Source organism: Nicotiana tabacum, chromosome 10 (assembly GCF_000715075.1).
Source record: "Nicotiana tabacum cultivar K326 chromosome 10, ASM71507v2, whole genome shotgun sequence".
Classification (NCBI taxonomy): Eukaryota; Viridiplantae; Streptophyta; class Magnoliopsida; order Solanales; family Solanaceae; genus Nicotiana; species Nicotiana tabacum.
This window is the reverse complement of record NC_134089.1, coordinates 27,576,860-27,721,038: the sequence shown is the minus strand read 5'-3', so window position 1 is coordinate 27,721,038 and position 144,179 is coordinate 27,576,860. Positions and strand designations below refer to the sequence as shown.

At 38.4% G+C, this 144,179-nt stretch overlaps 6 protein-coding genes across 9 annotated transcripts; 1 reads left to right on the top strand and 5 right to left on the bottom strand.

The window, feature by feature from the left end:
• Positions 1 to 10,892: 10,892 nt before the first annotated feature.
• Positions 10,893 to 15,280, bottom strand: LOC142165046 (uncharacterized). The gene is made up of 6 exons (XM_075223689.1): positions 14,855 to 15,280; positions 14,482 to 14,806; positions 14,183 to 14,365; positions 13,686 to 14,102; positions 11,186 to 11,749; positions 10,893 to 11,095 (listed from the first exon to the last, which is right to left on the bottom strand). The coding sequence occupies exons 1-6, from the start codon at positions 15,278 to 15,280 to the stop codon at positions 10,893 to 10,895; spliced, it is 2,118 nt and encodes a 705-aa protein (XP_075079790.1).
• A 7,833-nt stretch (positions 15,281 to 23,113) lies between these two features.
• Positions 23,114 to 28,378, bottom strand: LOC107809935 (uncharacterized protein At2g39795, mitochondrial). Of its 2 annotated transcripts, none has more exons than XM_016634639.2 (4): positions 27,994 to 28,378; positions 24,386 to 24,723; positions 24,105 to 24,299; positions 23,114 to 23,704 (listed from the first exon to the last, which is right to left on the bottom strand). In XM_016634639.2, the coding sequence occupies exons 1-3, from the start codon at positions 28,273 to 28,275 to the stop codon at positions 24,140 to 24,142; spliced, it is 780 nt and encodes a 259-aa protein (XP_016490125.1). In that variant the 5' UTR covers positions 28,276 to 28,378; the 3' UTR covers positions 23,114 to 23,704; positions 24,105 to 24,139. The 2 variants fall into 2 exon arrangements, with proteins under 2 accessions (XP_016490125.1, XP_016490126.1); XM_016634640.2 differs by having other exon boundaries at positions 23,114 to 23,701.
• Positions 28,379 to 90,931: 62,553 nt separating this feature from the next.
• Positions 90,932 to 96,759, bottom strand: LOC107767146 (aldo-keto reductase family 4 member C10). 2 transcript variants are annotated; one of them, XM_016586069.2, is made up of 7 exons: positions 96,548 to 96,758; positions 95,023 to 95,073; positions 94,015 to 94,091; positions 93,593 to 93,680; positions 92,931 to 93,206; positions 92,446 to 92,694; positions 90,932 to 91,325 (listed from the first exon to the last, which is right to left on the bottom strand). In XM_016586069.2, the coding sequence occupies exons 1-7, from the start codon at positions 96,665 to 96,667 to the stop codon at positions 91,239 to 91,241; spliced, it is 948 nt and encodes a 315-aa protein (XP_016441555.1). In that variant the 5' UTR covers positions 96,668 to 96,758; the 3' UTR covers positions 90,932 to 91,238. The 2 variants fall into 2 exon arrangements, with proteins under 2 accessions (XP_016441555.1, XP_016441556.1); XM_016586070.2 differs by lacking the exon at positions 90,932 to 91,325 and adding an exon at positions 92,179 to 92,344 and having other exon boundaries at positions 96,548 to 96,759.
• A 15,855-nt stretch (positions 96,760 to 112,614) lies between these two features.
• On the top strand, positions 112,615 to 117,212 carry LOC107767147 (CASP-like protein 5B2). Its single transcript, XM_075222750.1, has 3 exons — positions 112,615 to 113,041; positions 114,887 to 115,019; positions 116,652 to 117,212. The coding sequence occupies exons 1-3, from the start codon at positions 112,911 to 112,913 to the stop codon at positions 116,850 to 116,852; spliced, it is 465 nt and encodes a 154-aa protein (XP_075078851.1). The 5' UTR covers positions 112,615 to 112,910; the 3' UTR covers positions 116,853 to 117,212.
• A 364-nt stretch (positions 117,213 to 117,576) lies between these two features.
• On the bottom strand, positions 117,577 to 121,436 carry LOC107767148 (mannose-1-phosphate guanylyltransferase 1). 2 transcript variants are annotated; one of them, XM_016586072.2, is made up of 5 exons: positions 121,299 to 121,436; positions 119,366 to 119,496; positions 118,883 to 118,945; positions 118,556 to 118,792; positions 117,577 to 118,478 (listed from the first exon to the last, which is right to left on the bottom strand). In XM_016586072.2, the coding sequence occupies exons 2-5, from the start codon at positions 119,474 to 119,476 to the stop codon at positions 117,807 to 117,809; spliced, it is 1,083 nt and encodes a 360-aa protein (XP_016441558.1). In that variant the 5' UTR covers positions 119,477 to 119,496; positions 121,299 to 121,436; the 3' UTR covers positions 117,577 to 117,806. The 2 variants fall into 2 exon arrangements, with proteins under 2 accessions (XP_016441558.1, XP_016441559.1); XM_016586073.2 differs by having other exon boundaries at positions 119,366 to 119,522; positions 121,299 to 121,410.
• Positions 121,437 to 123,985: 2,549 nt separating this feature from the next.
• LOC107767151 (wall-associated receptor kinase-like 20) lies at positions 123,986 to 127,966 on the bottom strand. Its single transcript, XM_075223591.1, has 3 exons — positions 127,166 to 127,966; positions 125,403 to 125,459; positions 123,986 to 125,100 (listed from the first exon to the last, which is right to left on the bottom strand). Exons 1-3 carry the CDS (start codon positions 127,953 to 127,955, stop codon positions 124,037 to 124,039), a joined length of 1,911 nt encoding a protein of 636 aa, XP_075079692.1. The 5' UTR covers positions 127,956 to 127,966; the 3' UTR covers positions 123,986 to 124,036.
• Positions 127,967 to 144,179: the final 16,213 nt, after the last annotated feature.

The following is a 144,179-nucleotide window of genomic DNA, read 5'->3' as shown; positions in this document are numbered from 1 at the left end:
CGAGTCGGGTTTGAGGTCTGCTGATTCACTAAGATTGAAATTAGAGTCTAACTATCGTATCACATCCCTTGGTTTCAAAATTAGTCTGCTGGTTCATTTTCAGGTGTTGAATACTACTGCTGCTGTTGGTTACTGCTGATACCTCATTTTTCTGCTTCCTTCTTTCATTTCCAGGTGCACACTTGAACTCAAATTGATGTAGCTTTGAGATGAACATGAAATGAAAGTACTCAGACATTTGTTTACTGGATGATGCATGTTTGGACGACTATACATATGTAGTTAAGTAGATATTAATGATATGTAACTATGTAGTGTAGTCTAATTGGATTTATATTCACATGAAACTCGGACTGCGTAATTTGTACCTAATTGGACTGTTTGGGACTGTTAATTTGTGGTTATCCAGTTGTAGCCTTAGTATAGCTTAGAACTTGCTTTAGTTTAACGGTTTTGTTTTAAAAAATAAAAAAAATCAGAAATAGTTTGGGTGTTGCAATTGATTTTGAGATCAGCGTATGATATCCACATTAATTTTAATTTCAAGCTGAAGAGACGTCTCAAACAACTTTGTATTGCAGTAGCTAAGATCAGTAGATTAGTTACTCATATCAACATCTGCGTTTCGTTAAGTAGTTTAGTTTAGCTGTATGATGATTAGATGTGAATAAAGTGTGAAGTTAGGCTATTAACCTGTTCATGTTAGTGTAAGTAAAATCTCATAATTAAGTTGCTTAGCCTGTTCATCTGAGGTTTATATTCATGACTATTTTTGTTAAAATTCAATTCACGTTTCTAATATCCAGAAGTTCACTAATAGGTAAATAGATAAGAAAAATCTGAATTTTAGAATATAAATCCAATCCAGTCGGTTTAGACGTCTAGCTGTTTTGAATTTTATTGAGATGAGCATATGAGTATGTCAAGTGTTGATTTGAATAAATGTGAAATAGCTCCATCATTTGCAAGTTAATAAGCCTGAATGTCAAGGGTGGGCCTAAATGAAGTCCGTCCGAAGCCCAACTTGAGTTTTGACTGTGTCTTATTCTTACTGGGTTGAGCTTGAAGCCCAAGGTAATTATTGAAATTTTGAATAAAAGTCAAGGACGTAAGTATATTAGTTCTTGAACAATACTAATTAATTAGGGCTTTTTCTATTATTATTAGAAACAAACTAAGTAGAAAATTGTAGTTTGCTTTAGTTGGCCTTTAAATAATAAATGAGGCGAGCCCTCCGCCCCAGGAGACCTGACGATTTATGGGAGTTCATCGGGGAGCATCTTTTCCATGCCCGCGTAGTCGCGCGCTTACAGGCTACGGGCTTCTATACAATTTTTGAGCTTGGACGGATGCAGCTTGATTGGTCTCTCATCACGGCCTTGGTAGAGCGGTGGCGACCAGAGACGCGCACTTTTCACTTGCCCACTGGAGAGGCCACCATCACGCTGGAGGATGTTCAGGTTTTGTACGGGCTACGTGTAGATGGACGGGTCGTAGCACTGCCCCAGTACATTAGATCCATGACGCATGCACAATTTTTGGATATGATGATGCATTTTACTGGTTATAGACCTCAGGGTGACGCTGGGGGCAGTCGCGTTGCTTTGTCAGCCATCAGAGATCATATGGCGTTTTTGCACCCAGACATTACCGGCGAGACGGAGGATCTCCATATTGAGAGGTACACGCGGTTGGCGCTGCTCCTTCTTTTCGGGTGTGTCTTGTTCCCGAACACTTCGGGGAGTAAAGTGATATGCGCTTTCTCCATCATCTTCAGGAGTTGGATGGTTTACCCCAGTACAGTTGGGGTGTTGTTGTTCTCGCATACCTGTATATGAGCATGTGTCGGGGGAGCATGGGCCTAGCGGTGGACATATGTGGTTTTCTGCCCCTCCTACAAGTGACAACATTTTCGAATACTTTGTTCATTTCTCCGAATTCTATATGGTCGAAATGACTCATAAATTTTACATCAACCTTTTATCTTAGGTTTGGGCCTGGCAGCGGATCATGCCGTTGCAGCCACCTCTACCAGCACTTGCGCCTGGTGAGGCTTATCCTTTTCTCCCTCTAGCTTCTAGGTGGATTCTCCGGCGTGGGAACTACCGAGGGACCGATGCTCATCATAATCTCCCCCTTATCAAGGATGTGCTAGATATGCTGGTGGACGGACAGGTAGATATGTACCTACACTTACTTGTTTAAATTGAGTTGTGTTGTGCATACTCACTTTTATGTTATTATTTGGCAGTTCATCTAGACGCCATACAGTGACGAGTTGGTAGCTCAGATGCCCTTTTATTGCTCAGTCGATCGAATGCTTTGGAGCACCTCCGTCCCGATGATCTTCTTCGATATGGTTGAGTATCATGCCACAGAGCATGTGCTTCGCCAGTTTCACCGTCCCCAGCCTATACCTAGGGATCCTGGATGGGTGGCTATACACTATCAGCGGGATGACCGTGCCAGGCTGGACGATATATATATGGGATGGTTGGAGCAGCAGGTCCTTATTTGGGAGGAGCACCGAGCTGACCGTATTCCGCCAGCACCTACATTTACCCAGGAGGCCACTATTCATATGTATGCATCATGGTACCGCCGTCACACCCGACTGATTATCGGGAACCCCATTCATGTACTTGGAGAGCGCTACAGACCATACGCCGATAGACACGAGGCACTGGTATATTTTTTGGCTTATTAATATCGTATAATTGTTATATTGCGTTATTTAATTAATATTTTAAATATTTCACAGGCTATTGGGCATCATCACCTCTACCAGTTGGGACAGGAGATGCAGCAGCATACCGACATCCCTGCAGTCGTTGACTATGGTCGGCGGGTGGCACAGTTGGCTCGTCGGACCCTGTTTCAGGTGAGAGATGCCGTGAGGTTGGACCACAAGGCTCAGTATGCGGCGCCAGAGGACTACCATCGGGGTAGGAGTGTCCCACGAAGCAGGGGTAGGGCACGAGGGAGGGGTACCCCACGAGGTAGGGGTGCTCCACGGGGTCGCGGGGGTCGCGGGGGATGGCGAGGAGGTGGTCCCCAGCAAGGGGGCGTTGAGGCACCTGTCGACCCACCTGTTGAGGGACATGATGAGGACTTTGGAGTTGTGGCGCTTGGAGATGATCAGCCGGGTTATATACCTCGGCAAGATGAGCCTTCCAGCAGCATGCCTTCGTACAGCCTTCAGCTATCTCTGCCAGCATCGCAGGTCACCCCGTCAGGAGCATTGTCGATCACGGGTACATTCGACGGGGATGTAGACCAGTACTTTGCATGCCCATCTACCGCAGCTGAGGATCGGCCCACCCGGGATATGGATGGCGGGCGCAGGTTGAGTTATGCCTCATCCCCGGCGGTTGATGAGGATCTATCACAGGCGCAGGTATGTTTGTATTACTTTAAAATTTCAATTTGTTTTTTTCCTTAATGAGCTTCCATTAATTAATTTTTAACTTTCTTATGAAGGCATCGTCCCAGTCCATCTTTTAGGCCACTACATGCTTTGATGAGGACACCACTGATGCGTATATTCAGGAGGCCGACGAGACCACGGTGGGAATATATTTTTTGACTTAACACGTACAATACAAATATACTTTGTCACATGCTAAGATTAGTACTTGTTTTGTAGGTTGCTGACGGCCCGATGGCCTATTCTTCCGATCCTGCCAGTTGTGGTGTCGATGTTGCTGCACATCCTCACATAAAGAGGCGGTTTGATGATGATGATCCAGATAGTGTACCCGGGCGACAGGGGATGCGACTCAGGCCAGCAGCAGCACTGAAGCCCACAGGCTGCGGGACTCACTGATTTACTTAGGTTTTTAGTTTGTGTAAATAGTGCATTATGTATATAATGATAACAATTATCTTTTAACAACATTTATATTTTAATTGCATTTGAACATCAGTTTTACTTAAACAGTACACAAGAAACACAAACATTGCAAAACGTAGTACTATACTAGAACTAAAACCATCACTGCACAAAGGATAGCAGTACACAGAAAAACAAACAATAGAACTAAAACCATCACTGCACAAAGGATAACTAAAACCAGCTTTTTTCACATGGTTTTCATCTTTTTCAGAACGACAAGACAACTCCATAAAACGTAGTACTATACTACGCTTTATGTGTTAAATTTTTCTGCAATAAACCAGCTTTTTTCACATGGTTTTCATCTTTTTCAGAACGACAAGACAACTCCATAAAACGTAGTACTATACTACGCTTTATGTGTTAAATTTTTCTGCGATAAACCAGTTTTTTCACATGGTTTTCATCTTTTTCGGAACGATAAGACAACTCCATAAAACATAGTACTATATTACGCTTTATGTATTTTGTCTCGCCTATAAATAACGGCATCATTATAGTTATTGTGTGTGCTCAAAAATTAGTAAAAACAAATATTTCATTAAAAGTAAGGTTTTTTTTTTACTAAAAGCAAATATTTCATCAAATGGCTCAACCTCTTTGTGCACCAAAGTGCAACTGTGGAAAAGAATGCTCGATGCAAAATTGTTGGGACGATGGTGAAGTTGGACGCCGCTACTGGTGTTGTATGAACCAGTTATACAAGGTTTCCGGCGAACCTATTTGTGATTTTCAAGAATGGGTTGGTGAACCATGTTATCAAGAATGCTACAGAGAACAACTGTAGTTTCTTCATAATATGTGTTTATGCCAACGGGAAACACAAAGAGAAAGCGATAGAATTATTGTAGAAATGAGGGCGAAACTGAAGGAGGTGGGAGAAGAAAAATGAAAAGCACAATGGAATTGTGAAGCACAAAAGGAACGAAAAGAAAAATATAAACGGGAACTTGCGGAGGTGAAGGCGAAACTGAAAGAGGTAGAATAAGAAAAAGAACGAATCGAAGAACAATTTAAGTGGTTGGAGCGGAGAATAAATGGCAACCGGGACTAAACATTTGCTTGTATGTGTTTAGTGTATTTTTCATATTTCATGTATTTTTATTATGTTGGTCTGTTATGTTTGTGTTTGTGTTGTTGTAATGCTTTATTTTAATTGAAGTGCAAGTTAAGTTTAAGTGCTTGTGTTGCGCATATGAAACTATCAAACCACGCTTTACATATTACATTTCCTACAATTAAACAATTTTTTCTTCACTCATTTCAAATTGTGGAACATAATTTTATTTGATATATATTGCAACATACACAAGTAAAAACATATATTACAAAAAACAATACCAAAATAAAAGACTAGGGGTATCCTTGATAGTTGGGTACATTCGACGAACTTGCACCAGGAGCCGAATTACCACCGACACGCACACCACCTGAAGGACATTTACGACGGTCGTGTCCTGTTTGCGAGCATATGCCACATTTACGCGCATAAATGGTGTCACCAACATCCATTTGGTTCCGTATACGCGTTCTCTTTTGCACTTGCAGCTTGCACAAATAGTCCTTGTTACATACCATCTTAAAAGGTTCTGGCGGCCAATAATGCTCAGCACCTAATGGCTGCAACTTCCCACTATATGTGTCTATGTATGCAGCAACACTGTATTGCCTATCAATATAGTTTGTTGCCCCATATCCAACTTGTTGAAAGCACTTCAACGCATGTGCGCACGGCATGTGGTAGATGGTCCATTTCCCACATGAACATAACCTTCTATTTTCATTCACCGTCTGTAGATTATTCCCACGGTGTCCGCGGATAGAGATCTTAACTTCAAAAACACCCCGTTCATGATCGTACTGAAGAAATGAATGCCACTGTGCTCGCCTCCTGGACCTTTCAAATCTTCTCATGGGTATTGGCATAAATTAAACACCCCGGTCCATCAATGCTAATGCAGTTGCATGCCTTTCAACAAACCTCTCCGCACTCTGTTTGAATGTCATGCGGACCATGGCAGTGACAGGCAGTCCACAGGCAGACTTCAACAAGACGTTGAATGACTCTGACACATTTGTAGTGAGGGCTCCCCATTGTCTGCCGCCATCAGCATGCAATGTCCACATGTGAAGCTCATGCCCCATCAACCAAGTATAGGCTCGTGGTTCTAACTGCCGGATCGCTTCCATGCGCCTCGTGAATTTGCACTGCTGGTGCTCAGTTGCAGCCAACCACATTAAGTCATGCAATGCCTTGTCAGGATATTTCTTCTGGAAATTGGCCTTCAGGTGACGCACACAGTAACGGTGGTATGCATATGGTTCCTGCCATTCAGGCAAGTGACGTACAAAACTTAAAATACCACCATGCCGATCAGATATTAGACAAATACCTGAACGCTGTTTGACAACGTGCTGCTTCAAGTGGTTCAAAAAAAACGTCCATGTCTCTTCACTTTCATTGGCACATATGGCAAAAGCTAGTGGAAATATTTGCCCGTTGGCATCTACTGCAACTGCAATCAAAAGCTTAATATCATATTTTCCATAGACATGAGTACCGTCTATGGAAATAACAGGACGACAATGCACAAAACCATCAATTGTTGGTTTAAATGATCAGAACACATAGTTGAAAATATATTCGGGTCTGTCCGGACTTCGCTCACGCCTCCATTCAACAACAGTCCCGGGGTTATAGTGTTGTAGTGTGGCCATGTACCTGGGCAGATTTGAAAAAGACTTATCCTAGTCGCCATAAATAAGTTCAAAGGAACGTTTGCGACCGAGATATGCCTTTCTTTTGGTTATAGTACAACCATACTCCTGGTGGACGGTTGTAATACACTCTTTAATCTTGAACCTAATGGACACTTCCAAATATGGAATCAAGACAAGAGAAATCAAGTCCACATCCAAGTTGAAGTGATTCTCATTGTATGTGTCCATTTCACATCTGTGCTCGCTAATAAATTTACCCACTTTTCACAAACCTGATTTCTTCTTGGTGGCACGCAACATCTAGTGACAACCCATAAAGTCTCTATGGCATACAACCTTGTATTTCTCCCTAGTTGATTCACTTACCGTCATCTCACGGCACTCTCTTATACTGTAGATTTTTACAGCCCTAATTAGGCGAGCTTTATCGGGGAAATACATGCCCTTTGTCAGAACAGCTGGTCTAGACTCATCCCACATCGCTGACCGAAATTCATCATCATCCCTTCTGAGGGCATCCACATTCGGCATGCTTGGCAAATTATCAAGGTAGGGAATATTCCGCTCATGAAATGACACGTGGGACTCGTACACTCTTGGTCTAGCTGGAGGTGGAGGAACATGCTCCCTAGTCAACTCAGGTTCAACATTCACTTCCTCTTCCTCATCACCCTCATCATGGAAGGGTGTGTCATCCCTAGACTCATCCGCATTGTTGTCATAATCAATATCATCTTCCTGACTCTGCGCATCTGCCAAATCACGAGTAAAACGTCGTCTATGGGCAATTGTGTGAGGTCAGGAGCTTCAAGAAGCTCGTTTTCACTGCACATAAAGAACAAAATGATAAGTTACCCAACTAGATAAATACTTTAGATATAGCTATATCACTTTACTTACAAGTCATACTGTCTTGACGTTTCATGATGGATATTTTCTTGTTGGTGATGACTCCCAGATAGACCACCATGGTCCAATACTCCAGAACTACGCATATTCCAACTAGGGGCATGGTCATAACTTGTAAAATTCATATCCGGACGGTACCCCCTATGAAAAATATGAGTGTTAATACAAATCCAATTAAAACATAAATTAAACATCGCTAAAGCATAGTAAAATTGAAGTTTACCAGTCGTCTTGTTGATTATCTAAAGTCAAAAAATTATTTTGTGGCTGCTCATTCGCCGGTGGTGACAAATTTAAATCAAGGCAAGCTCTTTCATCACCAATCTGTCCGGCAAAAACTGCTCCAGAATAACCACCCGATGACTGGGGGTTATCCCTACTATGCACGCCCTCATTATTGGGAACGTCTTCCACCTTGACGTACATTTCCAATAATTTATTACAATAAATTCCCTATATTCAGCCGGAATCAGCAAAAAATCTCTAAGAGTTTCATCATCCTCGATGTTAAACTCAGAATAATAAGCAAACCCCTGCGGAGTCACTGAATACGGAAATCTACCAGTTATTTTAAGGTTAACCGAACGCCTCCTCTCATTCATTTTTTACATAACAACGATACCAATTTATCGTACTCCATAGTAAGCGGCAATTTAACATGACATTGTGGAGGTGAGCTATACCTCACAGAGTTATTCTCCAACACAACCTCACCCCCCCAATATAGTGAAACCCTTATTTTTGCCACTTCAGACATTGTAAAAAAATAATTGATAAGAAGAAGAGAGAAGTATGAACGTAAGTTTGAAATAAAGTATTGAATGAATTTTTATAAAATTGAAACGCCTTTAAATAAGGCAAGTCCGACGTTGGGATGTAGAATTTTTCTATGTAAAACGCAGTACAATACTATGTTTTATGTATTGAATTATTGTTATGTCAGTTCATTATTGGTGGGGGCAAAAACCAGAGTACAACGCAATTATTTAATGTAAAACGCATTATTATATTGCGTTTTACAAATATATCTTAGTAAAACGCAGTACAGTACTGCGATTTACAAAAAAAAAAATTAAACAAAAACGCAGTACTATACTGCGAATTACTTTAACGGCAAAATTTCCGTTAAAGTAATTCACAGTATAATACTGCGTTTTACTCATTTATGTAACTTTTTTTTTAAAGTAGTACAAAATTATTTTCTTGTCCAAAAAATTATTAAAAAGGTTTCGGACTCGCCCTACTTGTGCACTATCACTACTTTTAAATTTAAAATAAACTAGTATTGTTTAATTTTCTGAACCATAGTAGAAATTGCAGGTAGTTTCAACCAAGTAAATAGTTGGACAGCGTAAAAGTTTGAACCATCAATTACTTCACGTTTTATTAACAGCTGACCTAATAACTCAAGAGTTTTAGCTAGTTCTAGAAAGGGACAGTTTACTAATCAACGTCCCGGAAGTTTCCTCTTTCATATTGATGAAAGCGCTAAACACCTCTTAATAGTATAAAATTCCTCTTAACTTACCCAGCTTTTAACACGGGTTTGGGAACAATATTAATTACATAACTCGAAGCAAAACTAACAGGCATGTCAAATAACCATATCCCGAAAGTTTCCTCTTTCATATTGATAAAAGCGCTAGACACCTTTTAACAGTACAAAATTCCCCTTGACTTACCCTGCTTTTAACGCGGGTTTGGGAACAACATTCCTTGATTTACTCTACTTTTAACACGGGTTTGGGAACAACATTACATAACTCGAAGCAAAACTAACAGGCATGTCAAATAATAATGTCCCAGAAGTTTCTTCTTTCATATTGATAAAAGCGCTAGACACCTTTTAACAGTACAAAATTACCCTCGACTTACCCTGCTTTTAACGCGGGTTTGGGAACACCATTACATAACTCGAAGCAAAATTAACACCAACGTCAAATAGCCACCAAGGCATGCAAATTTAGAAGAAATAGTACAACTCAAAATATATAGGTTATAGAAGAAACGATTGTGGGGAAGTACAGATGGGTTCTTAACCAATGAATTTAGCCTATATTCTTGTTTTTACCTATTACCCTATTTTACATATGATTTTTTTTTTAAATCACATATTAACAAAGTATTAAGAAAATCTGTGTTAAAAATTGATTTGAGAATGATATTAATATTTATCATTACAGATTTAAATATTATTGGGTGAATTAAAGTAAAAAAGAAAAATTAAAAACTATGGGGTTTTGAAAGCTTTAAACTCATAAATGAATTTTGGGATTTGTTATAGTAATTTTTAACAAATTGATGATTGTGATTTTGTTGAGACGACAGATTTATTTGAGGGGACCAATGTGATGTCGTTATGTATCTTCTATTGTAATTATTTACCGTGTCTTATTGTGGGAACCAGTGTGACGTTGTCGTCTTACGTGGTCATTACGTTATTTTAGATTATTTATTTAAAAGTAAAACGACTAGATATTTCGAAAGAGTAAATTTACAATCCAGTTATTCCATTTTCATGTGATTTTCTTATTTTTAATTTATATATCTGTAGCTCAACACCAATTGTTTGAAATGTTTAATTTTCATACATTGATTTCCATATAATTACTTTACATTAAAACATTGGAATTTATGTGCTTTCATACCTCTAATTAGGGGCGAAGCTAACTTGGAGCAAGGCGATTCAATTGAGTTTTCTCCACTTAAAAAAAATGCAATTCCAGTGAAGTAGCAAATAGGGATAAAACTGCTTTAGGTCAAATCCAAGTGTTTTTAATCTCCTTGTATAAAAGTCCGAACTGGAGGAGATTATTTATAAACTATTTTATATATAATTGCAAATTAATATGCATTTCAGAACATTTCATTCCCTTTTAATTCTTAATATTAGTGTAAATGCATTTCTTATAAGAATGTGGTTAAATTCTTAAGCTTGTCTAACTACAACCGTGTGGACGTAAAATAAGATAGTTGCGTCTCAATCTACTTTTTCTTGGAAACCTTTTTCTTTTAAGTTTAAAAGACGAAGATTCCAAATCTCGCCACTATTAAAATTAAATGATCTTAGAAATTACATATAAAGATGCTTTTAGTATCCAATGAAACAAGTAATATTTCTTGATGAATATTGTTGCAGATACAATGAGCTTTTATAGTTACATGCTTATCTAAAAGATAAACATTATCTCTAAGTACAATAATGATTTAAAATTCAAAAATTACATTATATATTTATTACGCCCCCTCAAGCGATGCATGGTTTGGAAGAATGCAGAGCTTGTTGCGCAAAAACCAAAAACCGCAGTGAAGGAAGTGCCTTGGTTAATAAATCTGCAAGTTGATCTTGACTAGGGACACAATGAACTCAAAGAATACCAGCTGCAACTTTTTCACGAACAAAATGAATATCAATCTCGACATGCTTGCTACGAGCATGTTGAACGGGATTTTGTGCCAAATATATGCTGCTAATATTGTCACAGAAAATTGTGGAAGGCGAAGAAGAAGAAACATGAAGTTCCTTTAAAAGAGAATGTAACCATGTGATTGCAGCAGCCGCGTGAGCAACTACACGATATTCAGCTTCAGTACTTGATCAGGAAACAACATTCTACTTCTTAGAGGACCATGAAATGAGATTCGGGCCAAGGAAGATACAGTAGGCCGAAGTGGATCGACGAGTTATAGAGCAACCAGCCCAATTTGCATCACTATAGCAGTGTAAACTGTCAATAGAACCACCAGGAATAAATAAACCGTGACTCAGTGAACCATACAAATATCGCAAAATTCTTTTTACAGCAGTATAGTGGATGTCTAAGGGAGAATGCATAAATTGAGATACCTGATTAACTGCAAAGACAATGTCTGGACAGGTAAATGTCAAGTATTGAAGACCACCAACAAGACTTCTATAAAGTGTGGGATCAGAAAAAGGAGAAGAATCATCCGAATGTTGTAGAGACTTAAGAGAAAGATGAGTTGAAACTGGTTTGGAAGAAAGCAAATTTGCACGACCAAGGAGTTCTTTCACGTATTTGGACTGAGATAGAAAATAACCTCCATCATGAGCAGTTATAGAAACACCCAAAAAATAATTAACTAATCCTAAGTCATTCATTGAAAATTCTGATTTAAGAGTCTGAATTAAAGATTGAAGTAAAGTAGTAGGAGAGACAGTGAGGAGAATATCATCAACATATAGTAGAAGAATAGCAATGTCTAAGTTATATTTATAAAAAAAAAAAGAGAGGGATCAGACAAGCTATTTTGAAATCTAGTACTTAGAATAAAAGAAGTGAACCGATGGAACCATGCCCTAGGGGCTTGCTTTAAGCCATAAAGTGCTTTGTTCAATCGACAAACATGATGAGAAAATTGTGGATGAACAAAGCCAGCAAGTTGTTTCATGTATACCAGTTCGTTAAGATTGCCATGCAAGAATGCATTCTTAACGTCTAATTGATGAATATGTCATTGCTTAGATGCAGCAAGGGTGAGAATTGTACGAATGGTTATTGGTTTCACCACAGGACTAAATGTTTGATCATAATCTAGTCCTTGTTATTATTTGTAGCCTTGGGCCACAAGACGAGCCTTAAAATGCTTTAGAGAGCCATCAGATTTTTGTTTAATACAATAAACCCAACGACAACCGATAACATTGGCAGTAGGTCGTGCAGGCACAAGATCCCAAGTGGGGTTGGCTATAAGAGCATTGTATTATTCGGCCATTGCACGTCTCCAATGAGCTGATTTGTTGGCTTTCGTAAAAGAAGTTGGTTCAGGTGGAAGTGATGAAATGTGAGAGATTAAGGATGGGAGAATACGAGGCTTAAGAGAGCCTGTTTGTTTGCGAGTAATCATGTGATGTGTTTTAGTATTAGAGGAAGATATGTGTGGGATTTGAGGTTGAGAAACAGAAGAGTCAAGGCTTTGAATTGGAGATATATTGGTCGTTGTAATGGGTGAATGTGAGATGGTATGGTTAGAGGTGGATGAAGAAGTGACTTGTCCAACATTTGGAGGAGAATGAGATGTGTTACATTGTTGCACAATTGAAGTAGTGTTAGGAGTGTTTTGTCTAGTTGGCAAAGAAGTATGATGTCTTCTAGAAGAATTAAAAATCTGATTTGCATTCCTAGAATTTATCAGATTAGGAGATAAAGGTTGAGATAAGATAGGAGGTAAAGTAGGAATAGGAGAAAAATTCCAGCATTTGTAGGAGATAAGAAACGTGATTAATATTTTTCAATATCTCCATGCTGAAAATTAGGAGATACGGTTGAGGTTAGAGAAGGATTAATATTAATTAAAGAGGGAATTTTAAAGAGATTAGAAGTGCTAGATTTAGGTAAAGTTGAGGGGAGAAGATGCGGATAAGGAAATATATCCTCATTGAACCTAACATGTCTAGAGATAAATACTTTATTACTGGAAGGATCAAAGCATCTGTATCCTTTGTAGTTAGATGGATAGCCAAGAAAGATACAATGTTTAGAATGAGGACTCAACTTGTGGGATGAATAGTCACGTAAGTTTGGGTAACATGAACAACCAAACACACGTAGATGATTGTACGTAGGAGACTTGCCAAAAAGAACTTCAAAGGGAGTCTTAAAACGAAGCTTTGATGAAGGAGGAATATTTAAAAGATGGACAGCGGTGTGCAGAGCTTCAACCCAGAATCGAGAGGGAAGTGATGCTTGAAATAATAATGAACAGACCATATTTAAAATAGTACGATGCATGCGTTCAGCTTTGCCATGTTGTTGATGAGTATGAGGACATGAAATGCGAAGAAAAATACCATTATCATTAAGGAATGATCGAAAAGCTTGAAGTTTAACAAACTCAATAGCCCTGTCACATTGAAATGCTTTTAATTTCGTAGAAAACTGGGTCAATACATAGGCATAAAATTGCTTAAATGTAGTAAAAGCATCATATTTACGCTTGAGAGGAAAAACTCATGAAAACTTAGTGAAATCGTCATGAAATAAAATATAATATCGAAATTCAGTAAAAGAAAGAACAGGAGAGGTCCAAATATCACTATGAATTAACTCAAATGGAGATGAAGAGAAGGAACAAGAATCCATAAATGGCAATTTTTGGTGCTTGCCAAGTTGACAAGCATTACATAAATTGACTAAACCTTTAAATGCAGAAGAAGGCAGCTTATTGACCCTAATAAAACTAGCTAAAATAGCTGAGCTTGGATGTCCTAAACAACGATGCCAAAGATTTGGAGAGACATGTGTAGCAGCAATAGCAGGACGACGAGTTGCAGCAAAGCCAGCAGAAGAAGAAGTAAGGGCATAAAGTGGTCCAGAACTATTGCACCGAAGGAGATGCTTCTTCGTCTTGAGTTCCTTAATGGACAAACCAAAAGGATCAAATTCCATAGAACAATTATTATCCGAAACAAATTTATGAACGCTTAGTAAATTGGTGGAAAGATGGGGAACAACTAAAATATCTCTAAGAGAAAAAAGAGAATCAGAAGTAGAGAAAATACCATGTCCAATGTAGGAAATAGGGAGTTGAGTTCCATTACCCACAACTACACGATCTGAGCCATTGTATGGAGTAATAGAGGATAAATTGGATGTATTTGGAGTCATGTGAGAAGATAATCCACTATCCACAAACCAAGAGGCATCACCAGGTGAAGAACATGAGTAGTTAGAACTAATATCGGAGACAAAGGCTTAGAATTTTGAGAAGGACAATCTCGAGCAGTGTGGTGTGGCTGATAGCACAGTTGGCAGTAAAGCGTCACATTATTAGGTTGAGATGGATTGAAAGCAGCAGGATAAGAAATTGGAGGAGGACCTAAGATGGAATGAAGACGGGGACGTGGAGTGAACTGTTGAGGCCCGGCATTAAAAATTTGGTATTCCCTTGATTATAGAGACCTCGACCACGCCCACCATTAGAATGGCGCCCACCGTTGTTATGACGACCACGTCCACGACCATAAGAGGGAGGCGATTGTTGCTTGGCCATAAAAGCAGTGATGGAATTATCCGTAGTAGAATTAGATAGACTACTTAATTGGGCTTCATGAAGGAAAAGTAGAGAGCGTGCTTCAATAAAGGTAGGAAGAGGAACACGAGTAGAGATAGAGGCGCTCACAAACATATATTCTGGAGTTAATCCAGAAAGTATTTGTAGAACAAGATCATATTCAGAGATTGGATTACCTATGGACGTCAACGCATCTACAATGGATTTGAGACGATGGACATATTCATTAATTGAAAGGTCACCTTTCTTAAGGTTATGAAACTGGACTTTGAGTTGAAGTGTTCAAGAACTAACTTGATCACGGAATAAGCGCTCAATTTGAAGCCACACGTCTCTAGAAGTGAGAGAGTAATTTGGCTTGATAATAGCTTGAAGAATCTCTTGGGAAATTGTTGCTTGAATCCATGAAAGAACAATGGAGTCAAGTTGAATCCACTGTTGAAAGGAAGGGTTCTGGATAGAATTACCATCATCATGAAGAATAGTAGGCTCAGGACAAGGAAAACTTCCATCAATAAAGCCATAAACACCATGACCTTTGAAGACGGGTAAGAAAAGCTCTCTCCATAACATATAGTTTGTATAGTCAAGAACAGTAGGGACAAGATTTTTAATGTTTGAGACGGAAATAGCATAGGGAGAGGATGGAAGAATGGAGGAAGCATTAGTGATGCAGGCTGGGGAAGAAGGAACTGATTCGGTAGAGGTGTTGGAAGCCATGAGTCAACAAAGGAGAGAAAACCTAGACTTCTGATACAATGAAACAAGTAATATTTCTTGACGAATATTGTTGCAAATACAATGAGCTTTTATAGTTACATGATGATCTAAAAGATAAACGTTATCTCTAAGTATAATAATGATTTAAAATTCAAAAATTACATTATATATTATCATCCAATGATGTTACTTAAAATCTATGAAATAGGTGAAAATTATGGGAGAGCAGGTTCAAAATCTCAATAGAGACAAAAAATATTACTCCATTCGTCTCATATTAATAGTCACAATTATTAAAAATAGTTGTTTCAAATTATTTGCGTTAGTTCAAGATAAAATTGATTATTTTTTTCCTTTTTTACCGTAGTAATAATTATTCTTGAAAATAGAGATAACACATAAATAGAATAAATATTCAATGAATAGAGATTATAGAAATGAAGACATAAATACGGATAAAATAGTCCAATCCCTTTCTTAACCAATATTTCTTAAGGGATATGTGTATATGGTAAAATCATGTATCCCCGATTTTGTGGGCTCGAGGGCTCACATCGAGGAACAGATGGATCGTATTGAGGGATAAACTCAGTATGGACCGGGTTCGAGTTCGAGGGAAGAACATAAGGATCGAAGATCGAAGTGCACGATGAGTACCAAAGCCGAATATGACCAACCCCGAGATGGAGCTGTTATGAGTTTGTAACAGAATGAGCAAGATTCATGCCACGTCCCCAAGATCATGGCATAAATTCCGAAATAGATTTGTATGAGTTACTACTAATCCGTACCAGGAAGTTAGACATTTGTTCCAATAAGATTCCTTACTATAAATAGAAATGTACCTTATTTAGGGTTCCTCTATTATATAAAGGGTACCTCAATCATTTGTAATCATCATCAATCATTGGCAAAGAATATACTCTCTTACTTTCTTGCTCACATTTTATCAGAATTGTCCTTTAACTTTATTATTCTTACTTTATTGTTCTTGACCTACCTCGAGGCCACCTTAGCTCGAGGTCGAGGATGGCTTCCGTATTGGTTTGATTTTACTTACTTCTTTCATTTATACGTTAGATTTCTTGGTTATTAATTGGTATTGGATTAAATCACATATCTTTAAAACCATAAACAAGTTTAATTGTTACTCATATTTTCGAGGTAAATAATTTGGTGCCCACCGTGGGGATAAAGATAATAGTGGTTATTTCGCTACTGATTTTGATAACATGCATTATTTTATTCTTGTCAAGAATTTTTTTTCTCAGGTTAAAGCATGTCAAACTAACAAAACGCACCCGCACACGGCAATGATGGTCTTGGATTTCATGGGGAAAACAACAATATAGTTTCTCCAGAGGCCGATGTACCACCGATTAACCCTTGGGAAGTGCCAAATATAGAACCAATTGATGTTAGTTTGTACATTGCTTTGAATGCGGATTTAGGCACAGATCCCGGAGGAAGTGTACGCAGAGAAGTTTGATGTGGTGGACAAGGAACATACGGTAGAGGAGTTTGAGGAGTTAGCCTTCAAGTAATATTCTAGATGCTACAAGCTTAACAGATTGTCATCGGTCAACTTCAAAGTCAAAATAAAACTCCAAGTGTGGTCGAACCAGAAAACACTCGTTGTACTGAGCCGATGCCAGAAAGATTGAATGGTAACAGCTCGGGTACTGACCCCACAATTATGAGGATGCTCGAGGAGCTCACCAAAAGAATCGAGTCTGAGGAGAAGAAGATTGAGGATAATGCAAAAAAATGGAGACTTATAACTCCCGTGTTGATCAAATACCGGGGGCACCCCTGGTCTTAAAGATTTGAATGACAAGAAATTCATACAAAAGTCATTCCCTCCAAGTGCAGCTCTAAATCCCATTCCTAAAAAGTTTCGGATGTCCGATATACCTAAATATAACGGGACAACCGATCCCAATGAACACATTACCTCGTATACTTGAGGGATTAAAGGGAACGACTTAAACGATGACAAGATCGAGTCAGTATTGTTGAAATAATTTGGGGAAACTTTGTCAAAGGGATCCATGATTTGGTATCACAACTTGCCACCGAATTCTATCGATTCATTTGCTATGTTAGCAGACGCCTTTGTGAAAGCATATGTCGGGTCCACAAAGCTTGCAACAAGGAAATCGGATGTTTTTAAGAGTGAACAGAGGAATGATGAAATGTTAAGGAAGTTCATGTCCCTATTTCAAATCGAGTGAATGGAATTACCACCGGTCTCGGATGATTGAGCAGTACAAGCTTTTATGCAGGGGTTGAACGAGCGGAGTTCGATCGCGTCACGACAGTTGAAGCAAAATCTGATTAAGTACCCAGTTGTGACTTGGTCACACGTACATAATCATTACCAATTGAAGATCAGGGTTGAGGACGACTAATTGGGAGCCCCTTCGGGTTTAGTTCAACCTAATAGATTGGCAGTTAAGGCCTCGAGGGATACGGACAGGGAACCAAGATCAAATAGGGAACGGTATCAGCCATATGTCGATCAGAGAAACAACGGTTCGGGGCGTAACGCTCCTCGGAACGATCGAAGAAATGATCGAGGTCAAAGCTCTCGGGGACTTATGAGTAAGAATGGTTTTGATAAACACACCGATCCCGCGGAAGCACCTCGGTTGTCGAGGTATTATTTCAGTATAGATGTATCGTGGATTGTGTCAGCTATTGGAAGAATCAAAGACACCAGGTGGCCCAGGCCTATACAAACCAATATTTCTCAAAGGAATCCAAACTTGATGTGTAAATATCATGGCACACATGGCCATAAGACCGAAGACTACAGGTAGCTGGGGGAGAAAGTAGCTCGATTGTTTAACGAGGGTCATCTCCGAGAGTTTCTCAGTGATCGAGCTAAGAACCACTTCAGGGAAAGAGATGCAAACAGAAAAAATAAACAGGAAGAAACACAACATGTAATTTATATGATCGTTGGTGGTGTCAATGTTTCACAAGGGCCTATATTAAAACGCACCAAGGTGTCGATCACCAGAGAAAAATGGACTTGGATTTATGTGCCCAGGGGCATCCTATCATTCGATGATGAGGAAGCGGAAGGCATATCTCAATCACACAATGACGCCCTATTAATTTCTCTTTTGTTAAATAAAGTTCCAGTTAAACGTGTTCAAGTGGATCCAGGTAGCTCAGCAAACATAATCAGATCGAGGGTCGTAGAGCAGCTTGGCCTACAGGACCAAATTGTACCTGTATCTCGAGTCCTAAATTGCTTCAATATGGCAAGAGAAACAATGAATGGGGAGATAATCCTGCCAGTGAACGTGGTCGTGACCATCCAAGATACAAAATTTCATGTCATCAAAGGTGACATGATATATAATGCACTACTCGGGAGGCCATGGATCCACAACATGAGGGCAGTACCTTCAACCCTTCATCAGATGATGAAATTCCCAACAGTGGATGGTGTGAAAATGGACTAGGAGTTATGTGCCCGAGGGCGTCCTATCATTCGATGGCGAGGAAGCGGAAGGCATATCTCAACCGCACAATGACGCCCTGTTAATTTCTATTTTGTTTAATAAAGTTCAAGTTAAACGTGTTCTAGTGGATCTAGGTTGCTCAGCAAACATAATCAGATCGAGGGTCGTAGAGCAGCTCGGCCTACAGGACCAAATTGTACCTGCATCTCGAGTCTTAAATGTCTTCAACATGGCAAGCAAAACAACGAAGGGGGAGATAATCCTGCTAGTGAACATGGCTGGGACCATCCAAGATACAAAATTTCATGTCATCGAAGGCGACATGAGATATAATGCACTACTCGGGAGGCCATGGATCCACAACATGAGGGTAGTACCTTCAACCCTTCATCAGATGATGAAATTCCCAACAGTGGATGGTGTGAAAACCGTTTACGGAGAACAACACGCTACAAAGGAAATATTTGTAGTCGATTAGGTTACTCCGGTACCAGTGACTTCGACCTCGGAAAAATCGAGCACCAAGATAAGCAGACGGCCAAATAGCAATCACCGCCCCCAACCTCAATCGAATCGGATGAACAAGTAATCGAAGAAGAAGAAGAAGAAGAAGAAGAAGAAGAAGAAGAAGAAGAAGAAGAAGAAGATGAGGATTTCCTTACTCCTCGAACTTTTGTTGTTCCCGAAGAGTCAGATGAAACCAAGTCAACAGTTGAGGAATTGGAACAGGTCATACTGATCGAGTACATGCCCGAGAAAAAGGTATACCTGGGAACGGGGTTAACCCCCGAACTTAAGAATAAACTCATTCAATTTCTTATCAATAACATGAATTGTTTTGCTTGGTCTCATTTAGACATGACAGGGATCCCATCGAAAATAACAGCACACCGGCTAAGCCTCGACCCCAGGTTCAAACCAGTAAAGCAAAAAAAAGGCCCCAGTCCGAGGTAAAGCATGCATTCATAAAGGACGAGGTAACTAAACTTCTTAACATAGGGTCTATTCGGGAGGTAAAGTACCCCGAATGGTTAGCCAACGTAGTTGTAGTCCCAAAAATGGGGGGAACAAACTGAGAATGTGCGTAGATTATAAGGATTTGAATAATGTATGCCCTAAAGACTCTTTTCCACTGCCTAACATTGATTGCATGATCTATGCCACGGCCGACCACGACATCCTTACCTTTCTCGACGCCTACTCCGGGTACAATCAAATTCAGATGAACCCGGAGGACCAGGAGAAGACCTCGTTTATCACTAAGTTTGTAATATACTATTACAATGTAATACCCTTCGGGCTAAAAACTGCTGGAGCTGCATACCAACACCTAGTTAACAAAATGTTCAAAGAATAGATAGGTAAATCAATGGAAGTTTACATTGACGATATGTTGGTTAAATCCCTGCGCACATATGACCATTTAACTCATTTGTAGGAAACATTCAAAATCTTGATGAAGTACAACATGAAGCTTAACCCAGAAAGATGTGCCTTCGAGGTCGGTTCGGGCAACTTCCTCGGCTTCATGGTATCAAATCGAGGGATCGAAATCAACCCCGACAAGATCAAGGCCATAGAAGATATCACTATCGTAGATAGAGTGAAAGTCGTACAAAGGTTAACAGGACAGATAGCCGCCTTGGGTCGATTCATTTCGAGGTCGTCGGATCGAAGCCACAAGTTCTTTTCCTTGCTCAAAAAGAAAAAGGATTTCGCATGAACCTCGGAATTCCAGCAAGTATTGGAGGAATTGAAGCGATATTTATCGAGCCCACCTCTGCTTCACACTCCGAAGGTGGATGAAAAGCTTTACTTATATTTGGCAGTGTCCGAGATAGCGGCAAGTGGGGTACTAGTTCGAGAAGAATAAGGTACGCAATTTCCTGTTTATTATGTAAGTCGGACTTTAAAAGATGCTGAAACTAGATACCCACACTTAGAAAAATTAGCACTTGCACTAATAAGCGCATCTAAAAAGCTAAAGTCATATTTCCAGTGTCACCCAATATGTGTGTTAACTACTTACCCTCTCCGAAATATTTTGCACAAACCCGAGTTATCAGGCCGATTAGCCAAATGGACCGTCGAACTTAGCGGGTACGATATCGAATATCAACCCCGAACGGCCATCAAGTGTTAAATCTTAGCTGACTTCGTGGTACGAAAATCAACTCATATTTATATTCTTAGGAAAAACTAATACATCGATCATATTGGTCCCCTCAAATAAATTTGTCTCTAAAGAACGTGGTACCATCGACACGTCAACCTCGACGTACCTGTTATTTTTACTTTGAGTTTTCGAGTAGATTTCTTGGCAGTAGTACTCTTGTTTACTTCCGCGTTATAATGTCAAATGTGATAATAAATCCATTACACTATTTTTCTATTGAATCAGTGACGGATAATTGGCAACAATTACCACCCTCGCTCGAGGACCAATAACCTAGTTGGTTACTACTAGTGGTGGTAAAATGGATAACAAAACAAAAATAATTATCCATTAAAAAATTGGTTGGATAACGAACTTTATAAAATAGATCAATATGGATAAAATCATATAATCCACTTAAAAATAATATTTAATGGATAACTACTAATGCGTTTAATTTTTTCATTTGCAAAGACTCAAATTGAAAGTTCCTCAACTTTGAGAGAATAAAAATTCTCCCAAAATTGTTCACGTTCAAGAAGCCATGGATAATTTAGGTATCACTATTATTTACCGTTTAATCCATTTTCCATCCATATTAAGTATGAGTTGGTCGGATATTTCATTTATTTTTGCATTACCCATTTTCAACCAGTCATATCTGACCCGATCCGTTCGTTTGCGTTCCCTAATCACTATTACTACCAATTTGGCATCATCACTCCTTTTGATACAGGCAACAACTCCTGGGATTCCTCTGGCCCAGTTGGCCATGGCTAGCATTTCATTCTTCTTTTTGGGCCTAGTTGATCATGACGGGCATCCCTCTTGGATCCAAGCTACCATTTCTGGCACCCTCCGCAGTGGTCATGGTGCCTGCACCCCTCTTGGGTCTAGGCTATTACTCCGAGTTGTGGCCTCAAGCGTTGATCAACCTATTTTGATATCAGTTAGAGAATCCAATTTAAACGTCTAGCCTATTAGGTGGGAGATCATATTCAGTCTATAAATACATTACTATCCCTCGTTTTAATTAAGAGAGCCTTGGAGCAACGGTAAAATTGTCTTTATGTGATCTAGGTCACGGGTTCGAGTTGTAAAAGTAGCCACTAATACAGAGTCTGCATAAAAGCTACTACATTCGGCCGCACCCGTTGACAGAAGGCTAGCTCCGCCTCTGTCTGCATCATACCCCTTGGATGTGGTCCTTCCTTACCTTGCGTGAGGATGGTATTGTCATAATAATTTTTACACTGCGCAACTATTTACTTGGTGAAACTATATGTATTTCTTGATGAAGTGTGGAAATCACGATGATCTAAATTGATAGATAAAATTCCCACATACGTGCTGTTGGCCCTAAAAATTGAGATGCCGCTATTAATTCTTGTATTAACGTTAACATCCACTCGATTGTATTAGAGTACAAACTTATAGAAATGAAATTGGTTTAACTGGTTCTTTTTGAATATTATTACTTTTCCATTCTTGGTATTTCAATGAAATTATTTGGGGAATTTTAAAAAATATATACCCCAACACAACACTTTCCACTCATGTAGCCACATTTTCAATTTACCCGCGTAGCCAACTATTGTTTTGCAACAATGTTCGTACATCTTTATACATCATTATACAGTATTTATATACCTATATAAGCGATGTATCTATCTTGAATAAAAGTGTATAATATCATATATAAAAATATAACAACCTTGTGTATAACATATATAAATGTAGATAACACGTTGCTAGCTACAAACGAATTCTTATTTAAAACCAGTCTAAAAGATTATCACCAAGTTGCTGAACAACAGATTTTCTGAACTTTTGCCTAACCAAAGTGGTTTCACTAAAGGCTGGACAATTGGGGGAAACACTCTACTTCCTCAAGAAAATAGCAAGTGGAATCAGACAGAAGAATACAGGAAACAATGTAGTTATCAAACTGGACATGAACAAATCTTATGACGGACTGTCATGGACCTTCCTACTTGGAGATATGAGAAAGAGATTAGTTAAACAAGTAATAATTTGAAGGTCGTGTGTGATATTAGGTGATCTAATACATGTATTATCAATGCACATTTAAATTTAGGATAAAATTGATACAAAGAATCTGCATGAATTTGCCAGTATTGTCCATAGAAGAAACAGAAACAGAAATGGTGAAAACGCTCAACTAATAATGTAGAGCTTTATACAATGATTGTTTTCTCTTATTTATATGAGAAAATAGGGGGGACCAAAGCTGCAATGTCAAACAATAAAGGGGGGAAAAAACGCCTCCCTATTGTTTTGTTATATGTAGCCCCGGGAGTCATACTAAGCTCTGGGAACAAAACCTCTGTCATAATTGACTATACAAGCCAAGGTCCCATCAGCAAAATCAATAAATTTTAATAGTAGTAGAACTACATGTCCTCTATGAGAAAGCCGGTCCACAGCTCTGCTTCTCTCATGTATCTGATTTTGTATCTTATATTGGCACATGTATGCTGCAGCTTAAGAAAGTTGTGCAGTTCATGCATAACATTATCATTGCTACATTTAACGTGTAGACGAATTGCCTGAGACTCACAGAATCTAATCCATTGAACAAAGTCGCAAAAAACTCAAATTTGTGCAAGGATTGCCTCTACTTATGCTATCTTTTAAAGCCAGCACTATCCTGAAGAAAATGGTAGAGATTACTGTTGCCGTTTCTTACCATCTTTGACGTTCCAACCTTCATCATCTATAGTCTGACATTACCCAAATGTTTCTTCAGCAATGACCTCAACTACAAACCTGCTGAAAAGAAATAGTTCGGACAATAAGAACAAAAGTAAAAGTAGATAAGGCATATCCAGCAAGAGACTCCGCTATAGTAGAAATTCTTGCTACACTATTAACAACTCGAAACAAAAACAGTTAGGCTCACCAGATACAACAACAACAACATACCCAGTAAAATCCCACTAGTGGGGTCTGGGGAGGGTAGGATGTACGCAGACCTTACCCCTATCCCGGAAGGGTAGAGAGGCTGTTTTCAGGAGACCCTCGGCTCAACAGAAGAGATAATAATTTCAGAAAAGAAACGAAAGAAGAGATAGGTAACAACAAAAGAAGCAAGAGAAGTGATAATAATATCTTAAAATAGACCAAATAAGTGAAAGGGAGTGCAATAATATAATCATATGCAAAGGCTCACCAGTTTCTACTTAAAATATTAACAAAAAACGAACGCTAATTCTCGACAAACTTCTTGATAGTTTTTAGCCACCGGATGTATTCCTTGCTGTCTTTGCTAATTACATACTCCAACAAAAAGTTGGCAGTGCTGCCCGTCAGCCCTCTGACTTCAAGATATTCATAGAAAGACTTCTGCAGACTTTCATTTAGAAGTCTGAAAAGAAGATAAACATAACTTGCGTGATCAGTATAAGAAAGTGGCTCTAAACCAACTCCATCAGATAATAGATAAGTACTTACGAAAAAGCAGGCCCTCTATAGTCTAGCTGATTGCTTGAACTTTTGAGCTCCTTGATGGATATTCCACAAATCAAAATTTTATTTGGAAAAGCTCTCACATCAAACTCTAGTGCCAAGCCATTTTCTTTTGACACGGTCACAGACAATGGAACACTAGGTTGCGACTCACTCTCTTCCTCACTGTTAACAGCATCATCTTCAGCATTTTCACATCTGCCATTGGGCATGTCAATTTCAATACTTATGGCCTCTTCTCCATAATCCCTCGTAAGAACAATAACTCTTTCTCCGGCTTTATCTTGAACCTTAAACGGAAACCCATCCGGAATGTCTACAACCTACATGAAGGAAATTTTCAACCAAATGATGCAATAGGTGGTAAACGCGCTCGATAACATCCCATTGCCATACTACAGTCAAATCTCTCTATAACACCATCCCTACATGACATACATTCACTATAAAAGCCAAGTTTTCCTCGGAGCCGATTTTTATGTTATATTATATATATATCCTCTATAACAGCACTTCTCTATAGCAACCAAAAAATATCGGAACAAATGAGGCTATTATTGAGAGGTTTGACTGTATTACATTTAGAGAAATCGTGGATTGATATGCCCACTTAAAGTTAGGCAGCTAACTTGGTGGTCTCTACATATTAAGAAAGTAGATATAGACCATAGATGGGTGAAATTTATATAAAGCTTGATTTACCTTATTGTATATCCTGCATCAACCATCAAGTAGGTTAATCTGAAGTAACTAAAACCAGCACATACTTTGATACCATATTTATGGTCTTCGTCAACTTCTAGTCCTACAACTTGGGCAGTTAATCTTTTTTCTCAGAATATATAATACCTTTCCGTTAATAACAAATGCCTTATGATTTGATTATCAGAAATCAAATAGCTTATGCTTCCGTCCAGCTCAATGGACTGCTCTTAGCCCTTTATAAATTACATAAGAATAATTACTAACAGTAGGGGTGTCAATGGTTCGGTTCGGCCGGTTATTTTATAAAATTTGTACCATACCAATTTTTCGGTTATTCTATTATGTATAACCAAAATTAGACTTTTCGAAACCATCCCAATCATGTCGTTTCTCTTCGGTATCGGTATGATTCGGTAATTTTTTAAATATCATGTAAAAATCACTAGTAGAACTAGAATGCAATAACATACGTACTTTTATAGGACTTAGAAAAATTCTGTAGACAATTTTACAGTTTAACAGGTGATGAATTAAGAAAATATGAAAGATTACTAAAGTATAGATCCATCAACTATTCTACATCAATGTAAAGAAACTAAACAAATACAAAGAAAATATAAATCACACGAGTGGAAAGATATTAATCAAGCTAGGATTAAAGAATAAAGTCTATACAAGATCAAATATTCAAAAGATAAATCTAAAAGCATACGAAAGGAAACATATATTCAATACATTGTAGTTTATTACTCATAATCGCTACAATACCATGTGTCTTGCTAGTGAATATGCTAGAAATAATTTAGTTTAAAATGGAGTAGCATAATAGGTTTGGGAATTATGATTTTGAGTTTAACTATTTGTTGGCTTGTAACTGCTTCATAATTCCAAAGCCTAATAAAAAATTTAATGCTTTATTATTTTTAAACTTAATATACAAATATATTTTTCACATTGTAAATTTATTCGGTACGGTTCGGTATTTTAGCGGTTTATTTTCATAAAATAAAAAACCTACCATAATTATCGGTACGGTTATAGATTTATATAAAAACCTACGACTTTATTAAAAGAAACCTAAAAATCGGTTTGGTACAATTCTGTTCGATCGGTTTAATCGGTTTTTAAATATCCATTGACACCCCTAATTATCAGCATTAGATTTCTAAACTTTTGGAACAATTGGCAAGGATATACATGGAAACCTCATACTTTCCTTCCAGAAGAGGATAAAAATGGAAAACCAAAAGGAAAGGTTAAAAAAAGAGATGGCATAGAGCTTACTCATCCGTAGTACAGAGAAAAAAAGAACATGCTAATTCAAATTTAAATAATTAACCCATTTTATTTATTATGCAATGTTTGACCACCATCTGATAAGAATAACTGGTGGTTCTAACTGGTCATCCTAAACCATACTCTATTCACTCATTATAATGATAATAGAATGTGGCGTTCACACCATTACAACAGAAAAGAACGATGTATAAAAACTGATATTTGCATAGAAAAAAATATGCAATGAGCCATCTCAATATTATTTTCAGCTAGACCCTAGTCCTCCACTAGCAGAACGCTAGAGACCTTTTATAATTTACAAATTATAGTTGCAAATAATAGAGAAAAGAAAAGCTGGGTGGGTCAACAAACTCGCAGTAAGTAACATCGTGGATCTTTTAGAAAGAAATAAAAACCCACAATAGACGTTTATATGATGGCTAAATGAACAGACTCTGCAATAATAGACTACACGGAATTCCCCATGTAGAATAATAGCGGTGTCATCTTATGTCGTTACAAGTTTAAACATCATCAGATATCACTGATCAACATTGATCTAAAGACAGATGTGGCATGAAATCATATGGATGAGTCAATCAAAGTTACATTTATGTCATTTAAGAATCTCCATACCAGTAAAAACTTTAAGAATGTCCTGAAAACAACTTCAATTGCATCCCTTCAGAGATAAGGAAAATGGTGGTGATAATGTTGGTGCTTTCTCAAATAAAAGCAGGGTGCATATGATTGCATAAATTATAAGCTTCATTGATATAACTCACGTTTTGTATTTAGTATGGTGGGAAGTACTTTTGCATCAGAAAATAAGTAATTTTCTGGCGTTTGGTTGCCAGAAAATGAAAAACATTTTCCACCAAAAGGGCGAAAATAACTTCCCTCACTTATGGCCGAAAATCATTTTCCTTCACAACTATCTCACTTCTTAACTTCATATTGCTGCTTCAACTAATACTAACATAATCATAAATAAGCAAATTCGATCAAAATAATCAAAATTTTCATCAGACCGCTATCAGATTGGCTAAAACCAGAAAGTTCATTTTATGTGAATCTATATGTTATACATGGAGATTAAGAAAGAAAGACAACATTTGAAACTTGTACTCTTAACATGCCATGACATTTGTGTGGCTATAAAATCATGTCATCAGGTGTAAAATCCAAGTATAGAAATGTGTCATTGTTCTCATACAGATTAGAAAGAAAATAGTGCTATATAAAATTGAACATGTGGGAGTAACGAGTTACGATTTTAGTGTCATATAAAATTGAACATGTGGGAGTAACGAGTTACGAAAATTTTAAGGTAGAATGATATTAGTGCCATTAGAGCTCTAGCAGTGTCAGAGACAAATATATCTTCTGTTGTCCTTTAATATTTCTTTCAAATCATTTTCATTAATATAATTCTTTCTATTGCAAATTGAAAGTAATTGAATTAGGAGATTAAATTCAAACCAAACATGATGCATACTGGTACTTTAAGCAAACAGGCCACCAACATTCAAAAATAACCACACAAAAAGAAAAAGAAAAAGAAAATCAATTTGTCATTTTATCTCATCATTCAAATTGCAAGAACTTACGCAGTCATGAAAATCAGAATCTAGGGAAAAATTGATTTCCGAATTGACGATTTGGAGGAGAATATCATCAAAGGAGCTGTGTTTGCTCTTCTTCTTCTTGACTGCGCTGGTAGAATAGTGAAGCACCGGAATTGAGAAGCTTCGAGAAACTCTGCCGCAATCACTATTCTCTACGGCGGTGGTGGCGGCAGAGAAATGGGAAGTTGCGGAAGTAGCGACGGAGCGAACTGCAAGAGGAATTGTGGAATTAGAGGCTCTGCGAATTGCTGAGTATAGCGCCATAGCATTTCTTTCGGCCTTTCGTGTTTTAGAAGTGGAGTCGGAAGCGGCCGTAGTGCGGCGCTTTTATTTCAAGGTATACTCCCTCCCGTCCCGTTCTTTGAACCTGTTTGACTAGGTTCAATTTAAAAAAAAAAAATTGGAATTTATGATCCTAAATAAGTCAAAATTTTTTGGAATTTATGGTCTTAAACAAGCTAAAAAGTGATCCAAAGTATGTATACAGTTATAAAAGCTTTTCATTGGGGTAGAATTATAAGTCTAAGCTAAATTGTTACCAAATTTAAAAAATGGTCATTCTTTTTAGAACGGACCAAAAAAGAAATAGGTTCAGATAAACTAGAATAGAGGGAGTAGTACAAACAATAATAGCATGTTTGGCCAAACCTCTTAAATGTGTAACTTATTTTGAAAAGAGTTAATACCCTCAAACCCGCCTAAACTATACAATATTTGTCAGTTTCCTACTTAAACTATCGCATGTCCCCGAAAACTCCCTGAGCTATATCCCCTTCATAATAAAACACCCCGTCTCATTCTTACTAGTGTGTGTGATACTGTGACGACCCGACCGGTCATCTTAAGAATTTACGCCCCTACCCCCATTAACTGCTTTCCCCGTGTTTATTTCTGCTATGTTGATTGTCGGGATGTTCGGTTTTGAGTTTCGGAGAGTTTTGCGACACTTAGTCCCTAAATGAGAGCTTAAGTGTTGGAAAGTTGACCGTAGTCTAAACAGTGTAAAGACGGTCTCGGAATGGAAATCTTATGGTTCTGTTAGCTCCGTTGGGTGATTTCGGGATTAGGGGCGTGTTCGGATAAACTGGAATAGATGGAGTAGTACAAACAATAATAGCATATTTGGCCAAACCTCTTAAATGTGTAACTTATTTTGAAAAGAGATAATACCCTCAAACCCGCCTAAACTATACAATATTTGTCAGTTTCCTACCTAAACCCGTCTCATTCTTACTAGTGTGTGTGATACTGTGATGACCCGGCCGGTCGTCTTAAGAATTTACGCTCTGATCTTCTATTAACTGCTTTTCCCGTATTTATTTCTGCTATGTTGATTGCCGGGATGTTCGGTTTTGAGTTTCGGAGAGTTTTGGGACACTTAGTCCCTAAATGAGAGCTTAAGAGTTGGAAAGTTGACCGTAGTCGGAACAGTGTGAAGACGGCCTCGGAATGGAAATCTGATGGTTCTGTTAGCTCCGTTGGGTGATTTCGGGCTTAGGGGCATGTTCAGATTGTGTTTTGGAGGTTCGTAGCTAACTTAGGCTTGAAATGCCGAAAGATCGAATTTTGAAGTCTCCCGTTCGATAGTGAGATTTTGATCCGATGGTCGGAATGGAATTCCGAAAGTTGGAGTATCTCCGTAGTGTTGAATGTGATGTGTGTGCAAAATTTCAGGTCATTCGGACGAGGTTTGATAGATTTTTTTATCGAAACCGTATTTTTAGAGTTTTTGGAATTCTTAGGCTTGAATCTGATAAAAAATAGGTGTTTTGATGTTGTTTTGGATGTTTCGAAGGTTGGAACAAGTTTGAATGAAGTTATGGGATATGTTGGTAGGTTTGGTTGAGGTCTCGGCGGCCTCGGGGATGATTTCGGATGATTGACAGAAAGATTTTTGGAATTTTGGAGTTGCAACTTCAGCTGTTCTTCTGTCATAACCGCACATGCGAGTGTGGCCGCAAGTGCGGAGCCGCGGAAGCGGTGGATCTATCACAAAAGCGGAAATGGGGAAGTTCGGCAGGGACCGCAAAAGCGGTAGGATTTCTGCAGGAGCGGTACCACATATGCAGATGAGGAGCCGTAGATGCGGAAGATTGGTTCTAAGTGAGAAGTCGCAGATGCGACCCGTGTTCCGCAAAAGCGGGACCGCAGAAGCGGTCTTAGGACCGCAAATGCGGTAACATCTGGGCAGATATATGAAATTTTGAGGGTTTAGTTTCAAAAGTTGAAAATTCGATTTGGAGCTCGGGAGAGGGCGATTTTGGGAGGAAATTGAAGAGGAGATCATTGGGTAATAATTCGTTAACCCTTTCTAGTTATATTCCATCAATCTATAGTTAGTTTCATCATTTAATTTCGGATTGGAGATGAAAATTGGGGAAAAGTTGGAAGAAAGTTCTTAGACCTAGAATTCGACTTTTGATTGGAAATTTGACCTTAGATTTGGATAATTTTGGTATACATGCACTCTTGAGAGTATGAGGATTCTGAAAATATAAATTTTACCTGATTCCGAGATGTGGGCCCGAGGGGCATTTTGGTCATTTTACCTAATTTCGCGTATTAGCTTAGAATTTAATTGTAGAATAAGTTATTTGAGTGTTATTTACATTATGCAATTGAATTGAATAGATTTGGGCCATTTGGAGTCAAGTACTCGTGGCAAGAACGTGGTCTCGGGTTGATTATTGAGACGGTTCGAGGTAAGTGGCTTGTCTAACCTTGTGTGGGGGACCTTCCCCTTAGGATTTGGTATATTTGATGTTTGAAATGCCTTGTACGTGAGGTGACGAGTGCGTACTTGAGCTAATTGTTGAAAATCTGATTTTCTTTAAATAATTTCAATTGTGTTCCTTTTCCTGTTTCATTTTACTTGCAATTTAAACTTGCTATTAACTTAGAAAAAGCATGTCTAATTGACTTAACTGTTTATTTGCTTAAACTGCCTTAATTGAATTATGTGAAGCATGTTAGATTAGAAGTACCTGTTTACTTGATACGAAATTGAGCTTAATTGAGTATTTTTGTGTTGCTGCTGTGTGTTTTACTTTGGGACTACGGACGGCATCCCGGGAGATCCCCTGTATGTATTTATGATTTGAACTGAGGTGCGGGATACCGAGAGATCCTTGGCACGTATATTGAGGATACCAAGAGGTCCCTAGCATATATTGAGGATACCGAGGGATCCTCGGGATACCAAGAGATCCCTAATATATATTGAGGATACCGAGAGATTCTCGGGATACCAAGAGATCCCTGACATATATTGAAGGTACTAAGAGATCCTCGGGATACTGAGAGATCCCCGGTTATTTCCTTGTGATTGTTTTTGCCTCTGTTTTAGTTATTGAATTCCTTATTTTCCTGTATTAAATTCTTAGTGTTAGTTTTCGAGTGTACTGCTTATCTTATACTATTGTAGACATGTGATTTTTGACCTTACCCAAGATTTTTATATTTTAGCATGTAAATATTTAATGTAGGCCTAATATAGCTATTTCAACTATTTTTGACTTCTTTACTTTATTTTCGTCATAAAAATGAAAGATTACAAAAAATATTTTAGCTTACGTATCTTTCATAAATTTAAATAAAAATATACAAAAATAGTACCTTATTTTTTATCTTTACATAATCTTGAAAATACAAAAAATATGTTGCATTCGCATCTAGGATTTAATTTTTGCATTTTTAAATCAGTAAGTAATTTATCTGCTTTACAAAATTGAAAAAATCACAAAAAAATGTATTTTGCATTTTTATTGTTTAATTTCGAATTTTTGTAATTTTATTTTAATTTAATATTTAATTAGGTGTGGTAATTATTATTCAGAGATAATTAAGTTAATTTGGTAGAATAATTTGGTTTAGGGGTTGTTCAATAAGGGTAATGTTTACCTAACTTTAGGAAGTTTCTACAATGGTAGGGTCTAGGAAATGCACTACTAAATTAAATAAAAATACTAAGCTAGTGTAGATAATTGAAAAATGGGAATGGGTAATGGAAATGGCACTAACTTAATGCCCATTTAAGGGCTGAAAATCATGGTCAGAGGGGGAGAACATTCAAAGAGGGTAGAAGGCTAGGAAATTCTGAGAAGAAGAAAAAAAGGGCGGAGAGAGCGGTATACACTCGATATACATTCTGGATACACTGAATATACAGGGGCAGAGAGCTAAGAAAACTTGGAAGGAATTCTAAGAGAGATATAGGAAAAGAGATACAGAAAAAAATCAAAAACGATTGCAGAATTTCAGAAAAATACACTGTTTCATTGAGTCATTTGGTATTTTCTGAAGTTTTCTTCTAGTATGGAAGCAATTCTTGGTTAGTTGATAATAAAAAGGGTTTAAGTCGAGTCGGGTTTGAGGTCTGCTGATTCACTAAGATTGAAATTAGGGTCTGACTATCGTATCACATCCCTTGGTTTCAAAATTAGTCTGCTGGTTCATTTTCTGGTATTGAATACTACTGCTGCTGTTGGTTACTGTTGATACCTCATTTTTCTGCTTCCTTCTTTCATTTTCAGGTGCACACTTGAACTCAAATTGATGTATCTTTTAGATGAACATGAAATGAAAGTACTCAGACATTTGTTTACTGGATGATGCATGTTTGGACGACTATACATCTGTAGTTAAGTAGATATTAATGATATGTAACTGTGTAGTGTAGTCTAATTGGATTTATATTCACATGAAACTCGGACTGCGTAATTTGTACCTAATTGGACTGTTTGGGACTGTTAATTTGTGGTTATCCAGTTGTAGCCTTAGTATAGCTTAGAACTTGCTTTAGTTTAACGGTTTTGTTTTAAAAAATAAAAAAAATCAGAAATAGTTTGGGTGTTGCAATTGATTTTGAGATCAGCGTATGATATCCACATTAATTTTAATTTCAAGCTGAAGAGACGTCTCAAACAACTTTGTATTGCAGTAGCTAAGATCAGTAGATTAGTTACTCATATCAACATCTGCGTTTCATTAAGTAGTTTAGTTTAGTTGTATGATGATTAGATGTGAATAAAGTGTGAAGTTAGGCTATTAACCTGTTCGTGTTAGTGTAAGTAAAATCTCGTAATTAAGTTGCTTAGCCTGCTCATCTGAGGTTTATATTCATGACTATTTTTGTTAAAATTCAATTCACGTTTCCCAGTTTGTTTTGCCTTTAGTAATATCCAGAAGTTCACTAGTAGGTAAATAGATAAGAAAAATCTGAATTTTAGAATATAAATCCAATCTAGTCGGTTTAGACGTCTAGCTGTTTTGAATTTTATTGAGATGAGCATATGAGTATGTCAAGTGTTGATTTGAATAAATGTGAAATAGCTCCATTATTTGCAAGTTAATAAGCCTGAATGTCAAGGGTGGGCCTGAATGAAGTCTGTCCGAAGCCCCACTTGAGTTTTGACTGTGTCTTATTCTTACTGGGCTGAGCTTGAAGCCCAAGGGAATTACTGAAATTTTGAATAAAAGTCAAGGACGTAAGTATATTAGTTATTGAACAATACTAATTAATTAGGGCTTTTTCTGTTATTATTAGAGACAAACTAAGTAGAAAATTGTAGTTTGCTTTAGGTTGGCCTTTAAATAATAAATGAGGCGAGCCCTGCTAAACAAAAATGCATAAATTGCGGGGTCCTCTTAAATGTCTATAATAAAATACTTAGAATTCGAGATGGGTCATTTAGCGAATTTCACAGCCCTCCCCAAAGATAATAACGCATTAGTCACTTTAGGTGCGCTTTTAATAATTTACCTTCTTAAACTCGGGTGTGCATTTCATGTGACCCAAATCAAATCCCAAAAACGTTGAATATAATGTGTTCAGGATTGCGGGTGCATTTCATGTGACGCAATCCAAAGACACATTTTAAACGCCGTTCAATTTTCTCTAAAAATAATTGAATAAAAGCGGTTGAAAGCTAAAATTGGCACATAGGTTCAACATATATTAAAATCAGATAAATAAGCTGAATATGACAGTTGAGCGACCGTGCTAGAACCACGGAATCCGGGAATGCCTAACACCTTCTCCCGGGTTAACAGAATTCCTTACTTGGATTTTTCGTTCGCGGACTGTTAAACAGAGTCATATTTACCTCGATTCGGGATTCAATCGGTGACTTGGGACACCCTAAATCTCTCAAGTGGTGACTCTGAATTTCTTAAAATAAATCTCATTTCGATTGTCCTTTAATTAGAAAAACTCCCTTTACATATACCATTTTCCGGGGTGTAGGTGAAAAAGGAGGTGTGACAGCTCTGGCAACTCTGCTGAGGACAGAACCCAGAATCTCTGGTTTAGGGTTCAAGAATTCGAGCTTAGAATAATTGTTATAGTTGGCTTTATCCATTATCTGATTTTGTTATATGATTTGGGCCTAGTGTGCTAATTGATTGCTTTTACCGCTTTGATATTCCGTGAACTGTATATAAATTGTTGCGAAATCCCTCTTCTCTCTGAGTCTTCTAAATTATGAAGAAGTGTGCACTTCGTGTGACTTCTTTTCTGTTAGAGTCATATCCCAAATTTAGAACAAGGTTCGGACAAGTTGCAAAGCCGGCGAAGCTTCTGTATTCCCGGTACGCTGCCCCCCTCGGCTCGAGCTGGAGCTGTCTGCTCGGGTAAGCCAGGTCTAGAACAAACACCCAGGTTCTGAACCTAGAATAACTCAACTTCATGTCGGATCCCTAGTAGGAACGCTTATTTGCATCATGTGCATTTGACTTAGGGGACTCAACACATGGGTTGGGTCCGTCTAGGACAAGCAACTTGAAATGAAAAAGACCATCCTGATGTATCCTACTTGTTTTCTGTGCATTTATTTGTTCGGACTTGCATGCTGACCGGCTTCTGAATCTCGGGAATATCAGAAATTTGAGAAAAAGAAAAAGGAGAGAGAGGAAATAACAGTGTAGAGAGTTAGAATAAAACCAATGCCCAAATACTGTCGAAACTCTGCCGAAATTTTGAGAAAATAAAAAGAAAATATTTTATGTTTTTAAAATTGTTTGTTTTACTCAAAAAGCAAAAATGCATGAAAAAGAGTCTTTTATTTTAGTTTGTCTTGTTTTAAAAAACGGAGAAGAAAAATAGTTTGTTTGTTTGGTATAAAGGGAACAAAGGAAAAAGAATCTTGTTTTCAAAAATAGCTAGTTTCTCTGCCCGAACTACGCGAACCTGATTCTCGTCTCTCGGAGCGGGATACGTAGGCAACCCACATAGGTCCGGTCTTACTAGTTAATATTATGTTCTTGGTTTTGCGGGGTCTTCGCCAAATTTTGCACTTCTAGCCACCTTTTGGCCAAATAAGCCATTTTGCAAAAATAGCCTCAATCATGTCTTGCATGTGTCCAGTAGGGAGTGTTATTATCTCACATAGTGTTGGTTTAAAGTTTTCTCATACAGGTGTGAATTTATTTACCGGAGTTTGAGCATGACAGATACCCCGTGACCATCTAGTCAGGATCGCTCAATCAGGAGTTGCTTAAGGAGATTTGTTTTATTTTTATGTTTTGAGTCCGTTCTTCATTTTATGTTTGTCTTTTACTTTCTAGTTTTGTATAATAATGTCAAGTCTTTTGTTATTTTATTTTCTTCTTTATATTTGAAAAACATGTGTTGTAACTCAAAAATCCAAAAAAAAGAGATATTGCATTTTATATTTTCGTTATAAGTTTTCTTTAGATTACTAATTCTAGAAATGGAAAAAAGAAAAAATTTTGAGGTTGTTTTTCCTTTAGGCAATTAATATCTAGTACTTAAAATGAATTGTTTTTATGTTTTTCTTTAAGTATATTAGGACCAAAATTCCAAAAAAGAAGAGAATTTTCTTTTAGTACTTCTTTAAAAGCTTTATTTAAGGTGTTAATTCAAAATCTAAAAAGATTTTCTTTTGAGAAGTTTCTTTGGGAAATTAGTGAAAAATGAAAAAAAAATCTTTTTATTTTCTTTAGGATATTGTACATAGAAGAGAAAAAAAGACAACATACTTTACCTTTGATTTATTTTCGGAGTTTCTCTTTTAGGCAATCAAAATTGAAATCAAAAAATTTTTTTTTGCTTGTTTCGAAACCTTGCATCAGATATCAAATGAAAATTCAAAATATTTTTCTGTGGTTTATTCTTTAGACTTTCTTCCTAAAAAAAAGAATCAAAAAAAAAATATTTTTCTCTTCTACGATTTTCCCTTAATAATTCCCATAGAGTATTTGTTTTCAAAAGAGAGAGAAAATATGTGTTCGTTAAGCTTGAGTTTGGAATAGGTTATAGAACATTTAGTTTAGAAAATTTAAATTCTTTTAGTTCTTTTTCTCATCAGAGTAGTCATTAAGGTAAAAAAAAATGTCAGTTTGTTTACTTTATTCCCGATCTTCCAAAACTACGCAAAAATCTGATTCATGTCGGGTCATGATACGTAGGCAACCTACATTATGTTCGATCGAATCATTTTTTTATTATTACAAGAAAAAGAGAAAAACAAGAAGAAGAAAAAAAGAAGGAAAAAAGAGAGGTGAAATTGTGGGATGTGAGATATGAGAGAAAGAAAAGAGTGATAACAAAAAAGAGGGGAAGGAAAACGAGCGAACTAAGAAGTGCTAGAAAAACAAAGAAAAAAGAGGTTGAAATGAACAAAATGGGATGATGCCAACTGACCTTTGTACCCTCGAAGTCATTTTAGAACCGATAACTATGGCTAGGTGCATTGCACATAAAGTGGGATTATCTTATGTTAAATGCCCTAATGGTAACGTGATGACTTCATTTTGTTATATTCATAGCAGAAGGGTGGTTGGTTTGTGATTTTTAAAGTGGTAACTCTTCTCTACAACACAAAGTCAAAAGGCAATGACAGACAACAACAGAACTGAGTTGGTTGATACCGGGGCCCAAAAGTAGTTGGTTGAACAGGATAATGGGTTGGTTGAAGAGGTAAAGATGTTGAGACAACACATAGCGGACATGTACCAGGCCTGGATGACTGGGAAGGTACCACCCCCGCCACCACCTAGTCTCCTAGATGTCGTCCTTACCCAAGCTCCGAGCACAATGCCAGATGATCCTCCATACTCTCCAGATCTACCCGCTTATCACAGATTTCCCAACTGTTCTAGTAGCTTCATCACTCATCCTCCAATTACCTCTCCCCAAAATTGCCCTCATGTCACATCCACTATCCCCGACAATGAATACTCATTCAAAGCTCTTGATGCCCAATATTGCCCCTCAGAGGTTGCCCACAAGGTTCCCAACTCATACAAGCAGGGTCCGTGGGATGGGCCTCATGTTGTAAATGAAGAGTTCACAGGAAGAAAAGGATGAGATGGGATACCCAAAAGGTTAAAAGGCATAGAACAATCCTTAAAGAACAAACAAGGAAGGGGAGACCAGGGTAGCATGACTTACAAAGAACTGTCTGTGTCCCCTGAAGTTCGCCTGCCCGCAGGGTTTCAAGTGCCAAAGTTTAACTTGTATGATGGGTTTGGAGATCCGGTAGCCTATTTGAGGGATTATTGCAGTGAAATGAGAAGTGTTGGCGAGAAAGATGATTTGTTGATGGCACATTTCAGTGAGAGTCTGACTGGGGCATCTTTGCAATGGCATAATCGTCAAGATGTTGGTAAGTGGCCTACATTGGGTGACATGGCTCAAGATTTTGTTCGGTTCTTTCAATACAGATCAGGTGTTACCCCAGACCGCTCCTCCCTATCTAAAATAGAAAAGAAGCCGGAGGAAAGCTTTAGGGAGTTTGGGCTCAGATGGAGGGAGCAAGCTGCTCGAGTCAGTACCCCGATTGGTGAAAAAGAATGGTTGAGCTTTTCTTACAAGCCCAGGGGCCCACCTACTTCAGTCATTTGATCCGGCCTTGGGAAAGCCTTTCAAAGACGTGTTAAAAATAGGGGAGCTAGTGGAAGAGGGAATCAAGTCAGGCAAAATCATGAGTTGTTCGAAAGATATTCAGAACACCCCAGTAAGCTTGGGTGGAAGAAAGAGAAACAGAAAAGATGATACGATGGGCTTTCCCGATCAACACTTTCAGCCTCAACATCATCCCCGTGGATATCCTTGTGGCCAGATGATCCTCCCCAATGCCACTTCTCTCCACGGAACTCCCAAAATCCTACATCACTTTTCCAGTACCCAGCTCTACAAAATGCCTATCCACCCCCACGAGCCTACCGAAAACCTCCTGGATCAAGTTTTCGGCCCAATCAAGTATTTAAGAATGAGAGGTTGCTGAAAAAAGAAAAGGCTTTCACTCCATTGGGAGTGTCATATGTCAGTTTGTTCCAAAAGTTGAAGCAATTGGACATGTTGAAGCCGACCTAGATTAAAATGTCAAACCCTCTTCCAAAGAAGTTTGATTTTTCTCAAAGGTGTGCCTATTGCTCAGATACCCCGGGGCATGACATAGAGAAGTGTTGGAATCTGAAGAATGCGATTCAGAAGCTTATTGATGCAGGCGACATTGTTGTGCAAAATCCACATGCAGCAGACACTAACCAAAGTTCATCGCCTGTGCATAAAGAGACGCATATAGTGGGTATAGTTTATTCGGAAAAGGAATGCGAGAATTCTTCTGGGAGCCTTGGAGGTCCATGTGCTACTAAGCTTTCGACGCTATCAGGGGTTGATCTTAAGAACGAGCCGGCAAAAGGAACCCAAAAGTAATTTGTTAAGAACAATGTGATGAAGACTTATGGAGGTCCTAGTATTGCTGATGCAGAATTCAGTGGCTAAGATACCATGCTTGGTAATTGGAAAGACGCTCCATTTCTTGGTCAGCCGGAGAGGAGCTTTTGGTGGTTTAGTTTGTTGTAATTTCTGTTGTCTGGGTTATTGCAGGGTTGTAATCCGGACATCGTCTTGTGACTCAAATCCTTCTATCCTTTATTTTGCTTAGTTCGTTTAGTCATAATAGCTCGTTTAGTGTTGTCTAGGTTTGTTCCAGATTTATAACCCCAATTTAGTTTGTTTATTTTGTTGTCTAAACCCTTTCACCATCTATCTAATGCCATTTTCTGTTTTCTAGTCATTTTCGTTTAGTTCTCTTTTCTTTTCATAGTTCTTTTCTTGTTAACTCTAGTGACATGACATGCACGCGTAATTCTCAGCCTGGTTTTAAAAAAGTCAGTTTAGCCACGAAGCAATGAAACAATGTTGAAGATGTAGGGACATTTGAGGGAAATAAGTAAAGGCATTTCGAGATCATTTCAAGCCAAATTGTGTGAAACTGGGACGGACAGAACATAAAGAAACCCTATTGAAATGCATCATGCCGCATCGGATTGAAGCTAGAGGCAAGTTTGCCCAAATTGACGGGGGTCGTTCGTGGTAATGAGAGTGAGAGTGTTGTCCAATGGTGCTTTGTATGTAACAGATGTAGAAGGCGAATGTGTGGATATGGTCATCAAGTCTGGTGCAAAAGATGTTACGAATGTTTTCCTTGGATTGTTTAATTGTGTTGTTTGTACTTGGCATGTTTTGAAGATTGTAATGACGAAGGCATTTTGTTCTGCTATCTAAACACCTTATCCTTCGTCACCCCTTTGAGCCTTGTTTATTTTCTTTCATACCCCTCTTTCGGAATCAGTAGCAAAGGTCAGAAGCACAAGCGTGAAAGATAAGTAAAGGAAAAGGAGAAAAGAAAAGAACGAAAAGGGAGAGAAGAAAAATGAAAATAAAAAAAAGAAAAGAAAAAAGGAAAAAAAACAACAAAAAGATAAAAAGAAAGCAAAAAGAGAAAGAGAAGAAAGAGAAAAGAAAAGAAAACACAACAAACAAAGTAATTTCTATGTTATGAACTACGTTCGACCTGATTCCTTTTAAGGATACGTAGGCAGCATCATGGTTCGATCTCATCAAAATAAAAATCCAAAAGTCCCCAAGCAAAGAAACTGGGGCAGAAGTGGTGGTTGTGGTAGGAAATCTGATTCCGAAAGTTGTAATTTTGAACCCATTCAAATTGTTTTGAGCCTTTGATATCCTTTCTTCCTAACCCCATCCAAAGCCCACATTACGGTCCAAAGAAAGACCTTCCGACCAGTTTTCGAGAGATGCCAAGTCAAGCGAGTAGAGGTGAATCATATCAGGGGCAGCACTCTGGTCCAAGCAGAGAAATAAAATGAGAGTCTTAGAGGTGAAAACCTTCATGGGCAACGTAAGGCGACGGGAGCTGAGATAAATAAAAATGAGAGAGTCTTATTGGTGAAAACCCTCGCGGGCACCGTAAGGCGACAGTAAGTTGAGAGAAAGAACAAAATGAAAGAGGCTTGATGGTGAAAACCCTTTGGGCACTACAAGTAGAATAAGGATTGTAAATCAGATTGGATAATCGGAGCATTGAAGCCCAGTTTCACGGCTTAGAGGGTACAACAATAGTTGAACATCAGACTTGCTTGACAAAATAGGCCACAGGTGCATGTCATGGTCGTTAGAGTTGGTATCCAATCTGATAGGTTTCTCATTTGTAGTTTTCTTGTTAGGAATCATCTATTTCCCTTGTCCTTTACTTTGTTTGTTTTGTCGTGTTTACTTCCTTTTTCTGAGTCTGTTTGGTCCAAACAAGTGAGAAATGACTTCAAAATTTGCTACCAGCTTTCCAAGTGCACAAAATGAGATCTGGCTAGCACATCAAAGCATCATAAGTCAGTAAAGAACAACAAGCGCACTGAACTGGTAATAATCAACTTGCTTTGGGATCCTTGTAAAATACAAAGCTTTGGTACATATCAATCCATAGACAATGAAACAAATAGAAGGTGTTAGGTGAACGGATCAAATATATCTTCTACTTAAGATTGACAAAAGTGGTTAACTAGTGGCAAGCGAGGTCTTCCAAGCAGAAATCAAAGTTATCATGGCAAGCGAGGGAGCAGTAGACCTCAAGGCCAGGGCCAGTGGTTTAAGTCAAGGAAGAACAACATATACACTGAGTTGGTAACAATCAACATGCGTTGGGATCCATGTGAAATACAAAAAAAAACGGTGGTAAACCAGTGACAAGCAAGATCTTCCATGCAGAAATCAAAGCTATCATGGCAAGCAATGGAGCAATAGACCTCAAGACCAAGGCCAATGATTTAAATCGGGAAAGAACAATGTGTACATTGAAGTTGGTAATAATCAATATACCGTGGGGATCATGTGAAACACAAAGGCTTGGTGGATGCCGGTTCATGAGCAATGCAACAAATAGAAGGTATTGGGTCTGAACGGATCAGAGGTATTTTCTGTGATAAGGGTGACAGAGAAAGTGGTCAGTCAATAAACAGGCAAGGTCTTTCAAGTTGAAACCAAAGTTATCATGGGAAGTGAAGGAGCAATCGCCTTCAAAGTCAATGCCACAAAGCAACCACCATATTTATAAACTCACAAGTTTTCTTTGTTTGAAACAGGGACAAATATTGTGTCCAAATCAAAGCTTGGAAGATTGAATTTTTTTCAAATGTCACGCCCAAATTTTGTCAGCACAAAGGCGGTTTGAGAAGGGGAAAGGAAAATTTGTTCGATCTGTAGGAACCTTCCATGAGGAAAAGCATGGTTCAGAGGCAAGGAATTTTGTTCGTTACGCAGAGATCCTCCAAAAAGAAAGCATGGCTTAGGTAAGTTCATTCTCGGCTCTTCAGGACCCTCCTAGATAATGGGATTTAGTTTTAAGTGTTCAGGACCCTCCTGGACAATGGGATTTAGTTCTAAGACCTTCATAGAAAATAAGATTTAGCGTAAGTTTTACCTTTAGGAAATATGATTTAGCTTTGAAGTTGTCAGTCTTAAGGTGAGATTTAATTTGAAATTTTCAGGACCCTCCTAGAAAATGGGACTTAGTTTAAAATTCAAAACAATCATGAGTAGTAACATCTAGCATAAATGTACCCCAAAAGAATATAAGTTGGTTTCAAATTTTTTTTCTCTGTATATAGAATTCAGCTAGGAGTTGCCAGGACCCTCCTGGATAATGGGACGTAGTTTAAAACTGGCTTGGATGACAAGATTTAGCATAAGACATACCTTCAGTAGATATAATTCAGCTTTAAAATTGTCGTTTAATTGAGAGTTGTCAGGACCCTCCTGGATAATGGGGAATAGTTTAAGACCAACCCTTTTAGATAACAAGATTTAGCGGAAGTAACACCTTTAGAAGATACAACTTAGATTTAAAATTGTCGTTTAGTTAAGAGTTGTCAGGACCCTCCTGGATAATGGGGAGTAGTTTAAGACCCTCTTAGATAACAAGATTTAGCGGAAGTCATACCTTTAAAAGATATAGCTTAGATTTAAAATTGTTGTTTAGTTAAGAGTTGTCCGGACCCCCTGGATAATGGGACATAGCTTTCAAATTCTTAGTAATATTTGGTAATATGATTCAGTTTAACACTCACATATGCGCCCATCTACCAAACTGGGGCAGAAAATTTTCTTTGTTTTGTCTATTTTTGTTGAAATCAGGGACCCGCTTGGAGAATAGGGAGAAGCAAGTCAATTTTCAGCAATCAGGCGCCCACCTGGAGAGCAAGGGAACACAATTCAAGTTTCAGCAATCAGGCGCCCACCTGGAGAGCAAGGGAATACAATTCAAGTTTTGGCAATCAGGCGTCCACCTGGAGGACAAGGAGTAACAGTTCAAGTTAGCAGTCAGGAGCCCGCCTGGAGAGCAGGGAATACATTCAAGTTCAGCAGTCAGGAGCCCGCCTGGAGAACAAGGGAGTACAATTCAAGTTTTAGTTTTCAAGTTCTTATTGATATTTGGTAATGTGATTCGTTTTACACTTACATATGTTCCCAGATACCCAAACTGGGGCAGAAAAATTTCCTTTGTTTTCGTCTATTTTGGTTGAATTCAGGAGCCCGCCTGAAGAGCAGGGAATACATTTCAAGTTAGCAGTCATGAGCCCGCCTGGAGAGCAAGGAATACATTTCAAGTCTAGCAATCAGGTACCCGCTTGGAGAACAGGGAGAAGCAGTTCAAGTTTAGCAGTTAGGAGCCCTCCTGGAGAGCAGGGAATACATTTTAGTCTTTACATTTTTCAAGTTTTGAAGTTGGGAGCCCGCCCATATAATAGAGGAATACATTGAAGTTTGAAGTCAGTAAGCGGAGGTTTACAACAAAAATCCCCAGCAGAAATCAGAAGGAAGACCACAAGTCGAGCCAGAAGTAAAGAAACAGCGGAGGAAGCACAAATCAACAAGGCAACATCAGTCACAAGATCAAGTTTGGAAATAAATCTTTGTAAATCATAGATTATAGCTTAGTCTAGCTTCTTCATTTTTGTCATGGTGTAATAAGGAGGTCAGTAGGCAGTATCAGTAGCAGCAACAACAGTAACAGTAAAACAGCAGTTTCATAGTAGTCCCAGCTACCGAAACTTTCTGAACTACATGTGACCTGATTCCTTTATAGCCAAGGATATGTAGGCAGCTCAGATACCAGGGCTCGGTCACATTCTCCTTCCTCTTAGCTTTTTGTCTCCTCAATAAAAGGGTCGAGTCAAAAAATATGTCTAGTCGTTCTTTGTCTAAAAATACTTCGTATTTTCAGTCAAAGAGGGGCAGCTGTAGACATGTGATTTTTGACCTTACCCAAGATTTTTATATTTTAGCATGTAAATATTTAATGTAGGCCTAATATAGCTATTTCAACTATTTTTGACTTCTTTACTTTATTTTCGTCATAAAAATGAAAGATTACAAAAAATATTTTAGCTTACGTATCTTTCATAAATTTAAATAAAAATATACAAAAATAGTACCTTATTTTTTATCTTTACATAATCTTGAAAATATAAAAAATATGTTGCATTCGCATCTAGGATTTAATTTTTGCATTTTTAAATCAGTTAGTAATTTATCTGCTTTACAAAATTGAAAAAATCACAAAAAAAAATGTATTTTGCATTTTTATTGTTTAATTTAAAATTTTTGTAATTTTATTTTAATTTGGTATTTAATTAGGTGTGGTAATTATTATTCAGAGATAATTAAGTTAATTTGGTAGAATAATTTGGTTTAGGGGTTGTTCAATAAGGGTAATGTTTACCTAACTTTAGGAAGTTTCTACCATAGTAGGGTCTAGGAAATGCACTACTAAATTAAATAAAAGCACTAAGCTAGTGTAGATAATTGAAAAATGGGAATGAGTAATGGAAATGACACTAACTTAATGCCCATTTAAGGGCTGAAAATCATGGTCAGAGGGGGAGAACATTCAAAGAGGGTAGAAGGCTAGGAAATTCTGAGAGGAAAAAAAAAGAGAAGGGGGCGGAGAGAGCGATATACACTCGATATACACTCTGGATACACTGAATATACAGGGGCAGAGAGCTAAGAAAACTTGGAAGGAATTCTAAGAGAGATATAGGAAGAGAGATACACAGAAATAGATACAGAAAAAAAATCAAAAGCGATTGCAGAATTTCAGAAAAATACACTGTTTCATTGAGTCATTTGGTATTTTCTGAAGTTTTCTTCTAGTATGGAAGCAATTCCTGGTTAGTTGATAATAAAAAGGGTTTAAGTCGAGTCGGGTTTGAGGTCTGCTGATTCACTAAGATTGAAATTAGGGTCTGACTATCGTATCACATCCCTTGGTTTCAAAATTAGTCTGCTGGTTCATTTTCTGGTATTGAATACTACTGCTGCTGTTGGTTACTGCTGATACCTCATTTTTCTCCTTCCTTCTTTCATTTCCAGGTGCACACTTGAACTCAAATTGATGTAGCTTTGAGATGAACATGAAATGAAAGTACTCAGACATTTGTTTACTGGATGATGCATGTTTGGACGACTATACATCTGTAGTTAAGTAGAATTTAATGATATGTAACTGTGTAGTGTAGTCTAATTGGATTTATATTCACATGAAACTCGGACTGTGTAATTTGTACCTAATTGAACTGTTTGGGACTGTTAATTTGTTGTTATCCAGTTGTAGCCTTAGTATAGCTTAGAACTTGCTTTAGTTTAACGGTTTTGTTTTAAAAAATAAAAAAATCAGAAATAGTTTGGGTGTTGCAATTGATTTTGAGATCAGCGTATGATATCCACATTAATTTTAATTTCAAGCTGAAGAGACGTCTCAAACAACTTTGTATTGCAGTAGCTAAGATCAGTAGATTAGTTACTCATATCAACATATGCGTTTCATTAAGTAGTTTAGTTTAGCTGTATGATGATTAGATGTGAATAAAGTTTGAAGTTAGGCTATTAACCTGTTCGTGTTAGTGTAAGTAAAATCTCATAATTAAGTTTCTTAGCCTGCTTATCTGAGGTTTATATTCATGACTATTTTGTTAAAATTCAATTCACGTTTCCTAGTTTGTTTTGCCTTTAGTAATATCCAGAAGTTCACTAGTAGGTAAATAGATAAGAAAAAACTGAATTTTAGAATATAAATCCAATCTAGTCGGTTTAGACGTCTAGCTGTTTTGAATTTTATTGAGATGAGCATATGAGTATGTCAAGTGTTGATTTGAATAAATGTGAAATAGCTCCATTATTTGCAAGTTAATAAGCCTGAATGTCAAGGGTGGGCCTGAATGAAGTCTGTCCGAAGCCCAACTTGAGTTTTGACTGTGTCTTATTCTTACTGGGCTGAGCTTGAAGCCCAAGGGAATTACTGAAATTTTGAATAAAAGTCAAGGACATAAGTATATTAGTTTTTGAACAATACTAATTAATTAGGGCTTTTCTGTTATTATTTGAGACAAACTAAGTAGAAAATTGTAGTTTGCTTTAGGTTGGCCTTTAAATAATAAACGAGGCGAGCCCTGCTAAACAAAAATGCATAAATTGCGGGGTCCTCTTAAATGTCTATAATAAAATACTTAGAATTCGAGATGGGTCGTTTAGAGAATTTCACAGCCCTCCCCAAAAGATAATAATGCATTAGTCACTTTAGGTGCACTTTTAATAATTTACCTTCTTAAACTCGAGTGTGCATTTCATGTGACCCAAATCAAATCCCAAAAACGTTGAATAAAATGTGTTCAGGATTGTGGGTGCATTTCATGTGACATAATCCAAAGACACGTTTTAAACGACATTCAATTTTCTCTAAAAATAATTGAATAAAAGCGGTTGAAAGCTAAAATTGGCACATAGGTTCAACATGTATTAAAATCAGATAAATAAGCTGAATATGACAGTTGAGCGACCGTGCTAGAACCATGGAATCCGGGAATGCCTAACACCTTCTCTCGGGTTAACAGAATTCCTTACTCGGATTTCTGGTTCGCGGACTGTTAAACAGAGTCATATTTTCCTCGATTTGGGATTCAATCGGTGACTTCATAAATCTCCCAAGTGGCGACTCTGAATTTCTTAAAATAAATCCCGTTTCGATTGTCCTTTAATTAGAAAAACTCCCTTTAGATATACTCTCTTCCGGGGTGTAGGTGAAAAAGGAGGTGTGACAACTGTCATGTCTTATATTTTTATTTTATCTCAGTAGGGCCCTGACCTTCCTCGTCACAACCCGACCGAGGTTAGGCTTGGCACTTACTGAATACCGCTGTGGTGTACTCATAACCTTTCTACGTATGTTTGTCATGTGCAGATTCAGGTACCTTGACTCAGGCTTACCATCCTTGAGGCGAGGCGGACCCTTCGGAGACTTCGAGGTATATCTGCCGCGTCCGCAGACCGAGGAGTCTCTCTCTATTCTCTCTTGTAGTTACAGCCCTTCTGTATTTACTTGTTTTAGACTATTCTGGAGTTAGAGCACTATGTAATATCCTTAGCTTGTGATTCATGGATTTCCAGGTTTTGCGAGAGATATATATTGGATTTGAGAGTTAAATATTGTATGCCGAGCGACACTTTTAAACACTATTTTATTACTCTAATTCTATTTTAATATTGTTTAATTTCCGCAATTTGGTTTATCTTCTGCAATTTAGGCTTACCTAGTCATAGAGACTAGGTGCCATCACGATGGTTCACGGAGGGTGAATGGGGGTCGTGACAAGTTGGTATCAGAGCTCTAGGTTCATTGGTGTCATGGATCACAAGCCGATTTATTAGATTCTTGTTGATCGGTACGGAGACGTCTGTACTTATCTACGAGAGGCTATGTAACCGTTAGGAAAATTCCACTTCATTTGATTTCCTTGTCGTGCAAGATTTTGATATCAAAATTCTAAACTTCTGTCTTCTTTTCTCTCACAGATAGTAAGAACACGCGCTACCCGAGATGATCATGCACTCGCGCCTCCTACTGCAACCATCAGAGGCCGGGACCGGGGTAGAGGCCGAGGACGCCCACGTGGTGCAGCTAGAGGAGCACCTACGTAAGCTGCCGCCGAGGTACCACCAGCAGTTCCAGCCGGAGTCCAGGCACCTGATACGCCTACTACTACCACTACTCCAGCTTTTCAGGAGACTCTAGCATAGTTCATGAGCATGTACACCACTTTGGCTTAGGCAGGGTTGCTTCCCAGCTATGTCTCAAGCCGGGGGAGGAGCACAGACTCCCGCTGCCCGCACTCCTGAGCAGCGAGTGCATGTTGATCAGGTCCCTAAGATTATTCCTGTAAAGCCTGCAGTCCGAGATCAGCCCGAGGATAGGGCATCGACTTCTGCGGATGAGCAGCTGAGGCTTGAGAGGTTCAAGAAGTACAAGCCTCCTGTATTTAGTGGTCTAGCATCGGATGATGCTCTGGGATTTCTAGATGAGTGTTACCGCATTCTCCATACCATGGGTATATCAGGATCGAGTGGGGTTTCTTTCACTACTTTCCAGCTTCGAGGGGCCACCTGTGAGTGGTGGCGCACCTATGAGTTAAACAGACCGGATGAAGTTGCTTCACTGACTTGGACTTAGTTTTCAAATTTGTTCCTGAGAGAGTATGTTCCTCAGAGCCTTAGGGACGCATGGCGCGCAGAGTTTGAGAATTTGCATTAGGGTGCTATGACTGTCTCAGAGTATGCTGTCCGTTACACTAGTTTGGCTAGACATTCCCCAGCCTTGGTTTCTACTGAACGCGAGAGGGTTTGCCAGTTTATTGAGGGCCTTATTCCCAGCATCAGGTCTAGTATTGCTCGTGAGTTGGACATGGATATTTCTTATCAGCAGGTGGTGAGCATTGCTAGGAGAATTGAGGGTATGCATGCTAGGGAGAGAGAGGAGAGGGAGGCCAAGATGTCTTGAGAGTCGGGCCATTTCTCTAATGCCCGTGCCCCAGTAGCAGGTCGTCATGGTAGAAGTTATATGAGTCACCCTGTCCATTCAGCTCTTCCAGCATCCAGCGATATTCCAGCTCCACCTAGACCTTAGGAGCCTTATTATACACCTCCGGTATCTAGCGTGCCTCCTGCACGGGGTGCTTTTAGAGGTCAGTCCAACAGACTTGGCCCGAGCCAGTCACAGCCACCACGTCCTCCCAGAGCTTTTTTTGAGTGTGGTGACACATACCATGTGGTGAGGGATTGCCCTAGACTTGGGAGGAGTGCGCCTTCACAGACTTCTCAGCCACAGCGCGCCCCGCAGAGTTCTCAGGCTATGGTTACAGCTCCAGTTGCTACTCCACCTGCTCAGCCAGCTAGAGGTGGAGGTCGGGGAGGTAGAGGCGCCCTAGAGGGGGAGGCCAGGCTAGATACTATGCCCTTCCTGCCTGTACGAGGTTGTTGCCTCCGATTCTATCATCATAGGTATTATATTGGTCTATCACAGAGATGCATCGGTTCTATTCGATCCAAGCTCCACTTACTCTTATGTATCTTCTTATTTTGCTTCGCATTTGGGTGTATCTCGGGATTCTTTGAGTTTCCCGGTTTATTTTTCTATTCCTATGGGAGATTCTCTTGTTGTGGACCGCATTTATCGCTCATGTTTGGTTGCTCTTAGTGGTTTTGAGACCAGAGCCGATTTATTATTGCTCAGCATGGTAGATTTTGATATTATCTTGGGCATGGACTGGTTGTCTCCCCATTATGCTTTTCTTGATTGTCACGCCAAAATTGTGACGCTGGCTATGCCAGGTGTACCGCGTGTTGAGTGGAGGGGTACTTTAGATCACACTCCCAGTAGAGTTATTTTATTTTTTAAAGCTCAGCATATGATTAAGAAGGGGTATGACACGTATTTTGCCTATGTGAGAGATGTTAGTATTAATACCCCTTCGGTTGATTCAGTTCCAGTAGTACAGGATTTTCTCGATGTGTTTCCAACTGATCTTTTAGGCATGCTGCCTGATAGAGATATTGATTTTGGCATTGATCTGTTGCTGAGCACTCATCCCATTTCTATTCCTCTGTATCGTATGGCTCCTCTTGAATTGAAGGATCAGTTACAGGAATTGTTTGACAAGGGTTTTATTCGGCCTAGTGTATCGCCTTGGGGTGCTCCTGTCTTGTTTATGAAGAAAAAGGTTGGTTCTATGTGTATATGTATTGATTATCGCCAGTTGAACAAAGTTATAGTTAAGAATCGTTATCCTTTGCCTAGTATTGATGATCTGTTTGACCAACTTCAGGGTGCACAAGTGTTTTCTAAGATTGACTTGCGCTCAAGTTACCATCAGTTGAAGATTTGGGAGCCAGATATCCTGAAGACTGCTTTCAGGACTCGGTATGGTCATTACAAGTTCCTTATTATGTCATTTGGGCTGACCAATGCCCCAGCAGCCTTTATGCACTTGATGCATAGTGTGTTCCGGCCGTATCTTGACTCGTTCGTCATCATCTTTATTGATGATATTCTGGTGTATTCCCGGAGTTGGGAAGATCATGAGCAGCACCTGAGGACTGTGCTTCAGACTCTAAGAGAGAAGAAGTTATATGCTAAGTTCTCGAAATGTGAGTTTTGGTTGGATTCAGTGGCATTCTTAGGCCATGTGGTATCGAGTGAGGGTATTCAAGTGGATCTGAAGAAAATAGAGATCGTGTAGAGTTGGACCAGACCATCCTCAGCTACAGAGATCCGTAGTTTTCTTGGCTTGAGGGGTTACTACCATCGTTTTGTGGAGGGGTTTTCATCGACTGCGGCCCCTATGACTAGGTTAACCCAGAAGGGTGCCCCGTTCCTATGGACGGAGGAGTGTGAGGCGAGCTTTCAGAAGCTCAAGACAGCTTTGACTAAAGCCCCAATTTTGATAATGCCTACAGGTTCGGGGTCTTATACGGTCTACTGTGATGCCTTGAGGATTGGCCTCGGAGCGGTGTTGATGTAGGACGGTACGGTTATTGCTTACGCGTCCAAACAATTGAAGGTACATGAGAAGAATTACCCTGTCCACGACCTTGAGTTAGCTGCCATTGTTCACGCCCTGAAGATATGGCGCCATTACTTATAGGGGTTCATTGTGAGATTTATACTGACCATCGGAGCTTGCAGCACCTGTTCAAGCAAAATGATCTAAATTTGTGCCAGAAAAGGTGGTTAGAGTTGCTGAAGGACTATGCTATCACTATTTTGTATCACCCGGGCAAGGTCAATGTGGTGGCCGATGCTTTGAGTCACCGGGAAGAGAGTTTGGGGAGTTTGGCTTATTTACCAGCATCAGAGAGACCTATGGCGATGGATGTTCAGGCCTTAGCTAGCCAGTTTGTGAGATTGGATCTTTCGGAGCCCAGTCAGGTTCTAGCTTGCGTGGTTTCTCGGTCTTCCTTATTTGATCGTATCAGGGAGCGTCAATATGATGACCCTCATTTTCTCCTCAAGGACAAGGTTCAACACTGTGATGCCAGAGATGTAACTATTGGCGATGACGGTGTATTGAGGATGCAGGGTCGGATTTGTGTACCCAATGTTGATGGGCTTTGGGAGTTGATTCTAGAGGAGGCCCATAGCTCGTGGTATTCCATTCATCCGGGTGCCGCGAAGATGTATTAGGATTTGAGGAAGCACTACTGGTGGAGTCAGATAAAGAAGGACATAGTTGGATTTGTAGCTCGGTGCCTCAACTGTCAACAGGTGAAGTATAAGCACCAGAGACCGGGTGGATTGTTTCAGCAGATAGAGATTCCTGAGTGGAAGTGGGAGCGGATCACCATGGACATTGTAGTTGGGCTCCCACGGACTTTGAGAAAATTTGATGCTATTTGGGTGATTGTGGATCGGATGACCAAGTCCGCTCACTTTATTCCTGTGTGTACTACTTATTCCTCGGAGTGGCTGGCGAAGATCTATATCCGAGAGATTGTTTGCCTGCATGGTATTCTAGTTTCCATCATTTCAGATAGAGGTACTCAGTTTACATCACGATTCTGGAGAGTCGTTCAGTATGAGTTGGGTACTCGGGTAGAGTTGAGTACATCATTTCACCCTCAGACGGACGGATAGTCCGAGCGCACTATTTAGATTCTTGAGGATATGCTCCGTGCGTGTGTGATCAAGTTTGGAAGGTCTTGGGATCAGTTCTTTCCATTGGCGGAGTTTGCGTACAACAATAGCTATCAGTCCAACATTCAGATGGCACCGTATGAGGCTTTGTATGGTAGACGGTATAGATCCCTGGTGGGTTGGTTTGAGCCGAGTGAGGCTAGATTATTGGGCATAGACTTGGTTCGGGATGCTTTAGAGAAGTTCAAGGTCATTCAGGATAGACTCCGTATAGCCCAGTCCAGACAGAAGAGTTATGCGGACCGGAAGATTCATTATTTTTCCTATATGGTTGGAGAGGGGGTTCTGCTTCAGGTTTCGCCTATGAAGGGCGTTATGAGATTTGGGAAGAAGGGAAAGTTGAGTCCGAGGTTTATTTGGTCTTTTGAGATATTGAGGCGTGTTGGGGAGGTTGCTTATAAGCTTGCCTTACCTACCAACTTGGCAGGAGTTCATCCGGTATTCCATGTCTCGATGCTCTGTAGGTATCACGATGATCCGTCGCATATGTTGGATTTCAGTTCGGTCCAGTTGGACAAGGATCTATCTTATGTTGAGGAGCTAGTGGCAATATTGGACAGGCAGGTTAAAAAGCTGAGGTCAAAGAATATTGCATCGGTAAAGGTTCAGTGGTGGGGTCAGCCGATCAAGGAGGCAACCTGGGAGATTGAGCAAGAAATGCACAGCTGTTACCCTCATCTTTTCACTACTTCATGTATGTCTCTATGCTCGTTCGAGCACGAACAAATGTTTAAGTGTAGGAAGATGTGACGACTCAGCCGGTCATCTTAAGAATTTACACCTCGATCCCCGATTAACTGCTTTCCCCATGTTTATTTCTGTTATGTTGATAGCCAGGATGTTCAGTTTTGAGTTTCGGAGAGTTTTGGGACACTTAGTCCCTAAATGAGAGCTTAAGTATTGAAAAGTTGACCGTAGTTGGAACAGTATGAAGACGGCTTCGGAATGGAAATCTGATGGTTCCGTTAGCTCCGTTGGGTGATTTTGGGCTTAGGGGCATGTTCAGATTGTGTTTTGGAGGTTCGTAGCTAACTTAGGCTTGAAATGCCGGAAGGTCAAATTTTGAAGTTTCCGGTTCGATAGTGAGATTTTGATCCGAGGGTCGGAATGGAATTCCGGAAGTTGGAATAGCTCTGTAGTGTTGAATGTGATGTGTGTGCAAAAGTTCAGATCATTCGGACGAGGTTTGATAGACTTTTTGATCGAAAGCGTATTTTTAGAGTTTTTGGAATTCTTAGGCTTGAATCCGATGAAAAATAGGTGTTTTGATGTTGTTTTGGACGTTCCGAAGGTTGCAAGTTTGAATGAAGTTATGGGATATGTTGGTAGGTTTGGTTGAGGTCTCGGGAGCCTCGGGATGATTTCGGATGGTTGACGGAAAGATTTTTAGAATTTTGGAGTTGCAGCTTTAGCTGTTCTTCTGTCATAACCGCACCTGCGAGTGTGGGATCGCAGGTGCGGAGCCGCAGAAGCAACGGATCTATCGCAGAAACGGAAATAGGGAAGTTCGGCAGGGATCGAAGAAGCGGTAGGATTTCCGCAGGAGCGGTACCGCATCTGCGGATGGGGAGTCGCAGATGCGGAAGATTGGTTTTAAGTGAGAAGTTGCAGATGCGACCCGTGTTCCGCAAAGTGGGACCGCAGATGCGGTAAAAGTTGGGCAGAAATATGAAATTTTGAGGGTTTAGTTTCAAAAGTTGGAAATTCGATTTGGAGCTCGGGAGAGGGCGATTTTGGGAGAAAATTGAAGAGGAGATCATTGAGTAATAATTCTTTAACCCTTTCTAGTTATATTCCATCAATCTATAGTTAGTTTCATCATTTAATTTCGGATTGGAGATGAAAATTGGGGAAAAGTTGGAAGAAAGTTCTTAGACCTAGAATTCGACTTTTCATTGGGAATTTGACTTTAGATTTGGATAATTTTGGTATGCATGAACTCGTGAGGGTATGAGGATTCTGAAAATATAAATTTTACCCGATTCTGAGACGTGGGTCCGAGGGGCATTTTGGTCATTTTATATAATTTCGCGTATTAGCTTAGAATTTAATTGTAGAATTAGTTATTTGAAGTGTTATTTACATTATGCAATTGAATTGAATAGATTTGGGCCATTTGGAGTCGAGTACTCGTGGCAAGAACGTGGTCTCGGGTTGATTATTGAGTCGGTTCGAGGTAAGTGGCTTGTCTAACCTTGTGGGGGGGACCTTCCCCTTAGGATTTGATATATTTGATGTTTGAAATGCCTTGTACATGAGGTGACGAGTGCATACTAGAGCTAATTGTTGAAAATCCGATTTTCTTTAAGTAATTTCAATTGTGTTCATTTTCCTGTTTCATTTTACTTGCAATTTAAACCTACTATTAACTTAGAAAAAGCATTTCTAATTGACTTAACTGTTTATTTTCTTAAACTGCCTTAATTGACTTATGTGAATCATGTTAGATTAGAAGTACCTGTTTACTTGATACGAAATTGAGCTTAATTAAGTATTCTTGTATTGTTGCTGTGTGTTTTACTTTGGGACTACGGGACGACATCCCGAGAGATCCCTTGTACATATTTATGATTTGAACTGAGGTGCGGGATACCGAGAGATCTCTGGCACGTATATTGAGGATACCAAGAGATCCTCGGGATACCAAGAGATCCTGGCACGCATATTGAGGATACCAAGAGATCATCGGGATACCAAGAGATCCCTAGATTTTTTCCTTGTGATTGTTTTTGCCTCTATTTCAATTATTGAATTATTTGTTTTCCTTTATTAAATTCTTAGTGTTAGTTTTCGACTGTACTCCTTATCTTATACTGTCATATCTTATATTTTTATTTTATCTCAGTAGGGCCCTGACCTTCCTCGTCACTACCCGACCGAGGTTAGGCTTGGCACTTACTAAGTACCGATGTGGTGTACTCATGCCCTTTCTGCGCATGTTTTTCATGTGTAGATCCAGGTACCTTGACTTAGACTTACCATCCTTGAGGCGAGGAGGCGACCCTTCGGAGACTTCGAGGTATATCTGCAGCGTCCGCAGACCGAGGAGTCTCTCTCTATTCTCTCTTGTAGTTACGGCCTTTCTGTATTTACTTGTTTTAGACTATTCTGGAGTTAGAGCACTATGTAATATCCTTAGTTTATGATTCATGGGTTTTCGGGTTTTGGGAGTGATATATATTGGATTTGAGAGTTAAATATTGTGTATGTCGAGCGGCACTTTTAAACACCGTTTTATTACTCTAATTCTGTTTTAAATTGTTTAATTTCCGCAATTTGGTTTATCTTCCGCAATTTAGGCTTACCTAATCGTAGAGACTAGGTGCCGTTACGATGGTTCACGGAGGGCGAACCGAGGTCGTGACAGATACACTCTCTAAATAATTTTTAAAACCTGCCTTGTGGCAATCCACGTGGATATTTAATTACATTAATCTTAAAAATAGGACTAATTAATACTCCCTCCGTTCCAGTTTATGTGAACCTATTTCCTTTTTAGTCCGTTCCAAAAAGATTGACCCCTTTCTAAATTTGAAAACAATTTAGCTTAAACTTATAATTCTACCCTTAATGATAAGCTTCTATAACCACACAAATACTTTGGGCCCCTTTTTGACTTGTTTAGGACCACAAATTCCAAAAATTTTCATTTTTTCTTAAACTTCGTGCCCAATCAAAAAGGTTCACATAAATTTGAACGGAGGGAGTATATGTTAATCTAATTACATGAAAAAATAAAAAAATAAATTTTGTTGCACAATCCGTCATTTACTCCTCTCAAAATATGGTCTCTTTGCTCTCATCAGAAAAATTCTCTCATCGGCAATGAGAGGCACCTTCTCTAAGTAGCGATTCTCTTCATTAATCACGATTTATACCATTGATTTCTCTATATATTGTTGCTACTATTCGAAATCGGAATTAAATCTAGGGTTTTGTGATAGTTTGTTGAGATTTGTGATTTTTGTTAGTAAATAAAGATAGAGAAGAAGAAGAAGAAGAAGACTAGTAAGTATTCAAATATTGAATTTGTTATCCTAACTCTCTTCTTGCCTTGTTATTAGTAATTTATTTTGTTAAAAAAGATTTATGCCTTTTCCTTTTTGTTGGGGATTTTGTGCTCCTTCTTTCAAATAAATTTGGGTAAGAATGAAGGATGGATAAAACGAGAAAGATAAAGAAATAAACTCAATAATAACAAGAGAGAGAATTTCAAATGGATTAAGATGAAGAAATGGAGAAGAAAGGTGAAAAAAATGGAGAAGAAAGGTGTAATATAAAGAAAAAGAGGAGAAAATATAAGTTTAAGAAAAGGGGGCTAATTAGCTATTAGTTATGTTAGGTGGGCCCATTTTAATGGTTATTGTCACCTTTCACGCGCTCTTAGATAATTTATTTCACACAATATGACACATAAACGACGAGGGGGTTTAAATGAAGGGGGTATAGTTCAGGGGGTTTTCGGGGACAGACGATAGTTTAGGTAGGAAACTGACAAATACTGTATAGTTTAGGCGGGTTTGAGGGTATTAACTCTTTTGAAAAGTGATTTTCTTAAAATTATTTTTCAAAAAAATACTGTATTTTCTTGAAAAAAATATTGTATTTATTTAATTAATCTAAAAAGCATATTCGCACAACAATTATTATTTGGGCAAGTATTTATTTTCTCAAAAATATTTTTTTTAAAAGTACTTTTTGAAAGAAGTTACTTTTTTCTGCTTTTCACAAAAGCTTCTATAACACATCCTATTTTACACTTGTTCTTTGGACTGCTTTTGATTTCACATTAAAGTTTAAAATGTCGAACTCCCAGTATGCCCCTCTGAACGTGGATACTGAATCCGGCCACTATGGCAAGAACAACAATATAGCACCCGGTAACGAGGTGCCCCTCGTTGACCCCAACAGAGTTCCACTTGTGGACCCGATCGACACTAGATCACACGTGGCCATCAATGCAAATTTGCCTACCGATCTTGAGAACAGTATCCGCAGGGAAGTACGGTCGGTTGCACAAAATACGCACCCCGAGCATGATTGAGCCCGAGCTGTCCCGAGAAGTCACCTGCAGAAATGAATCAATCATGGAGAGACCAAATGAAAGTGAATCAAGGACCAACCCCAAGATCATAAAAATGGTCGAGGAGCTAACAAAACAGGTAGGATCGGGAGAGAAGAAAATTGAAGCCAATGACAAAAAAATGGAAACCTACAATTCTAGGGTCGGTCAAATACCAGGAGCACCGCCGATATTAAAAGGCCTGGATTCCAAGAAGTTTGTTCAAAAATCTTTCCCTCCGAGCGTAGCTCCGAAGCCTATTCCTAAGAAGTTCCGCATGCCCGAGATTCCTAAGTATAACGGAATGACAAGCCCAAACGAGCATGTGACCTGCTACACATGCACCATCAAAGGGAATGACTTGGAATATGACGAGATTGAATCTGTCCTGCTGAAAAAGTTTGGGGAAACTTTGTCAAAGGGAACTATGATATGGTATCACAACCTACCTCCTAATTCTATTGACTCGTTTGCTATGCTTGCAGATTCCTTCGTGAAAGCACGTGCCAGGGCGATCAAGGTCGAGACCAGGAAGTCAGACCTTTTCAAAGTAAAACAGATGGACAATGAGATGCTCAGAGAATTCGTGTCCCGGTTTCAAATGGAACGAATGGACATGCCTCCACTCGTGGACAATTTGTCCGTCCAAGCCTTCACCTAGGGACTCAATGTTCGAAGCTCGTTGGCTTCACAATAGTTGAAACAAAATCTGGTAGAATATCCAGCTGTTACTTGGGCCGATGTACATAACCGGTATCAATCAAAAATCAGGGTTGAAGATGATCAACTAGGGGCCCCTTCAGGGTCCGTTTATCCCATTTGCGTCGTCGATAGAGTCAAGAGAGACATCAATCGTGAGCCAAGATTGAGCAGGTATCGTTATCAACCATATAACGGGGACCGAAGAGGTAACAGATATGGGCAAAACCATGTGAGGAATGAAAGAAGGAGTGATCAAGGACAGAACAACTGAGCACTCATGAGCAAAAATAGTTTTAACAGGCCCATCGGGCCTAAGGAAGCACCAAGGCTTTTGGAATACAACTTTAATGTCCACGCCGTCGCCATCGGACCCATCAAAGACACCAAATCACCTCGACCTCTATAGTTCGATCCAGCCCAAAGGGATCCTAACCTAATGCGCAAATATCATGGCACTCATGGCCACAGAATAGAGGATTGCCGACAATTAAGAGAGGAAGTAGCCCGTCTATTCAGGGACGGATATCTCCGAGAGTTCCTGAGTGAACGAGCCAAGAATCATTTCAGGAATAGAGAAACTAATAATTAGGTCAAGCAAGAAGAACCTCAGCACTTCATTAACATGATCATCGATGGGGTCGACATTCCCTAGGGGTCGATGTTAAAGCGCACCACAGTATCCATCACAAGGGAAAAACGGACACTGGATTATGTGCCTAAAGGAACCTTGTTCTTCAATGACAAATACGCAAAAGGGATCAGCCCCACAACGATGCACGGGTAATATCTGTACCCATAAATAAATCTCGAGTTAACCGTGTGTTAATTGATCTAGGTAGTCAGCCAACATTATCAGATCGAGGGTCGTCGAACAACTCGGTCTATAAGATCAAATCGTGCCTGCAGTCCAAGTTCTAAACGAATTCAGCATGGCATGTGAAACCACCAAAGGGGAGATAATATTACCGGTGAACACTACTGGGACCATCCAGGAAGCAAAGTTCTATGTAATCGAAGGCGATATGAGGTACAACGCTCTGTTTGGGAGGCCATAGATCCAAAACATGAGGGCAGTACCCTCAATTTTGCACCAATTGTTAAAATTTCCAACTCTAGGAAGGATTAAAACAATCTACGAAGAACAACCAGCTGCAAAGGAAATGTTCGCGGTCGAAGAGGTGATCCTGGTATCCACACTTACAACGACAAAAGGTCCAGGTTTGGTCGTCAAAGAAAAAACCAAATAACAATTTCCAACACTAGCCTCGACCCAACCAGAGAAGTAGGGGACCAATGAAAATGATGACTATGGGGTCCCTAGGTCCTTCATAATCCCCGATGATTCCCACGCCACCAAGTCAACGGTCGAGGATTTGAAGCAAGTTGTATTGATCGAGCATTTGCCTGATTATAAGGTATACTTAGGCACGGGGTTAAGTCCCGAGCTCAAGAAAAAACTCATTCAATTCCTTATAACTAACGTGGATTGTTTCGCTTGGTCTCACCTTGATATGACAAGGATCCCTCCGGAAATAACCACTTGTAAGCTGAGCCTGGACCTGAAGTTTAATCCATTCAAACATAAAAGGAGACCTCAGTCCAAAGTCAAACATGCATTCATCAAAGACGAGGTATCTAAACTCCTTAAATACCCTGATTGGTTAGCTAACGTAGTGGTAGTCCCTTAAAAGGGAATAAATTAAGAATGTGTGTAGACTATAAAGATATGAATAAGGCATGCCCCAAGGACTCTTTTCCTTTGCCCAATATCGATCACATGATTGATGCAATGGTCGATCACGAGATTCTCAATTTTCTCGATGCCTATTTCGGGTACAACCAAATTCGGATGGACCCGGGCGACCAGGAAAAAACGTCCTTCATCACTAAGTATGGTACCTATTACTATAATGTAAAGCCCTTCGGGATAAGAAATGCCGATGCCACTTACCAATGCTTAGTAAATCGGATGATCGAAGAACAAATAGGGAAATTAATGGAGGTTTACACTGATGACATGTTAGTTAAGTCCCTACGAGCAGAGGACCATTTAAAACATTTGCAGGAAACCTTCAACATATTGAAGAAGTACAACATGAAGCTGAATATGGAGAAATGTGCGTTCAGAGCAGGGTCCGGGAAGTTTCTTGGGTTCATGGTATCCAATCGGGGGACCGAGATCAACCCTGATAAAATCAAGGCCATAGAATACATTACCATAGTGGACAACATCAAGGCCATACAAAGATTAACCGGATGTATAGCCGCTTTAGGACGATTCATTTCGAGATCCTTCGACAAGAGCCATCGGTGCTTCTCACTATTGAAAAAGAAGAATAACTTCTCATGGACTCCGGAGTGCCAACAAGCCTTAGAGGAACTCAAACGGTATCTCTCGATCCCGCCCTTGCTTCACACTCCGAAGGAAGACGAATAACTATACCTATACTTGGCAGTATCCGAGGTGGCGGTAAGTGGAATCCTGGTCCAAGAAGAAGAAGATACGTAATTTTCTATCTATTATATGAGCAGAACTCTAGGCGAGGCCGAAATTAGGTATCCTCACCTAGAAAAAATTGGCGCTCGCTTTACTAAGTGCCTCTAGAAAGCTAAAACCACACTTTCAATGCTACCCTATATGTGTGGTAACCACTTACCCATTGACAAACATAATGCATAAACCCAAACTCTTGGGACGACTGGAAAAATAGGCCATATTGATAACTAGGGATTCTAGGCTATTTTATACTCCTTTTTTCTTGAGTCTTGGATTAAAAATATATACAAGTAGTCCCGAAAGCTTACATGTTGTGCTTGTTTGCAGTATTTGGTCAAAAAAGTGACAAGGAAGTCAAAACCAGCTCAAAAATGAGTGAAACCTACTCAAGTACTAAGAACAAGTAGAAGCACTGCTACAACAGTAAATCCACCGCAGCAGCAATAGACCCACCGTGACCGTAGTCCATTTGTTACGATCCACGGTGGAAAAGATCAGATAGATGCAATTTTGGAAGCTCAAGCAATGCGGTCCACGATAGATTCTTTGCTACCACAGTAGTCTCATCGCGACCACAATCTATTTGTTGCGGTCCGCGAAGAGGGGATTCAGAGAGCTGGGAGTTTGGAAGTTTCAAGACACTGCGGTCCACAGTCCATTTTATATGGTCCGCAGTAAAGCCACCGTGGTCGCGGTGGCCAGATTCAAAGACCAAAACTTGAAGCCAAAAAGCCTCACCGCAGTTGCAGTCCATTTCTTGCGGACCGCGGTACTTCCGTCAGGGTATTTTTGTCTAGAAAATTCGGCCTTAGCAGAGCACGTGAACGGCGGTTTTAGTTTATTTTGAGTAATTTGTAGCTAGTTTAACATTGAATCTTCAAATCTTAGTTTGTAATCATATTATATAGGTTATTCTTCATCTAAATATCTGATTTCTTCCATTCTTATGAGTAGCTAGACCGATTAACTAGGGTTGTGGTTTAACCCTAGTGTGGGTATTTGATGGGTCTTTTGTTTTAAGGCTTAGACGTTTATGGGTGATTGATATTTGGACTGATTTGTGTTTTCTATATTGAATTAGTGGTTGCAAACACTAATTTGTGCCTTTTTGGAATTGGTCTCTTCGTGAGAAAGAGAGCTTGAGTCTAGGAAAATCAGTCCAATAAGGAATTGGGGTGTATTCAAGAGATTGATAGCCCCAATAAACGGGTTAAACCTAGAGATTGTAATACCTGACTTGAGCCTATATTGTTTGCACAATTTTGACACTCAATTGGTCTTGAGAAAGTCAATTAGGGCAAGTTCACTCAAGCTACTGAGAGGTACAGAGTGAGTAGTTTCATGCATTGGCTATATCACAATCTCTAACATAACAACTTTGTCTTAGGCTTTAGAACCCGTCAAGTATTCACCTAGGAAAAAGCCACTTCCCTAGTGCTTCTTTAACCATTTATAAAACCTTACAAGTATTCATACTTAGTTTAATTTCGCATATCATTAGCATAAAATTAGAAGTAACAAACAAACAAATATGATTGGAAGTGTAATTAAGAGCACTACATACTGCTTGTTTAGATAGGAATCCAAATCCCAAACATTCTAGCTCCATGTGGATTCGATCCCGACCTTCTCAGATAAAAGCTGTATTGACCGCTCTTGCCACTTTGTAGTGGTGTAGGGTTGGACACGATCACTTTATGGCGCTGTTGGCGGGGAACTAACAGTTTTGGCTATCTATCTAAATAGTTTTATGTATTATTTTTCTTTCATTCTGTGTCACTAATTTGTGTGTGTCACTAAATCAGGTACAAAATGGCAGCAAACAACAACAACGCACCTCTTGGAGATCTTCCAACGAGGGAGGAGGTAGATGGAAATATTGATGATGAGGTACCTATAGTGCCTCAAGCTCAAAGGAGAGGCCGCCAGGCCAATGATAATGTTCCAGACCCTCCCCCGCCACCTCCAAGAGTGGCTCCTCGGGTGCTTCCAAGCCAAGGATATGCTAGTGCAATTGTACCACCCCGCATCCGGGCGGGCAATTTCCAAATTACAAATGTGATACTGACTTTGTTGGAGCAGCGAGGGTATTTCACAGGTGCTCCCCATCAGAATGCTTACAAACATCTTAAGGGCTTCGTGGATACCAGTTAGGGGAGCAAGCAAACAAATATGTCAGAGGATGCACTTCGGTTGAGATTATTCCCCTTTTCACTTAGAGGGAAGGCTTTGGACTGGCTTGAAAGTCTTCCTAACCATTCCATCACTACTTGGGATGAGCTGGTGGATAAATTCATTGCAAAGTTTTTCTCGCTAGGTCACATGGAGACCTTGAGGGATGAAATCTTAGCTTTCAAACAGGAGCCCAACGAACCACTACATGAGATATGGGAGAGATACCGGACCATGGTAAAGGAATGTCCAAATAAAGATATGACGGAGGCAATGATACAACATACATTCTACCGGGCCATTAACACAACAAATCAGTGCATAGTGAACCAACTTGCCGAGGGCAATTTCATGGACACACTGTATGATGAGGCTAATACAATATTGGATGAGATGGCTGACACGTCCTCCGCTTGGCAAAGTAGAGCCAATGTGCCACAAGGTGACCCCACGGTCATTGATTTGCACAAAGAGCTCCATGATCATGGGCAGGCAATAGCAGAACTGAAAACAACAATGAACCAGCTAGAAAAGGCACAATTATAGTAGGTTCAATCTCCACGACAAGTAAATGCTATGGAGGGTGTCAACATGTTAGTGAACAAAAGAAGACAAAGAGGTCAACAGAACCAAGGGAGTTCGGATCAATACGACCAAGATAGTGGTAGGTTCCAAGATGATGGGTATGATGAGCATAATGAAGAAGTGCAATACGTGAACAACTATCAAGGCCAAAGGGGCAATTCTTCCAACCAACAACAATAGAGGCCCCAAGGCAACTAGGGAAATCAACAACAACAAGGGAATAATAATTGGGGGAACAACAACAAAAATTCAAATTGGGGCAATCAGAACAATTAGGGTAATTGGAGTGGCAACAATAACTGGGGTGGAAACAATACTCAGGGTGGTTGGAACAATAGCAACCAAGGAAATTGGGGGCACGACTTTTAAAGGCCCCCAATGTATCAACGACCGAATAATCCACCTCCATTTCCATCCCAAGGTCCTAGTTCTTCCAACAATGAAATGGGGAGAATCGAAATGATGTTTGAACAGATGATGAAAAAGAATGCTGACACTAATGCACAGTTGGCATCCCACAATACTTCAATCAGAAACTTGGAGGTTCAATTAGGCCAAATCTCACAAGCCTTGAATACTCGCCCTAAGGGGGCTCTACCTAGTGATACGGTAGTCAACCCGAAGGGTGGGAACAATTTCGGGCATGTAATGGCGGTAACTACAAGAAGTGGATGAGGTAATGATGTGAATGCCTCTAAACAAAAAGAAATTTTGAGTGATGAAGTTGAGTTACAAGAGGATGAGATCCTTTTGGTGGTTGAGAATGTGATTGATGAGAACGTGAATGAGGAAGTGAGGATTGATATCTAAGATACCAAGGTGGAAACTTAGAATGACGTGAACCCATCTAGGGAACACGTAATAGACATGCCGGAAATGGTTGTGCCTAAAGCAAGGCCCCTTTGCCAAGGCCACCTCTACCTTATCCTCAAAGGCTTGCGAAGCATAAAAATGAGAACCAGTTTAAGAAGTTCATTGACATGATGAAGAGCTTATCAATTAATGTGTCATTGGTGGAGACTCTAGAACAAATGCCGGGGTACGCTAAGTTCATGAAAGACTTGGTGACAAAGAAAATATCCATGGATTGTGAGACCATAAATATGACCCACCAAGTTAGTGTAATAGTGTACTCAATGGCTCCGAAGTTAGAAGATTCCGACGCTTTCACCATTCCTTGCACCATTGGGAGTGCAAACTTTGCAAAAGCTCTAGGTGATTTAGGGGCAAGTATGAACTTGATGCCTTACTCCATTTTCAAGACTTTGGGTATTGGGAAACCTAGGGCTACTTCAATGAGGTTGCAAATCGCGGATAGAAATATAAAGAGGCCGCTTGGTATTGTAGATGATGTCCTTGTTTGGGTGGACAAGTTCATTTTGCCAGCTGATTTTGTGATCTTGGATTATGAGGTAGATTATGAGGTTTTGATCATATTGGAAAGTTCTTTCCTTGCAACTGGGAAGGCCTTAGTTGATGTGGAAGAAGAGGAACTCACCTTCCGGGTAGGTGATGAAAAAGTGGTCTTTCATGTGTGCAAGATAATGAAGCAGCCCAACAGTTCTGAAGTGTGCTCTTTTGTGGATCTTGTCACGGTAGTGATAGTAGATGATACTAGTGCAATGATCAATGTGGAGGACCCTCTAGAGGCGGTATTGTTGAATCTTGGTGTAAATGAGGATGAAGGTCGGGTGGAGTGTGTCAATGCTTTACATGGAATGGGCTCTTACTCTTATGAGCCTCGGAAACTCTCTTTGGATCTTGAGAATAGGAGACTCCCCTAATAAAGCCCTCAATCGAGGAACCTCCCATGTTGGAGATGAAGTCGTTGCCTCCACACCTCAGGTATGAATTCTTAGGCCCTAGTTCAACTTTTCCAGTTATTCTTTCCTCTTGTCTTACTAACATGTAGGTAGATACCACATTGGCGGTGCTCCAAAAAAGGAAGAAGGCAATTGGATGGACTTTAGCTGATATTCGAGGAATAAGCCCCGCCTTTTATATGCACAAGATTATTCTTGAAGATGATGCAAAGCCCTCCTTGGAAAATCAAAGGAGGTTGAACGAGGCAATACAAGAAGTTGCAAAAAAGGAGGTGATCAAGTGGTTAGATGCTGGGGTTGTGTACCCCATCTCTGATAGCTCTTGGACTTCGCCGGTGCAATGTGTACCGATGAAGGGTGGTATGACCGTGGTTACTAATACGCAAAATGAGTTGATTCCTACCAGGACTGTCACCGGATGGAGGGTGTGCATGGATTACGCAAGTTGACTAAAGTGACCTGCAAGGATCACTTTCCATTGCCTTTTCTTGATCAGATGCTAGACAGACTTGCCGGGTGTGCTTTCTACTGTTTCTTGGATGGGTATTCTGGGTACAACCAAATTTTGATTGCTTTGAAAGATCAGGAGAAAACCACTTTCACTTGTCTGTATGGTACCTCTGCCTTTTCTAGGATGCCGTTTGGGTTGTGTAATGCACTGGCTACATTCCAACGGTGTATGATGGCCATATTTACCGACATGGTTGAGGACATTTTGGAGGTGTTCATGGATGACTTCAGTGTTGTGGGTCACTCATTTGATGAATGTTTGAAAAATCTTGATAGGGTGTTAGTTCGTTGTGAAGAAACCAATCTTGTGCTTAATTGGGAGAAATGTCACTTTATGGTCGAGGAGGGCATAGTCCTTAGCCATAAAATTTCAAAGCACGGCATGGAGGTGGACAAAGCCAAAATTGAAGTGATCTCAAAGCTTTTTCCTCCTACCTCAGTCAAGGGGGTTAGAAGTGTTCTTGGGCATGGGTTCTACCGGAGATTTATCAAGGACTTTTCGAAGGTAGTGAATCCCTTGTGCAAGTTACTGGAAAAAGATGCCAAGTTCGTGTTTAATGAGGAATGCATGATATCTTTTGAACTCCTCAAGTACAAGTTGACCACCACTCATATTATTACCGCACCAAATTGGAGCTTACCTTTTGAGCTCATGTGTGACGTGAGTGATGTTGTGGTTGGGAGGTCCTGGGTAAAAAAGTGAATAAAATATTTCATCCGGTGAATAAAAAGTGAATAAAATAAGATAATGAATGATGCTTAAGTGAATTGCACGGTGACTGCAAAAGAGTTGTTGGCTATTGTGTTCGCAATGGCGAAATTTCGGCCGTATCTCATGGGCGCCAAGGTCATAGTTCATACCAATCGTGCTGCACTCCAATACTTGATGACGAAGAAGGATTCCAAAGCTAGGCTGATGTGATGGGTCTTGTTACTTCAAGAATTTGATTTGGATATTGTGGACCTGAAAGGGTGTAAAAACCAAGTGGCGGACCACTTGTCCCGCTTGGAGGAGGAGGGGAGGCCTCGTGAAGGCCTAGAGATCAATGATTCATTTCCCGATGAGCAACTCCTTTCTGTGTCGGTGAATGGTATGCCATGGTTTGCAAACATTGCTAATTTTCTTGTGACTGGTATTGTCCCGTGTGAGCACTCTTCTAACCAAAGGAAGAAGCTTAAACGGGATAGTTTGGACTTTTATTGGGATGAGTCATACTTGTTCAAAATCTGCACTGACGGTGCGATCCAGAGGAGGAGCAATTGAGTATCTTAGAAGCTTGTCATTCCTCCCCCTATGGTGGTCATCATGGTGGGGCGAGGTCCGCTTCGAAGGTTCTTAGTTGTGGGTTTTACTGACCAAGTTTGTACAAGGATGCAAGTGAACTTGTAAAGAGATGTGATGAATGTCAAAGAGAGGGTGGAATTTCAAAGAAGGATGAGATGCCTCTCAACACTATTCTCAAAGTTGATATTTTTGATGTGTGGGGCATTGATTTTATAGGCCCGTTTGTTAGTTCATATAGCAACACATACATTCTAGTGGCAGTTGACTATGTTTCAAAGTGGGTTGAGTTCGTGGCTTTACCCAATAATGAGGCCCGGAGTGTTGTTGCGTTTCTCAAGAAGAGTATTTTTACTAGGTTTGGCACTCCTCGAGCAATCATAAGTGATGGGGGTCTCATTTTTGTAATAGAGCTTTTGACACTTTGCTTGCAAAGTATGGTGTCAATCACAAAGTTTCTACCCCTTATCATCCTCAGGCAAGTGGCCAAGCTGAAGTCTCAAACAGGGAAATCAAGAGTATATTGTCAAAGACGGTCAATGCAAATAGGACCAATTGGTTAAAGAAATTGGATGATGCTCTATGGTCTTATAGGACTGCTTATAAGACTTTGATTGGTATGTCTCCGTACCGGCTGGTGTTTGGAAAAGCTTGCCATATACCGGTTGAGTTAGAGCACAAGGCCATGTGAGATTTGAGGAAGTTGGATATCGAATGGGATGTGGAGCAGCTTAATGAACTTGATGAATTCCGATTTCATGCCTACTCCAGTTCGTCCTTGTATAAGGACAAGATGAAGTACCTTCATGACAAGTATGCTCATGGTAAGGAGTTCAAAGTGGATGATTTGGTTCTCTTGTTCAATTCTCTGTTACTTCTATTTTCGGGAAAGCTTAAGTTGAAATGGAGTAAACCTTTTGAAGTGGTGCTTGTGACTCCTTTTGGTGCACTTGACTTGAAAAACAAAAATGGAGAGGTCTTCAAAGTTAATGGGCACAGAGTCAAACACTATCTTGGCAAGATTGATGACAGCCACGTGGTGGCACTAATCCATCTAAAGTGATTTGATGGTAACCTGTGTCGTGCTGTGACATTAAATCAGGCGCTTCTTGGGAGGCAACCCATGTGTCTCTTTTTTTTCTTTGATTTTCTTCTTAGTGTAGGATTTACTTTTGGACTAACTGGTTGTGAGATGTGTGTAGGGTTATTTTGATGCAGTGCAGGACCAAATTGGAAAAATATTGCACTCTCTGAAGTTTGGACCGCTGCCGCATTGCATTTTTTGCGGTCGCAATGGCCTTATTGCGGGGGCAAAATTTCATTACGGTCTGCAGTTCTGAATGGTCAAAAATGGAGGTTCTTTGAAGTTGTCACCGGGGCCGCAATGCATTTTATGCGGTCCGCGGTGCTCTACTATGGTCACGAAGCATTTTCTGCGGTCCACAGTGAAGTCCTTGCCAGTGCCTCTTGTGTTTAATTACCGCGGACCGCGGTGGATTTTATGCAGTCCGCGGTGGTAAGTAGCATGGGTCCCAAGTCCTTTTTCTATAAATAGGACCTCATGCCCCCATTTACACTTTTCGATCATTTGCCCTCTAAAAAGATAAAGTACTGTTCATCACTACCCTAAGTGCACAAATTCGAACACTGATTCTCAAACATCTGTATTGCATCTCATCTCTGGTACTTCAAATCTTTCCCTAGTCTTTAATTTTGTTTTATTCTCTTTCAATTTGTTAGTTCATACTTATTCTTGTTCCCTTCTTTCAATCTTAACTTAGAGTTACATAATGTTATTTAGATTAGGGTTAATTAGTCAAGCATGGTCTTTAATTACCTAGTGGGTTGATAATATTTTTATTAAATCTAAAATGCATAAAAATCGGAAAACTTAGGTCTTTGCTGCTTTGTTTTGCCTACCACGACCGCAGTTGATTTTTTTGTGGTCCGCGGTACCTCTCCGCGGCCACGATGAGTTTTCCCGCGGTCTGCAGTGGTAAACATTCAGCGAGGTTGATTTTAAGGACCATGGCCGCGGTTGATTTTTCGCAGTCCGTGGTGCCTTACCGCGGCCGCACATCATTTTTTATGGTCTGCGGTGACCTAAATCAGAGAGTGGGTAGTCTAAACCTCACTCCACTGCGGTCCGCGGTGCTATTTTATGCAGTCCGCGATGGTGCCTTTGCGACCGCGATGATTTTTATGTGGTCCGCGGTCAGCTATTTTCAGTCATACTCTTCACTATTTCTTCTGGTACTGTGATACTAACAAACTTTAACTGAATTCCACTTGCAAACAATGGTGAAATCAAGAGGCGGTGGTGAAAAACAGAAAGGAAAAGGAGAGTCCTCCTGGGGCAGGGGATGAGAAATGATCAAATTGACCCCCAAGTCCGGAAAGTAATTGGGGAAACCAGGAAACAAATAAAGGCTGCAGATAGAGATGTTTCCCATTTAGAGGGAAGTGAGTATATGCCCTCTCGGGAGGCATCTGAGTCTGATTCAGTGCCGGAATATGTGCCTGACTTTCCGTGGAGGTTTAGATTGAGAGATGTGCCCATACCTGGGGGCTCTCCTACTGTTCAAGCTTCAGTTCAAATTTCTTCTGAGTCGTCTGAGGGCTCAGTTGAGAGCGGTGATAGTGCAGCCTCCGCTTTACCTACAGTTTCGTCACTTGGAGAGGATCCCGTGGAAGATGAGGTACCGGATGAAGAAGGAGGGGGTGTGCTCCAACCTGGGGGTGTAGAGAGAACTAGAAACCCCGAGGTGTGGAAAAGAAGATTTGTTAGTGAGATTGCTTACCACAAGTTCCGAGAGTGGTGGACCCAGAAGAAATTGATTCTTGAGAGGATATTTATTGAGAAGGACCTTCTACCTCACAACCCTAATGTGAGGAGCCAATTCAGAGAGAGACTGGGCTGGGAATATTTTACAAGCAAAATCAAGGAGGCAAATGAGCACTTAGTCAAGGAGTTCTATGCTAATGTTGCTCACATAAAAAAGGGCACTAAAGTGACTAAGGTGCGGAATTTGATAGTGAAGTTCGATGGGAAGACAATGAATGACTACCTAGGCTTTCCAGAGGAAGATAAATCATTATACTTAGAAAAGGTAGCATTGGATGAGGCAGCCCGTCCTTGGTTGACAGAATACCTAGCACTCCCAGGCACCACCCCAGCTTGGTTGACATCAGGGGTTCAAATTCTGAGGGAAAATTTAAACTTCGATGCAAAGGGGTGGGAGACTTTCGTATGCAACAGGCTGGACCCCATTACTCATGAGAACTCTCTACCTGTCTCCCGGGCAATATTGGTGGCTTCTATCATGGCGGGGTACCCGATCACATCGGGAATGTTATGTCTAAGGTGATCACAGGGGTGGTAAATGAAGGTGATAGATCCTACCCCTTCCCAAATTTCCTGACAATGTACTTTGAGGACCAGGATATGGAGAAAAGGAAGTTTGATGTGAAGGTGAAACCAAAGATGCCCTTTTCCTGGTACAGCCTCAAAGGTAATGACAACCCCAAAGCCAAAGATCCTAAAGGTAAAGCCACTACTTCTACTAGCCAGTCTAAATAGCCAGTAGTAATAGTCACTTCTTTTCAGCCTCCCTCAGCCACACCAGATATTGCCCCAGGACCCTCTACTACCACTGCTCTAGATATCCCCTTATCCTCAGCTTACCTATTGACTGCCCACCGTTTGAGCCAAACCCTTGTCATCATCGACAACTGGATGCAGGAAGCTAATTTTAAGTTGTCTGTGCTTTCTAGCTCGGTGGTAACCCAGTCCGTACCCCCACAGCCACAGGTTCCAGCTTCAGTAGAGGAGACTTTCAAGGAGCTTCTAGACAACCAGATTAAGCTCCTGGAGAACCATCAGTTGATATTGGAGGCTGTAGGTACTCATGGGAAGGCATTGAAGGAGCTGACAACGGAGACAAAGAAGCTGAGAAAGACTCGAGCTTCAAAGGAGTCTGTGAAGGAGTTGAGGATAGAAGTGGAGAAGATTAAGGCTACTGACCATCTACCATTGGACCTACTATTGCATGAGCAGCCTCTAGCAGCTCTGGCTAAGCCGGAGCAGGAGATGGAGAGGGCACCAAAGAGGAGGAGAGTGATCCCACAGACGGATGATGCAGTGATAGAGTTGGAGGACCCGCAAGGAGGTTCCTCTTGCCAGCCTCAGGCCCTAGAGCAGCCTCAGGTCCCAGTGCAGGCATAGGATACTGGGATCCAGTCACAGGTTCCCGAGCAGTCACAAGACCCAGGGACCTAGACTCATGATCTCATGCAGACGGAGGATCAATAGGGAGTTTCTCTTTACTCTCTATCTTTTTCTTGAGCTATTTTTGGCTAGTTAGCATTGAGGACAATGCTAGCTTTCATTGAGAGGGTAGCCCTCTTTTGATGATATTGGATTGTAAATATGATACTATTTTCGTTTTTATTATGCCTTTTCACTTTTGGTATGTATATAATTTTACTAGATTATTTCACTTTTCGTACTTTGCAACCTTGGTCTATATATAAAGTTACTTTCTGATGTATATATTCATTCCCTCTTATGTATATTCATCTAAATCCCCTATTGTACATATTCAATTAACTTTCCGCATTTTCTTTCATAGCTTCTTACTTCATTTTTGTAGCTTCTTATTTTGAGTTTTGCGTTCAATAAGCCTTTGGTTTTCTTAATGCCACGGCTCTTTCCAAAGGTGGAATTTTGTGTGAACTGGGTAGCTCTTCCCGATGATGGATGGCATGACAACCTTCTTAAGGTTTGAGTCTGTTTTCTTTTCATTTTTGTGTAAATAGTAGCTAGTGAGTAATAGTGCCCCAAGCAAAGCTTCACTTGGGCCTAATACATTTTCCTTTGATCTTATGGTCAAAAACAAATTGGTGTGTATAGGATGGTGAAAGTTGTGACCTTGAGACTCTTGTGTTGGCCGATAATCATCAAGTGATTTTTCGGGACCATTTGTGTTGCTCAAATCTTAGTTAAGGTTGTTGTGGGCCCCCGACTCTGTCTCTTTAGCAATCTTATAGCTTGTGTGGTAAGAATTTGAATTGCAAGTCCAAGTCCCATGCCATTAGTCTAGAACTTGCCTTGAATGTTTATCTAGGCGAAATCCTAAGTGTAGTTTGACTTGAGAAGTGATTATAGGCTCTCCTTGATCCGAATGATATCTTGAAAACATCCATAGCCTATCAATGATAAGATCCCTAGCCAACCCCTTTTGAGCCATAACCCTTTTTCTTTTAAAGATTATGATACAAGCCTATAACCGTTCTAAAAAGACCCTCTCTTAGCACCCGATATTTCCTTAGCACAAGGCAAAAATATTAGTTTGGGGGGAGAGACGAGGAATGCAACAAAGTGGTAAAAGGTACAAAATGAAGAAAAGGAAAAGCAGAAAGAAAATAAAAAAGTCAAAAAGAATGAACAATGTAGAAGAATTGAATGGAGTCAATAAAAGTAAAAAAAATGTGTGGAAAGATTAGAAAGGAGAAAAAGGTTTGAAATAAACAAGAAAGATTGTCAGTGTATCTCTCTAACCCCTAAGAAAGAACTAAATGACTTAAAATGAAGCAAATGAAGTGCTTAAGGGAAGATGAAAGACCAAATATTTCCTACCTTGAACCAAAAGCCTTCATTGTATCCCACAAAAGCCCTATATGATCTTGAGTTGAATGAATCTTACATTAGTGGTGACTCACATAAGGGGTAAGCTTATGATACTTAAAGCCGGACTTGTGACCTTTCTTTGAGAGAGATGAGTGTGTTTTCCACAATCCTCGTTCTGAGTGCTACAATATAAAAGTGAGGTCTTGCTTAAGTAAGAGTGAGGAGTATGAGTTTGGGTTCCACAATGACCAAAGTAGTAGAAAGAGTTTCCTTGATGAGTTGAGTCAATTCTTGATGCTTTTGTGTCGCACTAAAACCATGGTGCTTAAAAGGTTGAATGTTGTTAATGATTCATTTGAATTGAGGGCAATTGTTAGTCCCAATTGACGCTAGATGAAGTCACTTTAGGTCAGCTGAATTTTCTTAGTTTTATTCTTAAGGAGGTGGGACTTATTTTGTTTGCTTGAGGACAAGCAAAAGCTTAAGTTTGGGGGAGTTGATAACTAGGGATTCTAATCTATTTTATACTCCTTTTTGCTTGAGTTTTGGATTAAAAATGTATACAAGTAGTCCCGAAAGCTTACATGTTGTGCTTGTTTGTAGTGTTTGGTAAAAAAATGACAAGGAAGTCAAAACCAGCTTAAAAAGGAGTGAAACTTGCTCATGTAGTAAGAACAAGTCAAAGCCATGCTACAGCAGTAAATCCACCGTAGTAGCAATAGAGCCACCACGATCACAGTATATTTGTTTCGGTCCGCGGTGGAAAAGATCAGAGAGATGCAATTTTGGAAGCTCAAGCAATGTGGTCCGCGGTAGATTCTCCGCTGCCGCAGTAGTCTCATTGCGACTGCAATCTATTTGTTGTGGTCCGCGGAGAGGGGATTCAGAGAGCTGGGAGTTTGGAAGTTTCAAAACACCGCGGTTCGCGGTCTATTTTATGTGGTCCGCAGTAAAGCCACCGCGGTCGTGGTGCATTTTATGCAGTCTGTGGTGGCCAGATTCAGAGACCAAAACTTGAAGCCAAAAAGCCTCACCGCAGCCGCAGCCCATTTCTTGTGGACCGCGGTACCTCCGTCAGGGGAATTTTTGTCCAGAAAATTTGGCCTTGTATAAATACTTCTTTTTCAGATTTTTAGGGTATCTTTATCTTAGTAGAGCACATGAACGGCGATTTTAGTCTATTTTGAGTAATGTGTAGCTAGTTTAACATTGAATCTTCAAATATTAGTTTGTAATCATATTATATGGGTTATTCTTCATCTAAATATTTAATTTCTTCCATTATTATGAGTAGCTAGACCCATTAGCTAGGGTTGTGGTTCAACCCTAGTGTGGGTATTTGATGAGTCTTTTGTTTTAAGGCTTAGATGTTTATGGGTGGTTGATATTTGGACTGATTTGTGTTTTTCATGTTGAATTTGTGATTGTAAACACTAAGTTGTGTCTTTTTGGACTTGGTCTCTTCTTGAGAAAGAGAGCTTGAGTCTAGAAAAATCAGTCCAACAAGGAATTGGGGTGTATTCAAGAGATTGATAGCCCCAATAAACGGGTTAAATCTAGAGATAGTAATACTCGACTTGAGCCTATATTGCTTGCACAATTTTGACACCCAATGGTCTTGAGAAAGTCAATTAGGGCAAGGTCACTCAAGCTACCGAGAGGTATAAAGTGAGTAGTTTCATACATTGTCTATATCGCAATCCCCAACGTAACAACTTTGCCTTAGGCTTTTGAACCCGTCAAGTATTCACCTAGGAGAAAGCCACTTTCATAGTGTCTCTTTAACCATTTAGAAAACCTTACAAGCATTCATACTTGTTTAGTTTCGCATATCATTAGCATAAAATTAAATGTAACAAACAAACAAATATGATTGGAAGTGTAATTAAGAGCACTATGCACTGCTAGTTTAGATAGGAATCCAAATCTCAAACATTCTAGCTCTCTGTGGATTTGATCTCGACCTTCTCGGGTAAAAAGTGCATTGATCGCTCTTGCCACTTTATAGTGGTGTAGGGTTGGACACAATAAGAAATTAGTAGGTACGATTTTGAATATCTACCCTGAACCGCCATCAAATCTCAAATTTTGGCGGACTTTGTGGCCGTCTTTATGCCGACCCTAATACCCGAGGTCGAAAGAGAATTCTTACTAAACGCGGGGACTTCCTCGGGAATCTAGACCCTCTTTATGGACGGTGCCTTGAACGCAAAAGGGTCGGGATATGGCATCGTATTGAAGCCACCATCAGGTAATGCATTTAGGCAATCTATTAGGACTGTAAAGTTGACTAACAACGAGGCCGAGTATGAGGCCACGATTGCAGGTCTTGAACTAGCCAAAAGCTTGGGAAGAGGTGATCGAAGCTAAGTGTGACTCCCTCTTGGTGGTGAACCGAGTTAATGGGACATTTGAGGTTAGAGAGGAACGAATGCAAAGTATCCTGGATAAACTGCAGGTAACGTTACATCGATTCAAGGAGTTGACTCTACAACATGTACCTCTGGATCAAAATAGCGAGGCCGATGCTTTTGTTAACTTGGGATCATTGGTAGATGATGATGAGTTCAACTCGGGGGCAGTCGTACAACTCATGAGATCGGTAGTGGAGGAAGGCCACACCGAGATAAACTCAACGAGCCTAACTTGGGACTGGAAAAATAAATATATAGAGTATCTGAAGATTGGAAAATTGCCTTCAGATCCAAAGGAATCGAGAACTCCGTGCACGAAAGCAGCCTGGTTCAGCTTGTCCGAGGACGGTACCCTATTCCAAAGAATGTTCGATGGCCCACTCGTAATATGTTTAGGACCAGAAGACACCGAGTATGTTTTGAGGGTAGTCCATGAAGGCACCTGCAGAAATCATTCGAGCACCGATTCGTTAGTTCGAAAAATAATCGGAGCCGGCTACTATTGGGTCGACATGGAAAAAGACGCGAGGGAGTTCATAAGAAAATGCGACGAATGTCAAAGGCATGATTTAATGATTCACCAGCCCGGGGAGCTGCTAAATTGGTTCTTGTCACCTTGGTCGTTCATGAAATAGGGGATGTACATCATCGCCCCCTTCCATGGGCACTCGGTAAGGCTGAAGTTATATTGTTTATGACCGACTATTTTTTTCTAAATGGGTGGAAGCCCAGGAATTTGAGAAAGTCAGGGAGAAGGAAGTCATCGATTTCATCTAGGACCATATAATATGTCGGTTTGGAATTCCAGCCGAGATCGTGTGCGACAATGGAAAGCAGTTCATCGGCAGCAAAATAAGCAAGTTTCAAAGACCATAAGATCAAAAGGTTCCTATCAACACCTTATCACCCTAGCGGAACAGGCAAGCAGAGTCCACAAACAAAACCGTACTCCAAAATTTCAGGAAGATATTGCCCGACGCTAAAGGGAAGTGGAAGGAAATCTTGCCCGAAGTCCTTTGGGCGTACTGTACGACCTCAAAGTCCAGTACCGGGGCCACCTCATTCTCACTAGTTTATGGTGCCGAAGCTCTAATACCGGTCGAAGTGGGAGAACCGAGTCTCATGTTTCGATATGCAACCGAAGAGTCAAACAACGAGGCCATGAATACGAGCCTGGAATTATTAGATGAAAGGCGCAAAGTCGCCCTCGTCCAGTTGGCTGCCCAAAAAAGGATCGAGAGGTATTACAATCAAAGAACCAACCTTCGACACTTCAACATCGGGGATTTTTTATTAAGGAAAGTTACACAAAACACCCGGAGTCCGAACGAAGGGAAGTGGGGGCCGAACTAGGAAGGTCTGTATCAAATTATCGAGATCACCGGAAAAGGGTCCTACAAACTCGGAGCAATGAATGGCGAGAAACTACCAAACAACTGGAATATAACTCATTTGAAACGATATTAGTGCTAAGGTACGACCCCATTAATTTCTTTTATTTACATTTTAGACGAACACTTGCAGGCAACCGAGAAGGAACGATACAATTTTTAGGCCTGAAAGCATGCGTTGCACTCTTTTTCCCTTGAACCGATTTTGTCCCAAATGGGTTTTCCTGTAAGGTTTTTAACAAGGCAATAGTGGGTCGTGTTAACTTAGAATCAAAGACCGGTTATGAACCTATGTCAAAGATCACATCAACAGTATCTGAGGCTTCTCTACGATCGGCCTCAAACACTGGGGGCATCACCCTCGGATAATGATGTTGGCAAGGAATAAAATTTTGTGCTTGAATAGTCTAGGCTCGATAGGATTCACTGTAAGGTACAAACGGTCAAACAAATCGTGCCCATGTAGACCGCCCGAGCCCTAACACAAAGCTTGTACACATGTGTGACCTTGTATATTACGCACAGAAATGAAAGGAAGTTTCAAACTTGGGATAAATATCTTGTCCCTTAAAAAATTTTCTTTTCTCTTACATTTGGTCCCCCAAAGACATCAGGCCCAAGTGCCACATCACTCGGGGACTGTCATCTAAGGAAGGTTCAGACTACTCGGGATAATGAGACTCGGGAGCACAAAGCCTATTAGGCACTGCCCAAATTTTAAAGGCTACGGCCATCCCCATTCGGGGAAGTTATCTTGGGTAAACCTGGAAGACTCGGGGTAACGTGCCCATTAGGCAGTGCCCGAACCAAAAAGTCCACGACCATCCTACAACGGCTCAGAGACGTTCGAGATCTGTAACCAAAACATAAGGCGTTTAAGATTTTTAAACCGGTTCAGAAGGCTACCCTCGGCAAATTGTAATCTAAAATATTCTAAGTACTTTGGGGATAGCTTCCAATCATACCGAGCCCCCCACCCCCATGAGTTTTAAGCAAAAAAAATATCGAGAACTAGGTCTATTCCAACCTCCAAACAAGACCTAGTTGTTACGTGCTAAGGCATTCGATATCTTTGCAATCGTAAAAGGAAAAAAAGCTTGAATTAGTTAAAAGGAAAAGGCCTTATGTATATATATTAATCAAAAGATTTTTACAAGGGCCAAACGGCCTCACAAAATTTTTACAAAGGCCAAATGGCCTCAAAAAAAATAATACAAAAAAGCAAAAAAACAAAAACATTTGCGACGCATCTAAGTAGCCTAGCCTTACTGGAGCCCGCCTTATTACCGGGACCATCGGGGTCTTCTTTGCCCCTAGATCTGCCGGAACCCTCAAAATTTTCTTCTTCTTTGTCCTCGGGGTAAGCCAACTTCTTGGCCTCGGCCTCGATCCCCTTAGCGCTTGCAATCTCGGCCGACAAATCGAAACCCCGAGCATGAACCTCTTCGAGGGCCTCCTTTCGGGACTGTCGCTTCTCATACTGAACAATGTCTTTCAATTGGTCATGGGTCGCCTCAGCATCGGCTCTATACTGGTCCACCATCTCGTCGGCATCGGCCTTGGTTATTTCAGCCACTAACTTGGCCGCTTTAAGCTCATTGGCGAGGGTCTCTCGATCAGCAACAACCAAGCCCAGTTGAGATTGGCGCTCCTCGGTTTTCTGGGACTGTGACTCATCCTTATCCCTAATCATTCGAAGTTAAGCCTCCGCGAAGGCCAATTGCACCCGAGCAGTTTCCTTTTCTGAGGCTAAGCAGTCCATTTTTCCTTTCCACCTTCGGCCTCGACCTTGATAACGTCCATTGGCCCGAAATTGGTCGATCTGATAGATCTTCTGTTAGACCTGCGGGTTCTGACTGTTAGTCACCGTGCCTAGCTCGTTATCTCTAACTTCAAAGATTTTTACCTATTCCACCAGGTCGGCGTGTTCTTTCTAAAACGCGTCCAACTTGGGTTGAAGGCTCTTAGCCTCTTCTTCACGTTGCATACTGAGAAGTTTGTATATGTCTCTCTTCTCGGTGAGCTCTCTGGCTTCAGCCTCGAGTTGGCTCAGCTCTTCTCGATACTGGAGGAAGGTCTCGTGGTGAATATATGAGGCCTGCAAATATGAGAAGAAATGTTAGGATCACTAATAACCAGAGTTGAAAAATGAAAAAGGTTTGGAGATACCTTAGCTGGTTCAGTTCCTGTTGTGCTTCATTAAACAGGTATGGGGAATCCACCTCATTCATTTTTGCCTGGTCGTCTTCGGTCACCAGGACCGGAGGTAACTAGCTACCCCAACAGGTGCGGAAAAAACCCGGGCATCCTCCGAAATAGTGATAATAATCGACTGCTTCTGATCAGGATTGGCACTCGGGGCAGGGAACCGATTGACCAATCTCGAGCTCGAATTAGATCCACCCACCCCTGAAGGCAGACTTTTCCTCGGTACTTCTAAGTTACCCAATCCGGTGATATCTTCCATGGCAGTAGAGTCCACGCCATCAGAAAAGCTTTGGAGGAGATCGTCCACTCCATAGACCCACTCATTTGACCGTTCCTTCGTCGTTTGAGCTTCACCAAACACCGAGTTCGTGAACGAAGGTGATCCTGTTATGTTAATGACATCGGGTGGGGCAAAACTAGCATCTTGAGGGTTCTCGACCCTCAATGCTGCGTCGGCCTCTGCAATTTGGGAGGGATTGGCCTCTGTTGTTCCCCCTCAGTGGGCACCCATTCCTCGAGGATCGATGGCTCTTGGGCCACTAAGGTTTCGTCCTCCTTGGACTCGTCCCTAAGCTAGAGGAGTGAGTCCGAGTCAAGCATTCGGGAGCTGGAGGTTTCTTTTTACTTGCGGACAAACCTCCTTCTTGGTCTCTTTTTCTCTGAGCTCGGGGGGGTCGGAGCCCTCCTCCTCTTCTTCTCTCCAGCCTGCCCAGAACATGAGACTCAATAGACAAGTCCTTGTCAACAAATGGAGGCCTAAGCTCGACGTCCTTAGGCAAACCTGAGAAAGAAAGTAAAGGGAATAAGAACTTGATAATAAAAGGAAAGGCCTAACACAACCTGATCAGAAAAGTGAGCTTACCATGGGAACGTGCCTCCCAACAGCCCTTCGAGAGTTCGCGCCATGAGCTCTCGGAGTAGGGCATCTGAGAAACGATACCCTCGACCCACTCCTTGAGTCGAGGAACAACATTTGGAACCCGAGCAACGGATGCACCACCACAAACACCAATAAAAAGAGAAGTAAACATAAAATCAACATTTAAAGGAAAGCTTCACTTACATCTTGTATTCCACTTCCCGGGGAATAGCATGCATTCCGTCGGAATCAGGTCCGAAGTCCTCGCTCGGACAAAATAGTCTTGCCAGCCTCGATCCCGATCCTCATCGATACTAGAGAACGGGGCTTTGTTAGCCCAGCGCACAAGCTTTATCAACCTCTCTTGCAATAATCAGGGACTGTACAAATGTAGTAGGTGATCTACAGTGAACCGACATGAGTCAAGTTTGTTCACAACAAAACAAAGAAGGATCACAAACTCCACAGGTAAGGATGAATCAGATCGAGGCATACCCCGTACCTCTTGTAGAAATCTATTATGACCGGGTCCACCGGTCCTAATGTAAAGGGATAAGTATAAACACTTTGATGTCCTCGACATGAGTGGTAATGGCCTCCTCGGGGTTAGGGACCACTATGTTTTTATCGGCCCAGTTGAAGTCTTTCCGAACCATAGGGAGGACCTCTTCGGTAATCGGACAGATGTATTTGGAGACCTCTTCGCACCGATCTTGTATGGAAGAAGGTTTTCCAACTTTGAAATCATTATTTACCGAGCATCCCCCGGGGATGAAGATTTTCAAAGGAGGTTCAGCTACAGGTTCATCAACTGCTATGCCTGGAGCGGTTGCCTTGACCTTAGTGGTCAGCCGCAAAGTAGAAGGAGTTTTTTCTAGGGAACGATTTCAGAAGTCTTTGACATTCCTGTAGAAAGTAAAAATAGAGGAAAGTCTAGAAAAGGTGAAGAAGGAAAGGAAGTTCAAGAATTAGACTTATTGTCTTAGGAAGAAGATGGGTGAAAACTTTTGCAAAGGTACCTGAGTAACTGAGGTAAATATGACTAGAAGAATGTGGAAATATTGAAGGTACGAAGGTAGAAGGTTTAATGTAAAGTGAAAATAAACAAAGAAGGTAGTATGTATAGGAACTCGGCAACGTTTCACATTCAGGTATAGCCGACCGGTGGCTAACAAGCATTTAATTTCATTATGACGTGACTAACAAGACATTTCGCATTTTTGTCGTTTTTGATACGACGTATCGAAGAAGGAGTCGGGGAGCTCATGTCGTTTATCGTCAATTTATTCTCCGAGAAACAAGGGGACTATTTGTATACGGGTAAAATCAAGCTCAAGGTGTACCCTGACCTCTAACAAGATAAGTCAGGCTCGAGACATGATGACGAAGGGCCGACATCGAAGGGAAAGTCTTGCCAAGTCGGAATCCGGGGGAATGATGCCTGCCCCAAGAATATCGGGTTCAGAATTCCAGATTGGTCTTGACCTCGAACGACCTCGAGGAACATTATCGGACAGTCAAGCATAGCCAACAGAAGGCCGAAATATCCATGAGCAGCCGGATATCACGGTGGGATCTCAGCACGTACCGATAAGGAGCCGACATCAGTTAATCAGAAGATTTTTTTTACCTTTTATAGACTTGTACCTAAAGTAGGATTCCCCTACTATATAAAGGGGGTCTGATGTTTCTTAACACACATTGTAACATGCGTTCCAAGGCAATATATTATCATTTTCTCTGTTATTTAGCTTTTTTCACTTGTTCATCAGTGTTGACTATAGCGAGCCTGGATCGAGGGCAAACAATTTCACTAAGGCTGAAACTGTCTTATTCGCGTGGTTTGAATTCATTTTATCGTTACTTGTTTAATCTAATCCAACTTATAGCTTTGTGTCAAATTAATCCGCATAACCTTAAAACCACTTGCAAATTCAATTGTTATCCGATTTTGAGGTTAAACATCGTCATATTTTATTTTGCTAGTTAGGAGTTGTCCTGATTATCTTACCATAATTGGGTTTTTCTTTTTGTAGAAGGAAATTATAATTCTTCCATATTTGGCTAGTCCTTTTTCTTGTAAGAAGAGGTTTAGACTTCTATAAATTAGGGGGAGAACTTTACGGGACAAGTGTTAGTGTGTCACTTGTGTTTGCCTCTTTGTGAGGTTGTTCTCTTGATATTTTGTACTCTCTTTTATTATAGTGGATTTCTCGTCTCCGTCGTGGACATAGGTCAACTGGCCGAACCACGTTAAATGTTTGTGTCTCTTTGGTAGATTTCTCTTTTGTTGTCTGGTTTATCGTTCGTTCAAGGTTTGCTTTACTAGTTTCTGCAAGACACTTGATTTTTTCGGTCCTAACAAGTGGTATCAGAGCGAGGTTCAAGACAGGTTCATCTTGGCGTCTTTAGTTCTAGCCGCAACCTATTTGATGGTAATCATTATTTTCGTCTAAGAAATTTGACCAATGTGCTACGCACATTGAGACAAATTTAGCGGTGGAGATTTAGAGATGCGACCTGTTGAAGGCTATGTGAAGAAGGTGAATCAAATTTATTTTGTCAGAAAATTTATGCCAAGGGGGAGAATTGCTAGGTGTTCTCTTGATTTTCTTACCATAATTGGGTTTTACTTTTTGTAGAAGGAAATTATAATTCTTCCATATTTGGCTAGTCCTTTTTCTTGTAGGAAAAAGTTTGGACTTCTATAAATTGAGGATCCTTCCTTCTCATTCAGTAGCATCCACAATGTAGCCATATGGGGCTTGAGAGTCGTGTTTAGGGGGAGAACTTTACGGCACAAGTGTTAGTGTGTCACTTGTGTTTGCCTCTTCGTGAGGTTGTTCTCTCGATATTTTGTACTCTCTTTTATTATAGTGAATTGCTCATCTCTGCCGTGGATGTAAGTCAATTGGCCGAACCACGTTAAATGTTGAATGATTGTATATAGATGTTCGTCACACGCAGAGGAAGACAATAACAATCCTAGGCAGATCTTTTCGTGTTTAAAATTTATTTACATGTCAAAGATCGAATCTAAGACGTACCTGGTGAAGAGAGCCTCGTTTCAAAATTTTCTTCTATGGTGCGAAGACTCTATACGTATCCACACCGAAACCGATCTTTGCTATCAACTCTTTGATCAATGAAATTCGTGAACAAATTGAACGAAAATTACTATGCTGAAATTCTTCTCAAAGTTTCAACCCGAAAGTAAAAGAAGAAAACTAATTTTCTTGTAAAGAATAGTTCTTGACCTTTTGCGGCACACTTGCACTCTTTTTCCACACATCTCCTGTTTAGGACTAATAGGTATTTATTATAGTACCAACTAATAATTCATTCCCAGAAGGTTTAGGAAAATTTGAGGCGGTGACCTACTGTAGCACAAGACCAAATTTGGACTTCTCCACAATTTTCCTTTGGAAAACAAATCTCATTCCTAACGAGAATTAACGAGGCACGCAGCAACGACAAACTTTTCCTTTTGTCTTGTTGTGCCCACATAGTATTACCAATTATATATATATAATTTGATAATTAGTATATATATATCATACATATATATATAATTTGATAATTAGTTTATCCAATGGTTAGTCAAGAAATATAATTCAATTTACTATTCCAAATAGAAAATCAATTTATTCACAATATTAATTATATCTTCTGTGCTAGCAAAGAATATAATAATATTTCATTTGGACTAATAATTTAATATATTTGACTAATTAAATTCTTTAATTTAATTATCAAATAATAAAATAATTAATCCTTTAGCAAAGATCAGAACACTCGTTAGTGTGCGACCTCATAGGCTCAATACTAAGCCGGTAGTAAATTGATCACATCAATATACTAATCAAGGGTGGCGTCTAGCAACACTCCTTAACGACTGGATAGAATGTAGTATACAATTTACTCTCAAGAACCAATAGAAGAATAATGTATTAGTTTCTTCCGTCCTTATAGCTCAGAGTCACCCTAGGATATGATTCAACTGTCAAATCCTAATAGGCGACCAACTATGTGTTCATGTCAAATATAATCGACCATTGAATGACCCAAGAAACTCATTTCTTCTTTCATTCAATTGTCTTGGCCAAGGTCTTAGTTTGGTCGTTTATAATTCATGACAACATGGAGCTTGAACTCATTACCAAGAGTTGACAGATTTCATCTTGGTCAATCACTAATTCTACAAGCATTTAATCGTACTCAATATCCTTTCAACTATCGTCCTAGGGCCATAGGTGTCTGGTATCAAAGCAAAATAAACAACTTGTCAATTACTATGACGATCTCAGGTCAAAGGAAACTTTTACATCACATTCTTCAAGAGAATATCCTATTGACAGTTTATGGTAATTCTAACCATTAGGAATTATCCAATGAGTCGATTCAATGATCATATCTCTATATGCATCATCTATCTATGTGATTCAGTCAATGAGATCAACTAATCTTTATCTCATAAGACAATCACATAAATATTGATCTAATCGGATTACTAATGTCCAAATTAATAATCCTACGATCAAGAACAAATTTAGATTAAATTGTAAGAGACTTTGCTCCCATTATCATGATCTCTATCACGATGACAAATATCAAAATTTAATCAAGGACCTTATCAAATTTATCAAACAATTAATAATAATTATAAAAGAATATCAAATGCCATATTTTTTAAATCAAATGATGTTCACAAAAATATGTTCAAATCATCAAATATAATATTGTTTGGATTTGATCAACATTGTTGAACACTGAAGATTGAAGATGAAGACACAACCAAAATTTGTTATTGAGAGAGAATTGAAAATGTGGAATTTTGCCAAGGTGGAGATTTGTTGAAGTTTGGCAAAATGCCAAAGTCCCACATTGGTTGGGAGTTAAGTTTGGGGGGATTTTTCCCCTATAAAAGAAGGCCTAATGTTTAGGATTGAAACACACCTCTCATTTGCCTTCTCATCTGTTTAAGGCATTTGTATCTTCTCTCTTTAGTATTATTTCACTTGTATTTTTGGAGTGGAATAAAATATTGGTTGTGTCCGAGGAGTAGGCAAAATTAGCCGAACCTCGTAAATTCTGGTGTTCCCTTTATTATTGCTTTATTGTCTTATTTATTTATTATTTGGTGGCTGTCATAATTTTTGGTATAGTAGTTGTGACTTATTCACACTCTATACATTTGGCTTCCGCAACAATTGGTATCAGAGCCAAGGTACTGTCTAAGTATGCTCTGTGGTTGCAGCATAGTCTGATCTTCCACATCAGAAAGGATTTATCTTGGTAACTGAGTCAAGGTTCTGTCTGAGTATGCTCTGTGGTTGCAGCTTAGTCTGATCTTCCACACCAGAAAGGAAATAATCTTGATTTGTGTCGTCAGCTATTAAATAATATTTGTGTCAAAGATGGGAGACAATAAACAAGAAGAATCTACATCAAGTATCAACAATACGTCATCATTGGCATCTTCGCTTATGACAAGAATTGTGTCAAATGCGAAATTTGCGGTCGAAATATTTGACGGGTCCGGACATTTTGGGATGTGGCAAGGCGAGGTTCTAGATGTCCTTTTTCAACAAGGGCTAGATCTGGCCATTGAAGAAAAGAAACCAGATGTTATTGGAGAAGAAGATTGGAGAATTATCAACCGTGTTGCTTGCGGTACCATTCGATCCTACCTTGCTAGAGAGCAGAAATATCCATACACAAAGGAAACTTCTGCAAGTAAATTATGGAAAGCACTGGAGGATAAATTTTTGAAGAAAAACAGTCAAAATAAATTGTACATGAAGAAGAGACTGTTTCACTTCACCTATGTTCCTGGTACCACGATGAATGAACATATCACCAGTTTCAATAAGTTGGTTACAGATTTGCAAAATATGGATACAACTTATGATGATGGTGACTTGGCCTTGATGTTGTTGGCGTCACTTCCTGATGAGTACGAGCACCTTGAAACTACTCTACTCCATGGAAATGACGAAGTTTCTCTCAGAGAAGTTTGTTCGGCTTTGTACAGCTATGAACAAAGAAAGCGAGAAAAACAGAAGGGCGGAGAAGGAGAAGCACTATTTGTGAGGGGTCGTCCTCAAAATCAAACGAGGACAAAGAAGGGAAGATCCAAGTCAAGATCCAGACCCAGCAAAGATGAATGTGCCTTTTGTCGAGAAAAAGGGCACTGGAAGAAAGACTGTCCGAAGTTGAAGAATAAGGCCAAACATAACAATGGAAAGGCCATTATGGATTCAAATGTAGCTGATTGTGATGATTCAGACTTCTCATTAGTTACAACAGAGTCATCAACATCTTCAGACATATGGTTGATGGACTCGGCTTGTAGCTATCATATGTGTCCCAACAGGAACTGGTTCGTGGAATTTCAAGAAGGAGAATATAGAGTCGTCCACACAGCGGATAACAGCCCTCTTACCTCATATGGCATTGGTTCAATACGATTAAGGAACCATGATGGAATGATCAGAACATTGATAGATGTTCGATATGTACCGGATTTGAAGAAGAATCTCATCTCTGTGGGAGCCCTAGAATCAAAAGGGTTCAAAATCATTGTAGAAAATGGAGTGATGAGAGTATGCTCCGGTGCACTAGTGGTAATGAAGGCTAATCGGAAGAATAATAATATGTATCGCTATCATGGCAGTACAGTTATTGGGACAGCGACAGTGACATCCAGTGACGACAAAGAGGCAGAAGCAACCAAGCTATGGCACATGCGCTTGGGACATGCTGGAGGAAAATCCTTGAAAACTCTATCAGATCAAGGATTGTTAAAAGGATTAAAGGCTTGCAACTTGGAGTTTTGTGAGCATTGTGTCAAAGGGAAACAGACAAGGGTTAAATTTGGTACAGCGATCCATAATACTAAAGGCATTTTGGATTATGTACACTCTGATGTTTGGGGTCCTTCCAAAACACCTTCATTGGGTGGGAAGCACTATTTTGTAACCTTTGTTGATAATTTTTCTCGAAGAGTGTGAGTGTATACAATGAAAAACAAAGATGAAGTGTTGGGAATTTTTCTCAAATGGAAGACGATGGTGGAGAATCAAACAGGCAGGAGGATCAAGTGTATTCGCACAGACAATGGAGGTGAATACAAAAATGATCATTTCAATAAGGTCTGTGAAAATGATGGCATCGTCCGACACTTCACTGTTAGACATACACCACAACAGAATGGAGTGGCAGAACGTATGAACCGGACCTTGCTGGAGAAGGTACGGTGTATGTTGTCCAATGCTGGCTTGGGCAAAGAATTTTGGGCTGAGGCAATTACATATGCATGCCACCTCATTAATCGTCTACCATCTGCTGCTATTGATGGCAAAACACCATTTGAAAAATGGTACGGAAAACCTGCTGTAGATTATAACTCTTTGCACGTGTTTGGCTCAACTGCATATTATCATGTGACAGAGTCAAAATTGGATCCAAGGGCAAAGAAGGCTATTTTTATGGGAATTACTTCTGGAGTCAAAGGATATCGCTTATGGTGTCCTATGACAAAGAAAGTAATATTCAGCAGAGATGTTACCTTTGATGAATTTGCTATGGTAAATAAGGTAACAGAAGATACCAAACAAAATGAAGGTGCTTCTAAGCAGGTGGAGTTTGAGGGAAAATTTATTTTTCCTACACAAGAAGCAGAGGAGGAAACAAATGAAGATTACCCTCTGGAAGGAGAGCCAGTAGAGGAGATTCCAACTCAGGAATCTCAACAACAACTTGAATCAATAGCAACCAGCAGGCCAAAAAGAACAATAACGAAACCTGTTCGTCTCATAGAGACGGTTGCTTGTGCAACCTCAATTGTAGCTGATGATGTTCCTACTACTTATAAAGACGCTGTTCAAAGTTCAGAAGAAGATAAGTGGAGGATTTCCATGAATGATGAGATACAGTCCCTTCATCAGAATCATACATGGAGATTGGCCAATCTCCCGAAGGGAAATAAAGCAATTGGGTGCAAATGGGTATTTGCAAAGAAGGAAGGATTTCCTAACCAAGTAGATGTTCGCTACAAAGCAAGATTGGTGGCCAAAGGATATGCTCAAAAGGAGGGAATTGATTACAATGAAGTGTTTTCTCCAGTTGTAAAACATTCCTCCATTAGAATTATGTTGGCTTTGGTAGCACAATTGGATTTGGAACTAGTTCAGATGGATGTAAAAACTGCGTTTTTACATGGAAACTTGGAGGAGGAAATCTACATGACTCAGCCAGAAGGATTCAAAGTTGCTGGAAAAGAAAATATGGTGTGCAAACTTGAAAAATTGTTGTACGGATTGAAACAATCTTCTAGACAATGGTACAAGCGATTTGACGAGTTTATGTTGCGGCAAGGGTACAAGAGAAGCAAATACGATCATTGTGTGTATTTGCACAAGCTTAAAGATGGTTCCTTTGTATATCTTCTCCTATATGTTGATGATATGTTGATAGCTTCCAAGAATTCGGAAGAAATTGATAAGTTGAAGATTCAACTGAAGAAGGAGTTCGAGATGAAGGATTTGGGTGAGGCAAAGAAAATTCTTGGCATGGAGATAATTAGAGATAGACGTTCAAAGAAACTCTGTTTATCTCAAAAGGAATATTTGAAGAGAGTACTTCAACGTTTTGGCATAGATGACAAGACTAAGCCAGTTAGTACTCCACTTGCTTCCCATTTTAAGCTAAGTACTACTATGTCGCCAATGGATGAAGCTGAACGAGAGTATATGTCAAAGGTACCATACGCAAATGTTGTTGGTAGCTTGATGTATGCAATGGTTTGCACAAGGCCTGACATTTCACAAGCTGTTGGAGTTATTAGCAGATATATGCACAATCCAGGGAAGGAGCATTGGCAAGCTGTGAAGTGGATTCTACGGTATATTCATAATACTGTAGATGTCGGGTTAGTTTTTGAGCAGGAAGACAATCAGTTTGTAGTTGGATATTGTGACTCAGATTTTGCGGGTGATATGGACAAACGAAGATCAACTACTGGTTATGTGTTTACTTTTGCAAAGGCACCAGTTAGTTGGAAGTCTATTTTGCAGTCAACAGTTGCTTTGTCTACAACAGAGGCAGAGTACATGGCTATTACAGATGCTGTGAAAGAGGCAATTTGGCTTCAAGGATTGCTAAAGGAGCTTGGTGTTGAACAAAAAGGTATCACAATTTTTTGTGATAGTCAAAGTGCTATTCAATTAGCGAAGAACCAAGTTTATCATGCAAGGACGAAGCACATTGATGTTCGGTATCATTTCGTACGAGAAATCATAGAAGAAGGTGGAGTCACGGTGAAGAAAATTCATACTACAGAGAATCCTGCTGATATGCTGACAAAGGTGGTGACTGCGGTCAAGTTTCAACATTGTTTGGATTTGATCAACATTGTTGAACACTGAAGATTGAAGATGAAGACACAACCAAAATTTGTTATTGAGAGAGAATTGAAAATGTGGAATTTTGCCAAGGTGGAGATTTGTTGAAGTTTGGCAAAATGCCAAAGTCCCACATTGGTTGGGAGTTAAGTTTGGGGGGATTTTTCCCCTATAAAAGAAGGCCTAATGTTTAGGATTGAAACACACCTCTCATTTGCCTTCTCATCTGTTTAAGGCATTTGTATCTTCTCTCTTTAGTATTATTTCACTTGTATTTTTGGAGTGGAATAAAATATTGGTTGTGTCCGAGGAGTAGGCAAAATTAGCCGAACCTCGTAAATTCTGGTGTTCCCTTTATTATTGCTTTATTGTCTTATTTATTTATTATTTGGTGGCTGTCATAATTTTTGGTATAGTAGTTGTGACTTATTCACACTCTATACATTTGGCTTCCGCAACAACACTGTGATCGATCGCGCCCCATGGATGAACTACATTAGAAGAAAGATCACAACTTATAAATTGAAAATGTTCATTAAGATACAAATAGAATAATAGATTCTCATTTGTACATGCATAGAGAAGATTATCGAACAAATGAGGGAGAGAGGGAGTGAAACTGAGAGAGTCGAGTTCCAGAAGAGAGTGAAAATGACATTCGCGTACTGTTTCGGAGAAGAAAGAATCATGAAGGATAAGGTAAAAGGATCTTTTGATGTTTACGAGAAACAGGTTATTGTTGCTTTTTTTATCGGATGTCCCCGAAGGGACAAGTTATTGTTGCTCATCATTTAAAACTCTAGCTATAAATTAAATACCAAACCAAGAACTGGACGGCCCTTGTTATTTCTACCAATATCTCGATACTTCCAACAAGTAAAATCCGCAAAAGGAGCGGGAAATTACGTAAGATGGATCTTTCTCTACAATTTATGTTTTTACCCCGCTAAGAAATGTGTAAGTTACGGCAATTGCTTCAAATTTTGGCAGTGTGCTTTAAATTTTTGATAGTGTGCTTCAAATTCTAGCACTATGCTTTGAAATTCTGGCAGTATATACTTTAAAATTCTAACTGTGCTTCAAAATTCTGGCAGCGTGCTTTAAAAATCTGACAGCACGCTTCAAAATCCTAGCTGCGTGCTTTAAAATTTTGGAAGCGAGGCTATTTCTCCAAAATTTTCTTAGCAAGTTCAAAAAATCACAGTGCCACAAAAGTATCATATTTGTGTCATTCTCCCCAAAATGAGGAAGGGATTTTACCCAAATAGCCAGCTGATTTACTGTTTAATTTTTCTAACTAGTATACAAAGATTATGCACTGATCATATACGGTTATACATCTACCGGTTATTTTTAGTTTAAGCGGTTGAGTAGACAATTATTTAAGTTAATTCTTCAAGGAAAATGATAGGACATGGCCTATGTGAGCATACTAGAAATAGATCCCCCTTGTCTAAGGGTTTCAAGTTTAGCAGGACTAAGACAGAATACCTGGAGTATAAGTTCAGTGCCGAGTCGAGGGAAGTGGTCATGGACGTGACGCTCGAATCACAGGTCATCCCCAAGAGAAGCAGTTTCAAGCATCTTGGGTCGGTTATCCAGGGGATGGGGAAATCGATGAGGATGTTGCACACCGTATAGGGGTGAGTTGGAAGAAGTGGAAGTTAGCATCTAGAGTCCTATGTGACAAAAAGGTGCCACTGAGGCTCAAAGGTAAGTTCTATAGAGCGGTGGTTAGACCAGCCATGTTGTATGGGGCAGAGTATTGGCCGGTCAAGAACTTTCATATCCAGAAGATGAAATTAGCAGAAATAAGGATGTTGAGTTGGACGTACGGGCACACTAGGATGGATATGATTAGGGATGAAGATATTCGAGAGAAGGTGGGCGCGGCCCCGATGGATGACAAGATGTGGGAAGCTAGGCTCAGATGGTTCGGGCACGTGCGGAGGAGAATTCCGAATGCCCCAGTAAGGAGATGTGAGCGGTTGGCTTTGACGAGTATGAGAAGAGGTAGAGGGCGGCCCAAGAAGTATTTGGGAGAGGTGTTCAGGCAGGACATGGCGAGGCTTTAGATTTTCGAGGACATGGCCCTTGATAGGAAGGTGTTGAGGTCTAGCATTAGGGTTGTAGGTTATGAGGTAATGGAGCTCTTGTCTACTTCGTACCGGGTGAGAGGCTAGTCTGATAGGGTTGTGTCCTAGAGTGCTAGTGGTTATTATTGTTTCCACACTTTTCTTTCACTTTTCATAGTACCGAGCCTTTCTTACGTGTTACTGTTATTGTTTTTCATTTATTTTCTGGTACTTATAATGCTATTATTATTTCTATGCTTTCTGTTGTTGATAGTGATATATTGTCTTTTTCATCTGCTTGAGCCGAGGATATATCAAAAACAACCTATACCCCCTTGGGGTAGGCGTAAGGTGTGCGTACACTCTACCCTCCCCAAACCTCACTTGTGGGATTTTACTGGGTTGTTCTTGTTATCGTCTGTCACTTTTTATTGACTGAATTTTGGTAGAGGCAGAGCGTGGAAAATGTAGTTGTTATAACAATTGTCTATCATTATTTTGTCCAACAGGTGATCGTTTATCCATGTGTGGAGCTTAGGTTGCAAGTTGCAAAGAGCGTACTTTGCTGCTCGTCATCGTCCGGGAGAAACCTGCTTTTTATGCTCGTTTAAGAACATTCTAAATTGAGTACTGAAAACCGTATTTAATGTACTATCAGCAATGACCATTTTCGGAAGAAATAGATGGAGTAGTAAAGAACTCATTGCATAAACAAGTGTAATTTATGCATGCTATGAGAGACAGTTTTCATGTCATGCGTCAGCTCTCCAACCCTCGATTCTAGAGGTTTTGAGAAACATGGTCATTGCCAAGATAAAATTAGAGAAACCACAAAATGAGAATGCAACACGTCAATAATTGGATGCTTTAGTTACTGTTCTGCTTATTTTCTTTCTTTTCACGTCTGCTGCAGAAATTTAAGTTCTTAATTCTTCCACCAAACAAAAGGAAAGGGATATATAAAGTGCGATAAAGCATAGGATTTGACTATATAATAAAAATGATCACAAAAGTTGACAATTTTGGGGTATATCCCAGCAAATCAAACGTTTGAGTAATGTTTAGTAGAATCTGCAAGATTCTTGAATGGTTTCCAGCGCCAAGGCAATAGAGGGACACATGCAAGAAGCCTACATCTACGAGATAAATGGGTTGACATTGGCCGATCTCCCAAAGTTCGAAGGAAAAGGAAGTGCACAAGAAGCCTATATCTATGAGATAAATGGACTGAGATTTGCCTATCTTCAACAGTTAATTTTGACTGAGACCTTAGAGCTCACCATCCCATAGCTCTTCAAGTGTTCTGTACTGGCCATAAGTTTCGTGAACAAATGAAGTGCCTCTCAGCAGCCTTGCCTGCATGATGTTCAACAGTAATGTCAATAATCCATGAACTGCATTCTTAGCGAAAATATCTGGTAAAAGGCTTTATATAGCCACTTATCTCAACCATCAAGGAAGTAAAGTATGAGCCTAGAGAGGCAATATGTACCGGTCCAAAAGTCTTCTGTTTGCTTTTGGTACCGAGGGAAGGGGATGGTTGTCTAAGTAGCACATGGAAGTATATGGTAAAAATAGCACGGTATAGCCAATTTTCGGATTGGTCATTAAAAAATAGTCAGCGTTTACAAAGTCAATGAAAAATAGTCACTATTTTGCTGCAATAGAGACCGGTCCAGCATAATATACTGGAGTTCGGTGCACCTGTGTATGAACTCCAGCATATTATGCTGAACCGATATACTTTGCTAGCTCCAGTATAATATACTGGAGCACTGGTGCCCCAAACTCTAGTATATTATGCTGGACTGGTATACTTGTTGGAACTCCAGTATATTATGATGTAGTTCTAGTGTACTTATGCTGGAACTCCATCATATTATGCTGGAGTTCCAACATACTTTCATGAGACTCCAGTATAATATGTTGGAGTTCAAGTATACTTATGCTGGAACTCCAGCATGATATAGTGGCGTATTTTTCGGGTTTTGAACAGTGTTTTTGCTCAAATTTATCTTTACATGAAAAGTAGCTAAATTTCGATTACTTTTAAAATTGGGCTATTTTTGAACGACCCGTTGTAAATCTGGCTATTTTTTAATTTCTCCCAAGTATATGGCCATGCATATTAGCCGTTCATTTGGCACTATGAGTCTGTCACTATTTAGAGGTATCAAAGTGTCTATTCGTAAATTATATGAATGTCACTGCTAAAGGTATCAAAGCACTCATGCCTACAAGTCCAACAGCCATTTCGAATGCACAATGCAAGTCTTGTTTGTGTTTCTTTCTCTATTGTTCTTTCTTCATTTTTTTCCTTGGAACATGGATATTGCTATCTACTGAGAAGAGATATGGCCAATTTCTAGGTCCATCTGCACGTTTAAATTTGAAATTAATATGATAAGAGTTAACAAACTTACAATTCAATCTCAGCAATATCAAAAGAAATTGCCATTACCATGAAAGGATTTACCTGTGGAATTTCTGAGAATTTGGCAAACAAATCATCAGGTATAGACCAGTTCAGTACATCAAGATTCTCTTTGATCCGTGCTTCATGTGTGCTCTTAGGAAGTACACTCTGACCCATTTGAATGCCCCATCGAAGACAAACCTGAGCAGGAGTCTTGCCCAATTTCTCAGCAACTGAGATTACAGCTGGCTGCTTTAGTACATCACTTTTAAGCCAGGTTGTACCAGGAGAACCAAGTGGTGAATAGGCCTGAAATAAAAAGGTGTTAGAAAGGAGTAAAACCATAAACAACTCATTGACAATCCACTCATAAAATCACAGACGATTAGTCAATAGATACCCACAAAAACAATAACGGGACAAATAAATACATCCCCTCCAAAAATTTTCTCATAGTAATCAAATGAAAATAGAAATGGGGAAAAAATCAAATAAATTGACCACAATGTACACAAGAACTAGAAGTGCTTTAGAAATGAACTCACAGAGAGGTGCACTCCCTTGGATTTACAGAAATCCCGCAATTTGGCTTGTTGCCATGAAGGATGGCACTCCACCTGGTTGACAGCAGGAGGAACACGAGCTACTTGCAAAAGATCTCCCAGTTTCTTAGTAGAGAAATTGCTAACACCAATAGCTCTAGCCTTCCCCGAATCATAAAGTTTTTCCATTGCTTGCCATGTGCTAGGTATGTTTGTTGGCATAAGGTTTTCAGGTTTAAAGTCAGCCGAACCAGGCTTCAAAGTGACAGGCCAGTGCATCTACAGAAACCACATAACCAAAAAGACAAAAAAGGAGGAAAAAACGAAAATGTCTCAGTTTATTTTTTACCATAACAACACCATTTAATACAAAAAAATGAAGAAACAGGTAAATAACTTAAATTAGGCAATTTAATGAACCCTCTTTTGATGTTAAAATTTTTTCCAATACACGTAGAAGTCCAATGGCACTATTTAAAGATCTCAGGAGCATCGCGGCAGCTCTTAAATTTTGTCCCGGGGCATCTACCTAAGGGAAGAGTGGGCGCATATTGCAGCAAACGCTTCTAAGAAGTATATATATTAATTTAGAGATTTGGCTTTGAACTAGTTGGCAACTTTAGAAACACTAGCAGAACGAAAGCTTCCTGTTTGGCAGTACTTACGAGGTACAGATCAACGTAGTCCAGCTGCAAGTCTTCTAGAGTTCTGTTTAGTGCCAATGGTACGTCTTCCGGTGCATGATCAGTGTTCCTACAAAAGTTAATACCACCTGAATGTATGAGTATCCTAAAACACTATCGAGATCACAATGATGAAAAAACCAGAGGCCCCACCAGAACCGCTATTGCTAAAAGCCAGGTTTAGAAGTAGTTATTGAATTACCAAGCTATAAGAAAACATATATAATAAAAGAGAGAAATCAACGATGCTAAACAAAAGAGTGATGGTTAACGATTGATGAGAATAACTACACCAAAGTTGAACAAGTCAAATTCATAATGGAAAGAAACTGACTCAGCAAATTCAAATTGTAGGGCCGAGGAACAAGGAGGTAAGTTGTTATAGGAATGTACGGATTAATTACCAGAGTTTGGACGTAACGAAGAGCTCTTCCCTCTTGACAACGCCATCTTTAAACAGCTTCTTCAAAACTTCACCAATCTTTGAAGGAAAAAAATTAGACAAGGAAATATATTTAGTGACAGGTTAATCAAGAAACCAGACCATGTTTTCTAACAAAATGAAACTAGGTTTGAACAAATAGAATAAATCTGACCAGAAAATGTAAACAACAGATTGATCTGAAAAAGAATGATAATAATTGATCACCTTTCCCTAGGTAAAAGATGAATCCAAAAACAGCAACGATTGACACTAGATTTTCCCGTAAGACCTAAATATTGCATGTGCCAGAAAAAACTAGCAAATAGGTGGAATGTCTATCAGCTAATGACACCAATAGGGCACCTAGAGTGCCACCTTAATGACTATTTGCATATGTACTGATTTTCAGATCTTAACATAACAACAACCATAACCTTCCACACTGCAACCATATTCAGGAACAGTAAACAAGATATGTAAAAGCCTCATTAGCACTTAAAATTGAGCCTTGTAAGTTATAACTCTATAAGCCCCTCCATCACGCCGTCTCAATGCAAGACATCCACTGGTTGCAAAACCTCCAAGTTATTGATTTTTACTTTCTTTCATTTGAAAATTAATAAATAAATAAATGTCACTCTCTAATGGTTTAAAAACCTTTCAAACTAGATAGTCATACTGTTAAACATCATCCGCAACCCGCCAACAGATTATTTCCACAAGTTTGTCCCTAAAATGAATCTGGCCCATATAAAGGGGTTTGTTGTAGATATAAAATAAGGGGTGCATTGCAGATATAAGATAAATAAATAGAACTGTCACTTCTATAACAATTTAAGCGTTTAGAAATAAGGGGCATGTTGCAGATATAAAATAAATAAATAAATAAATAAATAAAAGTGTCACTTCTATAACAATTTAAGTATTTAGATGCGTGAATCGCTCACTTCAATACTATGAAAGCTTAGTAAGATTTAAGTCAGATTACCTCCTTTTCATTTTTATAAATTCGAGCACAATCAATATGCCGGTAGCCCACCTGTAGCAAAAAGAAGAAGAGAATAATTAGGTCTAAATTGTGTCAGAATACCAAAATCACTAAGTTGCAAATGACACTTTAAAGTTGTTGAATGCTTAGGACTACCCCAAAGTTGCTTTAGAAGCAGCATGACTTCTTACATCTATTTTGCCAATTATGAGTAAGAACTACAATATGGAAATTAGTTCTCCAGAAGAACAATGCGCCCCCTATATATTTCCATAAACTCAAATAGAAGTTTTAAGACCCATGCACAATTTCAGCATATGTAGGAAGGAATATTTCTTTCACTTTTTTACCACATTTGAACAGGATACTACTGTTATATTTTACAATTAGTCTAGAAAAGAAAATATTAAAGGCAAAAAGCATTCAGAAAATGAATCTCTACTTCTGAATCTAACCACCAAAAGAATCAACTTCTACTAATTGTCTTCAAATTCTTCGTATAAACAAAAACCATGTCCAGAAAGAACACAACTGATTATCAAAGACAATCTTTCTGCCCTCAATACTACCTATTTAATCTTCTTGCACACAAAGACTTAAAAATTTAGCACTATTTCTGATTCCAACATAGTACTCCCTCTATCACGTTTTATGTGGCACACTTTTCCTTTTAGTTTGTCCCAAAAATAACGACGCATTTCTATATTTAGAAACAATTTAACTTTAAACTTCTCATTTTACCCTTAATGAGATGATTTATAACCAAACAAATGTCTATGACTTGTTTTACATCACAAATTTTGAAAAGTCCAATCAAACACCACCACATTAAATGGGACGAAGAAGCATAGTTCTTGACTATTTTAATTTTCCTAACCTTTTTTAATGTTCTGAGGCATAAACCACTCCATAGTCAGCTTAGGATGCTAAAGTAAGGACAAGCACCAGCACAACAACATGGCAAAAGACATAAATCCATCTTTATTCGCATGAGTTGTTTGGTTTTTTTATTCCTAAACTAATTCATAACCACAAAACTAAACAAAATTTAACAAGTGTTTAACTGCATTTTTTGATAAGGATCGTTTGCACTGTATTTCAAAAGCAGAAGGCATTTTTTATATGATGGATTAGGCGTTAGCTCAAAGGAACAGGATATAAGTCTATCAAAGTTTATTTTTGATATATTTAAAAAACAGAGCATAAATAATGTATAAAACTCAAAAGTTAACATATTAAAAATTAATCTAAATAAGAATTAAGTCACAAAATAAAATCATACTTACATTAAGTATAGTCAAGAAAAGCATTAAATAAAAAACGTCCTGAGTCGCAAAATACGTAAGCATGCAATAAACAAATTCCTATATATCAAACATTATCTACAGAATTTCTGCTTAAGTTAGATCGAAAAAATAAAAATTAAGAGCATCAACTTTTTAATTCTTAAATAATTAAATCTACATAGACAGAAACTAATATTCACACACGTACACACATATATGGTGAGAGAGAGTAAGCATACCTTGATAGCAATCTCAACAGCGTGGCCGACGACGCCAGGATCGGACTGCCACGTTCCCAAACCTACTGACGGCATCTTGGCACCAGTGTTCAACTCAAAGTATCGAATTGCCGCCGCCATTGATACAAACAGAGGAGGAAAATTGAAAAGACGAAAGTGAATTGTACACAGCAAAAACACAGTCACATAGCAATGCGAATTGCATTTTGCTCTCCTCCTCTCACATTTAATATAAGCGAGAGAATCGTGCGTCAGTTACAGCTAGTCTCTTGAGATACTGCCACGTGGCTTATCATCTTACCGTTTGATCTTGAAAGACGTTGATCTAGCCGGTTATATGTGCGAAAGTTTGAGGGTCTTTAAGTCTTTTTCCTAAAAAATTCCTGGCATTAGACGGCAGCATCCAAATAATTTGGAGGTGTAAATCCATTTGAATTATTGAATATGTCATGTTTGACCCGGCTATTTCTTTTTTATTTATTTACATAAATAACAACAACAAAAACAACAAAAAAATTCAGTATGCTCCCAATAGGTGGGGTCTGGAGGATTAATATGTAAGCAGACCTTACCCTATCTAATGAGGCTGTTTTTAATAGACTCTCGGCTCAGGAAGGGTAAAAAGAGGAGGAAAGCAAGGAAGGAAGCGAAAAGAAAAAGAGAGAGATAAATGATAAGTAGTACCAAATAATAACAACAGGGAATACAATACATGAGACGAACAAAATCACATAACGTGAAAATCTAAGAATATGAAGGGACATGCATGCTACTAAGACAATCGGTGAATGACTAAAAACTACCCACTAACCTTCTACCTTAATACTCGACCTCCACACCTCCTCTCAAGGGTCATGTACTCACTGAACTGAAGCAATGCCATATCTACCTCCTCGTTTCAATTTATATTATACAGTTTGATTTGACGGAGTTAAGGAAAAAAAAACTTTTGAAACTTATGTTCTTAAAACATAAGGATAAAAGTTTTGTGGAGCAATAATATTTGTGTGTATAAAACTTTCTCATAAAAGGTAAAATGGTCAAAACAAAAAGTTAAAGTTAAATTATCTCAAAATAAAAAATATGTCATTATTTTTAGAACATATTAATAAAAAAAAGTATATCATATAACTTAAAGCGGAGGGATTATCAACTAATAATCATAATCAAGAAGTTATTTTGTTGATTATAACTGAGTAATCATAATTCAACTGAACTGTGAAGTGTAAGTGAAACTTTGAGAATAACAGCAATGATAGTTTAGGGCTACTATTGATTTTTTTACCCCAATTACAGAAGTGTTGGGGAAAAAAAAAGTATCGTGCTAGAAATTTAAATTCGTTGGACAGGAGTTTTTTCGTTTTTTTATTGTCAGAATTTTAAAGCACATAGCAGTAATGTTGATCGAGAGGATTTTATCACAAAACTTGATGAATCATCAAAAAAATTCACTATTGAAGCTGAAAATTCTTGTGATCATCATAATTCTTAGTGCTTTAAAATTCTGGCACTAAAAATTCTAGTGATCGTTAGAATTTCTAGTGCTTTTAAAAATTTGGCATTAAAAATTTTGGTGTCCGTCAGAATTTTTGATGCTATAATTTCTGTCTATTTTCCCAATATTTTTTTGATGGATCTATATATATATATAATTGAGGGAAAAGAAAAGATGACTTGGAGCTTCTCTTTTACCAAGAATTCTATTTACTCTTTTTTCTCCTTTTTTTGACTTCTTTCCCCTTATTTTTTTATTTATTTTATTTTTATATAGCCCAATATATCATTAATTTCTTTCTTTCTTAACTACCATTTATACTCTTTCTCCTCCTATTACTAACGCCTCCTCTCCTTCTTATTCTTAATTATCATTTATACACTTTCCGAAACGTTCCTCCTCCTCTCCTTCTTATTAGTTTCATTCTCCTTCCTCATTTAAACATATATATTTATTTTCTTCCTTCACTCATATTTTAATGTGATTGTCATTTAATTAGTATTAGTAACTAATCTTAGTTGCACATAATTCAAAAATATATTCTAACATACTTGGTTATTTTTCAGGTTCTGGAGACATAATATTTGCAACCTGAAATTTTGGATGATGTTGGTAATGTGTAATTTTTTTCTTTTTAATTGGTTAGGATTAACTACAATCTCACTTTTGTGGCAATACTCTACATATTTGGTTATTTTTGGTTAATGCGACATATACTGCCTGCAATTTTAGCAGATGTTGGTCATGTATAATCTTTCTTTTTCAATTGGTTATGTTTAATGATAATATCATTTTTGTAAAGATTGTGCATATTTATTTATATGAAATAGTGTAGTTTGTAGATTTATTCAGGTGTTTGTCACAAAGGCAAATTATTTTTCAGTTTTGGAGACATAATATTTGCAGCCTGAAATTTTGGTGGATGTTGGTCAAGTGTAATTTTTCCTTTTCAGTTGGTCGGGATTAACTACAATCTCACTTTTGTGGCAATATCCTAACATATTTGGTTATTCTTGGTTCATGAGATATATTTACAGCTTGAAATCTTAGCATATGTTAGTCATGTATAATATTTTCTTTTCAATTAGTTATGTTTAACGATAATCTCACCTTTGTAAAGATTGTGCATGTGTATTTATATTTAATATTGTAATTTGCAGATTCATTCGGGTGTTTGTCACAAAGACAAATTAGGAGAACAAAAAAGGAGTACTTTATCTTAGTGAGGGAGGAAAACACAAATTAGAGGGAGAACAAGAAAGGAAAGTGAAATAAAAGGAAGGAAAAGAAAAAAAATCGTACATTTCTTTTTTCTTTTTACGCAATGATCATGTAATATGACATATTTATCGCTAAGAAACACATTTATAATTATATGAAAAAGTCTTGAAGCTAATTGAAGAAATATTTGTATGTACTACAATTTTTTCAAATTATAAAATTAAAATTATGAAGGACTTTTTTATACATTAATTTATTTTTGTGATCGCGCGAAATGCGGCAAATTTACTAGTTCCAAATATAAACAGTGATCTAAAAAAATCACCCGGTGCAAGTTACAACATGGAAATGGCCCGACTAGTTTTTAGTTTTAGATGTCCAGTTAATACTACATTTTGGTATAAATGTTTCTTCTTTCTAAAGAGTTTCGTTCTATTTCAGGTTATTAGCTGTTTTGTGTTTATATTGTACTTTCTTTCAAAAAAAAAAAAAAATCAGTACATTAAAACGATACTAGTTAATCCTTATATACGATCCTTTGTTATGATTTCTGTAATTAAGTTTATTTAGACAAGCCCAAATACTATAGATATCCAATAAAATTCTCTTGAAACCGTTAATGTCATAAAAATTAGGGAAAAGGTATAAATATCCCCTCAACTTATGACCGAAATTTCAATTACATATTGTTCCTTTATGGGGTTCTATTATCCCTTAAACTATTCTAAAGTGGAATAAACATCTCCTTGAAATGTCATAACCATGGGAGGTGAAACACACTCGCCTGCATGTGTATATTTTGTTACTCTCTTTTTTCTCCCTCATTATGTTTCTTATTTTAATCTATTATTCTATTCTTTCATGACTAATAGCAACAACATGACAACAATGACGTCCAAAATTTTAATTCTCCGATTTTGATTTCGGTTCAAAAATTAATATTCACGTATGATAATTCTTTTGCCGTTGTTGCTGCCGAATTTTAAAGAAAAGAACTGTATATTTTCGAAAAGAAAGGAAAAAGATGTTAGTTTAAGTTAATGTCATAATTAATTAAGTGTAATACATATAATCAAATTTAAATTTATTTTCTTGCTAATGCAAAGATAAGAATAAATTCATATTAGATTGAGGAAAAAATACCAATCTAAAGTTAAAAATAAATTTTCAAAGGAATGATGTTGTAAATGGAGCTCAATACCTTTCAATGTTGGCTTTGTAAGTTGGGAAAGAAGAAGAAAAATAAAAGACAAAAGATTACGAAAAGAAAAAGAAATATGTAATTTTTGGGCTTCTAACTCTCTTACAACAACAACATCCCAGTATAATCTCACAAGTGAGGTCTGGGGAGGGTAGTATGTACGCAGACCTTATCCCTACCCCGAGGGGCAGAGAGGCTGTTTCCAGGAGACCCTCAACTCAAGAAAACACCAAGTGACGATATATTAGTACTATTGATAGACTCAATATATAATAACATAAAATACATAACATACATAAAAGAAATTAAAATAGCAAAATAACAGTCATATTAAGAGAATATAGGAAATATGAGAGAGATGGAAGGTAAACTAATATCCAGCGTATAAAGCCCTGCATCAGTAGCTAACCATAGTATCCTAAGCCTAACTCCTAACGGGCTAGTCTCACTCTAGTGCGTTGTAGAAATATTCACAACTTCCCCCTAACCTTCAACCTTAATGTTCGACCTCCACAATTCCCTGTCTAGGGCCATGTCCTCAGTAATCCTAAGTCGCGTCATGTCCTGCTTGATCACCTCTCCCCAATACTTCTTAGGTCTCCCTCTACCTCTCCTCGTACCCACCACCGCCAATCGCTCACACCTCCTCACAGGTGCATCAGTGCACCTCCCTCTATTGGGGCTTCTAACTCTCTTAAAGAGAGTGAATTTAAGGTGGCAATAATTTCACTTTATAATAGTTCAGGCGGTAATAAGATTCTCGAAAAGGAAACGTGTTTAGTTGGAACTCCGATTATAGGTTGAGATGCGACAATCCATTTAAATTTTATTATTACTTTGGAGATTAAAGAAGAAAATGGACGTAATAATAAAGCAAATTAAACTCACATTTATTTTGTGAGATACTATTAGCAATATCATATCAATAGGCTATAAACCTTGATTCTGTTTATCTTTTAGGAGCCGCAACGTAACTTTACTTTATAAGGCTAAAGGCTAAGAGCCCGTTTGGATTGGCTTAAAAAATGACTTTTACTTTTAAGTGCTGGAACTTGTTTTATAAATAAGCAGTTAAATGTTTGGATAAAAGTGCTGAAACTTAAAAAAAGTTATTGAAGTGTTTGGTAAATAAGTGTTGGTAGGCACTTTTTTCTCTTAAAAAGACAAAAATATCGCATAAAACAAATCAAGAACCTACATCTTCCTCTTGCTTATTATGTAACAATCTGTCAAACCTTGATTTCTATAAGTTGATCATGACCAAACATAAAACTTGCAAAAAGATTGTTACCATATTTTTTTAAAATGTAAAGCCTTAAAATCATATTTGGGAGTAGTTGGATGTTTTAGGATGAAGAACACAGAAAATTTGGGAGTAGTTTGGGAAAGAAGAACACAAAGTGTCGAAGATGAAGGAGAAGAACAAACTTACCGTCGAAGATGAAGGAGAAGAAGAGGAAAGAAGATGAACAGAAAGTGGGAGTAGTTGGATGTTTTAGGATTTACTTGACGAGGGTAGTTTTGGGATTAGTAAAAGTTATAAGGGACAAGTAAGTAATTTTGTTGGTCAAAATAAGATGGCTTTTAGGCCAAAAACGGAGAAGTTAGGATATCCTAACTTGTGGCTTTTAGCTTTTTTTTAAGTTTTTTTTAACTTTTTTTAAGCTGTTTTCTTTTTTGCCAAACACTTCAAACATCTAAAAATGGCTTAAAAACTGGTTTGACCAGCTTTTAAGCCAATCCAAACAGGCTCTAAAGCCAGGCGGCCCCAGCCGTGTAAAATACCCTTACATTCATTTTATTTTTTTGGCTTCTTTGATTTTAGATTTTAGCTTCTTAGAATAGCCTCTAGTCCCCTCCGGCAACTTCTTAATTGTATTTATTTAGCAAAAATGGCGACAACCGAGAACTGGTGGGCCTGAATATTTGATCATTATTATTCATATACTCTTTTAAAAAAGTGTGGCTAGTTTTAAAAAAGTGGGGCTCTCTTAAGTTTATTGCTAATATGGGCAGCTAGTCTAATTAATTCTTTCGATAACTCTAGATGCTTAAGGGTGAAATTCAAAACTAGCCAAATTTACAACCGGACGTTCAAAAATAGCCCAGTTTCAAAAATAATCAAAATTTAGTCACTTTTCATGTAAAAATAAATCTGAACGAAAATACTGTTCAAAACCCGAAAAATACGCTAGTATATTATGTTGGAGTTCCAGCATAAGTATACTTGAACTCCAGCATATTATACTGGAGTTCCAGGATAAGTATGCTGGAACTTCAGCATAATATGATGGAGTTCCAGCATAAGTACACTAGAACTCCAGCATAATATACTGGAGTTCCAGCAAGTATACCGGTCCAGCATAATATACTGGAGTTTGGAGCACCGGTGCTCCAGTCTCCAGTATATTATACTGGAGCCAGCAAAGTATACCGGTCCAGCATAATATGCTGGAGTTCATACACAGGTGCACCGAACTCCAGTATATTATGCTGGACCGGTCTCTGTTGCAGCAAAATAGTGACTATTTTTCATTGACTTGGTAAACGCTGGCTATTTTTAAACGACCTGTCCGAAAACTGGCTATACCGTGCTATTTTTACTTAGAGAATCAATTATTTCCATAGAGACTATAAGTTACAATGTCTACAAATTTCCTCAGAGCAATAAAGAAATATAGGAGTATTATCTTATATATTCTACTAATAAGAATAATTTATTTGGATTAATTTCTTTTTTCTTTATCGTCTAATTATATTCCTTCTCCTCTAGAAACAAATGGCATTTGGATGGCCACTATTATTGCATGCCAATTTGATTCTGATAAGATGTTATCGTGTTAACAGTAATCAATCAGTCGAATGACTTAATATTTTAATTGAAATTAGATCAAAAGTACTTTATAGGTAAATACTTACTAGTATTCCGTGCTTACAATCAAGCCAAACTAAACAATTTAAAGGTTAAAAAATCAAAGTGAAAATACATATATTGTATTTATTGATTTGATGTAATATTGGACGTGAATAAATTTTATCCGTACTATTTATGCTAATAAACTTACTATCAAGTTATCAACTAGTATAAGCTAAAGTAGTTATGGCCTATGTATATATATATAATTATTAACAAATCCTTCTTCTCTATACTTGTTAAAGAAAGAAGGCAGAATAGCCTAGTAGACCATTGTACTTGTTCCGGTTTGACATCCCGATCCTCCTACTTCATTTGTTTTTATCCAGACACTTTAACTTGATCAAAGTCTATATTTTAAACTCCTATGACCGTTGACCAAGCACATATGACAAAATAATGGTTAAGCTGGATAAAATGAATGTAATTCACGCGAATAATGAGCGTGAATATGAACATTTTGAACCAAAAATAATTAAAATAAGAAGAAAAAATCAATAAAATAAGTAAAAAGGAAAAGAAAAGAAAAAAGAAAAAGAGATATGTCTATTTCTGTTCTTTCCCATACCCATCCCATTCATCTCTTTTTTCTGTAAGCCCATCCCGTACCCACCCCCTCCCTTTTTGTTCCCTCTGTACCTTCTTCTTCTTCCAAGTAAATATTTACAATCTCAACTTGTTTACATCCCAATCAATTGTTCTCAAATAAGATTGATCTCAAACACAAATAGAATTGTTATCTAGGATTCGAAAATCTGAGGTTGTGATGATAATTTTTTCTTCTGTCTCCAATCTCTTGCCTTGTCTTCAATATTATAGATTTGAGCCTCAATTGGAAGGTTATTTTCTAAAGTGCAAACCTACATGCTCTTTTCCGTTAAATTTTGAAATTCGAAGGTAAAAACCAACAGCCTTTGTTACGCCATTGATTTCCTCCATTTTCGATCTCTGTTCCGCCATTGATTTTCCTCCATTTTCAATCTCCGTTTCACTATCGATTTTTCTCCATTTTCAATCTCTGTTCCGCCAGTGATTTCCCTACATTTTCAGTCTCTATTTTGCCATTGATTTTCCTCCATTAAAAAAACCAACAACCCTTGTTTAAGCAGACAGGATTTAAGTGGGCTTTGGACATAAAAATCCTAGTAACGATGACGGAGAAGAGGGGAGATACAGAAGCGGTTCATACTTTCTAAGCCCTAACTAAGCGAGTAAGTGTAAAATGAGGGAAAATTTGTTAGGACCGAAAAATTCTCCCCCTTGGCCGGAATTTTCTGACAAAATAAATTTGATCCACCTTTTTCACATAGCCTTCAACAGGCCGCATCTCTAAATCTCCACCACAAAGTTTGTCTCAACGTGCGTAGCACACCGGTCAAATTTCTCAGAAAAAAATCATGATTATCGTCAAATATGTTGCGTCTAGAACTGAACCCGCCAAGATGAACCTATCTTGAACCTCGCTCTGATACCACTTGTTAGGACCCAAAAAATCAGGTGTCATGCGGAATCTAGCAAAGCAAACTTTGAACGACGATAAATCATACAACAAGAGAAATATACCAAAAGAGACACAAACATTTAACGTGGTTCGATCAACTGACCTACATCCACAGGGGGGATGAGCAATCCACTATAATAAAAAGAGAGTACAAAATATCGAGAGAACAACCTCACGAAGAGACAAACACAAGTGACACACTAACACTTGTCCCGTAAAGTTCTCCCCCTAAACAAGACTCTCAAGCTCTCTATGGCTACATTGTGGATGCTACTGAATGAGAAGGAAGGATCCTCAATTATATAAGTCCAAACCTTTTCCTACAAGAAAAAGGACTAGCCAACTATAGGAGAATTATAATGTTCGGAGAAACAAGATGAAAGACTTGTTGTTCGTGAAGAAGATGCATCTACCCGTTTTTTAAGCTCATAAACCCGAGAGTATATCCGATGAAGATTGGGATTTCGAGCACCAACAAGTATGTGGATATATATGACAATGGTTTGAAGATAATGTTCGCAACCATGTTGTGAACGAGATACATGCTAGATCATTGTGGGAAAAGCTAGAGACTCTTTATGCTTCAAAAATCGGGAACAAAAAATTGTTTCTGGATGACCTTTAAATACAAGGAAGGCAGCCCTATCCTTGATCACATAAATAATTTTCAGAGCGTCCTTGATCACCTATCTGGAATGGGAGTTAATTTTGATAATGAGATACAAGGACTTTGGCTTCTTAATACTCTGCCAGACTCTTAGGAAACTCTTCGTGTTTCTTTGACAAATTCAGCTCCTGGAGGTAAGGTGGCCATGGAATATGCCAAGAGTGGTGTGGTGAACAAGGAAGTAAGGAGAAAATCTCAGGGTTCGTCCGCACAAGCAGATATCTTGGTTACAGAAGACCGGGGGAGAGATAGAACAAGAGGCTCGTGGATAGAGGTAAAAGTAGAAGTAAGTCAAGGTCCAAATACTATAATATTACATGCAATCACTGTGGCAAGAAAGGACACATCAAAAGGTTTTGCTGCAAGTTGAATCAAGACACTAGAGAAGGAAAGGAAGCTGAAATAATGAGAACAATGTTGCTGCTATTGTTCAAGATGACCTTCTTTTTGCTTATGATGAAAACATCATCAATTTGGTATCTCATGAGACGAGTTAGATAGTAGATTCTGGAGCTACCTCACATGTCACACCAAGAAAAGATTTTTTCTCATCTTATACTCATGTTGATTCTGGAGTGTTAAAGATGGGTGATGCCAGTGAAGTTAAGGTGTTTGGTATTGGCATAGTTTGTTTGAAAACTAATAATGGTTCAACATTAGTTCTTCAAGATGTCAAGCATGCTCCAGACTTTCCTTTCTATTTGATCTCCGCAGGAAGATTAGACGATGAAGGTTACCATAATGCCCTCTTTAATGGCCAATGGAAGCTCACCAAGGGCTCGTTAGTAGTGGCTCGAGGAGTCAAGTCTGGTCAATTATATGTGACACAAGGCTCTATTCTTAATGACTCCATAAATCTGGTGGAAAGTAATACTTTATCAGAATTGTGGCACCGAAGACTGATTCATATAAGCGAGAGGGGGATTACGTGTTTGGCTAAGAAAAGTTTGCTTTCTTGAATGAAACAAGCAAAACTGAAAAGGTGTATCCATTGTTTAGCTGGCAAACAGAAAAGGGTTTCCTTTCATAGCCATCCTCCCTCAAGAAAGCCCGATTTATTGGAGCTAGTACACTCTGATTTGTGTGGTCCTTTTAAAGTAAAGTCAAAAGGTGGTGCATTTTACTTTGTGACCTTCATTGATGATCATTCTCGTAAGCTCTGGGTGTATCCTTTGAAATCTAAAGATCAAGCACTTAGTGTGTTTAAGGAATTTTAGGCCTTAGCTGAGAGACAAACGGGGAAGAAATTAAAATGTATTCGCACTAACAATGGTGGTGAATATTGTGGTCCCTTTGATAATTATTGCAAGGAAAAAGGAATTTGTCATCAGAAAACTCTACCCAAGACACCTCAATTGAATGGTTTGGCAGAGAGGATGAATAGAACTCTAGTTGAGAGAGTTAGATGCTTACTTTCAGAGGCTAAACTTCCAAATACATTTTTGGGCGGAAGCACTTAACACTGTTGCCTATGTTATCAATTTGTCTCCTGCAGTTGCTTTGGATGGTTTGGTTTGCCAAAGATGTTTCTTATGATCACCTGAGAGTTTTTGGGTGTAAAGCTTCCTAAAGATGAGAGATCGAGACTAGATGTCAAAACTAAGCAGTGCATCTTTATCGGTTATGGTCAAGATGAGTTTGGGTATCGTTTTTATGATCCAGTTGACAATAAACTTATTAGAAGTCGTGATGCAATATTCTTTGAAGACCAAACTATTGAAGATATTGACAAAGCTGAGAAGATAGACTCTCAGAGTAATGAAAGCTTAGTTGATATTGATCCAGTTTCAATTGCTAAGGCACCTATTGCACATGAAGGAACCCAAGGCAATGATAGAGATAGTGATCAAGATCAAAACAATCATCATGGTATAAATGTTATGGATGCTCCAGTTGACAAAGTTGTGGTTGATCAGCAACCAATTCCTGCATAGGTAACTACTTCGAATGCTCCTGAAACTTCTCTTAGAAGATCGACAAGGGAGAAGCAAAAATACATGCGATATCCTCCTAATGAGTATGTACTTTTGACTGACATGGGAGAACCCGGAAATTATGATGAAGCCATGCAAGATACTCACAAAGATCAGTGGATCAAAACGATGGAAGATGAGATGAAGTCACTCCATGAGAATGGCACATATGAGTTAGTGAAATTGCCGAAAGGTAAGAGAGCTTTATCTAACAAATGGATATTCAGAATAAATCAAGATAACCATACCTCTGCGCCTAGATACAAGGCGAGGTTAGTTGTTAAAGGTTTTGACCAGAAGAAGGGAGTTGACTTTGATGAAATTTTCTCCCCTGTTGTGAAGATGTCTTCTATTCGTGTGGTCCTAGGCTTAGCTGCAAGTCTAGATTTAGAGGTTGAGCAGATGGATGTCAAGACTGCTTTCCTTTATAGTGATTTAGATGAGGATATTTATATGGAGCAACCTGAGGGTTTTGTAACTAAGGGAAAAAAATTATGTCTGCAAATTGAAAAAGAGCATGTATGGATTGAAACAAGCTCCAAGGCAATGGTATTTGAAGTTTGAATCTGTCATAGAAGAACAAGGGCACAAGAAAACTTCTTCAGACGACTGTGTATTTTTCCAGAAGTTCTCTGATGATGATTTTATTATTTTATTGCTTTATCTAGATGACATGCTTATTGTTGGCAAGAATAAATCCAGAATTGCAGTCCTTAAGAAGCAGTTGAGCAAATCGTTTGCGATGAAGGACTTGGGGCCAGCAAAGAAAATCTAGGGCATTCAAATCCACCGACATAGAGATAGAAATGAGTTATTTCTGTCCCAAAAGCAATACATTGAGAAGGTACTCAAGAGGTTCAATATGACAGATGCAAAAGTAGTTAGTACTCCTCTTGATAAATACTTCAAATTGAGTATTAGTCAAAGTCCATCTACTGGTGAAGAGAAAAAGGAGATGTCTCTTATTTCTTACTCTTCTGTTATTGGTAGCTTGATGTATGCTATGATTTGCACTAGACCAGATATTGCACATGCAGTTGGTACTGTTAATAGATTCCTTTCTAATCCTGGAAAAAAACATTGGGATGTAGTAAAATGGATATTAAGGTATTTGAAAGGTACTGCAAATTTGAAGCTGTGCTTTGGCAATGGCAAGCATGAACTTGTTTATTACACGGACTCTGATTTAGGAGGCAATCTTAATAATTAAAGATCCACTTCCGGTTATCTGATCACTTTTGCAGGGGGAGCTGTTTCTTGGCAATCTAGACTACAGAAGTGCATAGCTCTATCCCACAACAGAAGCCGAATACATTGTTGTCACAGAAGGTGCCAAAGAACTATTATAGATGAAGGAGTTTATTAATGATCTTGGCTTTGAGCAGCCAATGTACATCTTATTTTGTGATAATTAGAGTGCTATCTGTCTCACCAAGCACTCCACTTTTCATTCTAAGACCAAACATATAAATAGAAAGTATTATTGGATAAGAATGGCCGTGGAAGAGAAATTATTTGAGGTTGAGAAAATACATACTGATGAAAATCCTTCGGATATACTGACAAAGGCGATGGTTGCAGATAAACATGAATTTTGTAGAAAATTGGCATGCATGAAGCTTGTCAATAGTTCCTCTACTTGAAGACACATTTGGCCCCTTGGCTGGAGGGGGAGTTTGTTGGGCACATGCCCATGTTGTCCAGCCAAAGGCCCAATGACCTAATCTTATTCTCTTTTGGTTTCCAATCATATTCGGAATTGGATTCGATTTATTCCTATTTTGAGTGGGTTTTGGCTTTAAGAGAAAGCACCACTCATGATCTATAAATAGGACAACCTTGGAGAATTATTCTATGCTCATTGATACAAGTCTTTGAAAGACTTAAGCACATAAGAGTGGTTTTTGAGAGAGCTTTCGTCAAGAGAGAAGAGAGAAGAAAAATATTTGTTTTGCTGCAGATTTTTATTCCGACCAGCCAACTTCAAATCATGTTAACCGATTCGTTAACTGTTGGATCGGGCTGAAATTTTGACTGAGTATTTGTAACATCTTGGTCTTGAATTTTAATGGTGGAGATCGGATTTGGAGGCCCGTAGCATCCGATTTCGAGCCTCGAACAACAGCTTCGATTTTGTGGATTATACTCTTTCTTCAATTGATTAGTTGTTGCTCTTATTGATATTGTTGCTCCGTGTTTGACACTTGTTGTGTAGCCAATTTGGAGAACTTTTATAACCCTCTTATTGTTATGGTGGAGTTTTTTTGGATCTTTGTAATCCCGTGGTTTTTACCTTCGATTTGAAGGGTTTTCCACGTTAAAATTTGGTGTTCTTTATCTTCTTTATTTTCGGGTTTGCCTCTTCCTTGACATAACAAAATTGGGTCTGAGAGAGATAATAATCATTTCCCGTTTTATTTCCTATGTGGCCATAATAAATGACCTGGAGCCTGTGTGGTTTGATTTTTTTGACGTGGCGTCCTATGTGTAGGAGATTGTATTACACATACTGGCGGCCTCATGTCATAAGCATACACGATTTGAAAGAGTGTAAGTGTTCAATTAACAAATTATTAAGTTTAGAGACCGGCATGACAAAATGGGACAAGTATATGTGCCATTTAAGCTATTCTGCCTTTTTCTCCCCTCTCTTTTTGGTTGGAGATGAGAGATTCACCACATTTTCTTATCTCAAGACTCATCATTGCAATTAAAACTATTTTTTTTTTCCTTTCTGAACAATTTGCACATCAAAGTCGAATACAAGGTTGCTATCATCTAGAGAATCGGAATAATTTGCAAGTACTGAAATTCAGTTTGATCGTGAGTAATTTGTAACATTAAAATGCAATAATTAAATTTCAAATGAAAAATTAAATATTAGTTTGAAAGTGTATTCTTTTAGTAAATTCCAAAATTTACAGGAACATTTTTCCACCTCAACTCATTTTTCAAGTTCGAATTCAGAAATTATGAAAGACACACACTCCATCAATTTCATGCACAGCCTACTAAATTCTCTTGAATATGTTGAGTAATTTGCTACCATACATGTGTTAGAAAATTTTCATTTGTCAATGGCAAAGCACATAATTAACAAACACCACCGACGTCAACAACACTCACACCTACGTGGCAAGACCAGATCCAACCTTCCTAAGATTCCATTATAGTGACAGATCCAACAAAGACACAAACAACAATTAAAAGTGAACAACAAACATTAAAAGCAAATCCCACACAGGATTGTCTCCCATGGCTGCCATCAAAATGAGTACAAAGCTTCCCGTTACCGCAAATTCTAACAGTGAAGCCATCATTTGCACTAAAGAAAGTAAAAATATATAAAAGCAAATAAATATAGAAGTTATATATATATAAGGAAATGAAAAAACCAAAAAAACAAAATGCCCCCTCCTTTAAACTATATTTAATTTAAGAATGTTTCAATATATTTAGCATTATTGTCATAATTTTCGAGATTCAAATTTATTAAGTCATAGCTTTATATAGCGCGAGATAATTAATTATCAAACTAGTTTAAAGTAAATTAATCGTCATAAGCAAGAACGAGCGTAGCTTAATAAGAAAGCATGTCTTACTCTAATTGACATGTAAAGTTTCTAAGTGAGGGTAAATACATACGTAAGGGTGTGTTTGGTATGAAGAAAATAATTTTTGCTTTTTTTTTTTTTAAATTTTTTCATGTTTGATTGGTTTAACTATTTTGAAAAATATTTTTTCCATGAACTCATTTTTCTTCAATCGGAGAAAATGACTTCCCTACCAAAAGAGATAAAATATTTTCCAAAATTCTTTCTCAATCTTTCCCATCCTCACCCCCACCCACTACCCCACCCATCCCCCGGTACCAGAAACGTATCCAGAATTTTAAGTGCATGGGTACCACTACTTTTAGATAAATATATGATTTGACAATAAAAAAAATTACGGCGATCTAAATTAACGAGCAAACTCTAATTAATATTATTAGCATTATTTATGTTCTCGACACGGTTTTATACTTTAAAAATTATCAGTAATAGTGTTCATAACTTACAGTTTTAAATATCTTACGTTCTATCTAGCAAGCCAAAATTAATAATTATTTTTTTGATTTATCCTATTACGTACATCTTTGTATGTACTTTTATTTTTATGTAGATATGTGATTTATATTATTAGTTTTTTATTATGGTGAGAGTTTAAGATTTGCATTATTAGTTCTTGATAAAATATATACTTTTTTTATAGATTAACCTTTCAAGTTTGAAGTTCTTTTTTTCAACAAACACTTACAACTTACTATCAATCTTCAACAGGAAAAGATGGAGTTACAATACAGTTTTAAATATCTTACGTTTTATATAGCAAGCTAAAAATTATTAAAAATTTATTTATTCATGTGATTTGCACTATTAATTTTGATTATAATACGAGTTTAAGATTTATTTTATTATCTTTTTACGGTACTTCATTTCTTGACAAAATATAAACTTTTTTGAGAGATTAACCTTTCAAGTTTGAAGTTCTCTTTTATCTTTCAGGAAACATTTAAGTAAAAAATTTCTTTTTAAAGAATAACTTATGGCCTTCCCTTGGAGGCGAAGGTGCACTCCTTTATCGCGAGCATGGGTTCACACATATCTATTTAAGAATAAAATAAAAATAAAATAAAATTACAAGTGCTACACATAGTCTAGGGAGGGGAATATGGGTTATGTGAACTCATTCCCTCCCATATAGATCCGTCCTTATCCGGCACCCCCTAATATCACCACTGTCACTTCGGCCCTGAGACCTCGACTTACTACTCTCCCTGCCCTTGCCCACTTCGTCATTTGTCTAAATTATATATTTTTCAAAAATATTTTTTTTGCTGCCTGACCAAATACTAAAAAATAAGTAAGAAAAACCGCTATAACACCACACCCTAAAAAGAAAAGTAGATACATATCTATGTACTTTTTAGCAGCCACTAACACAAGTCCGCTGTAAAGTCTACTCTTGTTATCGAATCGAGGGGCTTGGCTGTTTACTGGTATGACTTATGAGGATTTATATTTTAATACTCTTTAATATTAGTACTAGTTAGAATAAAAAATAAGGGAGTAAAAAGGGAACAAAACACAGCATCAAGTGTACTTTCTAAATTGCTTTATTCAGCTCAACGGTTAACTTGGACTTACTGTTTGGATGATTTGGTTTCTCGTCCTCTTCTCTTCAAATCTAACATAGATGCAAAGATCGGTACATAGCAATTTGGTCACTGAGATGAAGGAAAATACAGGGATCTAAGGATCTTGAAAGGGCCCTTTTAGTTTTCTTGGGGGGAAAAAGGACCCTTTTTTGGAGCATAAAAGGTGTCAAATTTGCAAACTTTTTTAGAGAATGAAAGAGCCGGTGGGTAGTCCAGGAAGTGTGAGTGGATTGTTTTTGAGACTTGGCCAGTGTTTCTTTGCAGTTGGGTCAATTGTGTTCATGGTTTCTGCTTCTGGTTTCTCTAATTACACTGCTTTTTGGTATGTATTTCTCTTTTTTTTTTAGATTTCTTCTTCAATTTTTTTTCCAGCAAATTTGTTGATGAATCAATGCTTCTAATGCTCATTTGTATGTTGCATTGCTGCATCTTATCTATCTCTTTTTTAATCACCTTTTATATTCTTCCGGCGGCAATCGGCATAACAGGTAAAGCTGCTGCAAATGTGACCAAGAGGTCAGGGGTTTGAACCGTGGAAACAGCCTTTTGCAGAAATGCAGGTAAGGCTGCGTACAATAAACCCTTGTGGTCCGACCCTTCCCCAAACCCCGCCCAGTGCACCGGGCTGCCCTTTGGTGGCAATTGCATTTGGCTCCTTTCTTTGGCCTGCTGGTAAATTTAGCTCAGTTTAGCTGGCCTGTGTTGCATCATCAGATCAATCTATGACTTTAGCCAAAGATTTCTCGAATTAAGAAAGTCAAAATTTTTGACCTTGTTCACATATAAGTCATATCTATGACAATAGAATAGGTATGGAACAAAGTAGGAGAGGCAAAGGGGGAAATGGGGCAAAACTAGTTGATTGTTCACCTGCTGGTTTATGGAGAGAAATTATTACAGCCAGGAATTTTTTTGGAGCTGTGTGGAATGTCCATTTATTCTCAAAAGAGAACTGTAAACATATTCAAAAACAGAAGAAAACGAGTACGGTTGGATTCTTTGATATCTTCTGTTTGTTGAAGTTTATATTAGAAAATGCTTGATCATTATGAAAGAGGCCTTACTTAAGGCAAAAGTGGGCCAGTAAAGATGTGAAATTATCTGATGAGCATTACTACATAGGGGCCTTCACATATGATTCAAACACCTTCACATATGGTTCGAATAAATGGTCCCTGGTTTCTTGATTTTACAATTACCTGAAGTCACCATCACTATATCTAAACAAGTTCTATTTGCTCGACAAGCAGGGTTTTCGGCACCTTCATTCTTTCTATTTCTGTTATGCACTCATTCCTGGTTTCTGCTGAAAAGATCCATGTCTCTTATGTGTTGATGCATGTCGCATATTGTCTGGCTGTTGTGTCAATTAATGGAACTTCGTGCTGTAGGCACTTTCGAATTCTTTTTGGGCCTGTTGGATGGAGGGACTTAATATGTTTACTTTAGGTCCTATGCTTTCTAGGAGTCTTTTAGCCGTTTTCGAAATTCTTATGCTAGTAGGAAATGTAGAGAACTTCTGATTTTTCTCATTTTTATTTGTATTTTGTGTAAAATATTGGCCAGAGATGAACTTAAATGGGTAAACATAGTCAGTGAGGATTCATATAGGCGAACCCAACTTATTTTGGTATGAGGCGTAGTAATAGTGGTAGTAGTAGTAATTGTTGTGTTGTTGGATGGAGGGACTTTCCTACCTATTTCAAAATCATACCCTTAAATTCTTTGCTCCTACTTGGGTATAGCTAAGAAACTTTAATTTTGGAATATTGGCTCAAAGGACAGTTGATTTGGCCTTTAGTCTGGATTCATAACAATCTAGAGTTTAAAACATGCCCTTTTCTCACACCCCATGCCCCTTATCCGACCCCCCCCCCCCCCCCCCCCAAAAAAAAAAAAAAAAGGTTGCTTCCATTGGAAAGCTTTGTTCAATCTCCTACCTGGCCATTGCCTATTGATTGTTTTTACAAGTACAACTGTATTTCCTAACGTTAATATGTTACCAAGTTTTGCGGTGTTCACTGTTATTTTACCAAGTTTTTCAGTATGTCAAACCTTCCCTCGTCCATGCACCTCCTATTATAGGAGATCACCATGCGCCATTTAATACAAGTATGTTGCTTGATCCCTTATCTTTCCATCTTATAGAATACTTGGTATCTTGCAGCTATTTGATTGCATCAATGGGGCTTCAAGTACTGTGGAGCTTTGGACTTGCTTGTCTTGATGTGTATGCTTTAAGGATAAAACAGGATCTTCATAATCCAGTCTTAGTGAGCCTTTTTGTTGTTGGAGACTGGGTATGTACTTCTCGAATTCCTTTCTCATGTAATGTGTGTAACGTGTCTAACTCTGACATATATAAGCAACTTTCCTCGTATATAATCCCCCTGATTTCTTTTGTCCCTAAAAACTACATATTTACTTCCATCCTCATTACCACTTTTACTAAGTTGCTGAATTATTTGATCTCCCTAACTCCCTTGGCATCGATAACAAGGTGCTCAACTTTCTGTGCCCGCATTTTTAGTTATATAGGAGTTAAACATGCTTCAAAGGTAAGTTTTATAGAGCGGTGGTTAGACCGGCAATGTTGTATGGGGCAGAGTGTTGGCCGGTTAAGAACTCCCATATCTAGAGGTTGAAAGTAGCAGAGATGCGGATGCTGAGGTGGATGTGCGGGCACACTAGGATAGACAAGATCAGGAATGAAGATATTCGGAGGAAGGTGGGCGTCGCCCCTGTGGATGACAAGATGCGGGAAGTGAGGCTCAGATGGTTCGGGCACGTGCAGAGGAGAAGCATCGATGCGCCGGTGAGGAGGTGTGAGTGGTTGGCCGTGGTGGGCACGAGAAGAGGTAGAGGGAGACTTAAGAAGTATTGGGGAGAGGTGATCAGGCAGGACATGGTTCGTCTGCAGATTTCCGAGGACATGACCCTTGATAGGAAGGCCTGGAGGACTAGCATTAGAGTTGTAGGATAGGGGTAGTAGAGCTTGCCTTTCTGCATGCCGGGGGCGAGGCGGGGTTGGATTGGGGTTGATCTTAGATGGTTTGCAGTTTATGTTGAACCCACACTATTCTTGTTGTTTATCTTAGATTCCCTAGACTCTGACTACTGTTATTGCATGTCATTCATCTTTTGATTTTTATGCTTCTGTTACTATAATGATTTTTACTGGAGTTACTAATGAATTTTTTTTTCTTTTCTTGTTTTCCTTGTTTTTCTCTATTTCCGTCATTCTGAGCCGAGGGTCCATTGGAAACAGCCTCTCTGTCCTACCAGGGCAGGTAAGGTCTGCGTACACACTACTCTCCCCAGACCCCACTATGTGGGATTTTACTGGGTAGTTGTTGTTGTTGTTGTTGAGTTAAACATGCTTGAGGTTGCTGTTTCTTGCTCTCTTGCATGTCACAGCTGATAATTTCAGTCCAAACTCAGATTAGGGTGCTTTTGGGCACTGAAAAACAATCTATGGCGACCAATTTGTTTGGGACTGAGGCGCAATTGTTGTTGTTGCATTTTGAGAACCGCAAGTCCCATAAAGCTCCAGGGGAACCATACTTGGATTTTTATCCTGCACTTGTAATTATCAAAGATTGACCTAGAGGGTGTTTGGATTGGCTTTTAAAAAGGCTTAAAAGCCATAAGCCATAAGTTGGTAATATTACCCAGCTTTTGGCTTTTGGCTTATTTTTGTACTTTTCATGCCTAAAAGTAAGCACTCTTTATCATTGCCAAACACCACAAAACTAAAAAAGTGCTTAAACCTTATGATGTGTGCTTCTTATACAATGTTATGGCTACGATTCTGAAAGCCTTGTCACGAGAAATTCTAGTTTTACTTGATTGACCTGTTGGTAAATTCCGATATGATTTGCTTGACATTATGTGAGCTATATTTGTGTTGACTGGCTTAACTGTAACTACAGGTGACAGCAACCCTATCACTTGCAGCTGCATGCTCGTCAGCAGGAATTGCTGTTTTGTATTCAAAGGATTTAAACTTCTGCAGTAGTTCATCGCATCTTCCATGTGGCAGATTCGAGCTCTCTGTTGTCTTGGCATTCATAACCTGGTTTCTTATAGCCATTTCTTCCCATGTGATGTTTTGGATCCTAGCCACAGTTTAACATTTTAAGCATTGGTTGCCCTCACAAGATTATTCCAGTCGCGACCTTCAAGGACCGGTCTCTTGTAAATCTAGTTTCACCATCTTGTCACTGTATCTTCCTTAGCGGTCGTACTGGAAATTCTTCTGAACTGGTTGATTGCTTGGAAAACCTGCCACTTAACAATTGAACTCGTTCGAGTTCCATTTTGATTCGAGTGTAAATTATAACGTCTGAATTGTAGTTTTTACTTGCTGCAATTCAGTTGCATTCAGGTCTAGGGTCTTGATAGTTTCAGTTTAGCCATACATTACCTGGACATTTGAAAACCAGAAGTTTAATGCCATTGGACATTGTGATAAAGCACATTTCTTTCTTTTATATGTTCACCTTTTGCTCACATAACATTAAGGTTAGCTTTGCATTAAGTGATAAACTCATTGATTTGTGCTCATTAATTGATCATAACAAACAGTACAATCCACTTATATCGATTGGTATTCCACTTAATGAGTGCAATGCAGTTTAACTTTCTAAACAGAGAATGAAGCACATATTTCTAATAAGGGCAGCCCGGTGCACTAAGCTCCCGCTATGCGCGGGGTCCGGAGAAGGGTTGGATCACAAAAGGTCTATCGTCCGTAGTTTTACTCTGCATTTCTGCAAAAGGTTGTTTTCACAGCTCGAACTTGTAACCTACATTCTGTGTCATCTAGCAAGAACATAAATTGGGCAATAGGCAACATTTTGTAAACTACTCGCGATAGTAGTAATAATGCAGCTATCTTTTCCTCAATGGCATGTACTTCCATATTACAATCCATGAAAAGAAAGGATACATAACATAGAACTGAATCATCTCTACAACATTCTAACATGCAGCCAATCGCATTGACAAATGGAAAAACCTTGAACAGACCAGTGTTCTTCACTTTAGTTTCCAGAAAGTTACCATATCATACAATCAATTTTTGTTCACATGACAATCTCTGGCTTCAGAATGCTGGATTTTATCTCTTTGTGCGGTAGAACAACACCTCCATTGCTGTAGACTTCATCGCCAACATGAACATCTTCTCCTAAGATTGTCATGTTCTCTACTCGAGCCCATCGCCCAACAGTTGAGTGCCATCCAACAATGCTACTTGAGATGCAGGCATGCTTTTTAATCCGTACACCACGCATGATAGTACAACGTGAAAGCCTAACTCCAGATTCAATAACACATCCGGGACCAATCGCCACATCTGGGCCAATAAGACATCCATCTCCTATTACAGCACTCTCGTCTATTAACACGTTTCCAAGAATATGTGGCCCAACAGCCAAATCAGGTGAGGACCTTTTCCTCAAGGAATCCAGGTACAGTCTCAAGCCTGTAATGTAATCCTTTGGCTGACCAATGTCCATCCAAAACCCGGGTAGAACCATGGCGCGGAGCTTCTTCTCTGCTGCAATGCTGGGGAAGACCTCCTTCTCGATTGAGGTGGGCTTCAACTCAATCCGATCCAAAACAGAAGGGTTCAACAAGTAAATTCCAGCGTTGATCTTGTTACCCACGAATATTTTTGGTTTTTCTACAAACGTTTCGACTCTCCCAGTCCCTTCTTCCATGACGACCACACCATATTTTGATGGTTCATCAACCTAACAGAGAAAATGCATTACAAAATTATTTCCTTTTAATGCATACAGAAAAGTAAAAGATACAAGGAGTTTCTAACCTTCGTAACCATAATGGAAGCTTCCCCACCATGGGATTTGTGAAACTCAATCATTTCTTTCAACGGGTAGTCACATATAACATCACTATTGAGGACGAAAAAGGGCTCATCAGAGTCATCTCTCAATATATCACGAGCTAAAGCCAGTGGTCCTGCTGTGCCCAAAGGCTCTGTCTCTTCCGAGCAAGTGATCTTGATATCCTTTTTCTCGAACTCTTTCAAGAAGTTTTGCATTATCTAAAATGAAAAGGATAAGACATTTTCCTTGTAACATTGAATAGTTTTATAAGAACTAAATTTTCTGGTAACTATGGGGTTTAGCTTTACCTTCGGCTGGTAGCTAATTGCCAAAACTACTTCAGTCACTCCAATAGCTTTTAGTGCTTCAATCTGGTTAAAATTAGATTTACAACAACTCAGGCATAATAAAGCTTCCATTAGAAACTTATGTGGTGCTTTAGTACCAACAACAACAACTACAACTACGCCTCAGTCCCAAGGCAGGAGAGGTATGTCCGTTATATTTGTATATCATGGCAAAATACATACTCAACTAGCTATCAAACAATGTATGCCATCAGGAGAATAGAAGAAGCGAGAAACTAACTGAACGGTTTTGATTCAACATACTACTAATACCAATGGTAAGATAACATTCGAGTTTAATAGAAAAACAAGGTGTGTTTTAGTCCAAAGGATGGTGGATGAGGCTAAAGATCAAAAGTACGAAAGAACAACAAAATAATAGAGGAATCAGGAACTTATTATGATCCATCATAAACAAAAGGGAGTGTGGTGATAACACGAAACCTGATGTAGTATCATGGGCTTGTTAGCAAAGTCAACTAGGGGCTTTGGCACGTTGAGGGTCAGCGGCCTCAGCCTTGTTCCAAAACCCCCTACGAGGATGAGTGCCTTCATAATGAAAACCAAAAGGCTGCCTGCATCAGAAAAAACAAAAGGTTGCCTGCATCACAAAAAACCAAATATCCAGAAAAAACCAGTTGTATCATGATGAGTAGTACTAAAAGGACTAAGGAGATGTCTGATGAAAAAAATTATCCACATTATGAGGACATTCAATTCAATTAAAAGCAATGAAAAGATTCAAAACTGACAGCAACATTCCTTGATCTAGCACAAGAACATGGGTAAACGTTCGATGACAGCTCTTTGGAAAGTGTTGATGGAACTTGACAAAGTGTAAGACAGAAGATAAGTAAAGCAAAAGAATATATTCCTACCAAATAAATTAAGAGGTAAACTGAAGCTTCTGAAAGTAGCAACGAAACATCCTAGCAATCAAAAAGTCAGATAAATGAAAATGAACCGCAGAATTTTGGTCACTATGTCATATCTCCTGTATGAAATTTGGAATGGGTATGTACCCGATCCAGCTATACTCAATTTTTATCTATCTAGATACAGTAGTGTTCGCGCCAGCTATGATGCACCCGACTATTCCACCGAGTACCTGCTACCTCCCAATGCTCCTACCAGCATAAGTACCAAGTAATTTTTGCCTCTACTGCGGTTCAAACTTTGGCCTCCAATCCCACTTCATTGACCATGTCATATACGTTGTCATGGATACTCATAAAAAAATAAGTGTATTCTCATCGATACATCTGATAAAAATGAAGTGTATTTCTAACATAGGTTGGGCAAACTAAGAAAGGTTTGCAACATGTGACTAGTCCTATATAACTAATGTCACTAATACACCTAGAGTATGATTGTGCATTGATGATCGTTTTCATATATCTGATTAGATTGTTGTTTCACACGAGAAGACTAAAGCTAAGCTGGTAGACCTGCTCTCCATGTGCAGTAAGATATCTACTACACATAGATAAAGCTCCAAACGTTGTCCATCACTATGCAGTTTTTGTCACTTTATCCCTAGCACATAGCTCTAGTGCCTCTTTGTTTCTCCTCTATTTCGCTTCCCATTGATGGCAAGCCTCCCTTTACAACCTAAGTTAGACGCAGAGGCAGATGTAGTGTATTGATACCGGGTTCATCCAAACCCAGATTTTCGACGCGGAGCATAAATTTATAAAAAAAACCACTAAAATTGCAACAAATAAGAGATATGAACATAATTAAAAATACATTGGGTTCAACGCTAAAAACCTTAAAGGCTGAACCCATAGAGCTTATATTCTGGATCCGCCTTTGGTTAGATGCTCAATCATGTGACTATTAACCATTTTTTCTAGAATTAGGGTGGCGATTGGCCACGGAGCTAGATAAAGGAGGGGGTTGTAAAATATTTTAACTAAGATAAGCCATTCAAATATTGAATGAGTAGTGAAGATTCATAAAGCCGACCCCTACTAAAATGGGACTGAGGCATAGTTGATTGATCGGCACCAAAGGTAATTTGTTATGTCATGTTTCCAAGAGATTAACTGTTTAATTTTGAGGTACAAGATTTTGGTCTCTAGCTGCATGAACAACCCAAAGTTTCAGCAGATGCATCTTTTAGGAATATGAAATAACAACAATAGAAGCTGAGAATGTTATAGCTAGTAGGAAGCAAAGAATGAAAGCAATTAGCAAAACAATAAGGCTTGAATAGTTGCTTAAGCTCAAATTAAAGGAAGTATTCGGTCATAAACAAAAGCTTAAAGCAACTATTAATCATCTGGGCAATGAGAAAAACTAAAAGGAAAAATTAGAAAAGAGAGAAACCCACTAAAGAAAGCATAAACCCCAGATAGATGAAACAGTTACTTACACTCGGGATGGCGACGGAGGAGACAACCGGTTGATCGAAGAAGGTGACAGAGATGACTTCTTTTTTTCTTTTTACTATTTTTGTGTTTTTATTGCGGAATCACAGCATCTTTCGGGCTTGTACTTGATTAGCATATGTATTTCTTTTAAGTATTTGTTTACATATTATTTTATTATCCCTTTTATACCCTTGTATTGTGAAAAAAGATTTAAATCTACCCCCTGTTATACGTTATGTTCAAGTATACACTTGTGGTTATATGATTGGTTCAAATATACCCCTCTTTTTTTAAGTTTGTCCTAGGTAGAGATTCAATTGACACTGACATTTGATGAGGTGGATGCCATGTGACATGCCACTTCAGTGCCCCTAATCCATTTTGCCCTTCCCTTCTATTTTTTTTTCACCACTAAAATTTCCTTGCCCTCCATCATCATTGCTACCATTACCGTCACCATAAGCAATATTATATTTCAAAGTTTAGTCTTTTATATATGTGTGTTTCTCCATTCATCGTCGCATTGGATTCAATACATTGCGAAGTTTCTTGTATTTCAGGTGAAGTTTTCTTCCTTAAGAAACTAAATAATCCTTTATGTTCTACTAGTGTGCGCGATATTAGGGGTGACTAATAAACTATTTTTTTTGTAGACCCAGGTACTCGGAGCATTTGCAGATAGGCAACATACAGTCTTATACGATTCAGATACTTCGATTTGGTTTGAGTTGACTAACTAAAAATTCAATATTGTTCATGATGGCTTTACCTTATCAAATGTCAACGCCACATAGGATTGAATGTCCACCTTAGATATACTTAATGAAAGAAGGGTATATTTGAATCAATAGTGTTACGACAAAGGTGTATTTGAACCCAAAGTATAACGAGTGATATATGCAAACCTTTTCTAATGGTACATGGGTATATTTTGGCCCTTTTTCGTTTTGGGTTTTTCTTTTGTGGTTTTGGGGGTGGGGTGGGGGTGGGGGTTTCAGTTTGTAGCTTTTGTTTGAAACGCGACCTAGGGCATGAAATTTGATAAAAGACTATCATACCCAATATATATATTAAACCAATTAACACATTAAACATGTGTTATTATATACACTTTGTCACTTAAGAATGACTAATTAATATATATTGATGTCTCAATTACTAAATTAAGATGAACTAGTGCAATTTGGTGAAAATATTAAGCGTGAATAAATATTTTTCAAATAAATTTAGGTGGCATTGGTTTCCTCTGAAGAGTTGAAAAGTGAAAATTTTAGGAAAAAATTATATATTTTGATTACACAATCTATAAAAATCTATTTATGGTTATTTTGCGTTGTTTCAAGAAACATAAATGGAACATTACTCTTTAATAGAATATATGAAAATGAAAATCAATAATTAAGTAGATATTTTTTGAATAGGAGCACTATGATTTGCTTTTCTTTTCTCTTTTTGTTGATTGTTGGTTATATAGTGAAGAGTGAAGCTAATTTTCTGCAGAAAAATAATAGTTTCCTTCACCACCAGTCCTCCAAGGAAAAAAATAAAGAAAAGAATGTTGCCGCTAAAATTAGCAAAAATTATCAAAACAATTAATAGACTGAATAACATAAGCGTTCCTCGTCATTGGTTTATTCAACTTCTCTTCCTCTTATGGTCTCTTGGTTTTTAAAATTTGGGTTTATGTCGGTAGAGGTGAATTTAGAATTTAAATTTAATAGGTTTAAATTTTAAGAGTTTTAACATTAAACTTATTGTATTGTTAAAATTATGAGTTTAGACCTAATACTTATTGAAATTTTAATAGGCTTTCCCATAAAATCCATGCTTCATGTTGAATGGATAACACTAGTCTAAAGTGGATATGTGTTGTAAAATAACCGGTAGAACCTTCAAATTATCAATATTTTGATGTCGTAGTTAACTCACAGTTTATCCATGTTTCAATGAAAACAATTCACCGTCTCATTGCTGTGTATCAATCTTCAGCGGCGGATCTAAGATTTTGTGCAAGGGTTTAACTTTAGAAGTACATAACTTTAATTGTAAAATAGTAAATGTAAAGTGGATTCAAATAAAATATTTATAGAAAATTTACGCAACTTTAATTGCAATTTATACATATACACAGTATTATTTTTTAATGACGTCGTGCGTCTGCCGCTGTCAATCTTACTATAATTATTTGAAAAAAGAAAAGTTAGTTAAGAATTTGGTGCTGTTAATTTCTTATTACTTTGTTCGCCTTCTTCTTCTTCATCATCTTGTTGGTACATAGGAAAGTTATCGTCCTTTTTTCATAGAGATTAAGCTTTTGGACTAATTATTATGAAATAAGAAATAATTTTAAATTAAAGTAAACCCAAATAAACAAGTAATTCTGCTTTTTTTGTTTTCTGCCACCTAAGTCCTAATTCGGGATGATAACCAAATAGATCGCGATCACCAAAACTCTAATGTATGGACTTTCAGATAAAGCTTTTCTTTTTTATTTCCAAAGAAATTTGTTTTGGGCATAGTGAGTAATGAGTGGCCTTCTTTATAATATTAAAATGTTTTTGAGTCATTTGAGCATAACAGCCTATTAGCTCAGCGGGTAAGAGTGTCGTGCTAATAACGCCCATGGGCCAAAATGTAACAAAAAATAAAATAAAATTAAGGCATCTAATTTACTAAGTCATTTTGGAACAAAATCAAAGATGAGACAATGCTCTCTTAATTATAACAACATTACATCCATCTAACTTTTAGAAGCCTGACCAGTAACAATACCAATAACATACTCAAGCTCTTCTGCTACTTCTTTCATTGATGGCCTATTTTGCCTCCGATCATCTAAACAAGCTGCAGCTAAATTCCCTACAGCTTTAATTGTCTCCATTTCAACTTTACTTGCTCCTTCTTTAATAAAAGGATCAATCACATCCATTAATTTCTCTTGATCCATTATCCTTTTCATGTACACAACCAAATTCACATCTTCCTCATCCCTGTTAAAATCGATCGCCTTTTTAGACGTTAAAAGTTCAAGCAACACGACTCCAAAGCTATAAACATCGCTCCTATCTGTCAATTGAAGGTTCAAATAATATTCCGGATCAAGATATCCCAATGTGCCTTGAGCGGTCGTGTTAATATGAGTATTGTCACTTTCACTTAACTCGACTAATCTTGAAAGTCCAAAATCAGAAACCTTAGCATCAAGCTTATTATCCAATAATATGTTACTTGACTTGACATCGCGATGATAAATTGGTGGCACGGCTGACGAGTGAAGATACGCGAGTCCATCGGCAGTCTGGTGACCAATCACGAGACGCCTTAACCAACTAAGTGGGGCCCACTCACGAAGCCGGAACCCGTGAAGGTGCTCGAAAAGTGTCCCGTTGGGTATGTACTCGTAAATTAAAAGAGGCAACTCGAGCTCGACACAACAACCTAGTAATCGTACAAGACTACGATGGTTAACTTGACATAGAATTCGAACCTCGTTAAGGACTTGTAATGTGCCTTTTGCATTTCCAGGTTTTGCACGTTTAACTGCAACTATTGTTCCATCATCTAAAGTTCCTTTAAAAACTTCACCAAATCCACCAGAGCCAAGAAGATTTTCCTTGTCGAAATAGTTGGTTGATTTTTTGATTTCTTTGCCTGAGAAAACTTTAGCTGATTTTCCACTTGTATTTGCACTTAATATTTCCTCTCTTTCCTTAACTAGTAACCTTATTGTTCTTCTTTTTATGAGGTAACGTCTGTGGACTAGAAATCCACCTAAGAGCATAAGAAGCACTGAGACAACAGCAACTGAAATTGAAACCAAATAGTAGAGTTAACATATTAGGTAGGAATGATTAAACTCGTATGCACTAACAATACTTTAATGAATATTTACCCGTTAGTGTATGTTATATGTTGTGACAAGAAACCTGTTTTATTTTTCATGTTACTATTTACTAATTTTTTTTAGGTACAATTGAATGTAATTATTTTTATGGTGTAAAAATATTTTATATTGACAATGTATAGAATAATGTATACCACGACAAAATTGTGTAACTGAATTAGCTAAATAATTGGGTAAGTGGGTTGGAGTAAAAGAAACAAACCTGCAATAAGGGGCGTTTTGTTCCTTCGAATTTTACAGGCAGTGCCATGTCGACACTCTGCACAAATTGTAAGAAACAGTGCAGTTAGCTAATGCAATATAAACTCTTAAATGTATGAAGCTAATTAAACATTAGTTTAATTCATCCTCGGTTCCATTTTAACTATCAGTTTATTTCTTTCCATCGTCCATTAATTATAAGAAAAATAATAAATACAAGGTATAGTTTACTAAGTTACCTTTATTAAATGCTTTTTCAGAATTGGATTTTTTTTTTTAACCCACCCAAATGAAGTCAAGCTAAACTACTAAATTGCCAATTCAAGTCAAGCCAATTCAAGCGAAACCAAATCATGCCAAGCCAAATCAAGCTAAGCTAAGTCAAACGGGTAAAAAAAAAAAGGTTGGGATGGGTGGATATGTAGGTTAGGTAATTAGTTTTAATTGGATATGTACATATTGTAAATGGTTTTCAATAAGTAAAAAGGGTAATTATTTTAAGCTCAATGGGTATTTTATATAAATTGCTCTAACTTATAACATTATCTACTGCAAACAATAGCCGATGGTCCAGTCGACGAATTTTATACTACTATCATCTTGTTCTTTGGTAAAACTATGTGGTCCAGTTTAGAAGTTTGTTTTGTTTCAAAGGTTTCAATTGCAAATTTCAATCTACGTTATGTACTTCCCTAGGTAGCAAAGTTATGGGTTGTATAAATGGATCAAAAAAACAAAAAAAAAGAACAACTGAAGTCTTGAATTGATCCTCCAACTTGGTTTTTGATAATTATAGATTAAAAAATAAATACACTTTTTACGTTGAACCTATAATAGAAGGTATTTAACCTCTTTTTAAAATTTTAAATATATATTGGTGTGTCTTGATAAATTAGGATTTGGGAATACACATTGAGATCAGCAATGTTAGAGTAAAACTAAAAAATTACCATCTTCTACGCCCATAGGATCCCCAAGTTTATTTTTCCATATACTCCATTTCTTTTTCTCTCTGATCTCGTGCACGAGGACTTGTGGTGAGCGTTGGTATGAACAAATTATTCAACCTTTATAAGTTGGCAAGCAATTTGCAAATGAATTTTTTTATTTATTTCATGTAGTTGAACCTTTGTGATATCATTAGCAATATAAAAGGAGGGGGAAGAAGGGAAGAGCTGAAAGAAATGCACAAAGATTTTTTTTTTTTCGGGGGCCTAAGTTTTTGCTTTTAGTATAGTACTTTCTCTATATTTTTCTTGTCTTAAAAAAGAAAGAAAAACTACTATAAGAAATATGGAAAGCCCCACACAATGTTGTTCATCATTCTATAAGAATTAAGCTGCTAGAAAATAATAGAGAGATCGATACTCGCTAGTTTATCTTATACAACGCTATTTTCTTTTTAAATAGTTCAGAAAATAACATATTTTAAATTTGGAAATAATGTGCACTTTAATTTCTTTTTTTTTAATGACTTGTAACCAGGAGGTCACGAGTTCGAGCCGTGAGAATAGCCTCTTGCAGAAATGCAGGGTAAGACTGCATATGATAGACCCTTGTTGTTCGACCCTTACCCGAACCCTACGCATAGCGGGAACTTAGTGTACCAGCTACCCTTTTTTTACACTTAATGACATGCTTCTGTAATCACATAAATGCAAAGACATATTTAAGACAACACATTCAAATTATCTCTCTTTTGAATTTCGTATCCAGTCAAAAATAGATCACTTAAAATGAAAATGCCAAGTATGAACTACTTACTTTGACAATATCCCTGTGCATCCCAATAGCGGCCAGACTTGCAAACACACCTCTTCTTTCCAGGATTTTTAGGATCCCCTAAACACTTGGAAAATGGCAAGATATTACAATCCACTTCATTTTTACAAGCAGGTGGATCTGGAATTTGCCACATTAATTCCAGCCCAGGCTGTGGCCATTTTTCAACTGGCAAAGAAGTATCCAACCCCACAAAACTTTGATAAGCCATGCACCCATTAGAATTTAACCTAATCATATACTCATTTTGTGACCCTCCTGTCCTAAAAATACAACACAAACTTTGACGTCTACATGCAGCCCATTCTTGAATTTTATTCACATAAGGGTGACAAATACACGTCGAAGAACAATTTATCGGTGCTTGCAAATGCAACATGTTGTCCGTGCAATTTAGCAACAAGATTGTGTTACTCCCCGTGATGTTAAAAGGAAGATTTGGATCAAGTTGGATTCCCTCAGAATAAAAATCCGACGATAAACATGTGTTGGGATATAGGGTTGGTGTTTTAACAACCATTCTTTGGATTTGTGGACTAATGGATGTAATAATGTACGACGAATTTCCTTTAGTATCGAACCATAATGTTCCTGCACTGCACCGGACTTTGTACGATTGATCGCCACAATTAGGCCCCGTGCTTAACGGGTAAGGCACTGGAGTTTTGCCACAATTTCCACAAATAAGTCCGGGCATTGTACCTTTGTAGGAGAGTACTGTATTTATTATCATAACGAAAAATGTGATGATAAGAAATGTGGTTTTCTCCATTGAAGAGCAAAATGAAGGAATTATGTGAGTGAAAATTATTGGTGATTCTATGGACTTTTTATTGGGGAGTTATTTAGACATGATAGAAGCTGGCAAGATTTAACCTCGTATACTACTTAACAAGTGGGGAGTAGGAGTATGTTTATGAATATCAATGTCTCGAAAACAAGACGGCCGACATACGTAAAAAGTACACTATTTTGTTTTATAACATAGGTCTGAAAATCGTCAACTTGAAGTAGTTTTGTGTCTAGGTTTCCTACAAACGGGACAACTATTTCTGAGGAAGATCGGAGGATCAGAATGTGATCATTAACATATGGTAGTTTCATTATATAATGGCATAATTGTACATTAGTATATTCTTCAAAACATCATTGGAACTTGCATATGCATGTGAGCTATTGTGGTGTTTGTGGGGGTGATCTTTTATTCTCACATGAACATTAAAGAAGTTATGATAACCCATCTTCTTTTGTGATGTATCATATAAGTAGTGGTAGGTACAAAATCTGATATTATGTTGAGAATTGAAGGATGGGATTTGGCTAAAAAATAGAGAGGCTTGCCAGTTGGAAAATTATACTGTGGGTAGAAAAATTAGCCCATAATATAGGTTGAACATATTTTTATGCGAGTCAATTTGGGCACAACTTAAGTCAGTCCATTTGATTTTGTCAGCGACCTAAAATATAACTTGTGGTGATGGCATCTAATCATATATGCTAGGTAAACCAATTTAATACTCCTTCCGTTTCAATTTATGTGAACCTATTTCCTTTTTGGTCCGTTTCAAAAAGAATAATCCCTTTCTAAATTTGAAAATAATTTAGCTTAAACTTACAATTATACCCTTAATGAAAAACTTTTATACCCACACAAATACTCTGGGCCACTTTTTGACTTGTTTTGGACCACAAATTTCAAAGTCTTCATTATTACTTAAACTATGTGCCCAGTCAAACAAGTTCACATAAATTGGAACGGAGGAAGTAATAATCCAATTTCAAATGAGATTTACTGAGAAAATAATGATGAAATAACTGAACTTTTATACAACAACCCAAGTACTTGTAGTACAAATCATGAGCTTCTAAGATTTAGAGTTCACAAAGCTTGTATGAAATAATTACATCATTTGTTCAAAATACACATAACAGATTTTTATAAATCTAAAGCTACCATGAACAAGAGACAACTACAATCGGATCACAAGTTTATCTTCAAATCTAGCTCCCACCATACACATCAATATCAGCTCCAAAACTTGCACGTAAGGTGCAAGAGTGTAGTATGAATACAACCGACCTCATGTACTTAACAAGTAACAGATCTAACTTTAGGCTGAAAGCAGTGACGAGCTTGGACAACGGTCAGAGTCCAACACCAATAGCCAAGAACAATTCGTAACGATATAATAAAAGCAGCACAAGTAGTAACTCAAAGATATGATACTTAGCTCGTTCACAATTACAAAAAAATAGGCATACTTTTCAAGTATAACAGTAAAACCCCAAATCTTTCACCGAAATCGCCAAAGTATGAGTATATCAGAAAACTGTGGTTTTTCCCAAAAACTTTCAACAACAGATAAGATATTTCATTCTCAGATAGCATGAGGAAAGTACATCTCTATGCCTACATGACAAAGTGCATGTAAAGTCATGAATGTCACAATACCGTGTAGCATGAGGAAATACATCTCTATGCCAAGATGCCAAGTATGCATGTCAATGTAATGCATCACATTGATGAACTCATGTACTTACACTCTCAGAGTACTCAATCTCATTGTCTTACACTCAATCACTCGCCACTCGGTACCTACGCTCACTGCTGGTATGTCAGACTCTGGAGGGGCGGATCCTGTCCAACTGTTAATATAAAGCAAATCTGGCCTCCTGCGATGTGCGACCTGATCGCATAGTAATAAAGCTTATAAGACCTACTGCGGCATGCAACCTGATCCATATAATAATAATATATATAAAGCCAATATGGGCTACTATAGCGTGCAGCCCGATACAATAATCATCACTCACAATCAGGCCCTCGGCCTCACTCAGTCATCGATCTTTCTAGTCTCTTGGGCTCACAAATCTCATGCCACTGGGCCCAAACAATGATAACATAATCTGACAATAATTGATAACAGAGACCGAGATATGATATGCAAATGAATGAATGTGACTGAGTGTGTAATTGCAATATAAGCAAATAACTCAACAACAGAAATGACCTCGCTGGGTCTCAACAGAGTAAGTATATAGCCTAAACATGATTTCTAATATGATTCACAACTCATATAATCAAATAAGTAGGGAGAACATGGAGGTAACATGATATAACAGCAAAACAAGTCCCTTCATAGTCTAATAGTGGACTAAAATTATGATTTCTTCGGTGCACGCCCAAACGCTCGTCACCTAGCATGTGTTTCACCTTAATACACCTCTTATAACAAGTTCCCAGGGTTAAATAACCTCAAATCCAAGTTTACATATGTTACCTACCTCGAACAAGCCAAATCCAATACCGAGCAGGCCAAACAATACTCTAGAAACACCACCCCGCACTTATCAACCTGTAGGGGTGATGATTGAGAGTTCAACATTTTTGAGTTTAACCTAAAATTAGAGACACTTCAAAGAACAAGTGTAAAGTAATGTGTGTTATGAAAATTTGTATCAAATAACCACTATTATCATTAGCCCCACGGTGGGCGACATACTGTTTACCCTCAAAATCAGATAACAATTGAATTTGTAAGAGGTTTTAAGGATATGCAGATTAACTTGACACAAAGCGATAAATTAAGACGCAATTGAAAAAAATAATGATAAAGTAAAGTCAAACCACAAAACTTGAACAGGTACAGCCTTGGAAGGTCAGTCACACTTGAACTGGATGCACTTCGATTGGTATCAAAATACATAAGAACAAAGGCTTAATGAGAGAAAACAATAATATACTGCTTTGGAATGCGTGTTATAATGTCCCTAAATAAATTATCAGACCCCCTATATATAGTAGAGGAGTCCTACTTTAGGTATCATTATATAAAAGGTAATAAGTCTCTTGATTTACTGATTGCCAGTCCCTTATTGATACGTGACGAAAATCTCGCCATAATATCCGATCGGTCACGGATATTTCGGTCTTCCGTTGGCTATTGGGCTAGGATCGATTTTGAGATTATGGCCTCGATACTTCGAACTGAGGCGTTCTGACCCGGGTTCTAGCCCGGTGAGACTTGTTATCGATCTTCAGTCCTTTATTTCCGTATTCCGAGACTGACCTACCATGTCGTAGGCGAGTTCGATTCCGACTGTATAAAGTCTATAGACGCGATTTTTCCCTACGATTTTTAGTTGCAATTCTTGTTCAAATCAAGTCCAAATCTCCATCAAATGACTTCAAAATTTGTGGACAACCTCCTTAGATTGTTTCTAACAAGTCTAAAGATTACCCAGTTCCAAATTCTTACAAAATTAGATTTAAAATTTAAACCTACTTATTTAAACTTGCTCAATAATTGTAGATTACCTTTAAAAACTAATTTTCATCACCCAAATGGATTTGTTTAGTTGAACTAATGTTTGAGTCACAATTGCTGATTCAAAGAATTGGTTAGAAGCTTGAGATTTTAAAGAAAATTTTACTGACGATTTCGAGAATCTATTTGGAGTTGAATTTTAAATCATAGCCTTTTTTGGGGTTACACTTCGTAGCGTTGTAAATAGGCCACCTGGTTGTAATGTACGTGGGTAGATTGTACTTAGGGGTAGCAAGCTGGCAGGTCGGATCGGACCGGATATGAGCGAGTTGGAAACGAATAATGCAAAAACTAATAAAACATCTAACCTGACCTTTATTTAACACGAACAGAAAATGGATTAATCGAAAGATAATATGGATGTCTATATTATCCATGGCTTCTTGAATATGATTATTTTTTGGAGAATTTCTAGTTTCCTAAACTTGAGAAAATCCCCAATTTGAGTATTTGTAAATGTAAAAGTTAAACTCATTGGTTAAGTGGATAGTATGGATCTTATCCATATTTGACCTATTTTTAAAAAGTTCATTATCCAACCCATTTTTAGTGAATAATATGGATAACTAATTATTCCATTTATCCAATTTGCCACAATTTAATATGTTACAACTAGTTTTAGTATACGCGCTTTGCGCGTGTACTTGTATCAAAGGTTAACCCGTTAAGAATATATATATATATATATATATATATATATATATATATATATATATATATATAAAGTGTAAGAATTCTTAAATTTTATTTGAATTATAAAATAAAGTGTATGTTTCTGAAATTGATGAATATTGATTATTATAGCTAACTCAATAAAGGAAAAACTCTGTTCATAGAAATCCTCAATTATTATTTATTGAATATATTCACCTTAAAATTTGTTTTAGGTTTACAATTTTATCAGTTCAATTTTACAAGTTATTTTGCTTTATTTTAGTATCAATAAAAACACATAGCATTAAAGATATTAAGAATCCAAGGTACCTAATGAAACCCACTTCGACTAATGCCCAGCAATAGTAATAAAATATTAAGATAATGCACGAAACTTACAACTCTGACTTTTTATATACTCAACCTTTTATCTTACAGTTTTTGTTTCGCTACTTGGTATTATATATTTCATTCATTTTTGTTTCGTATAATTTTTGGATTTTCGTCTTTTTACATTGTCAAATTTTTTTTTTCTATCAAATACTATAGAGCTCTCTAAAATTGGAAAATTCTCCTTAAGGAAGAAGACCATTATTGGTAGGTTCCGGTGGATTATGTTTTTTCATTAAATTGAATATATTGTACAGTAACTTAGTTTACCTTACTCCTTTTATGTGTTGGAATTTTCTAACACATTAAATATTAGTTAAGAGTATATATTTTATATACATTAATTCGTACGCGGCGTTAAATTCCTAAATAATAGGAACTTACTTTATTCAAATAAGGAACGAATTAATGGGTAAAACTTTAGTGAAAGTTCGAAGTGCTAAATTTAGGAAAATAATCGAAAGACTATTTTGTACCGTGTGAATTCTATTTTAAAAGGATAAAAAAGACGAACGACATTTCGCTAAAGATCTTCGTGCTTTTAATATAGTACTAGTTTTTATGTACATGCGTTGCACGTTAATAATGGCACGTGATGATGTAGTCAATTCTTTATATGAAGGGACACCAAATTAAATTAAGAAGATCCCTATTTCAGGGACATCTGTGTTAGGTAGACCCAGGGATCACTAATTAGTCGAATGAGCCCATCTCTCTGGCCTATCATTTGTTGGTCGATCTGGCTGGCGGCTCCTGCATCTCATGCCTCTCTATGGGGGCCTAAATTGAATCGAATCCTATCAAATATTTATATTTATCCTTTGAATTACTCATATATATCCTATGAATTTCATTTCGCACCGGAAAGTTCACGTAGAGAAAAGAGATTAGACTAGTCTTTGCACTAGTAGCGTCTACGAGCCTCCCGCTTCAGTACCATCTCCTTTTTTACCAGCCGAGCTGCCCTGTCAACCCTTTGCGGCCGTGATCTGTTCCCCTGCGGATCATGGCCTTACACTCGGTCCCCGATGGCCAGCGGGGGATTCAGTATAGCAGCTCAGATTCGTTTGCGCTGCGTTATATAATTCCTCCACAATTTAAAATGCTTAGAAATGTTATTACATATATTAGCATAATATGAGAACTCAAACTCATTGGATATCATCGTATGAACCTGCAAAAATGATCAATCAAGTCATGTCAGTTATGACATACTATTATGTGCTTATAGTTTATAAATATGCAATGTGATGATATCTTACCTAAGACTTCTTTGTATACGATATTGTGTATGTACCATTATGATGCTTTGGTTGCTAAGTCATGATAAGAACTTTTGTTGTGGACATTGATATTCCTCTTGAAAGTGTAACATATAGTTGTCCATGCGAGAAAACATGTTACAGGAGATACAATTCGACATTCAAAATTGTTTGTCCTTGTGCTTTATTTATTGTCATTATAAAACATAAGCGTACTGAAAATTGTTTACGAACAAATTTAAAAGGATATCCTTCATTTTTCCAACTCCTTATGCACAGATAAATAGGTAGAATTAGCATCCTTCACGCGACCATTTATAATGTAATAACTTTTGTTCTGTTGAAATAAAATTTTCCAATCTTCAATATTTTTATTGAAAAGTGTCACACCTCCTTTTTCCGCCCCCGCGAGGGTACAAGGATTTTTTTCCAATTAAAGGACAATCGAAACGGGATTTATTTATTTATTTCAGAGTCGCCACTTGGGAGATTTAGGGTGTCCCAAGTCACCAATTTTAATCCCGAATCGAGGAAAAGAATGACGCTGTATTACAGTCTGCGAACCAGAAATCCGGATAAGGAATTCTGTTAACCCGGGAGAAGGTATTAGGCATTCCCGAGTTCCGTGGTTCTAGCACGGTCGCTCAACTGTTATATTCGGCTTGATTATCTGATATAATACATATTGTAAACTTATGTGCAAATTTTATCCCTTAGCCGCTTTTATTATTTTTATTTTAAAAGAATGTGAACATCGTTTAAAAACATGTCTTTGGATTGCGTCACATGAAATGCACCCGCAATCCGGAACACATTTTTATTCAATGTTTTGAGATTTGAATTTGGGTCGCATGAAATGCACACCCGAGTTTAAGAAGGTAAGCTTATTAAAATGCGCGCCTAAAGTAATTAGCGTATTATTATTTCTGGGTAAGGCCGTGGAATTTTGCTAAACGGCTCATCTCGAAGTCTAATTAACTAAATCTACATTCATTGAGGGCCCCGCAATTTTTGCGTTTTATTAGGCGAGGCTCATCTCATTTATCTTAAAAGGATAATCCTAAAATACCTACATCTTTTCTATTAAATATGTCTCCACAAAATGAAAGAGAAAATGTCTTAATTTATTTACATGCTTAAACGGGCCATTGTTTATTATTTACCAATTTACGACCATTGTTGACGAGAAATAAACATCATCAAAATTGAAATTGTAAATAAAGTACAAAATTGACAAGTAGTATATTTTTTTTGAAAGAAACTAAACATATTGTAACTATCCTAAGCCTATTTTGTTAAATGAACAAACCATGAGTATTAATTACTTACAAATATTGGCAAATAGAATTAACCTTAATTACTAATACTTTTTCGAATAAAATGTTGAACTCCAATATTAACTCATTTTTTACTCGACTCATGCCTATTGAATTAATGTTCTTAGCCTTGCTATATTTACTCTTCAAATATGCTAAACCTGCTAATTCTACTAGTTAAGGATCCTCATGTTTGCCTAAAATTTGCGGGTCTTTGTTACTTAAAAATTCAACAACTACAAAATTGCGAATTACTTCTAATCCAATGTTTGCGAGTTCAAAACTAGATTTTTGTTAACCGACCAATACCAAATTGATATCCTACATGGATTATTTACCAAAGTGATTTCGAACTAAGGTATTTGATAACACAACATTAACAAAATTGACATTATTTAACTATGAAACTCACGCGAGACTTATAAGTAACACACATATTATACTAATTGATGCTCATACCTTTTCAAAGAATTCAGTTCCACAATTTTAATGTTACTTATCAATTATTAATTTAATGTTACCTACGATTTCAGATAAATACCGTTTTCAACTATGATTACTTAAACTTGTTCAAATCCAACCACTCAATACTTATTTCACAACGAAATGAAATTCTAACTAACATACTACTAATAATTTACAAATTGCAGTTTACGAACAAAAGAAAGCAGTTATAATTAAGTATATCGTCCATATTCTTCATTAAGTTACAAAGATAGATTATACAACTTCCTATCATTTGACTATTAAACTGCATATACAACTTAAGTACTCGACCACTTGAGTATTTGTTTCTTCACTTTAACAGCTACATCATAGTGGTTCGAAAGTGTACCTGATAATAGAACAGAAGAAGAAGGTGAAAATCAGTAGATCAGTTGCAGACAACAGCAACAACCATCACAGATACAGAATGACAACCAACAGAAACAATCCCAGTAACCAAACAGTCCAGAAATCCAGTGAAGCAATGAAATGATAACAGAAGTCCAAAACTAAACACAGACAGATGCAAGGAAACAGTAGTTTTCTGTTTTTCAAACACTCAAAGAAAGCAGCCTGAAATTCTTAATGCAGAAGTTCAGCCTTAACACTCTAACGCTAACTCTTAATGCCAAAAATTTTTAGTTTTTTGAATATTAAAGTTCTTTTGTTCCAGAATTTTTTTTTTCTCTTCTTCTTTTTTTTAGTCTGCCTTTTCTTCTAAAATCTTTGTCTGATTTTTCAGTTCTCTCTTTTCACATCATCCCCTTAATCTATTCCCAACATCCCCTTTTATACAAATTATTCCCCCTCCCTCCAGCCTACTGCCCGGACCCCCTTTTTCCTTTTTAAATAAGTTTTTTCCACTCAAATAGCACTAAGGCTGCTTTTCCAATTAATCAGCCACTAAGGAAAACTTTTTCCTTAAATTTAGCCCCCCATTACCTTTTGTTCCCCCTTAGTGTATTAATTAATACCCCATTATTAAAGAATTAATACTAAAATATAAACCTAACTGTTTCAATCCCAAATTGCCCCTGAAAAACCCTTAAACTGCAGCTATAACCAATTCTCCTAAGTTTTGGACTGAATTTTAACTAAAAATGCAACCTTCTAACCCAATAATATCTAATTAACACTTGTAAAACTGAATTCAAACCAAAACATCACATTAACACCACATAACTCAACAGAATTATTGAAGCTGAAATTGAAACTTGAATCAATATGCACATGAATTGGATCACACAGCATTACAATATAGATGAAGGATTCAGGGAACAGATTGACTAAAGCAAAATAAAGGAACAATTTCAAACACTGAACGAAACCAAACTGAATTTAAACCCCAAACATCACATTAACACCACACAGAACTTTGACAAAACAGTGAAGCTAAAGTTGAAACTTGAATCAATATGCACATGAATGCAGGTAATGTGAATGCAGGTTCATTGTCAGCTTAATGACAATGTCCTGAAACTAGGTGGCCATAGATCAAACATACACAACAACATGAGACTACTCGGACACTATTATCAATAGGATGCCAAGTGACTCAAATTATATGAACGACCTATTTACTTACTCGATTAACTATTACAATTGACACTTAAACAAATCAGTAACAAAGCAACTATCAAACAATGTTATTGACGAACTTATATACTAATCAGGGAATTAATTAAACGACGCTATTTAGGACTCGATTTCACAATTTATAACACATACAGTTAAGGCGACTATAAATAATAGACAAAATCGGACCAAATAAAAGGTCCTTTGAAAATGAATAGAGTCAATTTGAATAAAAACAACCAAAATCAACATAGTAAATAAACAAATACATAATTAATGAAAACAAACACGAAGGAAAGAAAGAAGATACCTCATAATAACAAAACTATACGGACCCAGTCTTCGAAACTCTGATTCGGACACTTTGAAATCGAACAGACCTTAGTCGAAGTATTCTCAACTGAAAATACTTAGATTAAGGTCGATTAGACCCCAACCTTCTATTCAATTTGGGCAGATTCCAAAATTTGAGATTTTTAGGGTTCTTGAGGGTCTGATTTAGGGCTCAACCACTTCTGGTCATATTCGAACCAAACCAAGTTTGGTTTGGTTACGAGTGAGGTTAGGAGAGTGACTGGTGTGAGTTTGGGGTACATTGGGGTAGGTTTAGGTTATGCTCGAATCTTCGATTGAAGATTCGAGATGCTGTAGGGTGATTCGAGGTGAACAACTAACAGATCTATAACGAGGGTGGTTAGGGGGTGTTGTGGTGTTAATTAGGGACTGGTTGGTTTGGATCTGAGTTTGGCTCGAATCTTCAAATGAAGTTTCGAGAAACTCCAGGAAGATTCGAGCTAAGTGGTTACCAGATTTGGATAGAGAGTGGTCAGGTGGTATTAGGGTGTTGGTTTGGTGACCGACAGCGTAGTTGCCGCCGAGTTTCAGGTGAGGGAGAGCTAAGTCGGCTAGGGTTTGGGGGGGGCATCGTCTCAGAGACGATGATGAACAGGAGAGGGAGGGGGGGTGTTTGGTTAGGGGGGCTTGGTTATGAATTCAGCTTATATAGGGGAGGGGTGGTCTGATCTGGGCCGTTAGATCAGGCAAGATCGATGGCCAGGATCTATCCACTTAAAGGAACGGTGCCGTTTTGGTTTAGTGGGGATTGGGTCGGTCTCAGATGGGGATGGGTCGGGTCAGGAGGGAAAGCCTGAGAGCCATTGGATCAATAACGATGAACGGTCCTGATCAAATACAGCCATACGGCATCGTTTGGTTTAATAAGAGAATTGATCTGGACCATTAAATCATCTTGATCGACGGTCCAGATGTAAGTTTCCAATACGACGTCGTTTGGATTGGCTGCAGGTGGACTGGATTTGGCCGGGTATAGAGAAAGTTTTGGGCCTGATTTTTTTGTTTAAAGTTTCTTGGCCCAGATCTGATTGGCCTATGTTTTTTAATTTTTCTCATTTCTTCTTTTAATCAACACTTTAACAAAAATTCTAATTAAAAAATGAAATATAAAACCAAAATCAAACTACAAAATATTAACTCTTATCAACAATTACCACACAAGTAAAAATAAAATCCCACGATGGCACACTTTAAATGCATATTTTCTTCTTTTAAAACCAACTATGATTTATTTAATTCCTAAATATATTTTATTTTATCCTTTTATATAAACCCATGATTAATTAATTATGAAAATACAACATTAATTCCTAAATGCACATGTACCTATATATTACTATTTTTCTGTATTTTTCTTTAATTAGAATGAAATAAACATGTACAAATAAAATGCCACGAAAAATTCAAAATCGTATACAAAGAAAAATTATTTATGAATTCTTTTGGAGTAATTCTTGTGAGGCAAAATCACGTGCTCACAGTTGCCCCTCTTTGTCCGAAATACGAAGAGTTTTCGTACAAAGATAAAGTGAGTACGAGCGATTTTTGCCCGTTTGACTATTCCGTGTGAAGCATTTTTGAAAGATTTGACCGAACCTTGCTTCAAAGGTTTCCTACATATCCCTGGCTAAAAGGGAATCATGCCAATGTAGTTCGGGAAGTTTTGGTAACTGGGACTACCATGGGATTGCTGTTACTGTTGTTGCTTGCTGTTGCTACTGCCTCCCGATCTCCTTATTACACCGTGCCAAAAGAAAATAAGAAGCTAGACTAAGCTAGGAATTACAAAATTTTATCTGTCTTCCCCTTGCTCTGGTTGCCTTGCTCTTGTCGGCTTGCGTTTCCTCTGGTGCCTTTCTTTCGAAAATTGCTGGGGACGACACTGGCCTTTTTGAGTATAAGTTTTATTATTCCGTTCTGTCTACTAGGGACACTGCTTTCTGCATCAAAGCTTGATGTGCTGAGGATTTTTGTTGTAACCCTCCTCATTACTGCCTTCTGCTTGATCTTGAAATGTATTCCTCTGTTCTGCAGGCGGGCTCCTGACTTCAACATCTTCCTCAAAATTTAACATTTCTATTCTCCAAGCGGGCTCCTAATTTCTTTAACTTGAAATATAACAACCTCCATTCTACAGGCGGGCTCCTGACTTTGACAACTTCTTAAAATAACTCAGCCTCCATTCTCCAGGCGGGCTCCTGACTTCAATAACTTCTAAAATTTTAACACCTCCATTCTCCAGGCGGGCTCCTGACTTCTCTATCTTTGAAAAATAAATCAGCCTCCATTCTCCAGGCGGGCTCCTGATTTCTTTAACTTGAAATATAACAACCTTCATTCTACAGGCGGGCTCCTGACTTTGACAACTTCTTAAAATAACTCAGCCTCCATTCTCCAGGCGGGCTCCTGACTTCAATAACTTCTAAAATTTTAACACCTCCATTCTCCAGGCGGGCTCCTGATTTCTCTAACTTTGAAAAATAAATCAGCCTCCATTCTCCAGGCGGGCTCCTGACTTCAATAACTTAAAATATAACAACCTCCGTTCTACAGGCGGGCTCCTGACTCCTCCAACTTAAAATATAACAACCTCCGTTATACAGGCGGGCTCCTGACTTCAACAACTTTTTAAGTTTTATCACCTCTATTCTCCAGGCGGGCTCCTGACTTCGACATCTTCCTCAAATATAACACCTCCATTCTCCAGGCGGGCTCCTGACTTCAACAACTTTAAAAATATAACAACCTCCATTCTCCAGGCGGGCTCCTGACTTCAATAACTTCTTAAATTTTATCACCTCCATTCTCCAGGCGGGCTCCTGACTTCTTCAATTCCTTAAAAATAACACCTCCATTCTCCAGGCGGGCTCCTGACTTCTTCAATTCCTTAAAAATAACACCTCCATTCTCCAGGCGGGCTCCTGACTTCAACAACTTTAAAAATATAACAACCTCCGTTCTCCAAGCGGGCTCCTGACTTCAATAACTTCTTAAATTTTATCACCTCCATTCTCCAAGCGGGCTCCTGACTTCCTCAACTGCTTCCTTCAAAACTGGTGTTTTATTCCTCTGAAAATTGCTGGGGATAACACCATTATTTTATTTCACCAATATGTCATGTTCCTTCTTCAATGACTATTTCCTTTAAAGCTGATTCTTTCGCTTCCCTGAAACCTGCCGGGAATAACACTGCTGGGGAACTATCTTTCTCCTTTTAACAATGGTGGGGATGGTACTGATTACCTTGCTTCTTCCAAGATTGCTTTTCTCTTAAAACTTGTTTCTCCCTTCTCGTATACTGCTGGGGGATTTTTCTTCCTTCAACACTTGTGCTATCTTCTCTCTTTCCCAAATGACTATCTGTTTTTTTCGAAAATTTTCTACCCCAGTTTGATGATCTTCCTTGTGACCTTGTCTTCCTGCGGTCAATAATATTTCCTTGCCCTATTTTAAATCAAAGAAAAATTTGTTAGTTTAAAACGGGGCGAGTGGTCGTGCCACTGCTGCTGAGGATGATTTTTCCCTTTTCCTTTCCTTGCATTGCTATAAAACTTGCTGGGGATAATATTGATTGATAGGGCTGATATTCCTGCTGGGGATGGTTGTCATTTCTCTTCCTTCCCCGCTCCGTGTCGTTTGACCATTGTGGAGCTTGGTCGAGAACCTGTCGGAGTTGTTCCTGTATCTCGCAAATCTGCTGAGGATCATCTTGGAATTTGATCCATAACTTCCCTTGGAAATTTGGGCCTCTTAAGATCTAGACTCATTCATCATTTGGTCTTACGACAAACTTCTTTTCACTTTGTCGCCTTATCTTTGGCTTGAACTTTTCGCATTTTGTCTTGCACCATTTTGGCAATTGGCAGTAAACTCTGAAAATCCTTTTCAAAAATAAACTACTGGGGAAATAAAATATTTTAAACTAAGAAATGAAAGAGTGATAATTTTAAAGATAGGAAAAGAAGTCTTTCTGAACAAAAGCTGGGGAAAAAGAAAAGAAAAGAACTTATCTGAATGATATAACCAATCCCAACGATCATGTCGTGCATTCCGGATTGATCAACCCAGTCTATTTGCATCAATCAATTTTCGGATGGCCTCATCTTGCTGGGGATAAATAAATACTCAACTTTTGCCAAATGTGGACCTTTCCGCCAATCTCGCCTTGTCGCCTCATAGTGCCCTTCGAGTGGTTTTCACTAATAAGACTCTCTCATTTCTCTCAACTCCCGTCGCCTCATGGTGCCTGTAAAGGTTTTCACCGATAAGACTCTCTCATTTTATTTTATTTTTCAGTTGGGGATTGGAGCGTTTGTCGATTTGACGCTCTTTGTTGGGGATTCTTTCGGCTTATCAATTCCTTTCCAGTTTATGATCCTCTTCTCTGCTCTACGGGATCAGAGTGTTGTCCCCGACTTCCACGTGCATGAACTTGGCACTTCTCGGATACTGATCGGGAGGTCTTTTTTGGACATCAATAGGGATTTTTGTGTGGGGTTAAAAGAAAAGGCTATCAAAAAGCTCAAAATCATTTTGACGGGTAAAATATTACAACTCTTGGAATCAAACTTTCTTTCCCAAAATTATAAACACAACTTCTGCCCCGGTTTTCTTGCTTGGGGATTCTTATATTTTTTTTTGTTACACTATGACCGAGCCGTGAGGCGCCTACGTATCCTTCTTTGAGGAATCAGGTCAAACGTAGTTCCCCCTTCCTTTGTTTTTCTTGTGATTTTCTTTTGTCTTTATTAATGTTTTTCTCTCTTTTTATCTTTTATTTTTTTAATTACTGATTCCAAAAGAGGGATATGAAAGAATAAATAAGGCTCAAAAGGGTAAGCAAAGGTTAAAGTGTTTTGATAGAAGAAAGAATTGCCTCCGTCATTTCATTCTCCGATAAATGCCAAGCACAAACAAATGGCAATTACAATCAAAAGAAATCATACATAATATCTATTAACTGCGTCGGAATTGATAGCCATGTCGACGCATTTTCCTTCGACATCTGTTAAACATAAGGTGCCATTGGACAATACTCTGGTTACAATAAATGGTCCTTGCCAATTCGGGGCGAACTTGCCCTTTGCTTCTGCTTGGTGTGGCAGGATTCATTTCAACACTTGTTGCCCCACTTCAAATTTTCTGGGGCGCACCCTCTTGTTGTAGGCTCTTGCCATTCTCCTTTGATATAACTGGCCATGACACACAACTACCAATCTCTTTTCATCAATCAAGCTCAACTATTCCAAACGGGTTTTGACCCACTCATCATCTTCAATCTCAGCCTCGGCGATAATCCGAAGGGATGGAATTTCCACTTCCGCCGGTATTACTGCTTCAGTTCCATATACCAACAAATAAGGGGTTGCACCTACTGAGGTTCGGATGGTAGTGCGATAACCCAACAATGCTAATGGTAATTTTTCATGCCATTGCCTGGATCCTTCTACCATCTTCCTCAGTATCTTCTTTATATTTTTGTTGGCCGCTTCAACAGCTCTATTTGCCTTGGGGCGATAAGGTGTGGAATTACGGTGTGTAATCTTAAACTGTTCACATACTTCTCTCATCAAATTGCTGTTAAGATTAGCACCATTGTCTGTGATTATCACTTTCGGGATCCCAAATTTACAGATGATATGGGAATGGACAAAATTCACCACTGCCTTCTTGGTTACTGACTTGAAAGTTTTGGCTTCAACCCACTTAGTAAAATAGTCGATGGCCACCAGAATAAACCTATGACCGTTCGAAGCTGCCAGCTCAATAGACCCAATGACATCCATGCCCCACGCCACAAATGGCCAGGGTGCTGACATTGTGTGCAATTCCGTTGGTGGAGAGTGAATCAGATCGTCGTGTATCTGACATTGATGGCATTTTCGTACGAAACTGATACAATCATGCTCCATAGTGAACCAATAATATCCTGCTCGAAGAATCTTTTTCGCCAATACATATCCGCTCATATGTGGCCCACAAACTCCAGCATGTACCTCTGTCATAACTGTCATGGCTTGATTGGCATCTATACATCTCAGCAATCCCAAATCTGGGGTTCTTTTGTACAACACTCCCCCACTGAGGAAGAAACCATTTGACAATCGCCGAATGGCTCTTTTTTGATCTCCGGTGGCCTGCTCCGGGTATATCCCCATCCTGAGGTACTCTTTGACGTCATAAAACCATGGCTCGCCATCCATTTCTTCCTCTATCATGTTGTAGTAGGCATGCTGATCACGAACCTGGATGTGCAACGGGTCAACATGAATTTTGTCTGGGTAATGCAACATTGATGCTAAAGTGGCCAATGCATCAGCAACCTCATTGTGAACTCTTGGGATGTGTCTGAACTCCACTGATCGAAATCACTTGCTCAAATCGTGCAAACATTGTCGATATGGTATGAGCTTCAAATCCCGTGTTTCCCATTCACCCTGAATTTGATGCACCAGGAGGTCCGAGTCCCCTAAGACCAAAACGTCCTGGACATCCATGTCTGCCGCTAATCGCAAACCCAAAATGCATGCCTCATACTCAGCCATGTTGTTGGTACAATAGAAACGCAGTTGAGCTGTAACAGGATAATGATGTCCTGTTCAGAAATAAGCACTGCTCCTATTCCAACTCC

What these genes read in the sequence shown, in the direction of transcription:
- LOC142165046 (XM_075223689.1), bottom strand. Translation starts at nt 15,280, where the DNA reads ATGGCTTCCAACACCTCTACCGAATCAGTTCCTTCTTCCCCAGCCTGC. An exon ending in TCACCTGGTGATGCCTCTTG is followed by an intron (nt 14,103 to 14,182) that starts GTTTGTGGATAG and finishes ACAATGGCTCAG; the next exon opens with ATCGTGTAGTTGTGGGTAAT. An exon ending in GCCTTCTTCTGCATTTAAAG is followed by an intron (nt 11,750 to 13,685) that starts GTTTAGTCAATT and finishes AATATAACTTAG; the next exon opens with ACATTGCTATTCTTCTACTA.
- LOC107809935 (XM_016634639.2), bottom strand. Translation starts at nt 28,275, where the DNA reads ATGGCGCTATACTCAGCAATTCGCAGAGCCTCTAATTCCACAATTCCT. An exon ending in ATTCTGATTTTCATGACTGC is followed by an intron (nt 24,724 to 27,993) that starts GTAAGTTCTTGC and finishes TCCTTCATGTAG; the next exon opens with GTTGTAGACATTCCGGATGG. An exon ending in TATAGAGGGCCTGCTTTTTC is followed by an intron (nt 24,300 to 24,385) that starts GTAAGTACTTAT and finishes TCTTCTTTTCAG; the next exon opens with ACTTCTAAATGAAAGTCTGC.
- LOC107767146 (XM_016586069.2), bottom strand. Translation starts at nt 96,667, where the DNA reads ATGGCGGCGGCAATTCGATACTTTGAGTTGAACACTGGTGCCAAGATG. An exon ending in TTTATAAAAATGAAAAGGAG is followed by an intron (nt 94,092 to 95,022) that starts GTAATCTGACTT and finishes TTTCCTTCAAAG; the next exon opens with ATTGGTGAAGTTTTGAAGAA. An exon ending in CCAAGGGAGTGCACCTCTCT is followed by an intron (nt 92,695 to 92,930) that starts GTGAGTTCATTT and finishes TTTTTATTTCAG; the next exon opens with GCCTATTCACCACTTGGTTC.
- LOC107767147 (XM_075222750.1), top strand. Translation starts at nt 112,911, where the DNA reads ATGAAAGAGCCGGTGGGTAGTCCAGGAAGTGTGAGTGGATTGTTTTTG. An exon ending in TCTAATTACACTGCTTTTTG is followed by an intron (nt 113,042 to 114,886) that starts GTATGTATTTCT and finishes GGTATCTTGCAG; the next exon opens with CTATTTGATTGCATCAATGG. An exon ending in TTTTTGTTGTTGGAGACTGG is followed by an intron (nt 115,020 to 116,651) that starts GTATGTACTTCT and finishes CTGTAACTACAG; the next exon opens with GTGACAGCAACCCTATCACT.
- LOC107767148 (XM_016586072.2), bottom strand. Translation starts at nt 119,476, where the DNA reads ATGAAGGCACTCATCCTCGTAGGGGGTTTTGGAACAAGGCTGAGGCCG. An exon ending in AGCCCATGATACTACATCAG is followed by an intron (nt 118,946 to 119,365) that starts GTTTCGTGTTAT and finishes AATTTTAACCAG; the next exon opens with ATTGAAGCACTAAAAGCTAT. An exon ending in CTTCCATTATGGTTACGAAG is followed by an intron (nt 118,479 to 118,555) that starts GTTAGAAACTCC and finishes TTTCTCTGTTAG; the next exon opens with GTTGATGAACCATCAAAATA.
- LOC107767151 (XM_075223591.1), bottom strand. Translation starts at nt 127,955, where the DNA reads ATGGAGAAAACCACATTTCTTATCATCACATTTTTCGTTATGATAATA. An exon ending in TGCACAGGGATATTGTCAAA is followed by an intron (nt 125,460 to 127,165) that starts GTAAGTAGTTCA and finishes CAATTTGTGCAG; the next exon opens with AGTGTCGACATGGCACTGCC. An exon ending in CAAAACGCCCCTTATTGCAG is followed by an intron (nt 125,101 to 125,402) that starts GTTTGTTTCTTT and finishes TTTCAATTTCAG; the next exon opens with TTGCTGTTGTCTCAGTGCTT.